Below are 132,409 nucleotides of genomic sequence, written 5' to 3' on the forward strand. Positions count from 1 at the left end.
TGGCCACCACCTGCCACGCCCAGAGAGCTGGACTGGCGAGCGGGCACGCACTACTCCCCCGCCTGCCCCGCATACCCCGCCTGCCCCGGGCCGCTGTGGCTTCCTGCGGTGCAGCCAGTCTGGGCCTGGCTGTCTGTAACGAGTAACTCGATAGCGCCCTCTTCTGCCAGTGCGGTGAACCGTGGCATGCTGCTGTGGGAAGGCGGGGAGGAAGTGGTGGCCTTGGTTTTTCATTTCCCTTTTTCTCCTGAAACCACACCTTACCCCCCTTTCTCCGTTCCCCTCACAGCATCTGTACCCACACAGAGGGTGATGACCTGAGCTACCAACTGGGCAGAGGGAGGCCCTGAGGGTCCCAGCCAGGGTCCCAGAGGGACGCGGGCAGACAGGGCAGGGGCACGCGAGGCGCTCAGCTCCTTGGCTGATGGGAGAGGATATGTGGGCAGCACCTGGGATGCCCGTGGGGCCATGCCAGCCGGGGACTGGGGACATGGTCCCACTGCCACCACATGCTCACCACCAGAAGCCTCAGACGCCAACCCTACCCGCACTCCTGACCCCTCACTTGTCACCACTCTGCAGGTGGCAGCTGTTGTGCAAGCCCCTCCACTCCCACACACACCCACGATCGTGGGGACCCAGCCAATCCATGGTGCCTGGGGTGAAGGAGGCAGAGTTCCCAAGCCACAGAGCACACAGCCACCACATAGCACCTGCAGGCCAGCTGTCCTGGGGTGCTGCCCGTGGGACCCCCATTAAGGCTACAGGCCAGCTGTCCTGGGGTGCTGCCCATGGGACCCCACGAAGGCTACAGGCCAGCTGTCCTGGGGTGCTGCCCATGGGACCCCTGAGGGCTGCAGGCCAGCTGTCCTGGGGTGCTGCCCATGGGACCCCACGAGTGCTACAGGCCAGCTGTCCTGGGGTGCTGGCCGTGGGACCCCATGAGGGCTACAGGCCAGCTGTCCTGGGGTGCTGCCCGTGGGACCCCATGAGGGCTACAGGCCAGCTGTCCTGGGGTGCTGCCCGTGGGACCCCACGAAGGCTAAAGGCCAGCTGTCCTGGGGTGCTGCCCATGGGACCCCCATGAGGGCTGCAGGCCAGCTGTCCTGGGGTGCTGGCCGTGGGACCCCTGAGGGCCAGCTGTCCTGGGGTGCTGCCCATGGGACCCCTGAGGGCTGCAGGCCAGCTGTCCTGGGGTGCTGGCTGTGGGACCCCACGAGGGCTGCAGGCCAGCTGTCTGCCCCCGAGACATTATAGTAACACACTCAGTATAGGAACACACTCAGCAAGACGACGCGAAACCGGGGTCAGTGGGGAGCGGGGAGCCGGCCAGAAGCCTTCACTGGATCGTGGACAATGGTGACAGGCTGAGCCAGCCCACGGGACGGAGCCACAGGGAGAGAGGCCTGCTTCACCAGGGCCCTGCGGGGAGGCCACATCCCAACGGCAGGGACTATGAGCCTTCGCCTGCTGCAGCCTGTGGGGAAAGCAGGGTGGCTACAAGGGCAGGCGGAGGGAGGTTGCCAGCCAGCCCTACGGACCATGAGGCCAGCACGGCGGCACAGCACGCTGGCCCTCTGCCTGCAGGGCCAGCATCTCACAAGTGCAGGTTCATGTCCCAGCTGACCCACTTCCCATCCAACTCCCTGCTTGTGGCATGGAAAGCAGTAAGCCTTGGGACCTGCACCTGCATGGAGACCCGGATGACGCTCCCGGCTCTAGCCCAGCCCTGCCTCTTTCAGTTACTTCACAAATAATTTTGGTCAGCATTTTTAAGATTTTTAAAATTTCCTAGAAAGAAGCAAGTGTGTGTAGTTTTGGCTCAGGCCCAAAGGAGGCACTTCCTCACCCCAAACCCCAGGAAGCAGAAGCGGGGGTCACACCCCCAGGCCGTCAGCAGGATAGGGAGGGCCCGGCGGCCTGCCAGGGCCCCACAGATCCCGACACCTGGCCAGGGCTGGCACAAGGGCTGTGTTCAGGGAACACTGGCCAGCCATCTGTAGCTGCCACTTCCTGTGACCGAGAAGAGACCGTGAGCTCCGTAGCTGGGAAAGACCAAGGCTTGCAGAGGGAGAGACACGCACAGGGTCCCCAGGGATACTGCCACCAAGGACTCCCAGCATCCCCCACCCAGGCGGAGCAGAGGAAACCAACAGTCTCAGCTCTCCACACACACACACACACACACTGCCCCCTGCAGGACGAGGAGGGCACGGCACTCCTGGCTCTCCCAGCTCTCCCCACAAAGGCACATGGTCAGCACTGCCCTGCAGGACGAGGGCATGGCAGCTGCATGTCTTCCTCCCAGGGCCATGTGGGTTCAGCACTGCCCCCTGGAGGGCACTTCAGAACAGGCAGCCAGCACTCCCTGGTCTCACAGGGCACCTGTGGTTGGCTCTGCCCCCTCGTGGAGGAGTGGTGCACGGCCAGCAGCAGTCCTAGTTCTTGCATCTCCATCCTGGACACCCTGGTGCCTTTCACTTCTGCTCCAGAGGTCACTTGGTGGTGGACTGTCCCTTCACCAAGGATTCACCAGATGCCTCCAAGCCCACCAGACGAGCACTCTCAGCCCAGAGCCTGAGGGCCACCTCCTCATCCTCAGCCTCAGGGGCTGCAGCCTTCTCTCGAAGTCCATCGAAGTACTTTCCAGAAACCCCCTCGAGTTCCTCTGCCACCGCTAGGTATGTGCTAGGTTGGGCCGCCAGCTGGGGGCTCTTGACCAGCAGCCAGAAGATGGGCCCTGCAATAAACCCAGGTGCTCTGTCCACACTCTTGCAGGAAGGGGTCAGAGCCCAGCCCACCCCTGGAGGCCACAGCAGCCCTGTGCCCTTATGGTTCACCTCCAGCTGGAAATTCACTCAGACGAGCCCAAATGCCGCCTCTCCCAGGGGGCCTCCTCGACTTTTCCCCAGGACAGAAGCTCCTTCTCCTCTGTCAGCCTTGAGCCCTCACTCTAGCCATCCACCCTTAAAGTTTTCCTTAGTGAGTCCCCCTGCTGTGGCCTCACCCCAAGATTCCAGTTCCCAGCACCACCACTACATCTTTCTCAGCATTACAGGTTGGTCCTACTGAGAGGGCTCATCCACTCACCACCATGACCATAAGGTGGGTCACAGCACACCCTGCACTGACCAAATGGGGAACCTGAGGCTAAGCAATGAAGGCATCTTCCTGGGTGGCCTGGGGGGACTTGGATGCAGCACAGCATGGCTGCCGGATCTCCCGTCAGCCACGAGTTACAGCACACATAGCACATTCGTCCCTTCACATCCCTCAGACACAGGGGAGGGACGTCTCTGAGGGGGCCCGGTCCTCAGGCTGAGGGACGTGGGAACTCACCAAGTGTGAGGCTGGAGAAGGCGGAGTTGTGCATGCCTGTGTGTCGGCCCAGCTCTGTCCTGGCCACGCCAGGATGCAGGGCATTGGCGGTCACACCTGTGCCTGGGGAGAGCAGAGACTGATGGGAGGAGGGCAGGAAAGAGCCAGGCTCATCCAAACACTGCCCACCCTGAGCTTCCAGACCTCCAAGTCTGCTCCAAGATGCCCAGTTAGGATGCACTCTCAGGGACTGAAGGACAACCGTGAGAGCAGGGATCGATTGGTAATGTCGGCCAGGATGCCCAAGGCACTCCGCATGCCACACTGTGGCCTGGCCTCCCATGCTCCCCTCAGGCTCCCAGGGGAGGGCTGCCCCTCACTCACCTTGCAGCCGGCGGCTCAATTCCTTAGTGAAGAGGACCACAGCCAGCTTGCTCTGACAGTAGGCAGCTTTGGTGTCATACCTCCGCGCCTGCCAGTTCAGGTCATCAAAGTCAATGTGTCCAGCCACATGGGCCAGGGATGAGAGGTTGATGATTCGCGAGGGGGCCGAGGCCTTCAGCTTGTCCAGCAGCAAATTCGTCAGGAGGAAGTGACCTGGGTGAGGGGAGACCGAGGCAGGACTCTCACTAACAGCTTTGTCCAGGACGGCCATCCCACCTGCTTCATGGCTGTCACTTTCTGATTACTTTCCCGACAACTGCAAACATGCATGTGGACGGTGTAGATCTTGATGGAGACACTGTGAAGTTCTCACACACTTAGAGGCAGCTGGCACAGTGACATTCAAGTTCACCTGCACACACACGATGCATAGCTGCTGCAACTACAGCCAGCCCCTCCTTCCGGGAGGAACCGTGGCCTCTGGCTACCGTCTACCCCTCTCCCACCACCCCCAGGCCCTGGAGTCACTGTGCTGCCATGTCTCTGTGTTCCACAGACTCCATGGAGGATGAGGGATCACAGCACCGACACCTTTCTGTGCCTGGCTTACTTTTGCTTAATGACCCTGGCCCCCAGCCCCCAGCCCAGGCCTCACCCAGGTGGTTGACCCCAAACTGCATCTCAAAGCCATCCTCAGTGGTCCAGTGTGGGCAGCGCATCACAGCAGCATTGTTGATGAGAATGTCCACTCGCTCCTCCTCTGGGGGACAAGACAGTGCATCAGGGAGGGCTGAGCTCCCCAGACACACTGGCCCATTTGCAGCGGTGGGGAGAGCAGCCTCTCAGGGAGGAGAGAGGAGCAGTTATGGCACAGGGCTGCACCTAGGGCCCCACATCTCACATCAGCACGCTGGAATTGAGCCCAGCCTGGATTTCTAATTCCAGCTCCCTGCTAATGTGCATCCCGGAAGGCAGCAGACAAGGGCTCAAGCCCCAAGGTCCCTGTCACTCATGTGGGAGACCAGGATGGAGCGCCTGGATGCCGCAGCCATCTGGGGAATGACCCAACAAGTGGAAGACTGATCACCCACTCCATCTGCCTCTTTGTTTACTGCTTCGAGTCAGCCTACTGCTCCAGGTCCTCTTCCCACCTAAGTCCTGGAGAACTCGCCCACAGGATCCCTGGGGAATCAAAGTGAAGTGACTCATGGGAGCCAAGGAGCTGTGCACCCACAGGCACCAGTCTGACCCCCAACCCCTCATTTGCACAGAAGTGGCTGAGGTTGCACCAACAGGCTGAGGGCGCAACAGGGTCAAAGGCCCTGGGGCCCAGCTGGAGTAGGCACCGCTGCAGCACCCCACTGTGGAAAAAGCCACGTCCCTGGGGGAGGGCCACCGAGGTCTTCCCAGACCCCATGAGCATGTGATTTGGAAGGACCTGCAACACACGCTCAGCCAGCACATAACGCCTCCCTTCTGCCTCAACGGACACTAACAGGACCTGACACTGCTCACCAAGGCTATGGCGAGCCAGCAACAGCCCCAAGCCACTGAAAAGCCACGGCTGGCCCAGGGCTGTGTGTGGGGACAGTACGGCCGTGCGTGGGCTGGAGCAGGGATGCCACAGGTAGCCCAAGTGGGTCAGTCACACTGACACCAATGCCAGGACCCAGCCACCAACACCCAGGGCAGCTCCACTGAGAGGCACAAGGTGAGCCTCAAACTGGCACCCTCTGCTGCTGACCTGCAGGGGCTGCCTGCTGCACCTGCTGGCCTTGGGTGCGGGGGACAGGACAGGCTTGCAAGCCAACATGCCTGGGCACAGGGATCTGGCACAAGCTGGGAGGACCCAGGGAGAGCCTCCCTGAGGTCAGCTGGGCAAGCCCAAGGGAGCTTCCCAGGGCTCAGCCAGCCTAGCTGGCCTCAGGGCTCCAGTATGATGGACCTCAATAAACAGATGCCTACTGTGTACTCCAGCCTGCACACAGCAGACGCCTACTGTGTACTCCAGCCTGCACACAGCAGACACCTACTGTACACTCCAGCCTGCACACAGATGCCTACTGTGTTTAACTGACACCCCATCCACACTTGCACTGAATTGGGGTAGGAGCAAACCCAGGCTCCCAGAAGGAAGCACAGCCACACTGCATGGGCTAACAGCGCAGGCCCAGTGTGGGATTTTTAAACTGTTTCCTGTCACTGGAACTGACCAGGGTCCTCCACCCCTGGCCCTCCCTGCGTCTTCTCGCCAGTCATCAGGCCGAAGTGTGGCTTCACACACCTCCGCGCCTGCCCCAGCATCCAGGGGCCTACCTCACAGGCAGGGCAGCCTGCGGCAGCAGCCCACATTGGCCTTGTAAACCTGTTCCATGCACCCAGTTCATGCTGTCCACACACGATCCCCTCTGGACACTTACTCCCCCCGCCTCCCCGCGTGCCCTGCAAGCCCTGCACGCACCCCTACCTTCCACGATCCTCGCAGCAAACTCGCGGACAGACTTGAGGGAAGCCAGGTCCAGGTGGTGGGCGGTGACGCGGTGGTTGAGGGTCTCCCCACGGATGTCCTTGGCCGCTGCCTCACACTTCTCCTTGTCCCGACATGCCAGGATGACCCTGCCTCCTGGAGGCCAGGACAAGAGAATCTCTGAGAAACCCACCTCAAGGGAGGAACCCACAGGAAGACAACATACAGCTCCCCAGCCACGTGGGTGCCAAGGCCCGTGCCAACACTCAGAGGAGGACCACGGGCCCATAACACGCAGCAGTGCAACACACAGCTGTAGGCTCTGTCTTGCAAACCCTGGGGGAAATGCCATTTTGAAAACGATACACAGGCTAGCGTTGTGGCACAGCAGGCACAGCGGCATCTGCAGTGCCCGCATCCCACATGGGTACCAGTTTGAGCCCCTGCAGCCAGAGGCGGAACAGCGTAAAACCTTCTTCCAGATCTCCCATGTCAGTGCAGGGCCGCATTCACTAGAGCCAGCCCAACTGAGGCAACAGCCACCCCGCTCTGGGAGCATTTATCAGGGAGATATGGGTGTGTGAGACAGGCCCCAATGAGCTGCTCCATGAACTTTTTTTTTTTAGGATTGTATTTATTTTTATTGAAAGATCAGGTTTACAGAGGAGAGATGAAAGATCTTCCATTTGTTACTTCACTCCCCAAGCGGCCGCAATGGCTGGAGCTGAGCCGATCCAAAGCCAGGAGCCAGGTGCTTCATCCAGGTCTCCCATGTGGGTGCAGGGTCCCAAGGCTCTGGGCCACAAGCAGGGAACCGGATGGGAAATGGAGCAGCCGGGACACAAATCAATGCCCATAGAGGATCCCAGCATATGCAAAGTGAGGATTTAGTCACTTGGCCATGGCACCGGACTCCCCCTCCTTTTTTTAAAATCTTCAACTGCCAACAGGAGATAGGAACAGAGCAGAGGAGCATATTACGTGCTGGCCATGCAAATTCAGGTGCCCAGCTGCCACCGCATCCCATACTTCACATTTCCCGTGGGATCACATGTCCCTTCCCCTTGGGATACACCTCCTCTAAGCCCTGGGCACTGCCAAGCCCAGAGTGCACGGGCAGCCCACACTCCTGCTGCCCCTTCCATCCGAGGGCTCAAACCTAGAACCCTGACCCCTCCCTTCACACCTGACCCCACAGGGAGCGCCCAGACCAACCACCACAGCAGCCCACCGGAGCCACATCCCACAGGCCCTGACCATGACGCCAGTCCCCGGTCCCTCAGGGCTGACTCAACTACTGGCGGAAAGAGGGGCAGTGCCCCAGGAAGACCAAGGTCAGACCTGGGCCCTGCGTGGACACACACCCCCTCTGTGCAGCCATGGGAAGGAAAGAGCTGCTCCGTTTGAGACAAAATCCACACGACAAGCCCACCGCCGCCCATCTCCAGGGTCCCTCACCAAAGCCTGCTCAGCGCCAGCACCCCCTCCTCCCTCCCCAGCACCCCTTGACTGCACCAGGAAGTGGAGTCCAATGCATCATCACTTCCCTGCTCCTGGCTCATTCCACATGGCGTGACGTCCCACGCAGACAGCACCACACCCACTTCCACACAGCTGCCACTGAAGGGCTGCTCCGTGGCATGGCTGCAACAGCTGCCACCTCCAGGGCTGGCATCCCACAGGGGTGCTGCTCCGTGTCCCGGCTGCTCCGCTCCCCATCGCTCCCTGTTGTGGCCTGGGAAAGCAGCCGGGGACGGCCCAAAGCCTTGGGACCCTGCACCCGCGTGGGCGACCTGGGGGAGGTTCCTGGCTCCTGGCTTTGGATCGGCTCAGCTCTGACCATTGCGGCCACTTGGGGAGTGAATCAATGGACAGAAGATCTTTCTGTCTCTCCTCCTGTCCGTATATCTGACTTTCCAATAAAAATAAAATCTTTAAAGAAAAAATCTCTCCCCACAACCAGTGGGCGGTACCTCTTCTGGCCAGCTCCAGGGCGGTCTGCTTCCCGATGCCAGTGTTGGCGCCAGTCACGATCACCGTCTTCCCGGGGATGGTGGCCTTGCTGGGGCACGCTCCGCCAGCCACATAGTCCCTGGGGGCGAGGACGGGGTCAGGGGACCGCAGGGGGCCTGGGGAGCCACCAGCACAGGTGGCACCAAGGGCCTGGGCACATGCGGGGACCAGCCCCCATCACCCTGTCTTCACCGTAATCTAGTCTTTTTTTTTTTTTTTTAAGAAAAAGCTTGGTTTCAGAGAACCAGCTTCCCAAACACCACAGCCAGGCCTGGACGAGGGGCGCAGGACAGGGCGCCCAATCGTCTCCCCTGGGACCCCGGGCTGGGACCCTGAGTCTCCCGGCCTGAGGGGTGACCCCGGGCAGTGAGCCCTCAGAACCTCGGGGTGACCCCAGCTAACAACCCTCAGAGCCCAGGGGTGACCCCAGGTAAGGACCCCTCAGAGCCCAGGGGTGACCCCAGGTAAGGACCCCTCAGAGCCCAGGGGTGACCCCAGGTAAGGACCCTCAGAGCCCAGGGGGTGACCCCAGGTAAGGACCCTCAGAGCCCAGTGGGGTGACCCCAGGTAAGGACCCTCAGAGCCCAGGGGTGACCCCAGGTAAGGACCCTCAGAGCCCAGGGGTGACCCCAGCTAACGACCCTCAGAGCCCAGTGGGGTGACCCCACTTAAGGACCCCTCAGAGCCCAGTGGGGTGACCCCAGGTAAGGACCCTCAGAGCCCAGTGGGGTGACCCCAGGTAAGGACCCCTCAGAGCCTCGGGGGTGACCCCAGTTAAGGACCCCTCAGAGCCCAGTGGGGTGACCCCAGGTAAGGACCCTCAGAGCCCAGGGGTGACCCCAGGTAAGGACCCTCAGAGCCCAGTGGGGTGACCCCAGGTAAGGACCCCTCAGAGCCCAGGGGTGACCCCAGGTAAGGACCCTCAGAACCTCGGGGATGACCCCAGGTAAGGACCCTCAGAGCCCAGTGGGGTGACCCCAGGTAAGGACCCTCAGAGCCCAGTGGGGTGACCCCAGGTAACGACCCTCAGAGCCTGAAGGAGTGACCTTGGGCTGCCTCTCCGGGCCTGAGGGTGACCTTGGCCGTGACCTGCCTTCGCGCAGCCCGAGGAGGGTGACTAGGCGGTGACCCCAGTATCCCCGCCTGGCAGCCCCTCCCAGCACCGGCGCAGACCCCTCGTCCCCGCTCCCCTCACTTGAGCAGCACGGCGCCGCCCACCGCCGTGCCCAGCACCGACAGCGGCAGCACGTAGCGGCTCATCCCGGGGGTCCGGCGCGCGGGTCCGCGACCCACGTGAGGAAGCCCCGGCCAAGGGCACGCTGCTTCCGGGAGCGCCGGGCGCGGGGACTGCTGGGAGTGGTAGTCCCAGGAGCCGGGAGTGGGGCTACGGGAAGGGCCCGGGCGCGGGGGCTGCTGGGAGTGGTAGTCCCAGGAGCTCGGGGGCGCGTTCTGTGCTCCAGCGACGGCACATTCGCCTGGCTAAGATGCAGACAAGCTCCCATAATAACCGGGTTCGAGTCCCACCCGTGCACTAGCAAGCAGGGCCAAGCTGTATTGTCAAACATATTAACCTCTTTCCTTACTTGACAGAGGGCGTTTACCTAAAGAATCTGCCTAGACTAGGAGAAATCTGAAATTTTCCAAGCTAGAAAATGGTTCCTAGGCGAGCCAAAGGGAACTATGGAGGAAGAGCTGGGAACCTGGACCCCTGGGTGTGAGGGAGGAAGGGCTGGACCCCTGGATGTGAGGGAGAAGGGTCTGGGCTGGACCCCTGGGTGTGAGGGAGGAAGGGCTGCACCCCTGGGTGTGAGGGAGGAGGGGCTGGACCCCTGGGTGTGAGGGAGGAGGGCTGGGCTGCACCCCTGGGTGTGAGGGAGGAGGGGCTGGACCCCTGGGTGTGAGGGAGGAAGGGCTGGACCCCTGGTGTGAGGGAGGGGCTGGCCCCTGGGTGTGAGGGAGGAGGGCTGGACCCCTGGGTGTGAGGGAGGAGGGGCTGGACCCCTGGGTGTGAGGGAGGAGGGGCTGGACCCCTGGGTGTGAGGGAGGAGGGGCTGGACCCCTGGGTGTGAGGGAGGAGGGGCTGGACCCCTGGGTGTGAGGGAGGAGGGGCTGGACCCCTGGGTGTGAGGGAGGAGGGGCTGGACCCCTGGATGTGAGGGAGGGGGACTGGGCTGGACCCCTGGGTGTGAGGGAGGAGGGGCTGCACCCCTGGGTGTGAGGGAGGAGGGGCTGGACCCCTGGGTGTGAGGGAGGAGGGGCTGGACCCCTGGGTGTGAGGGAGGAAGGGCTGGACCCCTGGGTGTGAGGGAGGAGGGGCTGGACCCCTGGTGTGAGGAGGAGGGCTGGACCCTGGTGTGAGGGAGGGGGACTGGCTGGACCCCTGGGTGTGAGGGAGGAGGGCTGCACCCTGGGTGTGAGGAGAGGGCTGGACCCCTGGGTGTGAGGGAGGAGGGCTGGGCTGGACCCCTGGGTGTGAGGGAGGAGGCTGGGCTGGACCCTGGGTGAGGAGGAGGCTGGCTGCACCCCTGGGTGTGAGGGAGGAGGGGCTGCACCCCTGGGTGTGAGGGAGGAGGGGCTGGACCCCTGGGTGTGAGGGAGGAGGGCTGGGCTGGACCCCTGGGTGTGAGGGGGGAGGGCTGGGGGCCTGTGAGGAGGGGACTAAGTGTCTCTACGTCAGGACAGGGAGGACAGGGACGTTTCCTGCATGTCTTATGCTCAATAAATCCCCGAAACAGACACAAGGTGACACAGGTTAGGAACATTTCTGTTGTTTTGTTTCAGAAATTATGTCACAAGTAAGGAGCTTGCTCTGTGAGCACAGATCCAGTTTGTCAGCAATCCTCGGGTGACCTGGGGATCCTCAAGCTGACTAAAACGTCATCCTGGGATGTCCACAGAGTGCCCTGAACCCAGTCTGACAGCTGGAAGCACTTCCCCGGGGACGGGTAGGCTGGGGAAGGTTCTAGAATGGGTAGGAGAGACATCTCAGATGTCACAAAGACACCTCAGATGAGCATTGTCATGGGGCAATGACCAGAGGGACTTGGCAGGTGGTTTTAAGTGACCTTCATATGTAAAGTGTAAGTCAATAAATAAAAGGGATACTCCTTCCTAACTGAGAGGTAGGGCACCTAGGCGACGCCGTGAAGGGCAGCCTCCACAGTTGCCCTGAGAGCCACGAGGAGATGCCAAGGATGTGAGCCATTGGTCCTGCTGTCCTAAGGCGGGAGGACCTGAACGTGCCACCAGGCCTCACTGAGGGCAATGCATGGCCAGACCCTGTACCTGCCCGCCCAGGCACCTCCCTCACAGGAACACGGGCCTGGGGGACCGGCCACACCAAGCGGGGAGCTGGATGGGAAGCAGGGCTGCTGGGATTAGAACCAGTGTCCATATGGGATCCTAATGCATTCAAGGTGAGGACTTGAGCCACTAGGCTACCATGCCAGGCCTCTGTTTTTTCTTTTAAAGGCAATTTAGTTAGGGCCCCACACGATGGTCAGTGACTTCATCTTACATGTGCCAAGATCCTATATGGCCACTGGTTCTTGTCCCAGCTGCTCCACTTCCCATCCGGTTCCCTGCTTGTGACCTGGGAAAGCAGTGGAGGACGGCCCAAAGCCTTGGGACCCTGCTCATGTGTGGGAGACCTGCAAGAGGCTCCTGGCTTTGGATCGGTTCAGCTCCGGCCATTGCTGCCACTTGGGGAGTGAACCAACAGATGGAAGATTTTCTGTGAATCTACCTTTCCAATAAAAATGAATGTTAAAATATTTAGTTACTTTTATTTGAAAGAGTTTCAGAGAGAGGGAGACAGAGAGATCTTGCATCTACTGGTTCACTTCCCAAATGGCCACAATAGCCAGAACTAGGCTGTCCGAAGCCAGGAGCCAGGAGCTTCTTCTGGATCCCCCATGTGGGTGCAGGGTCCCGAGACACTGAGCCGTCCTCCACTGCTTTCCCAGGCCACAAGCAGGAAGCTGGAGGGGAAGTGGAACAGCCAGGACACACACCAGCACGTGCGAAGGTTGGCCACTGAGCCATCACACAGAGCCCCTGTGTGGTGATTCTGTGGACAAGAGGGTGAGAGACAGCCACGGGGCGTTGTCCCTGTGCCCGCAGCCCCTGGAGCCGGGGGCTGCAGCAGGCTTTCTGCGTCAAGGGCCACGCAGTGAACCCCGCAGCAGGGCCAGGCCCTGCCCAGGCAGCACCCGCAGGCCCAATGCCTCCAACGCAGCTGTAACCGTGTTCTGATGAAACTTGATTTACGAAAGCAAGTGACGGGCCATGGCGGGCTGGCCATGGGCTTGGGAGGCTGGCATGGCAGCCAGGACCTCACCCTTACCACGGCTGGCTGCTGGCACAAGGAGTGGACAGGAAAGGCCGTCCCTGGGACCTGCCACCCTTGCAGGCACACCTGGAGCAGTGGCCCTTCAGGGTGGTCACGGGGCTGCCTCCTCTCTGATACCTGCGCCGTGGTGCAGAGTGGATGCCGAGTAAGCAAGTGCTGAGCGAGTGACGAGATGAGAGCAAGAGGGAAGCACACAGGCGTGCAGCGCTGGGGACCCACAGCCCTTCAGGGGGCCTAGGATGGAAGCTGGCAGCAGAGTGCAGTGTGGCCCTCGGCCACGTGGACACACAGGTGCCCAGGAAGTGCAGTTCCGAAGGAGGGGGGAAAAAAAGAGAGAATGCCAGGCACACACAGCCTGCAGCAAGTCTCCTTACCCCAGCACTTAAACCCACTTAAGGGAAGAACCAAGGTGGGGGAGCTCGGCTGTACCCTCCAGGCCCGCCGGGACCCTCCCACTTCTCTGCTGGCGCTTGGCCAGCCTGGTGGGGGGCAGGGGCCACACAAGGACCAGGCTCCTCCGGTTTCAGGACCAGCAGCCCCGCTCACCCCACCCTGCTCCCGCCCCGAGAGCAAATAGCACCCGCCTCCCTCGTCCCTCCTCCCCCTCCAGCCAGGCCAGTTCTGGGGCCCTCCCTAACCCCTGTCCAAACCTGCCCCCTCCCCAGCACACATCCAGGACAGCCCCCACCCACTTCCCAGCCAGCCAGCCTGGGGGGCTTCCTCCCACTGCGCTGAACACACCGAGCCCGGCACCTGCCCCGCAGGGCCTGCACACACCTCACTCACAGGCTAAGGACGTGCTTTTCACCCATCACATCGTGGCCATTACATGGTCCTTGGCGAACTTCCACTCATGTCCAAACCCCTTTATCTGCCTCCTTCTCTCTCACACACAAGCTGGAGGAAGCTCCAGGGCCCAGTCTCCAGCTCCTAGGCGATCTGCCCCCTGCTCAATCCACCACAGCTCCCATCCCCCACCACCCTTGTTCTCAGGCTTCCTGGCTGGGGACACAGGGTGGGATGGGGTGGGGAGGGCTTCAGATGGGTCAGAGGCCAAGGCGTGGAATGTTCCCCCACCTCAGCCCTGCGAGCCCCCAGAACCCGCTGGCTGCTCCCCTGTAGGGGCGGAGCCCAGCCGCCCTAGGGGAACTGTGAGCACCCTCCAGTGCCTTGGGAGCGGCCTCCTCTGGGCAGTGAAGCAGGAAGCAGGCATGGGGCGGAGGCTTAGGTTTCGGTCTCTTGGCAGCTTCAAACCTCCAGGCCGCAGGGTGGGCGGGGCCGGGGCACCTGCCGGACCAGACTGAGACTCCGCCCTCTCACTCAAACGCTGCAACCCGGGCCCACCCTCCTCCCGCAGACCAGGGGTCCAGCCCTCCTCCCTCACACCCAGGGGTCCAGCCCCTCCTCCCTCACAGCCAGGGGTCCAACCCAGCCCCTCCTCCCTCACATCCGGGGGTCCAGCCCCTCCTCCCTCACACCCAGGGGTCCATCCCAGCCCCTTCTCCCTCACACCCAGGGGCCCAGCCCTCCTCCCTCACACCCAGGGGTCCAGCCCCTGCTCCCTCACACCCAGGGGTCCAGCCCCTCCTCCCTCACACCCGGGGGTCCAGCCCTCCCCACACCCGGGTCACCCTCCTCCCTCACACCCGGGGTCCAGCCCCTCCCTCACCCCGGGCCCCCTGCTCCCTCACACCCAGGGGTCCAGCCCAGCCCCTCCTCCCTCACACCCGGGGGTCCAGCCCCTCCTCCCTCAGACCCAGGGGTCCAGCCCCTCCTCCTTCACACCCAGGGGTCCAGCCCCTCCTCCCTCACACCAAGCCTGTTACCGCCCCCCGTGACTCAATCTGCCTCTTTTTCCCACCCGGGAGGCCATGCCCCAGGTTTCCCCTCCAGCAGTGACACAGGGCTGTGCTCCCTGCCCAGCAGGGCCAACTGACAGAAGGCTTGGGACGTGAGTAACCACAGGGGCCAGTAGAGAGGACCCTCCCTTTCGGTGCCCTAGGCCGTCCCAGTCAGCATGTCCCCTCTGCTAGCAGACCTCCCGTCTGACCAGCCCTTCTGGTTGGGCTCCAGCCCGTCACCTCCTCCAGGAAGCCTGCCCTGACCTTCTCAGCAGCTGGCTCAGACACTGGGGAGGGGTGCCTGCTGCCTGGGTCCTCATGGACCACTGGCTCTCTGCCAGGCTGTGTGCCAGCAGTTTCTGGCAACCTCATCTGATCTTCCCCATCTCAGAACCAGGTACCTGCAGCACAGAGACTGAGCTGCTCGCCTAGGGCCACACAGCAAAGTCGCAGCAAGGGATGGCAGTGAAGGGGCTAAGAGGTGTGGCATGGGTGCGCCCACACCCGGGGGGCTCTAGGTGTGCAGCTGTGGACCTCAATGGAGCTAACAGGAGCCACTCGCAGCCTGCTGTGAGGGCAGAAGCACTCCGCAGGCCACCAGCATCAGAGCATGGGTTCAAGCCCTGGCATCTCCACTTCCCATCCAGCTCCCCACTCATGCGCCTGGGAAAGCAGCGGAACAAGGCCCTTGGGTCCCTGCATCCATGTGGGAGACCTGGATGGGTGCCAGCCACCTCGTGGCTTTGGCCTGGCCCAGCCTAGGCTGTTGTGACTGTGGTCATTTGGGGTTGGAAGATCTCTGTTTCCATGTGTAACTGCCTTTCAAATAACTACAGCATTCATTGGCTCTGTAAAGAGACAAACGCCCAGTTAGGACGGCTCAAAGCCAAGCCTCAAGCAGGGTCCGCCTGCCCTGTGACCATCCGCCTGCCCTATGACCATCAGCCGGCGCTGTGACCATCAGCCTACCCTATAACCATCAGCCTGCGCCGTGACCATCCGCCTGCCTTGTGACCATCAGCCTGCACCGTGGCCCGTGATTGTCCACCTGCGCCGTGACTGTCCGCCTGCGCCGTGGCCGTCCGCCTGCGCCGTGGCCTTTGCATCACTGCACACATGGACCCCCTCCCTGCTCCCGCCTCCCTCGGTCACCAGCGTCAGGAACCATCATGCCTACAGATGTGCCACGTGCCAGGGGCTCAGCGCTGCTCTCCTCACAGTGTACCTGAGGTCAAGTGTCAGGAAAGGCAGGAGAACCATGGTCCCGACCAGGGTGGGGGGTCTCCTTGAGCCGGTCTAGAGGGCTGGCTTCCCCACAGTGTGACCCGAGGGCAGGGCACTAGGGGCTGGGCAGAGGGGGCTCCCCCTAGCCACGGCCAGCATCCCCCAAAGGAAGGCTGTACTAAGGTGAGGCCTCTGACCCTGGCTGTGATGTCAGAGTGTGTTGTTTGATTGATGCCTGATTAATACAATCCCCGCCCACACCGTGCACTGCCCCAGCCCCCCCATCTCCCCACCAGACCCGCCCCCAGGGCCTGCTGGTGCCAGGTGAGCGCTCAGGTATGCGGAGGGAGGCGTTGGCCTGGGGAGGGAGCTAGGAGGAGGGGCCAGTGGCTTGGCCGGCCTGGGGAGCTGAGAGCCAGTGGGGACAGAGGCAGACAGCAGTGCAGGTAAGGAGGCCTGGCCCTGGAGAGGAGGGGGCCTGGGGCTGGACCCTCGGGTCTGAGGGAGGAGGGGGCGACGGGCTGGACCCGTGGGTCTGAGGGAGGAGGGGCTGGGGCTCTGAGATCTCCACTGGCCGCCAGGTCCAGTCGTCCCCAGTTCCTTGCCGGCTTCCAGGGCAGCGGCCGGAGCCGCCCTTGTCAGCGCCATGAACACCTCCACTGGGTAAGTGCCCCTGCCCCCTGTCGCCCCACACCTTCACCACCCAGCAGACCCTGCTCGCTGCAGCCAGGCCCAGCACACACACCCGAGGAGGAAGCCAGCGTGGTCGGGGTTAGGGCAGACACCGCATCCTATCAGGGGTCCCCGGAGCCTCTGACCCTCCCCTGCCAGGGTCCCGCCCCGCTGGAACTTGCAGAAATGCTGGCGGGCAGCAAGTGCAGCGCTGGGGAGGTTCCACTGCGGCTGCTGGCATCCCAGGCGGGCAGGAAGAGGCTCTGGGAGAAGGGATGACAGGAGCTTCCTAGGGGCCAAGCACCAGCCCATCCTGCGCATTCCGTGGGGTGCTCCGAGCCTCCGGGGCTGACCTGTTTTGCGGGGGTACAAGCTGGGCAGAAGGAGCAACAGGAGGCCCCTGACCTCCGGGGTTCTCAGGAGCCAGTGACCTTGGAAAGGAGACCAGGATGCACGTGGCAGCTGAGAGGCCATGAACTCTTACCTGTACGGCCCTGGGGGGCCTGGAGCCACAGCCAGGGAGAAAGGTCAGGGCATGGGGGGGTGCAGCCGGGCTCCAGCCCAGGCCTGTGTGACAGCAGGCACCTGCTCCCTGCCACCGCCTGCTGGTGCCACACCTCCCCCGTCCTCCTGAAGCCCAGCTCAGGCCCCACCCTCTCCCCTGCCCACGGCCCCCTGTCCCCACAGGACCCTCATTCCTCTCTATTCCCCCCTCCCCAGCCCAGAGGCTGCCCCCAAGCCAAGTGCCAAGTCCATCTACGGTGAGTCAGGTGTCCCAGAGCCATGGGAAGGGGCCTGTGGGTGCTGGGATGAGCACCAAGGCCTTTAGGGAGGAGGGACTGGACCCCTGGGTGTGAGGGAGAAGGGGCTGGACCCCTGGGTGTGAGGGAGGAGGGGCTGGGCTGGACCCCTGGGTGTGAGGGAGGAGGGGCTGGACCCCTGGGTGTGAGGGAGGAGGGGCTGGGCTGGACCCCTGGGTGTGAGGGAGGAGGGGCTGGGCTGCACCCCTGGGTGTGAGGGAGGAAGGGCTGGGCTGGACCCCTGGTCTGAGGGAGGAGGGGCTGGACCCCTGGGTGTGAGGGAGGAGCGTGGGACCCCCGGGTCAGAGTTCCCTGCTGCGCCCACAGAGCAGAGGAAGCGGTATTCCACAGTGGTCATGGCTGACGTGTCCCAGTATCTGGTGAACGTGAGTCCGGTGTCTTCCTCCGGGACAGGGGTCGGGGGGCTCTGGGGCGGCGCTGGGCCGCGGGAGGCCGGGGAGAGCGGGGTGTGTACAGGCGCTGCCAGCTCTCGGCCTCGTGCGCCCGCGGACACAGAGTCAGGGACCTCGAGGCCGCTCCGACTCCGGCCAGCTCTGGCGCCGGGCAGCTGGCCACGGGGGTGAGAGAGGGTAGGAAAAGCCCGGGACTCAGCCCCTCGCCGCCCGCCCCAGCACCTGGTGACCTTCTGCCTGGGCGAGGAGGACGGCGTGCACACGGTGGAGGACGCCTCCAGGAAGCTGGCGGCCATGGACAGCCAGGGCCGCGTCTGGGCGCAGGAGATGCTGCTGCGGGTGTCCCCGGACCACGTGGCGCTGCTCGACCCCACCTCCAAGGTGCGGGGCGCGGGGTGCGGGGAGCCGCCGCGGGCGCGCCCCGTCCGGCCCCGGCCTCAGCTCGCCGTCCGCCCCGCAGGAGGAGCTGGAGTCGTACCCGCTGGGCGCCCTGCTGCGCTGCGACGCCGTGACGCCGCCGGGCCGGGCCCGCGCGCTGCTGCTGCTGGTGTGCCAGGAGCCCGAGCGCGCGCAGCCCGACGTGCACTTCTTCCAGGGGCTGCGCCTGGGGGTGCGCGGGGCGGGGCCGTGGGGGCGGGGCCGTGGGGGCGGGGCCGCGGGGCGGGGCTACCGCGGGGCGGGGCTGCCGGGGCGGGGCCATTGACGGGGCCTCCGTGTGGGCGAGGCTACCATGGGCGTGGTCCAGAGAGATGGGCGGGGATTCCATGTGATTGACGGGCTTCCTGCGATGGGTGGGGCCTCCCAAGGGGTGTGTGTGTGTATGTGAGAGACCCTCCCGTTGTGGGCGTGTCTCACTCGGTGGGCGGGTCTCTGTGTTGGGGCGTTTCCGCTGGCGTGGGCGGGGCCCCCGCAGGGGAGGGGCGTGGCTTGACGCTGTGATTGGCAGGCGGAGCTGATCCGAGAGGACATCCAGGGGGCCCTGCACAGTTACCGCTCAGGCCGCGGCGAGCGCAGGGCGGCGGCGCTCAGGTGAGGGCGGGATCCGAGGGGAGGGCGGGTCCAGGTGAGGGCGGGGTCCAAGGGGAGGGCGGCGGCGCTCAGGTGAGGGCGGGATCCAAGGGGAGGGCGGGGTCCGAGGGGAGGGCGGGGTCCGAGGGGAGGCGGGGTCCAGGGGAGGCGGGGTCCGGAGGGGAGGGCTGGGTCCGAGGGGAGGGCGGGATCCAGCGGAGGGCGGGGTCCGAGGGGAGGGCGGGGTCCAGGGGAGGCGTGGTCCAGGGGAGGCGGGGTCCGAGGTCAGGTCGGGGTCCAGCGGAGGGCGGGGTCCAGCGGAGGGGCTCCCGGTCCCAGCCGGCCTTGCCCCGTCCAGGGCCACGCAGGAGGAGCTGCAGCGCGAACCCGCGCCCGCCGACACGCCGCCCCTGCAGCGCCGCCCGTCGGTGCGCGCCGTCATCAGCGCGGTGGGGCCCACCGGCCGCGGCCGACCCCGGGAGGACCCCATCCCCGAGGCCGAGGGGGCGCCCGGCGCGGCCTGCCAGGATCCGGGGCCGCGGGGGCCGGAAGTGCCGGGGCTGCAGGCGGAGCGCGAGGTGGTGAGTGGGCGGGGCCAGGAGGGCGGGGCCTGCGTGCAGGTCGGATCCGGGGTGGGCGGGCTCTCGGAGGGCGTGGTCAGGAGTGGGCGGGACTCGCGTGGGGCGGAGTCGCTCTCCGTGCGTCCTGAGTGGCGGGGCTGTGCCAGGGGGCGGGGCCTGTAACTGCTGCACCACGTGTGCACCACTGGGTCCCGCTGTGCCCCCTGCGCCCCTCGCTCTCCCCGGCACCCCCCACTCTCCCCTGCACCCCTGTGCCCCCTGCGCCCCCCGCTCTCCCCTGCGCCCCCCCGCTCTCCCCTGCGCCCCCCGCTCTCCCCTGCGCCCCCCGCTCTCCCCTGCACCCCTGTGCCCCCTGCGCCCCCCGCTCTCCCCGGCGCCCCCCGCTCTCCCCTGCGCCCCCCCCGCTCTCCCCTGCGCCCCCCGCTCTCCCCTGCACCCCTGTGCCCCCTGCGCCCCCCGCTCTCCCCTGCGCCCCCCGCTCTCCCCTGCGCCCCCCGCTCTCCCCTGCACCCCTGTGCCCCCTGCGCCCCCCGCTCTCCCCTGCGCCCCCCGCTCTCCCCTGCACCCCTGCACCCCAGGTGCCCCCCGCTCTCCCCTGCGCCCCCCGCTCTCCCCTGCACCCCTGCACCCCGGTGCCCCCCGCTCTCCCCTGCGCCCCCTGCACCCCCGGTGCCCCCCGCTCTCCCCTGCGCCCCTGGCCTCTGCGGGGTTCAGGCCCGGGGCTCAGGCGCGTCCCCGGCCCCCAGGACCTCCTGAACCACGTGTTTGAGGACGTGGAGAGTTTCGTTTCGAGGCTGCAGAAGTCGGCCGAGGCGGCCCGGGTGCTGGAGCACCGGGAGCGGGGCCGCAGGACCCGGCGCCGCGCGTCCGGGGGTAAGGGGGCGCGCCCGCACGGGGGTCCCCGCCTCGGGTCTGCGGCGGTCGTACGCTGACCCCGCGTCCCCCCGCTGCCCCGCGCAGACGGGCTGCTGACGCTGCGGGCCAAGCCGCCGTCCGAGGCCGAGTACTGCGACGTGCTGCGCAAGATCAAGTACGCCTTCAGCCTGCTGGTGAGCGCGGCGACCTGGGGACCCGGGCCCCGAGTGACCGCTGCCCGCCTCCCTGGCCCCGACCCTGAGTGACCGCTGCCTGTCTCCCCACCGCAGGCCCGGCTGCGCGGCAACATCGCCAACCCGTCCTCCGCCGAGCTGCTGCACTTCCTCTTTGGGCCCCTGCAGATGGTGGGTCTGGGGTCCAGCCGCCCGCCGCCCTGACCGCCCTGACCGCCCCGCCGCCCTGACCGCCCTGACCGCCCGCTCCATCCCGGCAGATCGTCAACACGTCCGGCGGCCCCCAGCTGGCCAGCGGCGTGCGCAGCCCGCACCTCACCGCCGAGGCCGTGGCGCTGCTGCGGGACAACGTGACTCCGCGCGAGCGTGCGCTCTGGGCCTCGCTGGGCGACGCGTGGACCAGGCCGGGGTAGGCGGGGCGACGGGTGTGGCCACCTGGGGCGTGGTCGCTGGGAAGGGCGTGGCCACAGGACGTGGTTATGGCGACGGGTGTGGTCACCGGGGGCGTGTCATGGAGCAGGGGCGTGGTCAGCAGGAGAGTGTGGTAATCTGGCTGGGCGTGGTCAGCGGGGAACGTGCTGATTGGAGGAGCAGGGATCTGGGGCGGACCCAAGACACAATTCGGTACCCGAGAAAAGGCCGGACAGCAGACTGGACCAATGGCGTTGGAAGAAAGGCGGGGCTTAGCGGGAGGGGCGTGGCCACGGAGAGGGTGTGGTCACAGAAGGGGCGTGGTGACTCCGAAGGTGAGCCGGTCGTGCGGAGCGCCGGGACCCGGGCTGGGGATCCCGAGAGCGGGCAGGGGCGAGGCTCCGGGGCTCCGGGGTCCGCAGGGGCGAGGCTCCGGGGAGGCGGCCCGCGCACGCGGCTGAGCCGAGCCCGCCCGCCCCCGGCCGCAGGCTGGAGCTGCCCCCGGAGGAGGGCGCCCCGTACCGCCCCGAGTTCTGCAGCGGCTGGGAGCCCCCGGCCAGCGACCCGCAGGGCCGCCCCTGGGAGGACCCGGTGCACAGGCAGCTGCAGCACGAGCGGCGGCGCTGGCAGGTGAGGTTGCCGGGGTGGGGCACAGCGGGCGGACCCCCGAGGGCGGGCGCACCCTTCTGACCCGCGCCCTTCCGGCTTCCCGCAGCAAAGCGCCCCCCGGGTGGCTGTCAATGGGTGAGTGTCCCCCTCGGCGGGGCGGGCGGGGCGGGCGGGGGCCGAGCACCCAAGGCTGACTGCACCCCCTTTGTGTCCGTCTACCCCTCCCTCCTGCCTGCCGCCTCGCACAGGTGGGTGAGGTGGTGAGGGGCTGGGGTTGGGGGCTGGGAGAGGGGGGAGGAGCAGGGAATGGGGCAGGAGAGGGGAGCCGCAAGGGGCTGGGAGTGGGTGGACCCCAAGGACGGGGCCCCCTGGGGTGCTGCAGGGAGGTGGCCGGGAGTGGGGGTGTGAGTCTGGGAAGGAGCTGGGGGAACAGCTTCGGGGAGACTTGGGAAGGGGTGGTGTCAGCGTTCGGGTGCAGGCAGAGGTGAGTGTCCCTGGGGGGGTCAGGAAACTGAGGCTGAGCAGGAGGCGGAGGGTGGCGGGGACCCTAGGCCACTCAGGGAATAGGGGCAGAACGGAGGTGGGGGGACAGGACAGGGCTGGGGGAGGCAGGGGGCGAGCCTCTCGGCTGGGACAGCTGCAGGGAGCTGCCGGCCCCACACAGGGGGCGCCGCGGCCCTGAAGACCCCCCCTCTCTCCTGCACAGGTAGGCCAGCTGGGGGCAGAGGTCCCTTACTGGGCCCCTGCTGCCAGTCACCAGCTCTGGGCAGCGGGCAGGGGACGGGACAGCTGCTGCTTCTGGTGGTGCTGGGGCACTGGCAGTTAGAGCTCTCTGCTGGCCCGTGTGGGCTGCACCTCGGCCTGAGGGGCGTTCGCAGGAATGAAGGGAACTGGGTGGGAGTCCAGGCACCAGGTCCTTCCTGCCAAGGACCACGTCCAGTCAGCTGTCCGTGCACAGAACCCGGCAGGTGGCTGGGGTGGCTGGCCTCCCACCCGGGGCTCCATTAACAGTATTAACCTGGCCCCTGCTCCGCCCCTGCTTGGCCGTAACCCCAGCTCACCAGGGCTTTGCTCAGGCGGGCAGTGCACCTGGCTGCCCTCTGACCCCCACGCCCCTCCCCCCAGTCACCAAGATGCAGAGTTGGGAGCAGAACCACAGCTGGAACAGGAGCCCGCGGCCGGGAAGTGGGTGCGGTGTGACTATGACTTCCAGGCCCGTAACAGCAGCGAGCTGTCGGTCAAGCAGGGGGACGTACTGCAGGTCGGCCAGGAGCGGGGTGGGGGTGGGGGTCCGGGGGACGTACTACAGGTCGGCCAGGAGCGGGGTGGGGGTCGGGGGGACGTGCTGCAGGTCGGCCAGGAGCGGGGTGGGGGTCGGGGGGACGTGCTGCAGGTCGGCCAGGAGCGGGGTGGGGGTCGGGGGGACGTACTACAGGTCGGCCAGGAGCGGGGTGGGGGTGGGGGTCGGGGGGACGTACTATAGGTCGGCCAGGAGCGGGGTGGGGGTCGGGGGGACGTGCTGCAGGTCGGCCAGGAGCGGGGTGGGGGTCGGGGGGACATATGCCAAGGGGGTTGGGACAGGGATCAGACGGACATGCCATTGGGGGCTAGGGTGTCAGGTGAAGGCCTGAGGCTGGCCAGCCCTCAACTCCAGACCCTGGCTTCGAGCCCTTGTCCCCTGCCCGGTGCAGGTCCTGGATGACCAGCGCAAGTGGTGGAAGGTTCGGGACCCTCAGGGGCAGGAGGGATACGTGCCTTATAACATCCTGACGCCCCACGCGGCTCCTGTGGTGGACTGCGGCCAGCACCCTGCCCAGCCCCTGGTAAGCCGGGGGGATCAGGTCGAGAGTAGATCGGGTGCAGAAGTGACCCCAGAGCCAGCAGCCGGCCTCTCTACTTCAGGAGCCCAGCACGCCCCCCGCCCCACTGGCCCCGGCCCCGTCCCGGCCGCGCTGGGATAGCTGCGACAGCCTCAATGGCCTGGACCCCAGCGAGAAGGGTGAGTGCGGTGGAGAGCTGGCCCGCGGGAGTCCCGCACGCCCACGCACTGAGCCCGCACCGACCCCGCACCACACTCTGCCCGCAGACAAGTTCTGCCAGATGCTGAGCGTGAACGAGGAGCTGCAGGCACGCCTGGCCCGCGGCCGCTCGCTGCCCGCACCCCGCGCCGAGCCCCGCGCCGCCGAGCCGCAGCTGGGCCGGCACTCCGACGCCGCCGAGGTGCGCGCCTGGCTGCAGGCCAAGGGCTTCAGCTCCGGGTGAGCAAGGGGCGGGCGCTGACCGGCGGGGCAGGGGTGGGGGGCCAGCGCTGAGCAGGACTCCTGGGCCCTGACCACCGCGCTGTCCCCCAGGACCGTGGAGGCGCTGGGGACGCTGAGCGCCGCGCAGCTCTTCTCGCTGCAGAAGGACGAGCTGTGCGCAGTGAGCCCCGAGGAAGGGCCGCGAGTGTACAGCCAGGTGGCCGTGCAGCGAGCGCTGTGGCAGGTGAGCCGGGGGAGCGAGGGCAGAAGGCAGGTGAGCCCCGGGAATTGAGAGCGGGGTCCTGAGGCCCCCCAACCCCCTGCCACAGGACAGGGAGAAGGTGTCGGAGCTGGAGGTGGTGATGGAGAAGCAAAAGAAGAAAGTGGAAGGTGGCACGGCCGCGGAGGTTCTCTGACCCCTGCAACACTGCCTCCTGCGGGGGAAGGGCTCTGTGCCAGCCCCCCGGACCACGGGGCCCCTAACCCCGGGCCGGCCACAGCGCCCAGGACGGGCACGCAGCGAACCCGCACGCTGGCACGCGCTGTCCCCCTTTATAAAGAGCCTCTCCACAAGTGTGTGGCTGTCCGTCCCTTCTCTAGCCGGCTGCCCCTCGCCGTGCCTGCAGGGCACTGGTCCCTCCAGGCCTGAGACCTTGTCCAGCACCTGCGGCCTGTCCTTCCAGCCAGCTCTGGCCCGGCTGTTGGCGGGGCTGCGGCAGGCCCTTGGGTCTGCGCTGGGGAAGCCACCCTGAGCCCAACTGCCCCCTGGCACCCACAGCTCCGCCCAGAGGCTTGGCCGGTCCACCAGCGGCTGAGGGCCAGCTTTCTCCCGGGCTTCCCCCCACAGCACAGTGCGGGCCACCAGCCCTGTGGGAGAGGTCAGCTCTGGAGCCGTAAGCCCCTGCCCTACCCCCACCCCGGAATGAGCCCTGTGCAGGAAGAGCACGGCCAGCAGTGTCCTCACCTCAGGCCCCTGCCCCACATCCCTCCGACTGCACCTGCCTGAGCTACCCGCAGGGCCCCCGCTGCCCTTCCCAACCTGACCAAGCTCAGCGCGGTGCTGGGGCTGTCCAGTCACCCCTCCACCCCTTGCCAGCCCACCTCTCGCTCCTAACCAAGGAGCCAGACATGCCAGTGGCCAGAGGGAGGAGCTAGGACTGCCCCCTCACTGCCATGCTTTGCCCAGGCCAGCCTCGCTGGACCTGGACTCCGTCCTGCACCAGCGGGGGCACAGCCAGGTGAACTTGGGGAACCTCGTTCCTCCCTGCAGACCACCCTGTCCCCCTCCGCCAGAGCAGCAGCAGCCCCGAGCCCGTGGGCTCCGTCCTTGAGGCACCAAGCCCATACCAGCCTGCCCGTGGCCAGCTCCCGTCTCAAGTGGCAACTTCATCACATTTATTTGTGGTGCCTGTGCTTTGTCTCAAAAATACCTCCTCCCCCTGCCCCACCCAGGAGTGGGGAGGGGGCAGCAAAAAATAGCAGACGCCCCTCCCTATTGCACACGGACCCGCTTTGTGGTCCACCCGGCGCAGGCCGGTGGGCTCTTGGCACGTTCTGGATCCTGCTCGGGGAGGGGTGCTGGGGGGCATCACACGTGCTGGGGGCTCCGGGGCAGCCCCTCCGCTCCGCTGCTCCCTGCACAGCCTGGTCCCGGCTCCTCCCTGGTCCTCAACGACATCCCCTACCTGGCTCGGCCTCCCCCAGGGGGGCTATGGCTTCTCTCGACCCCGGAGCCCTGTCACGCGTGCTCACGCGGGGGAGGGGTTTGTGTTTGGCAGAAGCAGCTGCGTACACGCGGGCGTGGGGGTCCTGCCGTCACTTGGAGAGCTTGCTGATGACTCGGATCAGCGCTGCATTCTCGTCCTTGAGCCGCTGGTTGTCAGCTCGGAGGTCGGACAGGGCCTGCAGGACGGGCAGCTCAGCCGGGGCCGTGCCCGCCGTGCACGCCCCCAGCACCCCAGCCAGCACCTACCTTCAGCTCCTCCTCCAGCTCCGCGGCCTTGCGCTCCAGAGCCCTGCGCTCCTGGATGGATGGGGGAGTCAGAAGCCCGGGAGGGGCAGCAGGGGAGGTCGTGTGCCCCCCGACCCTGAGGGACGCAGCTGGCCCTACTCACGAATCTCTCCAGCTCCAAGAGGGCTGGCCGCTCGGCGAAGCGCTCCTGCCTCTGGGGAGGACCAAGACAAGCACCAGTTTCAGCACCGAGGGCTGGACCCCCACCACTGGCCCTGCCCCTTGTGGCTCAGCATCTGCCTCCCCCTGTGTGTGGCAGAGCTGGGGTCCACCCCCAGTGCCCTCCTGCCGCCCAGGGCCCCACCCGCTGTCCAGGCCCACCCACTGCCCCGCTGCCGCTACCCTCACCTGCGTGGCCCGCTCCAGCTCCACTTTGAGCTGTGCCAGCCGCAGCGTGGTCTCGGTGAGGGCCTCACGCAGCCGTTCATTCTCCTGGCGCAGATCTGCATACAGCTACGGGTGTACAGGTGCAGGGAGCCAGGTGGGTCAGCCAGCCAAGGAGGGGGGTGGAGCAGGCAGGGCCACGCTGACAGGGCAGGGAGCAGGATTCACACCTTCCGGAAACCTCCGTCGGAATCTCGAGGCTCGGGCTGGGGCTCAGGATCCGGCTTGGGGTCGCTCATGCCAGGCTGCCTGCGCGAAGCGGGTCCGCCGCCGTCGGGAGCGCTGGGGGGGCGGAGCTGGGTCAGGCTGGCCGCCCCACAAGGCCACGGGCCCACCGGCCCCGTCCAACCCCACTCCTACCTGCACTCCGGGCCGGGGTCTGCCTCCTCTCCCTGCGAACACAGGGGGGCTCAGAAGGGAACTGGGGAGCACCTGCACCAGGCCCCTCACCTCCGCAGGCCCCTCACCTCCGCAGGCCCCTCACCTCCGCAGGCTCCCACCCTCCGCAGGCCCCTCACCTCCGCAGGCTCCCACCCTCCGCAGGCCCCCACCCTCCGCAGGCCCCTCACCTCCGCAGGCCCTCACCTCCGCAGGCCCCCCACCTCCGCAGGCCCCCCCCCTCCGCAGGCCCCCACCCTCCGCAGGCCCCCACCCTCCGCAGGCCCCTCACCTCCGCAGGCCCCACACCTCCGCAGGCCCCTCACCTCCGCAGGCCCCTCACCTCCGCAGGCCCCTCACCTCCGCAGGCTCCCACCCTCCGCAGGCCCCCCACCTCCGCAGGCCCCTCACCTCCGCAGGCCCCCCACCTCCGCAGGCCCCCACCCTCCACAGGCCCCTCACCTCCGCAGGCCCCTCACCACCGCAGGCTCCCACCCTCCGCAGGCCCCCACCCTCTGCAGGCCCCTCACCTCCGCAGGCCCCTCACCACGGCAGGCTCCCACCCTCCGCAGGCCCCCACCCTCCGCAGGCCCCTCACCTCCGCAGGCCCCCGCCACTCCTTGCCGACCTTGCGGTGCTCCCGGGCGGCCTGGGGTCCCTGACCCTGCCCGTCGGGCGCCTCTGCTGGGAGAGGGGCAGCAGTCAGACCAGGCCCCCCAGGGAGGCCGTGCCCTGGAGGGTCACTACTGGGGCGGGGGCACGGCCCTCACCTCTTTCGGCAGGGTTCTCCGCGTCCTCCAGTCCGGGGACCCGGGGCCTCCGGGAAGGCTCCTGCGGCGAGGGGGCGGGTCAGAGGACGGCGCGCCCGGGCCCTCCCGCCGCCCCTGGCGCCCGCTCACCAGGCTGGGCACGGCTGGCCTCCCGGCCTCGGCGGCCCGGCCCGCCGTCTTCTCGGCTTCCTTGAGGTCCGTCAGCGTCACACCCTGGCGGGGAAGGGTGGTCAGGGCCGGCCGGCCCCTGGGGGCCCAGCGCTCGCACAGCCCCGCACAGCCCCGCACAGCCCCGCACAGCCCCGCACAGCTCCGCACAGCCCCGCACAGCCCCGCGGCCCTCACCTGTGTGGCTCTGCGCGACTGGCGCATGAGGCGGGAGCGGGCTTTGCGCTGGGACTCGGACTCCTCGTCACGCACGGGCATCTGGTAGGACCTGAGCAGGACCCCCGCTTCAGGCAGGGCTCCCCGCCGGCCTGGCCCCCACCAGGCCGCCGTGCCCAGGCCTGGGCTCACCTGCGCCGGTCCCTGGACTCCGCTGCTGGCGCTGGGGGGTCGGGCTCCAGCCTCGGGGAGGGGCCGCTGCAGTCATCCGAGGGAGGGGGCTGCGAGGCCGGCTCAGACCTGTGAACGTGACCTTAGCTGGCACGTGCAGCAGGGGACAGAAGGGACGGGACGGAGCCTCAGTCCACACAGACAGCACCGGGCAGGGACAGGGCAGCGACACAGGGCCTGCAGGAGGCGAGGCCTGACGGTGCCCAAGGCCGTGGGGCTGAGTCGGGTCCCACTGTGGTACTCACGGGGCAGAGGGTTCTGGCACCTTCCAGGAGAGGCTCGGGGTAACCCTGGCCAGCCGGGGCTCCCTGGCCTGAGAGGACAGTGCAGTTAGGGTCTCTGGAGGGCAGTGCAAGCCCCGCCCCACAGCGTCCCCCCTCACCTGTCGGCAGGTCCCGTCCAGGCCAGGGGACGAGGCGGAGCGCCGCAGCCCGAGCGTCCCCTCGGCCCCATGCCCATCAGGGGGACCCAGGGCTCCCGAGCTCTCGGTCTTCTGCAGGCCGAAGCGCCTGGAGAAGGGGGCGTCCTCGGGGGCCTGCAGAGGCAGGGGGCCTGAGCTATGGAGCGGGGGACAGGGCCCAGCCCCTCACAGGGGACAGGCTGGACAAAGATATAAACGCACGCGCCCAGGAGGACCCTGAGAACGGGAACAGGAGGGAGCGGGGTCCTCGGTTTCACTCCCTGGCCAACCCCATACCATGGTACCCATACTCACTGTGCCGCCCGGAGCACTGGGGGGTGGGGAGGACACTCCATTGAGGGCACTGGGCTCTGCAGCAGGGGGCACTGCGGGAAGGGGTGTGCAGAGCTGCTGCCAGGACTACCACCCTGACCTGCATCCTTAGAAATGGGGGGCCAGCCCCTCCTCCCTCACACCCAGGGGTCCAGCCCCTCCTCCCTCACACCCAGGGGTCCAGCCCCTCCTCCTTCACACCCAGGGGTCCAGCCCAACCCCTCCTCCCTCACTCCCAGGGGTCCAACCCAGCCCCTCCTCCCTCACACCCAGGGGTCCAGCCCCTCCTCCTTCACACCCAGGGGTCCAGCCCAGACCCTCCTCCCTCACACCCAGGGGTCCAGCCCAGCCCCTCCACCCTCACACACAGGGGTCCAGCCCCTCCTCCCTCACACCCAGGGGTCCAGCCCAGCCCCTTCTCCCTCACACCCAGGGGTCCAGCCCAGCCCCTCCTCCCTCACACCCAGGGGGCCAGCCCAGCCCCTCCTCCCTCAGACCAGGGGTCCAGCCCCTCCTCCCTCACACCCAGGGGTCCAGCCCCTTCTCCCTCACACCCAGCTCCCCCAGACCCCTGCCAGCCAGTGGCTCTCACCTGCAGGGCCTTCCCCGTCCTCCTCGTCCCGCGGGGGGAGAGCCCCGGCTGTGGCTGTGGCAGGTTTGCGTTCCTTGGACAGATCCTGCAGAGAGCCCTTCTCACGGCTGCTGAGTCGGCACACGGAGCTCCTAGGAGGAGGAGGGGATGTGGGGTGCTGGGTCGCAGGCTAGGGGAGGCGGCACCCACCTGCCTCGGGCCCCTACCTTCTGTGCTTGCTGCTGCCACCGGAGGGTGCCTGGGGCTCTTGGCCCCTGCCCTGCAAGGCTTCCTTCTGGCTCCGAAGCTGAGTGGGAAAGAAAGGGGGCACAGGCGGGGTCAACCCAGGCCCTGGATGGAGCAGATGCCCCAGGGCTTCCCTTGGTCCAGCAGGGCGGGGCTGGGTCTGTCCTGAAGGGCAGCGGGAAGGGCGGGGGACAGGGGAGCCCTGGCCCAGTGCTTACATCTTCCTGCTTCCGGGCCAGCTCCTCCAGCAGGCTCAGCACCTCCTCATCAGCAAGGTCGCAGGGACGCTGCCCCTGGAGGCAAGAGTGGAGACACACCCAGATGAGGTGACAGTGGAGGTGCACCCAGCCCTGGCCCAGCTGCTGCCCACCTGCCCGCCCTCACCGCGTGGGTCAGCGAGTCCATGCCCCCTCCGTGCTCCGCCAGCAGGCGGCACGCGTCCTCCACACCCCAGTGGGCCGCGGCGTGCAGGGGGGTCCAGCCATCCCCATCCCGCAGCTCCGTGTCATAGCCAGCCTGGAGGAGCAGCCTAGAGGCCAGGAGACAGTCAAGGCCATGGTCACTGCACCGGCACCTGCTCCTTGGACTGCCAAGGCCACTGTGTGGGACTGCAAGCTGGCAGCCCTGGCCTCCCCTCCGCTTCCCCTGACACCCTGCCCAGGTCCCCAGCCAGCCAGCTCCTGCATCTGCTACAGTCCCGTTCTCACACCCGGGGGTGGCCCAGCACCCAGGGCAGAGACCAGAGCTGCAGCTCAGCATCCAGACCAGCCCACAGGTCAGGTCCATCCCTGGACAGGCTGGGACCACACAAGCTCCTGCTTCCCCTCCCAACCTGCATGGACTGTGCCAGGCAAACATGTGCCCCCTCAGGGCGCAGTACAAGGGCACACAGCACCCACGCCTGGAGGGAACCCCTGTGTGGCTGGGCACTGGCTGAAGGTGACCCCTGTGTGGCTGGGCACTGGCCCACAGCAGGCCACCGCAGGACTCATGGACTGTCTGCCGTGCTTGTCCTAGCTGGCAGAGGAAGACCGTAAACCAGAACATGCCTTCCCAGGAACACGAGGGGGAGACCACAGTCCCATGGGAGCTGGGGTGCCCAAGGCTGACCTTCGAGCCAGGGACCCCATCTGCGGCCTTACCGCATGACCTCAATGTAGCCCTTGGCGGCGGCCACGTGCAGCGCAGAGGCCCCGGTGCGGGGGTGGCGGGCCTCAGGCATGGCACCTCCATTCAGCCAGCATCTCGTGTCACGCAGCAGCAGCTCCTCCTCAGCCCGCTTGGCCGCCTCCACGTCCACGCCTGGGGTGAGCAGGGAAGGGGCGCCGTCAGTCCTGCCCCCCCGGGAGCCTGGGTGGTGGCTGAAGGGGCCCCAGCTCAGCCCTGGACCCCGTGTCTTCTAACAGATGTGAAACCCACAGCCAGGCAACCTGGCGCTTCACCAGTCACACGGGTTCCCCCGATCCTGTCTCACACGCATCGCAGGACTCCCAAGTGCAGCAGCCAGGCCGCAGCCGCAGACACAGAGGGCAGGGACACTTCTGCCCAGCTATGCTAAAGAGGACCCCTGCCCACCCGCCACTGACAAGCTCTTTCAGGATCAGCTGGCTTTAAAGGAGTTACAAAGACGGAGAGGCAAGATCTTCCATCCAATGGTTCACCACAGCCAGCACCAGGTCAGACGGGAGCCAGGAGCTCTCTCAGGGTCTCCCACACGGGTGCACCGGCCCAGACACTCGAGCCATCCTCCACTGCCTTCCCAGGCCACTGGCAGAGAGTTGAATGGGAACAGAGCAGCCGGGACACGAACCAGCGCCCTCACGGATGCCAGCTACAGCGCTGCCTTTGCCCGCTAGACCCCACTGCCCGCCCAAGGCAGGAGGCAAGCTGGGCTTTCCTCGGGGTCTCCAGGGACGATGACCAGTGCTGTCTAGAGCCGAGCCATCCCCTGCACCTGCCAATTCAAGCTAAGAGGAGGAACAAACCCATGCCGACCTGGTAACACTAGCTACCGTGAGAAGTAACACCGGACTGTGCTGAAGTCATCTACCTTTCCGATCTCTGCGAGCTGGTCTTACTGCAATCTCAAGCTGCTTTTGCGACCCACGTCAATCTCCCCAACATCCCCGGATGGCACCACCCAATGTGGAGAATGGATGCAACATGGGCCTCCTAACCCTTATGAAAAGCAGTTCAAGTCCCACTGCTCCATTCCAAGCAAACGCCCCCTAGTGCACTAGGAGAGTACTGCAGGATGGCACAATGCTCAGGGTCCTGCACCCGTGGGAGACCCAGAAGGCGCGCCAGGCTCCTGGCCTCAGCTGGCCCCGTGGGAGACCCAGAAGGCGCGCCAGGCTCCTGGCCTCAGCTGGCCCCGTGGGAGACCCAGAAGGCGCGCCAGGCTCCTGGCCTCAGCTGGCCCCGTGGGAGACCCAGAAGGCGCGCCAGGCTCCTGGCTTCAGCTGGCCCGGCCTGGCTGCTCTAGGATCTCTTCCTGTCTTATCTCCTGTCTCTTTCAAACAAATATACACTTTACTTTTTATTTGTTCACACTGTTTTTTTAAATTGTTATTGGAAAAGCAAATCAGATTTACAGAGCAGAGACAGAGCGCTTCCGTCCACTGGTTCACTCCCCAAGTGGCCACAACACCTGGAGCTGAGCCGATCCAAAGCCAGGAGCCATAGCTTCTGGCTCTCCCAAATGGGTGCAGGGTCCCAAGGCTGTGGGCTACCCTCTGCTGCTTTCTCAATGGGAAGTGGAGCAGCCAGGATACAAATTGTACCCATGTACGATTCCAGCACTTACGAGATGATGATTAGCCAAGTGAGTCATTGTGCAAGGTCTTCAAATACTCATATAATTCTTTTTTTTAATTTTCCACCCAATGATTCACTTCCCAAGTGGCCACATCTCTGCCAATCCGAAGCCAGGAGCCAGGAACTTCTTCCAGGTGCAGGGTCCCAAGGCTTTGGCCTGTCCTACACTGCTTTCCCAGGCCACAAACAGGGAGCTGGATGGGAAGCAGGGCCACTGGGATTAGAACTAGCACCCACATGGTATTCCTGCACGTGCAAGCTGAAGGCTTTAGCTGCTAGGCTACCACACTGGGCCCAACATATACTTTAAATTAGAAACAAGAAAACACAGCTGGGCAGCCCAAGGCCCAAGTGTGCCATGGTCACTGAGGCCAGCTAGGCCCCTTCCTCAGCAGAGACAGCTCACCAGGATATCAGACTGGGCCTGGAGTCAGTGTTCTGTGTCACCCGGTGTTAAGGAAACTGTCAGGACTTGAACAAGGATTCACACGTGATGCCAGTGTCACCAGTGGCGGCTTGGCCAACTCACTGTGCCACAGTGCTGCTCGCTTCACCACACGATCCAGCAGCGCCAGGAGCTGGCTCATGCGATCCGAGCCTAGGCACTCTGGACTTTGGCCTTGTCAGCTGGGGGTACAACCCAAGTCCAAAGTACCCTGGCCCTCTGGTGCCCCTTTCCTGGGCAGCCGCTGCCAAGGAGTCTGTGTGACTCCTGGCACAGCCCAGTGGCCAGGCTGGGCAAGGGCCAAGTCCCACGGAAAGCAATGTAACAGGTGTAATGCCAGGTGCCAAGATGCTGGCTAGTGAGAATGGATGCCAGCAGGTGCCGGAACCAGGGATGCCCAGCAACACAGCATACTGAGCACGGGGCAGGTGTGAGACTAGGCAAGGAGGGGGCCGGTAAAGCCTGGGGGGACAGCCCAGGGCAGACAGCTGCGTAGGACATAGGCTGGCCAGGGCAGCCGACAGCAGGGTGCACGGGAGAGGGCTGTCATCGCCAACCATGACTCTCACTCTAAAGTGGCTCCTCTCCAAGTCGCTGTTAAGAGGCCTTCCCGCCCAGATCGCAGTGCTGTGAGGGAGCAGCCGGTGCCGCACGGGCAGCAGTCATGCACAGCCCCCAGGAAAGGTGTGCTGTCCCTCCTGTGTCCATTCTGCCAGCTGCTGCAGGTGAACGGGTGTGGGCAGCCCCCACAAAGCCACAACCCCACATCACTGCTCAGGATGCCCAATCCCGTCAGTGCTGGGCTCCAGACCTGCCCCAGCAGCTAACACACCTGGGCAGTATCAGGCAGCTCAGCCCTGCCAGTGCAGCCGCCTGGAAGTGAACCGGGGGTGGAGACCTGTCTCTAAAGACACCCAGGAGCCGCCATCTTCACCACTGTCACATGAGGCTTGGGGCTACGTCTCCCGCCTGCACATCCTCCTCACCACCTGAGGTCGCCATTCCGCACTAGACAACTGCCTCGCCCATCTGTGGGGAGCAGCGGCCGCGGGGGCACCCTGGGGCTGTCCCAGAACTTCCTTCCTTTGCAATGCTGCATACCATCCCCCTTTCTTCACTCATCCATCTTGTCACGGGACACTTGACCAGCCACTTCCGCCACCGTCCACCCCCGGGCATCTGTGAGGAAGGCACAGCCAGGAGGCTTCCAGGAAGGACGAGCAGGAAGCTCTGGGCCCCTAGGCCCTGCAGAGCCAGGACACTGGGAGAAGGGCGGGGAGAGGGCAGGCCTCCCCCACAAGGGCTGCACCTGCTTCTGTGGGGGCTTCCCAGCAGCCCATCCCTACAAGGATGTCTCCCTCACTGGGCTGATGACCCTCGCCGTGGGGGCATTGCTGTGACCAGGCTCTCCCGGGCTCCTATGGGAAGCATGGGTCAGAGCCGAGTACACAGCAAGGCCTGGCTGGGTGGCTGGGTGTGGAGCGGGAGCCATCACAGTCTTGGTGGCTGTTCTGCCCAGCTCCAGCAGACCCCAAAGCCAGGACCTCCTACCTCCCAGCCTCTCCTGAATCACAGGGGGGGAACATGGCCACTCCTATAGCCACATCTGCAGAAAAACAGAATGCAGCCCCCCTCTCGGGGTCCCCAGACCTCAGTGGTCCCTCTTCTTAGCAAAGGAGGAAGCTCACAGAGGAATATCTGGCAGACCCGAATCAAGGTCAAGAGCAGCACTAACTACTGACGGTCAGCCTGTCTGCAGGGAAACAGGGTCCAGACTAAGGAGACAGGCAACTGAGGATCCAGGCTGAGACTGTCCTCTGAGGATCCAGGCTGAGGAGGCTGTGCCCTGAGGATCCAGGCTGAGGAGACTGTGCCCTGAGGATCCAGGCTGAGGAGACTGTGCCCTGAGGATCCAGGCTGAGGAGGCTGTGCCCTGAGGATCCAGGCTGAGGAGACTGTGCCCTGAGGATCCAGGCTGAGGAGGCTGTGCCCTGAGGATCCAGGCTGAGGAGACTGTGCCCTGAGGATCCAGGCTGAGGAGGCTGTGCCCTGAGGATCCAGGCTGAGGAGACTGTGCCCTGAGGATCTAGGTTGAGGAGACTGTGTCCTGAGGCCACATTTGCGGTGCAATGGGGGCTGGACAAGCAAAGGAGTAGCGGGTAGGAAGGCAGTACACACAGGCGAAGCTCCAGCCAAGGGCATGTGAGTGAGTGGTGAGGAAGCCAGCTGCCTCCTGGCCTGGAGGCTTCCGTGACCTGCGCCCATGGCCGTGTCTTACCAGGGACATGGCACGCTCACAAGCAGCACTGGGGCTGAGGGTGACAGTGTAGAGTCAGGCTGAGGGCTGTGGCTGGTCCGAAGGGCGATGCAGGCCTTCAAACCAGCAAGATAGGCAGGAATGTGGTGTGGCAGCTGGGACACTGCCAGGGACATCCCAATTGGAGTCTGGGTTCAAGGCCTCGCTCAGCCTGCAGGCAGCTTCCTGCTGACCCACACTCAGGGGAGGACAGAGATGGCCGTGCCATCCACAGGGAGACCCAGAAGGAGCTCCAGGCTCCCTAGCCCAGCCATGGCTGATTTGGGCCTTCAGGGAGCAGAGTGTACTAGCAAATGGGAGATCTGCTTCTCAGTTAAAAAGCAGAAGCAACGAAGGAAAATGAAGCTGCATCCCACACCTTAGCCTGCCGCCTCCCAGAGAGCTTCCACTGCTTAGTCAGAAGCAAGTGAGAGTCTTGTCAGGTCAGTGGGGACACGCTGGGACAGGCAGGAGCAGGGCAGCCCCATCCCGGGACCACCTGTGCCCCTTTCCGAGGCCCAGCCAACCCTGCTCTGTCATATGAGGCATCCTGCTCATGGAGGGGGGTAAGGTAGGTAGGGGTGTGTGTGTGGGTGTGTGTAAGAAACACACAGCTGGTCCCTGGAGGTTTCACAGCCTCCATGAGGACACAGTGGGCCCACTGCCTGCAGGTTTTGCCACCAGTCCCTGCCTGGGAACCACCATGTACTGTCCCTCGCCCAACCCCTGCCCCGGGTGGTAATGCACAGGGCCTCCTCCCTGAGAACCTGCCAGGAGTCAGCAATGTCTCCCTAGCAAGAACTACAGACGACCTGGATGCGGGGACCGAGCCCCTGGGAGGCCCCGTGGGGTCCAGGGAGACCAGCTCCAAGGCCCCAGCTTGTTCGCTTGCACCTAAAGACATCCCCAACTCAGTGGCCGCCCAGGGGCCCTACGTGCCCATTCACTGGACCGGGCAACAGGGTGGGCCTGAGACCCATAGGAGAGGCACCCCTGAACACACCACCCGAGGTCCCACCCCACCCAGAGGTTCCACCCCCACCTCGGCGAGCGATCTCGGCCTTGAGTAACCCTTCCATGGCGTCTGCCTCAGCCAGGTCCAGGGGCAGGTCCCCGTCACTGTTGACGGCAGCGATGTTGGCCCCGTGGCTCAGCAGGTACCTGGGGGTAAGGGGAGGTCAGGGCTGCGGGTGGATGCGACCCGCCCAGTCCCCTACCCCCGCAGCAGCCTCACCTGGCGATGTCCAGGCACCCGCAGGAGGCAGCCACGTGCAGCGGTGTCCAGCCCTCGTTGTCCGCCTGATTCACGGTGGCACCCTGCTCTACCAGGAAACGCACCACCTCCAGGTTCTCATCAATGCAGGCCTGCAGGCGGGGGCGGGCTCAGCGAGGCGGGGCGGAAAGGGGTCCCGGTAGCCTCTGGCCTGGGCACCCTAACCTCTGACTGTCCGAGAGGGAGCCCCGCCTGACACCGGAGCTCGGCGGAACCAGGAGAGGAGCTCCGGTGTCCCGGTTCGGGAGCCTGCACAAGCCACAGGCCTCCTCCCTCAGCCCAGCCCGGGCTTCTGCAACTCCCAGCCTCGTGGACACCACGCAGACGGGGCCTGGCAGGATGTCAAGGGGTTTCCCAAGGCCCCTTTTCAGGGGACACAAACCCCACCTGGGGCAGGCCTGGCAGGTAGGGTCTGGGGTGGGGTGAACAGGTTGACGTGTGCGTGTGTGTGCGTGTGTGTGTGTGTGTGAGTGTGAACTCCAGGCATACCCAGGACCCAGGCAGGGGAGGGCTCTGGATGCCAGGGTGCTGGGTACATTAACCCCCCATCTCCCTGGCTGCCGCTGAGGACCCAGGATGCCCAGGCCCATGAAGTCATGGAAACTCGGCTGTGAGGAGGGTGGCAGAGCCCTGGGAACAAGATGAACTCTGGGCTCGTTTATTTCCATGCTGTTGTCATGGTGACAGGGAAGGGGGGCAAGTGAAGCTGGGCCTTTCCCTTTCAAGGACCTGGCCCAGCACAGGCACCGAGTGACAGCCTGAGCCAGGATGGGACCCACCCCCAGCCCCTCCTCCCTCTCACCTGGGGGTCCAGCTCAGACCCTCCTCCCTCACACCCAGGGCTCCAGCCCCTCCTCCCTCACACCCAGGGGTCCAGCCCAGCCCCTCCTCCCTCACACCCAGGGGTCCAGCCCCTCCTCCCTTACACCCAGGGGTCCAGCCCCTCCTCCCTCACACCCAGGGGTCCAGCCCAGCCCTCCTCCCTCACACCCAGGGGTCCAGCCCCTCCTCCCTCACACCCAGGGGTCCAGCCAGCCCCTCCTCCCTCACACCCAGGGGTCCAGCCCCTCCTCCCTCACACCCAGGGGTCCAGCCCCTCCTCCCTCACACCCAGGGGTCCAGTCCAGCCTTCTTCCCTCACACCCAGGGCTCCAGCCCCTCCTCCCTCACACCCAGGGGTCCAATCCAGCCCCTCTTCCCTCACACCCAGGGGTCCAGCCCCTCCTCCCTCACACCCAGGGGTCCAGCCCAACCCTCCTCCCTCACACCCAGGGGTCCAGCCCAGCCCCTCCTCCCTCACACCCAGGGGTCCTGCACCGCCCCCCCATCCCTGGCCTCTACCACAAAAGCAGCTTTGGAGTGAGGGAGGACAAATTCCCAACACAGGGGCTGGGGTCTGAAGACTGCACGCAGCATAGCCCTGAATGGGGAAAGTCCCAGAGGCTGGGCGACACAGATGTGGTGACCAATGCCCATTCCCAGGGCCAATAACGTTCCTAGGTCTTGGCACCTGCAGTCCAAAGCTCACCTTACACTCAGACCCGGCCCAAACCCCACGACCGAGTCAAACATCCCCTAATACCAGGGCTTTCCACAGAGCCACAGCAGGCGAGGATGCAGTGGGAAGGGGCAGCAGACGCCCAGGGAGCCAAAAATGGGAAAAGAGCAAGAGTAGCAACTCCCCAAAAAGAACCCCCTCTGTTTCAGGACTGAGGGACCCTACGGGCAGGAAAACAGAGCCCTGAACCCAGGGCAGGCTGCTTCTGCTGTCGCTCCCCCTCTTCAAAGCGTCCCCCTACCTCGCAAGTTTCCCCATCAGCTCCTACATTCCCTCTCGGATCCCACGAGCACCTGCTGGCTCCCACCGGCTCCGACGGGCACCTGCTGGTCCCCATCAGCTCCTACATCCCCTCTCGGATCCCACGGGCACCTGCTGGTCCCCATCAGCTCCTACATCCCCTCTCAGCTCCCACGGGCACCCGCTGGCCCGCACCAGAGCTCATGTCCCCTCTAGGCTCCCATGGGCACCTGCTGGCTCCTGCCAGCTCCCACATCCCCTCTTGGCTCCCACGGGCATCGGCTGGCCCCCACTGGAGCCCACGTCCCCCCACCGGGTCCCACCGATGCTGTGGGTCCCAGCAGCAACGGCCCAGAACAGCTCAGGCCAGCAGAGCGAAAGACCAAGAGGGACAGGAGGTGGCCCAGAGCCGGGCCGAGCAGGTGCCTTGAGGCCGTCCAGAAAAGGGGCGCTGACGCCGGTCCGCCCACGGGCGGTGAGAGAACAAGGCACGGGGACCTCGAAGGTGACCCCGGGTGCGGGGTCTGTGAGGGCAGGGCCGAGGGGGACACCGACTAGACGCGGGGCAGGCAGAGGGCAGCGCCAGTGACCCCGAGCTGGACCCGCGGGGCGGCGGCGCTCACCTGGTGCAGGGCGCTGATGCCGTCGGCGTTGGTGGAGTCCAGCACGGCGCGGGCGGGCGGCGCGCCGGGCTCGCCCTCGGCTCCGGGGCCGGGGTCGGCGGCGCGGAGCATGAGGCGCGCCTCGTCCAGGTCGCCCCCCGCGCAGGCCGCCAGGAACTCGGCGGCGCGCTCGAAGCGCACGGTGCGGGCGCGCCGCTCGCCGGGGCCCGGCTCGGCGCCCGCCCGCGCCCCCCAGCGCCGCAGCTGCTCCTGCCGCCGCTCGCGCGCCGCCGCCGCCGCCCCGGGGCCCGCCGCCGCCGGGCCGTCCTCGCCCGACATGGCGGCACCGCCGCCCGGGCGCCCGGCGAGCGCAGACAGCGACGCCGCGAGCCCCGGCAGCCGCAGCCCTGCCTCGGCCGGCCCGCCCGCCCCGGGGGCCGCCCCGCGACGCCCCGCCGGCCTCCGGGCGCCGGCCCGTGACGTCACGACGCCGCGCCCGGGCACGCCGGGAAGTGAAGTCCACTCGCGGAGTCGCGCTCCGCGGCCACGTTCCAGGACTTTATACCGCAAGGCAAACCGGGTAAGGCGCCCAGTGGAAAAACCCCGCCGGGGACTCTGGGAAATGGAGTCATTCTACGGCAGCGTGTCGCGAGGCGTTCTGGGAAGTGTAGTCACAAAACGAATGGGCGGCGTTGACTCAGCCCACCGGGACCCTAGAGGATACGGAACTAACTTTCCTTATGACTTCCACAGACTTTACGATTATTTTCTGGAAGAGATTTCTGTTTTCAGCGTGTTCCCCGCTGGTTCTCAGGGCCGGCAATACACTGAAAGGCGGCGACAGAAAGTATTTCTGAATGAATGAATGAATGAATGAACGGATCTCCTGGATCGTGGGAAACACTAGGGCATCATAGGAAATGGAGTCCGGTCGCCATCGTCGGGCCATGCTGGGAGATGTAGTCCCCAGGGCTCGGGCTCCTGCAGGCCCGCTTGGACACCTGGGAGCAGCTGCTGTCTCTTGGCTGCAGCCCGTGAGCGTAAACTGATGGATGGAACATTCTGTCTGCTTCGTCCTGTGGCCGCCACGCGCCCTCGGAGCCTCCCCGAAGGCGTTCTGCCCTTGACTTCTCCTTGGGGACGGTTTTCACAGCTCGGACCCCCGGCGGTGGCATCCCCGTGCTTAACCTTGAAACTACGGGCCCTCCTCCGTCCTTGCCGGTCCACGCGCCTTCCTCCTGCATACCAGCCAGCCTCGTAAAGTCGCTCGCAGGAGGGGTGAACTGAGGCCACGCAGGGCACTCCCCTGGCCGTGTGCACGTGGGCCACAGCCGTGCCAGGCCTGTGCTGTCCCTACACTGTCCTTGGAAAAGTTGCTTGAACTTCAGACACCCTGGGTCCTCCCCCGACTCCAGCCCGGAAAGCTGTCTCCCCCGGCCCCCAGGAGCAGCACGGAGCTCCCTGCTGTGATGTTGGCTGGAACATCCTTACACCTTCCCTGCGCCTCCTCTCCTGTGGGACCGAAGCACAGTCTGTCCCGAACTCCTTTAAACACAGCCCCAGGGAGCGTGCTGGGAGGGCGGGGTGCGTCTCCCCGTGTGGGATCACGGGAACTGAGTGATGACCGGCAGACCGGGTGAGGGGCCCAGCGTCCTCCCCTCCTGCAATTCCAGACCCCTGCACCCTGCCAGCAAAGGCGCCGCCAGCGGCCCAGGCTCCTCGCCCGCTGGACAGGACAGGAGGTCCTCCCTTGAGTGGCTGTCCTATCTGGTCTTCTTGCCTCCTGCCATCTTTCTTCCCCGACAGCAGGTGTTTTGGCTACAACTCGGGTGGTGGACATGACCTCCCCGCCGCCCCGAGCCGCATGCCTTTATGCCTTGAGGTTGTGCAGGAGGAAACAGACCCGTCATTTCCCTCTCCCCGCAAAACCACTGAATCTGTGTTGCCGGCAGCCAAGAGGCACTAAAGGAAAGTAACCGTCCAGTGTCCCTCAGGGAAGGTCCTGGGTCGGGCCATGAGGACAGAAAGAAGCATCGACAAATGGGCAAAGTCCTGGCAGGCACCCCGGGGAGCTCCCTGGCATCTGGGGTGACTGAGGAAGCGGCCAGGCCCTGCGGACGCAGCCCGGGAAGAACTGCCCAGCTGAGCCCTGCCCCAGTTGCCACCCACGCCTGCCACTCGGGGCAGCTGTTATGCAGTGAACACAAGCTGACAGGGGCAGCCTCAGCCTGCTGAGTAGAAGGTCCCAGCTGGGCTAACGTGATGGACAGAGGAGCGGTCATCTTGGTGCTGCCCCTGTGGCCCAGGTCCCAGGCTGCCATCCCCTGCCACCCCACCTGCTGCTTGCTGTTCCCTTCCTTCCACAAGGGGACAGCTGGTTTCAGGCAGGGCTTTGGACAGCCACCAAGAACAATGCCACCACAGGCACTGAGGAGGGCGGCTCCCCTCACTGCCCTCTAGCTCCGGGCTCCCCTCACTGGTCAGTCTCCTCACTGCCCACTCGCTCCGGGCTCCCCTCACTGCCCACTCGCTCCGGGCTCCCCTCACTGCCATTCTTGTCCCTGCAGCCACCGTGGGATCATCTGGAGAGGCATGGGAGCTGGAGAAGGTGGCTGCGCGTGGTCATGGAGGCTGAGTGGCCAGGGTCACATCTCTGGCACACGGGGGTGGGCAGGGATGGGCACTTGCTGCCGCCCACCTCTGTGGCAGGCGGGAAATGGGCTCCTTCAGCCTGTGCCTCTCCTCTTTCATCAGACTGACAGGAGAGACAGAGCTGCATCTGCCGCTCCATCCCAGACGGCCAGCGATCCACGTGACCGGACCTTCGTCCCCAGCACGGGCGCACGCTGGCCAGCTGGCAGCTTTGGCTCGGTCATTCCTCCTCCAGCTTTGCTTTCTCAAGGGCCCCTGACCATGAAGTTCGGACCCAGGTTGGCGACCCTCCCCATTAGCACCCACCTCAGAAAGACCCCCCCCCATTGCGCTCCTAGCAGATTCGCCTGGCACCACCTGGGACCTGCCAGCCAGGTGTGGCCGCACGCACCTCGTGAAGCTATGTCCAGTCCCAGCAGGACACAGTGCTCCCTGCCTTTCAGCGTAGGTCTTCAACAGCAACAAAAGGGATTGCCTGCAAGGCCCATTTGCCACCACCTTTTGGAGCCCCCAGGACCAACAATCTCGCAGGACTGTGGTAATGCCCAGCGCGGCCACCTCCCCAGGCAGCTGTCCCACAGCAAGTAGGGGGCTGGACCTGGTGTTGGAGAGCCACAGGCTGCTGGGTCAGATACACACACCCCCACGCATGTCAGTGACCAAGAGGAATCACCACGTTGAAGGGAGTGTTTATTTCAAGCACAGAACAGCACGCACACTCCGACAGCCATGACGCCAGGTGCCCTGGGCTGGGCCTACTTCCAGCGGCCACCAACACGGCCCTTCCCTGCCCCCTTCCGGCTGCAAGAGAGAGAAGAGAGAGAGGCAGCGCAGGGTCAGGACCACAGGGGCCTGCACGGACCCAGAGCCGGCCTGGAGTTTGAGTGTAGATGGAGTGTGTGATTTAGGGAGGGGGGTTCACATAGCAGGGACCCAGGCGAGGGAGAGGGCCAGGCGAGGGAGAGGGCCAGGCCAGGAGGAGGCCCCGCAGTCCACGCCATGGACACCAAGGCTGGATGGGAGCCGCTGGCTCTGCAGGTGCCGAGCTGCACCCTGGTCAGCCCTCTGCCCACCCGGGACCTCTGGACCTCCCTGAGGCCCTAGACAGCAGACTGCAGAGGCCCCGCGAGGGAGAGGCAGGCAGGGGACAGGAAGCCCCACAGGCAGGGCAGGTGGGAACTGGCGGGGTCTCACTTACAACTTCTGCGCGTGGCTGATGCGGTTGTAAAGCACGTTGATCTGCAGGGGGGAGCAGGGAGAGGCTGGGGTGTCAGGAGATGGCTCCGCCCACAACCGATGACCCCGCCCACACTGGCCCTGACTCGCCACCAGCCCTGCCCATCACCGCTAGTCCCGTCCACCTCTCATGTTCCCCACCCATCGCAGGCTCCGTCTGCCATGGCCCCGCCCATCACCTCTGGTCCCACCTTCCTCCATCAGCCAGGTGCGTCCCCACCTTCGGGCTTTCTCTGGGCCCCGCCCACCCACCCGGCCCCGCCCACAGCCCCACCTAGCACCGCCCACCTCGTATTTCTGCTGCTTGAGCTTCTCCATGAGGTCGAACTTCTCGGATTCCAGTTGGTGGATCCAGTCCGACAGCTCCTGGGCCTTCTGCCTGGAGGGTGGAGCCCAAACAGGGGATTGGGGACAGCACCCGGCGGCCTCAGCCTGGCCCCGCCCACAGCCTGGCCCCGCCCACAGCTGCACAGCCCCAGGAGACCCCGCCCACCGCCTGGCCCCGCCCACAGCTGCACAGCCCCCAGGAGACCCCGCCCACAGCCTGGCCCCGCCCACTGCTGGCCTGTCCCAGAGGGACACAAGGGCAGGTCGGGCCAGCAGCCTTACTGCGGCTCCTGGAAAGCGGAGAGATGGTCGGCGCCCCCTCGGGCCCTCCTCCCGTACCCCTGTAGGAGCAGCTGGCCCAGGCAGAGAGGGGACGCCCTGGGAAGAGAGGGGTCCTGGGAGGAGAGGGGGTCCTGGGAGGAGAGGGGGTCCTGGGAGGATGGGGGTTCCTGGGAGGAGAGGGGTCCTGGGAGGAGAGGGGGTCCTGGGAGGAGAGGGGTCCTGGGAGGATGGGGGTTCCTGGGAGCAGGAGAGGGGGTCCTGGGAGCAGTGAGGGGTCTGCTTGTGGTTTCTCACACTGCGACCTAGAGTACTGCTGTACTGGGGGCGCTGCGGGGAGGCGGCGGCTGCCAGGGCGTCCGGGGCAGGGGCACGGCCGAGGGGAAGCTGACCGCGCCAGTCGCTGCACCAGCCCCCCGCCGGGCCCGCCGCCTACCGCAGCTGCTCCTCGCCCATGGCGTCGATGTGCAGCGGCTTCTTGCGCTCCGACAGGATCCGCAGCTTCGTCTCGCGCCCGGTCTGCCGCTTGCCGCGCTTCTGCTCCGCCTGCGGAGGGGGCGGCGCCGGGCTGAGGCCACGCCCCTGGGGCTGCAGCCACGCCCCGGCCGAGGCCCTGCCCCCTGCCAAGGCCCCGCCCCTGCACTGCAGCCACGCCCCCGCCTGAGGCCCCGCCCTCGAGCTGCAGCCACTTCCCTGGGATGAGGCCCGCCCCCCGAGCTGCAGCCACGCCCCTGGGCTGAGGCCCCGCCCCCGAGCTGCAGCCACTTCCCTGGGATGAGGCCCGCCCCCCGAGCTGCAGCCACGCCCCTGGGCTGAGGTTCCGCCCCGAGCTGTAGCCCCGCCCCTGGACTGAGCCCCGCCCCCAGCCGAGGCCCCGCCCCGCGCGCACCTTCACCAGGTAGCCGCCGAAGTGCGCCCCCATGTTGGACAGCACCTTCTTCTTCTTGGCGTCGTCCTCCGCCCGCTTCTTGGCCTCCTCCTCCTCCTTCCGCATCTTCTCCTCCTGAGGGGCCAGAAAGGGGGACTCCCTGGGGGCTTCCCGGGGGAAGCAAAACCCCGGGGTCCCGGGACGCGTGGAAAACGGGGTCGCCCCGGGACCAGAGGCGCAAAAGACGGCGGGCCACTCCAGCGATCCCAGGGCGTGTGGGAGCGGGGTCTCCCCCAGAGCCCCGGGGCACGCAAGGCGGGGGTCTCTCCGGGAGCGGGGGCGCACAGAAGGCGGGGTCTCTCCGGGAGCGGGGGCGCGCGAAGGCGGGGGGTCTCTCCGGGAGTGGGGGCGCACAGAAGGCGGGGGTCACCCCGGGCCCCGCCGCACGCACCGCCAGCTTGGCCTGGCGCTCACGCTCCTTCTCGGTCCGGAAGCGCTGCTGCTCGGCTCTCTCGGCCCGGCGCCGCTCCTGGAGGATGGGGGCGGTGAGGGAGGGGCCGAGGCCGCCCTGCTCCCCAGGGGGACCCCCCCCCGCTACACCTCGCACCCCAGGGAGGACCCCGCGACGCCCCGCTCCCCAGGGGGACCCCGCGACGCCCCGCTCCCCAGGGGACACCCCGCGACGCCCCGCTCCCCAGGGGGGACCCCGCGACGCCCTGCTCCCCAGGGGGGACCCCTCGACGCCCTGCTCCCCAGGGGGAGACCCCGCGACACCCCGCTCCCCAGGGGGGACCCCCGCGATGAACTCTCCCAGGGGACACCCCGCGCCGCCCCGCTCCCCAGGGGAGACTCCGCGCCGCCCCGCTCCCCAGGGGAGACCCCGCGATGCCCCGCTCCCCAGGGAGGACCCCACGACGCCCCGCTCCCCAGGGGGACTCACAATGCGCTCCTTGAGCGCCACCAGCTCCTCCTCCTCCTTCTTGCGCTGCTCGAAGTGCACGTCGATGAGCGTCTGCAGCTCCAGCAGGTCCTTCTCCATGCGCTTGCGGTGGATGTCCTGCGGGACACGGGGCGTGCCAGGTGCGGGCGAGGCCAGGCCCCTCCCGGGCAGCGCTGCCCCCCGCCGCCCTGACCGCGCAGCCCGCCACTTACGTCGAAGTCCACCCGCTCCCCTTCCGGGATCTTCGGGGGGATCAGTGGGGGCACCACGGGCCTGCTGGGGGGACGGAAGGGACGAGGAGCGCCGGGACCCCCCTCCCCGCCCCCAGGGGGCCGCCGGCTTCCATGGGGGGCTGGCTGCGCTTGACCCGCAGAGGCCAGGCGCTGGGGTACCGCACCCCACTCTGTAGGGTCTCACCTAGGTTTGGGGCGCTCCTCTTCTGGTGGGGAGAGGGGATACAAGGAGACCATTAGTGAGCCTTCTGGGGTGAGGGGAGAGGGCGTTCCCCGCGCCCCCACTGCCCCCCGAGCCCAGGGAGGACTCCGGCGTCCAGTTCTGGGGAAAGGGTGTGGGAGGAGGGGCAGTGGGAGGAAGTGGAAGGTCACACGCGTCACATATACATTCAGAACTGGTGTGGGGAGCCCTCCACCCCACTCCATCCCCGGGCACCCCAGACCCTCATCGCTGACAGACCCTGCACCGTGAGACCCGCTGGAGGGCAGGGAACAGCGCCCCTCTCTCCCGCAGCGACCCCAGGACCCCGTCCCCAAGCCCCTTCCTCCTGTCCCACCGGGGCCTCCCACGCCCCACCCTGTGAATGTATATGGGGAAAGGAGATGGCTGGGGGTGGGCGATTGAGGGGCTCTCCGCGAACACCCAATCCTTCTGTCGGAGTCCCCCGAAGAAGGCTTGGGTGTCGGTCCCTTTAAGACGGAAGGGAACGGGTTAGGGGCGCGGCGACGCCATTTCCCTTCCGGCCGCCAGAGGGCGCGAGGGGGCTTAAAGGACCGGGCGGGTTGGGGCGGGGGTCCCCTGGAGGGCGGGGGTCCCCTGGAGGGCGGGGGTCCCCGGGGAGGGCGGCGACCCCCGAAGTCGGGCCCAGGAAGCGAAGCAGCCACCGTTACCTCGCTCTGCCACCGGCTCCGGCTCCTCGGGGGCTGGGGAAGGCGGGAGCGGAGGCGAGGATTTGGGGAGCAGGGAGGGGAGCGGCCAGGCCCGGGGACGGGGTGGGGGGCGGCAGAGGGGGGAGAGACGGGAGACGCTGTTAGAGGAACTGGAGCCCAGGCCCCGGGCGCCCCGCGTCCCGCCGCTGGCCCCACGCGCGGCTCCAGATCTCACCCTCCTCCTCCTCGGCAGCCTCGTCCTCTGGAGCGAAAGGGAAGGCGTCAGGGGAGGGGGCGTGGGAGAGCGGGGAGGGCGTGGGGAGAATGGGGAGGGGGCGTGGAGAGAGCGGGGAGGGGGCGTGGGGAGAATGGGGAGGGGGCGTGGAGAGAGCGGGGAGGGGGCGGGGGAGAGCGGGGAGGGGCGTGGGGAGAGGGGGAGGGGCGTGGGAGAGCGGGGAGGGGGGGGGGGGGAGAGCGGGGAGGGGCGTGGGGAGAGGGGGAGGGGCGTGGGGAGAGCGGGGAGGGGCGTGGGGAGAATGGGGAGGGGGCGTGGGGAGAGCGGGGAGGGGGCGGGGGGAGAGCGGGGAGGGGCGTGGGGAGGGGGGGGGGCGTGGGGAGAGCGGGGAGGGGGGGTGGGGAGAGCGGGGAGGGGCGTGGGGAGAGCGGGGAGGGGCGTGGGGAGAGCGGGGAGGGGCGTGGGGAGAGCGGGGAGGGGGCGTGGGGAGAGCGGGGGGGGCGGGGGGGAGGGGGGGGGGGGGCGGGGGGAGGGGGGGGGGCGTGGGGGGAGGGGGGAGGGGGCGTGGGGAGAGCGGGGAGGGGGCGTGGGGAGAGCGGGGGGGGGCGGGGGGGAGGGGGGAGGGGGCGTGGGGAGAGTGGGGAGGGGCGTGGGGAGAGCGGGGAGGGGGGGGGGGTGGGGGGGGGGGAGAGTGGGGAGGGGCGTGGGGAGAGCGGGGAGGGGCGGGGGAGAGCGGGGGGGGCGTGGGGGAGAGCGGGGAGAGGGGGGGGCGTGGGGGAGGGGGCGTGGGGAGAGCGGGGAGAGGGGGGCGTGGGGAGAGTGGGAGAGCGGGGAGGGGCGTGGGGAGAATGGGGAGGGGGCGTGGGGAGAGCCGTGGCCCCGGCCCAGCACCCCCTCCGCTGGGGCAGCTGAGGCACCGGAGGCAGGTGGGCTCTGGCTCCCAGCCCGCAGCTCCCCAAAGCTGCCACGTACCTTCTGGCTGCTCCCTGGGGAGAGATGAGAGAAGGGTTAGCAAAGTCCTCGCAGCCCCCAGCCCACCACCCCATGCCACAGCAGTCACTCACTCCTCATATTCCTGCTCTTCTACGTCCGACATTCTGGAAAGACCTGAGACCAAAGGGAGAGAGGAGTGTGAGGTCAGAAAGGAGGGGGACACGGGGAACCCTTGGTCTGAGAGAGGAGGGCCTGGACCCCCGGGTGTGAGGGAGGAGGGGCTGGGCTGGACCCCTGGGTGTGAGGGAGGAGGAGTGGACCCCTGGGTGTGAGGGAGGAGGGTCTGGGCTGGACCCCTGGGTGTGAGGGAGGAGGGGCTGGGCTGGACCCCTGGGTGTGAGGGAGGAGGGGCTGGGCTGGACCCCTGGGTGTGAGGGAGGAGGGGCTGGGCTGGACCCCTGGGTGTGAGGGAGGAGGAGTGGACCCCTGGGTGTGAGGGAGGAGGGATTGGACCCCTGGGTGTGAGGGAGGCTGGGTTGGACCCCTGGGAGTGAGGCAGGAGTGACTGGGTTGGACCATTTGGGCTTGGCACATGCCGGCCCTCCTCCCGTACAGCTGTCCCCTTTTGTCTAGTGACAGGTCCAGGGGAACCTGACCCTGTGGGGATTAGGACGGGTTGCAGCTGGCCAGGGCTGAAGACAATAGCTGCCCCACCCAGCTGCTATTTTGGGTGGATGTCTACATTTGCTGGGGGAAGGGGCTTCTGTGACAATTTGTCACCATCTGTCCCTTTCACCTTCAGCCGAGGTGGCAGACACCTCCCAGAACGGCCTGTGCACTGGACCTCGTCCTGACCCTTCCCTTGTCTCTGAGACCCCCACACCAACTCGAGCTAAGAGCCCTGCAACTCCACGCGTGAGATGAGGACTGTGACGCCCAAGCTGTGACAGCCCAGATGCGCTCTGCCTGTCCTGAGCCCTCTCGGGCTGCAGCCAAAGTCAGGGCTTAGCCTGTGGCGCCCCAGCTGCCACCCCATCCCTGCCGACCCAGGTCACCATCCCTCAGAGACCCCAGTGCCCGACATCCTGAATCCTGAGACCCTCAAAGTTGGAGACCCCCCTAATCATAATCTCGGACCCGTGAACGGCCAAGTGCAGTATCCTTCCCCTTGTGGAGATTCCCCCAGACTCCCCCAAAGCCACCGTGCCTTTAAGGAGGCACCCCATGTCCAAGGCCTACCTTTTCCCTTCGCACCAGACGCCAGAGCCTGCCTGCTTCTCCACCCCCACCTCACAGCCCTCCATCCCCATTGCTGTTGCCCACCCATCCTCCAGGACACCCCCCATGGAAACCACAGAGCCCCGTTACCTGAAGTGTGGGGTGCAGGTGCTGGAAGCGCAGCTGAGCCAGGCCTGGCCAAGGGGGCTGACGCATCCCGGTGTATGGGGGTTTATAGCCTGGCAGCTGAGCCCCGCCCACCTTGGGAGGAGGGGGGAATTCCTGAGCTCAGAGCCCTTCAAAGTCAGGGTCCAGCATCTGCTGGTGTCCCTTCCTGCTCCCCCACTCACCCCTGCTGGTCTGGAGCTCTGGACTGGGGTGGAGACCCCTCAGCTGCCCTCGGGGCTCCATGCTGGCCCCATGAGGTCCCTAAACCCAAACAGGGGCACTGCTTCTGGCTCCATGCTCCTGGGCATCTCCGTGGCCATCTCCCCGCCCCCACCCCTTTGTCTGCCACCAGGATTCCACTGTGTTGACAACAACTCTAAAACTGGGAAGCAGGTGTGTGGTGGGGGGGAGGGAGGGAGAGGATGGGGTGTCAGGCTGGGAGACCTCAGCGCCCCAGCCCCTCCCCACCATCTGACACTGCTCTTTTTCCGTGTCCTCTCCGCCAGTCAGGCCGAGACCTTGACCTCCTTGCCCAGGGTGTCTTTCTGGGCTCCATCTTGGTCTGTCTTCGGGCCCTTCTCTCAGGGCATCCTATGTGGGTCTGGCTTGCTCTGTCATTCTGACTGCTCTCCAGGGGGCTGGGTTGGTAGGTATCTGTGCGTGCCCTCTCTCCAGGTCCTGTGTGGATCTTTCTGGCTCTTTCTAGCTCATTCTGGCTCTTTCTCCTTGAATCTCCTGGCTGTCTTGGCCTTTCGGTGAGCTGTTCTTGGCATGTCTCTCTCTGTACCTGCATGTGTCTCAGCCTGCTGTCACTTGAGGCCTTTCTCCCCAGTGTGTGTGTCCCTGTGCTCTCATTGACGCTCCCCCACAGAACCCAGGACGCCCCACATTTGGAGGCACATCTTCTGAGCCACGAAGCCCCCCATCTTCCCCAGTCCAGGCCCCAGGGGGTGGAGCAGAGAGGGCTGCCAGAGCAGGTGCAAGGTGAGAAGCTTTATTCAGCAGGCCGCGCGGGGCCAGGGCGGGAGTGAGCTCAACCTTCGAACTTCTTCTTGCGACCCTCCATCCCACTCAGCAGGTCCACGTTCTTGCGCCAGTCTCCCACTTCCCGGTTCTCCTGGGGGAACACAGTCAGCAGTTGGGGTCGTGTCTTGTGTCCAGCCCCTCAAGCCTCCTCCCTCAAGGCCACCACATGCTGTTCTGAGACATTTCCTGTCCCCTCAAGCTCTGCCAATGTCTCCTAGTGACTTTCAGTTCATTATGTGCTTCCTGTCTCCCTCATGCACTTCCTGTCTCCCTCATGCACTTCCTGTCTCCCTCATGTGCTTCCTGTCTCCATCACATACTTCCTGTCTCCCTCATGCACTTCCTGTCTCCCTCATGCGCTTCCTGTCTCCCTCATGCATTTCCTGTCTCCCTCATGCGCTTCCTGTCTCCCTCATGCACTTCCTGTCTCCCTCATGCGCTTCCTGTCTCCCTCATGCACTTCCTGTCTCCCTCATGTGCTTCCTGTCTCCCTCTTGCACTTCCTGTCTCCATCACATACTTCCTGTCTTCCTCATGCACTTCCTCTCTCTTGCTCATGCTCTGCTGTCTTTCCTTGCAACTTCCTTTCTCTTGCCCTTCAGGTGGCCCCTCCTAATTCCCTCGCCGCTTCCCTCAGCTCCCAAAGGCGTCGCCCTTGAGCCAGACACCCTCAGCTCCTGACCATCCCTCTCCCAGCGTGGCCACACTCACCTTCTCTGTGTCTTCCTTCTTCACCTGCTTCAGGTGGGCCCGCAGGTCCAGGGACTCCTTGGCCCGGGTGCCCAGCAGTGCCTGCATCATGGCGTCCGCTGAAATCCGCACCCTCCGCAGGGTGGGGCGCTTGAACTTGCCCCGCAGGTCAAAGATCTTCTGGGTCAGATCTGCAATCTGGGGGTGGCCACGGCAGGAAGTGGAGACCCCTCCCCCACTTCCTTTTCACGCTCACTTCTGGCTCACCAGGTACCCCAGGTCCTGCCTTCCAGTGTCTCGGCCTCGTCCTGTCTCCTCCGTGACCCATTTGCTCCCGTGCCAGCTGGGAGCTGCCAGCACTGCGCCCCCGTCCTCGGGTTCCCACCCTGCCAGGGTCCACGCGGCCTGGCACACGGCGCACACCTCCGTGATGTTCTTGGTGACCTTGGCTTCTACGTCGTATCTCTCTTCATCCACTTTGTCCACGCGTGCGTGCAGCTGACGGCACAAGTCCTGGGTGGGGATGGGGAGATTCCGTGTGTTCCTGGGACTGAGGGAGGAGGGAACAGCGGCCCTAAAGGACAGTCACGCTGGGCACTGCAGCTCCCACTGTAAGCAGTGGCAACCCCGGGCTGCTTGGAGAGCCTCGGCTGCAAGAACAGGGCTCCAGGTTTGGAGTGTAGCCGTTGCAGCCAGACATCTGCGTCCCTGAGGCGGGGAGGGGCTGTGACAGTGGACCCCGGTCCTGAACGGCAGGTGGGCACCTAGTACCTGCAGCTCGGTGAAACCAAGCCCCGCCAGCTCCAAGGGCTGGCAGCGGGTGCTCAGGGCGCGCCCCTTCTCCCCGCGCCGCTCCTCGGCCTCGCGCTCCAGCTCCTGTTTGGCGATCTGCAGCATCAGGGTCTGCGGAGGGGCGTCCAGTCTGGCACCGGTGCAACGCTAGGCCCCGCCCCTCGGCCCTCCAGAGCCCCGCCCCTCGCTCGCAGTGAGCGCAGACCCCGCCCCCGGCCCTCCAGAGCCCCGCCCCTCGCTCCAGTGAGGCGGAGACCACGCCCAGGCCCCGCCCCTCGGCCCTCCAGAGCCCCGCCCTTCACTCAGTGAGCGGAGGCCGTGCCCCAACGCTAGGCCCCGCCCCGGCCTCAGAGCCCGCCCTCGCTGCAGTGAGCGCGACCCGCCCCAGCCTCCAGGCCCGCCCTCGCTCGCAGTGAGCGGAGGCCACGCCCCCAGGACCCGCCCCATGTCACATGGCGCCGTCCTCTCCCGCCCATCTCACCTTCAGCTGCAGTTTTCTGGAGGCGGAGATCTTGGACTTTTTCTGCCCGTGACATGAGCAAGGAAGGATGGCGGAGGGAGACGCTTGAGGCGGAAGACACCCGCACCGCCCGCCCGCCCGTCCCGCCTCAAGCAGGTGCAGATTTAGGCCCGCCTTCCAACTTGAGTCTTCGGTCCAGGGGAAGCCGCGCCCATCTTGGCGCCATCCGCCAACCGGGGCTCTGACTCCGCCCTGGTACCGCCTATCCCTGGCAGAGTGACGGGCTGCGCGGCTCCGCCCACAGGCAGTTCTGACCAGTCCGAGCCCGGCTTCCCCAGGGCCCCGCCCACCCGGGCCCCGCCCCTCCCCCACAGGCCGTCCCGCGGCTCCGAACCCGGGTCCTCCCAGCCCCGTCCACCTTGGCGTGCGGCTCCGTGGCGTAGGCGCGGTAGTTGGCGGACGAGCGGCGTCGCACCGGGGCGGGAGCGGGGGGCGCTTCCCCCGCCTGGGGTTGAGGACTCGGTCACCACCGGGCCACAGGCGGCCGCCCCGGGACCCCCACGCCCCGGGACCCCCACGCCCCGGGACCCCCACGTCCCGGGACCCCCCCCACACCCCGCGACCCCCACGTCCCGGAGTCCCCCACGCCCCGGGACCCCCACATCCCGCGGCCCCCACGCCCCGGAGTCCCCCACACCTCGCGGCTCCCACACCCCGGGACCCCCACACCCCGGGACCCCCCCACACCCCGCGACCCCCACGCCCTGCAGCCCCCCACACCCCAGGACCCCCACACCTCGGGACCCCCACGCCCCGGAGTCCCCCACACCTCGCGGCTCCCACACCCCGGGACCCCCACACCCCGGGACCCCCACGCCCCGCACACCCCGGGACCCCCAGCCACGGCCCCAGGCGCTCACCGCATTACTGCTCCTGCGGGGAGAGAAGCGCCATCAATGGCGGCCTTTCGGGGTCCGGGGGGCGCCCCTGGTCCCCTCCCCCTGGGACTTCTCCCACCGCCCCCGCCTCCCACGTCCGGGGGGCTCCGCGGGTCCCCAAGCCTCACTCATCCTCCATGCCGGGAAGGGGCGCCCTGGGGTGTCCGCGGTGACCTTGGGGCCGCAGGGGACACTGGCTGTCCTCCGCCCGGGTCTGACCGAGGACACTGTGGAGGGCGAGCGCAGACACTATATATACCAGCAGATAACGGGGCGCGTGAGGGGCGGCGCCGCCCTCGGCTGGGGTCGCGGCCAGCGCTTCCGGAGCCCGGCGCCTTCCGCCGTGGGTCCAGCTCGGCCCCGACACCCTCGGGAAATCGGAATAATCTGAGGACTTGGTGTATGTCTTCTTCCCCATCCCGGGCCCAGTGCGGGTGACCGTGACCGTGAGGCGCCCGGGCTGGGGTCGTGGTCCTCCCGGCCCCACGCAGGACACGCGGGACACGCGGGGCACGGAACTCGAGTCTTTATAGGCCCCGCCGGCCCTAAGCCGCTGTGAGGAGCGAGGAGGCGGGAAGGGGGACGCAGAGGGCGGACAGCAGCACGAGAGGCCCGGGGTTCTGCAGTTAGAAATCCTGAGAACATTCCAGAACACCACCAGTCACGGGGGAGACTGGGGAGGGAAGCTGAGGGCCAGCGGCCTGGTGTGACCACAGCAGGCCACACTGGGCTGCTTGCAGACGGAAGGACGGGTCCGGTCAGACCCTCGGGTGGAGGCTGACCAGCGCTGGGCGTGGCCAGAGCCTGCGGGGTGGGGCCAGAACTGCCTGAGAACGGCTGGGGGCGGGGCCAGGCCTCCGGGGGCGGGGCCAGGCCGTCACTGCCTGGACTCTACTTCAGGGGGCGGACACTTCTCAGTAGGAGGGGCCAGGTCACCTAGGGGCGGGATCTTTGCTGCAGGAGGCGGGGCCAAACCCTCACAGGGCGGGGTCTTTGCTTCGGGAGGCGGGGCCAGGTCCCCTTGGGGTGGTGGGGTCTTTGCTCCAGGGGGCGGGACCATGGCTCCAGGAGGCGAGGCCAAGCCCTCACAGGGTGGGGTCTTTGCTTCAGGAGGTGGGGCCATGGCTCCAGGGGGCGGGGTCTTTGCTTCAGGAGGCGGGGCCAAGCCCTCACAGGGCGGGGTCTTTGCTTCGGGAGGCGGGGCCAGGTCACCTAGGGGAGGCGGGGCCATGGCTCCAGGGGGCGGGGTTCCAGACTGGGCAGTAGCACGGTCGGGGTCGCCGCAGCCCCGAGCAGGACCCCGGGGCTTGCAGAAGCGCGCGAAGGTGTCCGAGGGGCTGACTTGGTTCTGCGGGACGAATCCCGCCGCCCGGGCCTGTTCCGTGACGCGCGAACACAAATCCTGCAGCTGCGGCTGCCTCAGGTCCACCAGGTACCTGGAGCAGAGATGCCGCGCGTCACGGCGGGGGCTGCCCAGCGTCAGACCCCCAGCCCGCCGCCCCCAAGCCTGTGCCTCCGCCCGGGGCTCACCGGGCCAACTCCACAACCAGGTTCCCGCCAGGGGCCACGCAGGCCCCCAGCTCGGGACTGAGCAGATGGATCATCCTGCAGAGGGCAGAGGGGACAGGCCATCACTCGGGTGCCCCTGGCAGAGGACTGGGAGGCCGCTGGTGCAGGAGGATGCCCACCGCTCCTACCCGCAGGCCACATAGAGCAGCTGGAACCGGCCGCGGTAGCAGCTCTTGAGGTGGAGCGCCTGGGCAGAGCCGAGCGGCAGGAAGTGGACAATGAAGGACTCCCGGGCCGGGGCTGCGGGGAGGACAGACAGGGGTCACTTCGGGGTGGGATGGAGCCACGCGTGGACGTCCGGCGCCGCTCAGCGCTCCCACTCCTCCTCCGCCCTGTGTGCTCCGAGTCAGACACCTGTGGCCGGCGGCTCCGGGCTTCTCGCCTGTGACCCGTGTGTCCGCGGCAGGTCCTCCCGGGCGGCTGCTGGGCACCTCCAGGCGGCCATCTCCCGGAGCAGCTCTGTCACGTTGTGCTGTGTGATCTGGCCGGCCGTCTGAGTGGGACACACGCCCAGGTTACCGATGGGAGCTGCAGGGCCCGCGACTCGGGGTGCCCGGGCACAGGACCTGGAGCACAGAGGGGATGGGGCGAGGCCCTGCCCACTGCCCACCTTGACCGGCTGTCCGTTGCGGGTTCGCAGGAGATCCTTGTCGTCGGCCTCGATGCCAAAGGCCACGAAGGGTCCCGTGGCGATGTCCCCCCAGTACCCGCGCGCTACCATGCGCTCTCCGCTCTGCCAAAGAGGAGGAGCATCAGCTGCTGTGGGGATGGGCTCCCGGTCCGGTCCAGCTCGGGGAGTGGACTCCACTCACGTGACTCAGGACGCGGCTGGACGCCAGGGTCCGGTTGGGCACGTGGTAGGCACTGGAGTCTCTGAGCTCAAAGGCGACCCCCGTGTCCCGCCAGCGTCGGAACTCGTGCGTGTGGATGACCTGCGCCTGTGGTCGGAGGAACGGAGGCCCAGGACGAGTGGAGCGGCGTGCAGGGGGCTCCCCGCCTCCTCCCTCCACCCCGGGGTCCCCTCTCCCCGTACCCCTCGGTCGTGCAGCTTCATGCGCAGGTCCCAGTCGCTGACGCCGTGCCGCGCGTCGTAGCGGGAGCCCAGGTAGTGGCGCAGCCGCGAGTCCCAGAGGCGGCGCATGGGGAAGGCCTGCGGCCCCTTCTCCCCGCCGGCCCAGAAGCGGAACACGGCCTCCAGGACGTCTCGCTCGCGGAACTGCACAGCGGGCATGCGTGGGGGCAGAGGTGGGTGAGGATGAGCGGCGGCACGGACGGCTGCTCCACCGGCCCTTCAATCCCTCCGGCAGGTCAGGGAAGTTGGGGACCTCCAGCCCGCTCCACCCGGCCAGCCCAGCCCGCTCCACCCCGGCCAGCCCGCTCCACCCCGGCCAGCCCGCTGCACCCCGGCCAGCCCCTTCCTGTCGGCCCTCCATCCCAGGCGGTGACCCAGGTCCTCACACCTTGAGCCTGCCCAAGTCGAGCCAGGGCAGCTGCTCCACCAGACGGTCGGGCTCCGGGACCAGTTGGGCCAGCAGGTGTGCCTGGATGCTCACGAAGGCGGCGGCCGCTGGGCGCAGCAGCGCGTTCCCCCACACCTCCAGAAAGGTCTCGCTCTTCTCTGGGGGGTTGGGGTCATACAATGAGCCCAGAAATCAGGCCCTTAATGTCTGTTCGGTATTAGTCGCATGAGCACCACCCCCCCCATGCATCCCGGGAAGGGTAAATTACAACCTAGATCTCTTCGGCCCTTCCCACCCCCACCCGCTCCAGTCCCACCGTTATAGGTGGGGAGTGTGTCTGTGTGAGAAAGAACAGGCTGTTTAGTTGTTTTAGTTAAGGCTGTTACAGCAGGGAATGCTGTGCTCCGTGGCCACCAAGACACTGACCTTGGAGCCCCATCTTCTCAGGGTCCTCCAGGGCCAGGCTGAAGATCAGCATCTGCCGTGCCACGGCTTCCAGATTGTTCTCCAGCACGTAGAACTGGGAGGAGAGACAGGGTGATGGGGAAAGCTCCCAGCAACCAGGAGTGGGCACAGGAGTCTGGGTCCCCCGAGGCTCCCTCCTCCCCTGGGGAGACTTAAACTGTGGGCTGTTGCAACCCCCAACCCCTTTCTTCCCTAGGACTCCTGGGTCCAGGCTCCAGCCAGTTCTTCCCTGGACCCCTTCTCCTCTTCTCCCCTCGAGACTCATGAACCCAGGTTCTCTTCTCCACGATCCTCCTACTTCTATCGCAGAATCCCAGCTCACATTGAATCTCCTGGGTGGCCAGAGAGCAGCTCGGGCCAGAGTCCGGAGCAGGTGTCTGCCGTCCACAGAGCCCAGCATCAGCACGTCTAGGTCAGGGTTCTTGGCCTTGGCATCGGCTTGTGAGTCTGGGTCCGCCAGAGGAGCTGGCCGAGTGAAAGCGAGTTGGGACGGGCGGCCCTCAAGATTGTCCCCTCACCCTGCCAGACGCGCCCCAGAACGGTGAACTACACATCCCAGAAGGCACTGCGCCCGCGGCCCAGGTGTTACAAGGGAGTTATGCCTCTGAGCATTCCGGAACTTGTAGTACAGCACCAGCTCGCTCCAATGGGGGGCTTTGGGCAACGTTTGCGCGCGCGCTCCCTGCCTTCCGCGCAGAAGGCACCCTACGCGTGAGATGGCGTAGGGGGACTCACTTTCCGCCTGCAGGTCCAGCGCCGGCGACAAGCCCCACCAGGACACCGAGCCAAAGCCCATGCCGCAGCCGGCCGCCGTGGTCATCGCCCTGCGAGGCAGTCAGCCTGTCCACCCCGCTCTCACGCCGCCCCTCGCGATGCTCCTCTTTCCTGCACCTCAGGTCCCTCCTTTCTCACCTTCCCCCTGTCCAGGTAGTCCCAGACGCCCCTGCCTGCCTGCCAGCTGCTGCGCGGACACTCGGACTCCACAACCGCCGCCCGGGGGTCCCTGTCCTTTTCCAAAAATGGACCAATGACAGCACGCGAGAAAGGCCCGCTGCGGCTTCTGGCCAACAGATGTGAGGAGGAGCCGCCCATTTACGAACTTCTGGCCAATGGGCACGCTGAGGGACGCCGCTTGCTCCCGCCTCCGAGAGCAGGGGACAGGAGGGCGGGGGGACGCGGTCGCCATGACGACAGCGCTGGCCGCCAGGGTGCTGGAAGGGGACCCGGTGGGTTTGAATCTCCGGGCTGGGGGAGGCCTGGTCAGCTCCGAACTGCGACGATGGCGCCGGGGCTTGGGACACAGACCTGGGCGTCCGTTTCCGGCTCACGCTGGGGCTTCAGCCAAGGGGGAAGCAGGCGCTGACACCATGGTGCAATTAACCTCTGCTTCAGATTGTTTGCGTTGCACCTGGATCAAGGCTCATGGATTAAAAGAGATGAACCCATTCGTTTTGAAAGAACTGCAGAGGAAGACGGCTCTTCCCTCCACTGGCTCACTCCCCAGATGGCCACAACGGATGGAGCTGGGCCCAACAGGAGCCACACGGGTGCAGGGTCCCAAATCTGTGGGCCATCCTCTGCCACTTTCCAGGCCTTTAGCAAGCAATGGGATAAGTGGAGCCGCTGGGATGCAGATGCAAGATGAGGATTTATCACGCAAGCCGATGATTTTCTTTTGGCTTGACCCTTAGCATCTGGGCCCCTCCCCTCACCCTGCCAGGAGAGTCTTCCTCAGATTTCTGCTCACACCCTGCCCGTGGAATGGCCTCAACTGCCCATGCTGCACCTAGAGAGGGTGGCCTTTGGCGCCAGGGCCAGCCAGCTTCCTTCCTGCGGCTTCTTGCTGGCTCAGCAGCTGCGGTGGGTCTGGATGCCTGGCAGGGTGTGTCAGCCATCATTGCTGTTGGGCTGTGGTCCCTGGTCAGCCCTGGAGGCCGATCCTGGCTGTCCCACTAGGGACCTTAGCAGTTTCCTTCGTGGTTACCACCACCTGCTGTGGCCTGGTTGTATCCATGGAGAGGACCCGCCACTCGGCAGAGTAAGGCTTAACCCACAGTCATCGCCTTCTGGGCACCACATGGGACACGGCCAGGGAAGGTGCTGCCACAGCCCCCAGGCAGGTCAGCTTCACCAGTCATCGGTATAAAGTCCCCAGGACCACTGGAGAAGGGCTTCTTCATTCCAATGGGTCAGAGCGACGGGGCATTCCAACACTGACCCCCATCCCCCAAGGCCAGTGCCCAATACTGAGTCCTGGGGCTGGGCATCTGGTTCCCTGGCGAAGTTGCCACTTGGGACACCAGCATAGACCCAAGGAGTGCCTGGTTCAAGTCCTGGCCCCTCCACTTCCAATCTGATCTGGTCCCCTGTGAACACTCCTGCCCCACACCCCCCACTCCATGCACTGGGTGGTGACTCAGACTGAGTGGTCACTTGGTGCCAGAATGTTCTCCCATTGCTGGGCAGTGAGCCCTGCCCGCTGTCCTCCTCACAGTCCCTGCCTCCACCCCTTCACCTGCTCACGTTCTCCATGGTCAGCTCTGGAAGGTGGGCTGGTTTGAGTCTGAGACAACAAGATCATAAAGCACAGGCTCTCGTGTCCTCCGGGTCCTTCAGGCTAAAGTGTGACCTGGCAGGTCATCGTCCACCTTCACGGCTGACTAATGCTCCAGGACACCGTGCCCACCCCCTCTGCCCTGGCCGGATTGCCCGCTTCAATCCTCTGGGCTCTTTGAAGCACCACTGCCATTCTCAACGGCTGAGGTCTTCAAGATTTATTGTATTTACTTGAAAGGCAGAGTTACAAAGAGGAGACAATGAGAGCTTCCATCAGCTGGTTCACTCCCTAAGTGATCACAATGGCCAGAGCTGAGCTGACCCAAAGCCAGGAGCCAGGAACTTCTTCCTGGTCCCCCAGGTGGGTGCAGGATCCCAAGGCTTTGGGCCATCCTCCACTGCTTTTCCAGGCCACAGGCAGGGAGCTGGATGGGAAGCGAAGCAGCCGGGACCCAAATGGGTGCCCATATGGGATCCTGGCACTGCAGGTGGCGGTTGGCCATGCCACAATGCCAGTCCCCCCCTACCCTCCGTGGCCCAGGTCTTGTGGTCTGTTTATCCTTGGCCACCCTCCAAAGCCAAATGGGGCTGTCCCCAAGAGCAGGGGTGCCTTCCCGGCTGTGCGGCTCGGGCAGGCCTCGCTGTCCCTGGGGCACTGGCCTCACCTCTCGGCCTGGGGTCATCATCAGCGACTGTCTTCCTAAAGACATCACCCGGTTCACACACACACGTGTACACACAAGTCACACACAGACATCACAGCCTTCCGCTGCGGGAGTTTTAAAATCCCACGAACATCACAACCGGCACAGGGATCTGACCTCTGCCAGCAGCTCAGGGCACTCTGTCCCTTCACTGGGTGCTCACGGCTACCTTTCCAAAGTCCACAGATCTTCCTGTGTCACCCCAAGCCCCATCTGGCATGCGACGGGCGTGGGGGAGTAACGAGACACGCATGTTAAAAACAAACAAGCAGGTGGCATTTGCTGACAGGAGAGGGAGGGGAGGGAGGAGGACAAGGGGGCAGGGAGAGGAGGAGGAGTCTGAGCTTGTGCACAAGTAAGCCTCCGTAGTAGACACGAGGTTTGGGGGGCCCAGGAGCAGGTGGAGAGACCAGGGGGTGCTGAGGCTCCCCACTCCCAGCCCACCAACCAAGAGCAGGAGATGCTGAGTATTGGGCCTCTGGAGCAGGTGGAGCAGGTGCGGGGAGAGCAGGGCTGATTGTCACAGCAGGAGGCACCCCGGGGGTGTGGTGGGGCGCAGCCAGAGGGGCGTGGGCTGTGGGGCAGGGGTGGTGGGGCCCCTGGTGAGGGTGTCGGGGGAGGCAGAGGGGTGGCCTTGGGGAGGCGGTCAGGGTGCGGAAGGCTGCCGCGCGCGGTCGGGGGGCCGCAGCGAGTGCCACTGAGCGATGGGCCGCCGCGGGTTGGCCAGCATGTCCGCCCAGTGCCGCAGGCCCGCGCCGCCCGCCGCCGCGCCCACCGCCACCCTCCCGATGGCCTCGTTCTTGCCCAGCTTGTCGTAGTCCAGCACGGTCAGCTCCACCTGGACCTTCTGTGGGGGCGAGGAGGAGAAGTGAGGGCACCCGCGCGGCTCACAGCCACATCTCACTGTCAGGGCTGGGCCAGCAGAAGAGCTCGCACTGCCGCTAGACTGGAAGGTTCTGGCCCCAGGCAGGGGAGGCAGGGAGAACATGGGGGCCACCTAGCCCTGCTGGGGGCCTCCCTGAGGGCTGGGGCTACCCGATCTTGCTGGCTTACAGTCCATTCTGATTTTTTGGAGGTAAAGAGGCCAATTTTGAGAAGCCTCTCCCCGGAGTGCGCCCCACAGACGGGCAGTGAGACCTCCTGCTCTCTAGAACCCGGTCTGTAGGAGGCGCTGAGGGTCTCTGTTCCCGCACGCGCCTGGGCTCACCTGCACCTGGTCACAGGGCACCTCGAAGCTGAAGGCCTCGTTGTAGTAGGGACTCAGCGTGTTCTTCTTGATGGTAGTCTTCTTCTTGCGCACCTTTTTGCCGCCTTGCAGCAGGTGCACCTTGACGTAGGGATCTAGAGGAGAAGGAGGGGCCCAAACTGAGCTCACGTTCCAGCCTGGAAGACCCCAGGGCCCAGACGCTGGCCAAGCCCCACCTGCCCACGTTCCTTGCTTCCCACACACCTGACAGTCCACCCACGTCCATCTTCTTCAGGTTCTTGGCCTCCAGGACAACGACGGTGAGCTTCCCAGCCGTGGGGACATAGCGGAGGGAAAAACAGATGTCCCCTAGTTTTTCTGGCTGTAAGAAGGCAAGGGACCTGTCACTTTGGCCCTAGCTCTGCCTCCATCCCTCCACACACCTTGGAATGGCCCGGGAGCAGATACAAGGCCTGTTATCTGGTCAGTGGCAGGGCCACAGGGAGGCCACACACACTTACCTCCTCTCGCGGAGCCATCTGCAGCTCCTGCCAGGTCTGCACCGACCGCCCCAAGTCCACAGAGCTCATGGGGACCCGCACCTCACCGATGGCGTCGTTGCGCGAGAAGCGGTCGAAGTCGTACACGGCCATGACCAGCACCCTGCCCCCCAGCTCTACATAAGGAATCTGGGGGGCAGGGTGGGGGTGCAGAGAGAGGGAGATGGGAGCGAGTGAGAGGGGTGCACCCACAGGATGGGGTGGGGGAGGCAGCGCCATAGGGACAGCCGGGGAGGCATTTCAGTGGAGTCTAACTGGGGAATCGTGGCCTCTTGAGGAACCAGCCAGGGTCAGTGAAAGCCAGATGGAAGGGCCACGGACGCAGGCCAGGACGCAGGCCAGGACGCAGGCGGCCTGAGGCCAGGGGCTCACCTTGAAGGCGAAGGTCTCCTCAAAGCGAGGGCTCAGCGTCTGCCGATGCACCTTGGTCTCGTGCCGCCTCCGCTTGTCCGGCAGCAGGTACACCTGCACGTAGGGGTCGGACGAGCCACCCAGGTCCAAGGCAGCCAGGCCTTCTGCCTGCAGGATGCCCACGAGCAGCTGGCACAGGAGACAGAGGGGAGGGGTGAGGCCCTCATCTGAGCTCCCTCCTTCCCGGAGGGAGCTGGGACCCCAAGATGCTCCCACATACCACACCCACCTGGCCGCTCTGGAAGTCATAATCCAAGGAGTACTGCAGCCGTCCCAACGTGTGTTTCTCCGCTGCCTGCTGCCCCGCACAGGGTGCTGCTGGCTCCAGGTCTTCCACTTCCGGCTGCACCTTGGGGAGCCACGGGGCAAGGGCAGAGTCAGGCTTTGATTGATGATGTCTGTCCAGGGGCAGGGAAGGGACAGGGTGACACACAGTGCCTCCTCAGAGTGGACCAGGAAATGTCTTATGACCACAGTTCTGTGTGAATCAGCATTCCCAAGTGATATGCTAAAACTCCCTGGGTCCCTGGCAGGAGTTGCTTCAGTGTCTGGAATTATCCAAGGAGTCTGATGCACAGCCCCGCTATCCCTCACCGGCTTAAGGGTTGGCCTTCAGGACCCTACAATCCTGACAGGACATACTTCCATCAGCTATGGGAGAAGTTCCAAGATGGGGAGCAGAGAGGGACAGGGAGCCCCCAGAGTCCCCTGGCCGGGCCAGTCTCCTTGGGCTAGAAGACCAGAGCTCTAGGACCTGCAAAGTCTGCGGTCCAGTTCCGTAGGGGTGTGTGTCCCAGGGCTCCTCTTTCTTCCACACTTGTAGGCTACCACACCTTCCTGCTCTCCTGGCCCCAAATCTGCCCCAAACTGCACCGATCTGAGGGTCTGCTCCCATGCCCGTCTGCCCCGTCCCTCTCCTGGAGCTCCCAGGCTCTCAGGCCCCTGGGTGGCTGAGGGTAGGGCTTCGACGTTCTGTGCCACAGCTGGCAGGGGATACGGCCGTCTTCCAGAACTCGCCGGGGCTCCTCCCTGGGTCTGCTTGTTCCTGCTCCTGGCTAACTCTGCCCGTGCATCCGGCACAGACGTCACCTCCCCCAGGTCTCTGCCCTTCCCACCGTCTTTCTGTTCTTACAGTGCTGGTTCCCCCCAGGTGTGACAGAAGGCCACCCTGGGCGGCTGGACGGTGTCTCTGTTAGCGTTTGGCTCCCATCCCACCCTGGACAAGTTCCTGTGGACAGAGGCATCCCCAGGTTCGCAGAATCCAACATGGACAGACACGCATGGGGCAGGTGAGTGATGAGGAAATGGAAAAGAGTGGGTCCCCGTGGAGCAGGGCGCGGGGCCGACCTTGTCTATGTAACTCTGCCCCAGCTCCTTCACTTCCTGGAAGTGGACCTGGGCTTGGGCCGGGCTCTTCTTGCCCACCCGCCTGCGACATCGTTTCCGGTAGAGACAGAAGCAGCAGCTGGAGACGAGGAGGCCGGAGAGCAGCAGGAGGGTGGCCAGGGCCCAGGGAGGCACTGTGCAGGGCGGAGAGCAGGGTCACTGAGGCACTGCAGGTGGGCTGGCACATGTGGCCGGGATCTGTGCCGGGATCTGGAATCCTCACCTCCCTTCCCCTCAGGCAGTTTCCATCTGGTCTTAGTCCTGAGTTTGCCTTCCGACTTGGAAGCAACCTGACGTCCAAACCCGGGCTGACAACCACCAGATTGGCTCGCCTGTTAATCCCCATTTCCTATTTCTGCTCACTCCCTCTCCCTTGCCTCTGGCTCTTGCAATCCCCCCAGCCCAGGATCCCCCTCCTGGCCACACCCTTCAGTCCGGGCCCAGCCCATTCTCTCCAGATTTCAGTCCAGGATACTAAGACTCCGCATTCCAGCCTGATTTTCCAGCCCACCAGTCTCCCTTACATCTCCCTAATCCCGCCCTGGGCCCAGCCCCTACCCCACCTGGCTCACCTGGACCGTGGCTGAGGCGGCTGGAATCTGGAGGCGCATCGGATACTGGGGACTCTTGAGTTGGGGGCTCAGGGAACATGGCTCTGGGGTCCTACGGTCCTTCCTGCAGGGATACCCAAGTGCTCGCGCCCGCCCACTCCCACCGCAAGCATCCTCACAAGAAAAGACTACAACTCCCATGAGGATGCTGCTCAAGCCATCACCGCGCACTAGCTGGCCAACAGCCGCGAGCCATGCTGGGAATTGTAGTCCCAGCTCCTCGCAACAGGCGGGCGCGCCCTTTGTGGAGATTCCAGGATCTCGCTCCATCCACCCCCGCCCTCCTGGGCACCCCCGGTATTTCTCCGACTTCCTTCCTTGCTTCCCTCTCCCGCCCCCAGGCCCAGGGGCCTGGACTGCAAGTGGGCGAGGGCCAACAAGGGAACCTGCGTTGTCCAGGGCAACCGCCGGTAGGGGGTAGGGTGGAAGGAAGGCTGGTTGCCGGGCAACGCCCTGTTACCAGGACGACAGGGCTGGGCTGACGCACACTCCGGGGAGCCGGGTGGGGCAGGCTTGCTCCAGCCGGGTGGGTGGGTGCCTGGGACCCCGGGCCGGGCTCGAGGGGTCGGCCAGCAGAGGGAGGGGGGCTGTCTATGGTCGTCGCGCCTTTGCTTGGGGCTGGGGACGAGTGGGCTGCCCGCTGCTCGGCACCCCGCCGCGCCCATCGCGGCAGGTGGGACCCTCCTGCCTGGCCGGTCCTCATACCTGCTCTCCTGCACCCAAAATGTGCTCGCACACCCGACCCAGTCTGCCTGTCTTGGGTCCCAACGGGCCCGTCCTCACGGGCATCTCCACCCTCCTCCCTGCCTCTGAAACCCGGGCTCCCTGTTGGGTATCCGGTGCCCCCTACCCGCGCCTCCAGGAGGCAGAAACGAGGACGACGTTCGGGGAGGGGTCCCAGCAAGCTCCTACCTGCTCGGCGGCTGGATGGACCCTCTGGAGTCGCTGAGGCGCCGCCCCGCACCGAGCCCGCCCCCCACACGTGGGCGGTGGCGCTGTCCCGGGTGCAGATGGCGGGCCGGGGGTGCTGGGGTGCTGGGGGCCAAGCCGGGCGTGCGTGTGCGTGCGTGTGTGTGTGCGTGTGTGTTCGTGTGTAGGTGTGTGGTACGTACTAGCGCGCAGCCCAGGTGTGTTTGCATGTTTATTATGGCTGCCATGTGTATGCAGGTTTGTATGTGAGTTAGGCTTGCATGTCCGGGGACTGTCCTAGGAGCCTGGAGACCACCTGCTTCTGGGGCCACGTGCCCTCCACCCCTTCTCTCCTAATCCTTCCCTCCCCTGGCGTCTTCCTGGCGCCCACGGGTGTTTACCCTGAGCTATAAAAGTCTCTACCTTCTGGACAGACATGGAAACTGCACATGGTTCCCCCTACCTCTGCAGAACAGACACCCAGGACCCTCACAGCCCTGGGAACCCCTCTACACACACCCAGCACCCCACAGCCCTGGGGACCCTTGCAGAACAGACACCCAGGACCCTCACAGCCCTGGGGACCCCTCTACACACACCCAGCACCCCCACAGCCCTAGGGACCCCCCTACACACACACGGCACCCCCACAGCCCTAGGGACCCCCTACACACACACGGCACCCCCACAGCCCTGGGGACCCCCCTACACACACCCAGCATCCCCACAGCCCTGGGGACCCCTGCAGAACAGACACCCAGCACTCCCACAGCCCTGGGGACCCCTCTACACACACCCAGCACCCCCACAGCCCTGGGGACCCCCCTACACACACCCAGCACCCCACACCTGGGGCCTCCTGCAGCACACACACGGCACCCCCACAGCCCTGGGGACCCCTCTACACACACCCAGCATCCCCACAGCCCTGGGGACCCCTCTACACACACCCAGCACCCCCACAGCCCTAGGGACCCCCCTACACACACCCAGCACCCCCACAGCCCTGGGGACCCCTCTACACACACCCAGCACCCCACACCTGGGGCCTCCTGCAGCACACACACGGCACCCCCACAGCCCTGGGGACCCCCCTACACACACCCAGCACCCCCACAGCCCTGGGGACCCCCTACCCACCACCCAGCAACCCCACACCTGGGGCCCCTGCAGCACACACCAGCACCCCTCAGCCTGGGGGACCCCTACACACACCCAGCACCCCACACCTGGGGCCTCCTGCAGCACACACACGGCACCCCCACAGCCCTGTGTTCCTGGGATCTGAGACTCTGACATAGAGACTGGAGTATTGAGACACCTCAATAAGAGTTGCCCCTCACACCACCTGCGAGCCCTGGAGCTCACACGATGCCCAGGCCCAACTTCCTCTGTCAGCGTCTGGCGCCCAGAGCTCCACTCTACTGGGCAGACACCCTACCTGGGACATGGGTCTCAGACAGGGTGTCAGGAACTCACAGCCACCAGCTTTGCAGGGACAAGTTTAATAAGTTACAGGACAGAGGGAAAGACGCGAGGGAGTGCCCTTCAGCTCGGAGCACAGAAGCCAGTTTGGCTGAAGGGAAGTGGGGCAGGGTCCTGCCTGCCCTGGCTGCACTGGCGCCAGAATGTCCAGCCCTGCCTCCTTGGAATCTGGGTGCGAGGGGACCCTGCAGCGTGGGCTCCCAGCCCCGCCTCCCACAGGACCCCGAGTCTGAGACCTCCAGCTCAGCCTCCGCCTGATGTGGCCTAGGACTCCGCTTCCAGGGCCTGGAGGGCAGCCACGTTCTCGTAGATGTGGTCGACCTTGGGGTCATCTGCAGCCAGCTGCTGGGCCGGGGCTGACTGCTGGAGGAACCGCAGGATGCATTGGTGCAGAAAGACGTACTGGGCCTGCGCAGGGAGGCACACCTTGCAGCCACGCTGGCCTCCCCCAGCCCACCCACGCCCTTCCCCTGGGCACCCTGTCACCTCGGTCTGCACCATCAGCGGCCGGCTTTCTCTCATCTTCCTCACGAAGTTGAAGGGCCCTAAGACCCCTTCATATGCCAGCTGCCGGAGCAGGACATCCAGGGCAATGAGGGTGCCTGTGCGGCCCACGCCAGCGCTGGGTAAGGACAGGGGGGCTCAGACCACAGGACAGAGGGGTCTGGGGTCTCAGCTGATTGAAGAGAGCCGACTGGGGAGCACACAGGGACTGTGGTGTCATTAGGGGAGCCGGACTCCCCCACCCTTAGGAACCCCGTGGTACTGGGCAGGGTCCCGTCCACCTGGGACATAGCATGGCAGGGTAGCTTTAAAATCCACCAGGGATGCTGGGGGAGGGGGAAATGGAAGCCAGTCCACCTGCTGGCTAAAGACCTGCAGCCTTCGCCCCGGGTCTCCTGGGCTTGGATGTCACGCAGGGGATCCCTGGGACACCCCTTGTGGGAAGCAGCCCTGGGGACCAGCCACGGGCCTTCCAGGGGTGCTGAGAGCTGGTTCCAAGGCCGTCCTGGGAGCAGGCCCTGTCCTCAGGCCCTGTCCAGGGCTTTCAGCACCAGCACAGGGCGGCCCGGACCAGGAGGTGAAGCTTTCTGCTGTGGCTGCGCCCTTGCCCACGGCGATCCACCTGGCTCATTCTCTGCCTGTTCATCACCTGTCCTCCTCCTCCTCCTCCTCAGCTCTCAGACCCCATCAGACACCCTTCCGAGTCTCAAGGGCCGAGGTCCCGGGCCAGTCCTCACCTGCAGTGCACGATGGGCGGGCCTCCCTCTGCAGTCTGGTCCAACCACTGCCGGAGAATCTTCCAGAAGGCCAGCAAGGGGTCTGGGGAGTGGGGGACGCCGTGGTCCGGCCAGGCCAGGTAGTGGAATTGGCGTGTGGAGAGTGTTTTCTGCTCATCCAGCTGGAGGGAGGGGGGAGCTTAGGGGACGCGGGCAGCCCTAGCGGCAGGCCTGGTCAGGGTACCCAGCACGGCCATCTGGGAGATGCAAGGCTGGGGAACTCACGTGGAGGAGCTGCAGGTCTCGCACCGCCCAGTTCTCTGTCACCTCCTCGGCCACCAGCGTGACCCGCAGCTGCCCGTGGGTGCAGGGCTGAGCGTCCAGGGGCCAGTAGTGCTCACACTTGACCTGGGGAGGATGGGACTCTGTCTGGGAGGACGGTAGAGCCCTACCTCCCCATGGCCGGAGGGTCACATGTGGGCTGTCTCCTCCTCATAGACCAGTGGGGTCTGGAGGTGGGGCCTTCCAGAGGTGACCAATGACGCTGGCCTTAGGGGCTCTCTTAGAGCGACATGAACCCGGGACCCTCGCAGCAGATCTACCTCTGTCCTGCACTTGTGTCCCAGTCCGGAGCACACAGGCACAGCAACAAAACACAGAGTAAGACAGCACCCCCCCACACACAGACCAGTGCCCTGCCTTGGAAGAGGGTCCACAGCAAGACAGCCTGAGGGGCAGGGGACCAGGATCAGCACCAGGGGACCAGGGCCAGCACCAAGGGACTAGGGTCAGCATCAGGGGACGAGGGCCAGCGGCAGGGAACCAGGGTCAGCGCCAGGGGACCAGGGTCAGCACCAGCAGACCAGGGTCAGTGGCAGGGGACGAGGGTCAGCGGCAGGGGACGAGGGCCAGCGCCAGGGGACCAGGGTCAGCACCAGGGGATCAGGGTCAGTGCCAGGGGACCAGGGTCAGCGCCAGGGGACGAGGGCCAGCGGCAGGGGACCAGGGTCAGCACCAGGGGACCAGGGTCAGCACCAGGGGACCAGGGTCAGCAGCAGGGGACGAGGGCCAGCGCCAGGGGACCAGGGCCAGCGCCAGGGCTGACGGCTCCTCTTACCTGGCCAGACTCCACGCAGTTGGTGAGCATGACCAGAGTCTGGCTCTGCTGTTCCCACACCAGACGCCAGAAGTCGCCCACGGTGTGGGGCAGGGGGCCCTGGGCTGCAATGAACTCCTTGGGACCCCAGAGACCCTGGGGGAGGGAAGCAGGTGTGTCAGGACGGCGGAGAGTCATCCCAGGAGCCCTCTGGCCCTTTGTTACCAGGGGCTCCCCCACCCCCATCTTACAGGCAGGAAGCTGGCGTTGATGTAGTCAGAACCTGGTCCCCCGAGGAAGGGTTTCAGGGGCACCCGGGACGAGTCGTCTAGCAGAGTAGGTCAGGGGGACAGTGAGAGGCAGACCCAGGTGGGGTTGGGAGGAGGGGCCCAGGGCAGGTTTCGGACAGGATGGGGGGCCTGGGCAGGGGCAGGGTAGGATGGCCAGGGACCCAGGCAGGCCTGGGGAGCTGGGGCAGGATGGTGGGGGACTGCAGCGGGGCAGGTGACCAGGGAAGGGTGGGGTAGCTGGGTAGGATGGGGGGCTGCGGGAGGGTGGTGGGGGGCTAGGACAGGGCGTGGGGCCAACTTACAAGGCAGCACGTTCCTGTAGCGGTTCTTGGTGACGTTCTCGGGAGCGGTGGCCGCCAGCTGAGACAGGCCTTGGCCCTCCAGAGCCAGTTGCTGAGGGGAGGCAGGGGCTGCTGGCTCCACTTCCCCTCAAGGACGCCCAGTTCCCCCCCGCCCTTTCCCTGGGGCAGTTGGAGAGGACACCAGGCCAGGGGGCTGGGCCGAGTACCCCTCATGGTCAGTGCGAGCCGTCCAGGAGGCGGCCCTGGGCTCCCATGTGAGTGGGCAGGATGGGGCCCGCGTGCCTCACAGACCTGGTACTCCTCAGCGAAGCCATAGTTGCTGTCCTTCCCCTGCCGCCTGACGTGCTCAGGGAAGTCTTGGGCCGGGATGTCCCCTGGGAAGCTGGGGGTGGGAGACAATTTAACGTCCTCTGCTCTTGTTCTGTACCCAGCAAGCCTACTCCGGGGTGTAGGCCGGGACCCAGAGCAGAAAATGAAGCAAGGTCTCTGACACACGCCCACCTAGCGAGGTCACGGCGGGCAGGGCATGGTGGTCAGTGTTTGCTAAGACTGTTAGATATAGGTCCAAGTGATGCTGGTGGTGGCGTTCACCAAGCAACGTGTTAATGGGGCCTGGCACCGCGGCATAGCAAGTAAAGCTGAGCCTGCAGTGTCAGCATCCCATATGGGTGCTGGTTCAAGCCCCAGCTGTTCTACTTCCAATCCAGCTCCCTGCTAAAGGCCTGGCAAAAAGCAGCAGAGGATGGCTCAAGTCCTTGGTCCCCTACAACCCACGTGGGGGACCTGGAAGAAGCTCCCGGCTCCTGGCTGCAGTCTGGCTCAGCCCTGGCTATTGGACACAAGATCCTTCTGTCTCTCTCTGTAACGCTCTCAAACAGATCAGTCTTAAGAAGTGAAAGCAGAGTGTGGGTGTGTCGCGACGCCAGGTTGCACAGGGAAATGCAGCTTTTCCCACCAGGACCACCGTCGTCTGACCCCAGCCAGCACCACCTCCCTCACTTCTCCCCACTGGCCTGGAAACACGTGATTTAAATCAAAAATCCTGACGTTGTGTTGCTGCACCCTTCTCCCTCCTACGCTGCTGACCGCACTCAGGAATCCCCTCCTGTCACTCAGCCCCAAAACAGCTGCTTCACTTCACCCCCACGCCAGGGCCTCTCCGCTCTCCCCATCACCCCGAAGCCGACCACCGGCCACCAGGGACAGCACATCTGTCCCAGAGCCACAGAAGTGATTCAAAGCAGCCCAGGTGGCATCCTGTCCCCGACACACTGCGGTGGACGCTCTGGTTCCTAGTCCCTCAAGAGCCGTCCCTCTCCAGACGCATCCCCTGCAGCATGTCCTGTCATCTCCCCCGCAGCCTGCACACTGCGACACTGCACAAGGCCTGCGCCTAAGGCCTGGGGTCCTCCACCTGCTGCGGGTGGGGGACACGCCGGCCAGGACAGGCTGTGTGGCGGGTAAGCGCCTGGACACACTCCTCTTTCACTATTGCTTCTGCTCCACGCCTCGAGGGAACACTGCGTGGGCTCATCACATACCCTGGCTCCCAGCTGTCCTTCCTCCCTGGCATCGCCCCTGGGGGTGAAACAGGAGGAGGGAGGGTCTTCTTGGGCAAGGGACACATTTCTGCACTCTGCGTCCACCTGCCGGCTGCAGCCCCCGAGCTCACCCTTCAGCCTCTTGAGTACCCGACAGCACGGGGTGCTGTGTGGGCGGACTCGCTGACCACAGCCCTCCCCCGCAGTGCGAGACCCGCCAGCCGGTCCTGCCAGCACCCCACACCTTCGCTCACCTGAACGTCAGGTCCCTGGGTGCCGCCTTCTTCTGGCTCTCCTTCTTCTTTCTGGAACACAGGTGGGACATGCGGCTCAGCGGGCAGTGTCCACTCCCCATTCCCTGTGCCACTCTGCCCTCCAGGGTCCGCTTCGTGCCTTCTTACCTCTTTCTCAAGAAGAAAACCAGCAGGCCCACCAGGACGAGGAAGAGGAGGATGCCCACGATGGACCCAGCAATGACCCCTGAGGGAAGAGGCATGGGGAACTATTGGGCAACGTCCCCCATCGGTGTGCCCACCCAGCACAGTGACCAGAGAGCCAAGCCAGAGGAGAGGAAGACCGACCTTCCACCCCTCCTTCCCTGGGAGCCTGGTCCCTCAGGAGGTAAAAAGTGTGTGTCTCTCCCATTGGTTCCAGTAGAAAACAGGGCTGAAAACAGAACCACCAGCTGACTGGGGTGATGGACTGTGCCGGGCCCTGTACTTGCAACTACACACAAGAATCTGGTCCGGGATCACCTCGGACAGTTTCTTTGGGGATCTCCCCAGTCGAACTGCTGGACTCAGAACCCTAACCATGAAGAGAAGTGCAGGTTCCATGGTCTGCCATGGAGTACAAGTGTCAGAGCCGAGCTGCTCCTACCAGCAGAGCTGCTCCCACCAGCCGAGCTGCTCCCACCAGCAGAGCCAGTAACGTGGACAGGGAGAGGGTCTGGGGATGAAGCCCCCACAGCAGACCAATGATGGTAGAAGTCTCTACATTGCTCCTTCACCTCTCCTTATTTATTCTCCCCCCTCCACCCGTCCTAATTTAGCCAGGAAATTGGGCACAGATGAGTCCAGTTAGTCTCGGTGCTTTTCGCTACAAGCCCAGTTCCTGTTCCTGCCCAGTCCAAAGCGCCAATCAACTCCTTAGCCCACAGCACCAAGCCTCCTCAGAGGCTCGGATGGAGCAGTGGACAGCCCAGCCAGGTGCACATGGAGGACATGGCAGTCCTCAGAAACCTGCAGAGGACACCTGGCACCACAACAGAGGACAGAACAAATCAATCAACTACCCCAGCCATATGTTGGCAGTGAAAACTGGGCAAACGGAGACTCTAAGGTGGACTACGTCAATCAGTGGATTCTGCAGCGACTTCATCGTGCTTGGAATGGTGAGATTGGCAGCAATTCAGAACTGTTGAATTATCAAAACTGCTTGAGCAAGACCCTCGGAGCATGCCCCACATCAGGGACCTGGGGTGGGGGGTGGGGGGCAGGGAGGCTGGGTGGGACCTGGGGTGGGGGGCGGGGAGGCTGGGTGGGACCTGGGGTGGGGGGCGGGGAGGCTGGGTGGGGCTTCTCCTTTTATCTCTCCCTTTACCCCAGATACAGAAAAAAAAAATGTGGGAATAATAGTCTTACCCACTTTCCTGTAGCCCTTGACCCTTTGTGCCCTAATTAACTATGTAAAGATTGTCAAAAATAAAGAAAAAAAAGAACACGACAAAAGAGTGGGTGTCTCTTCTTTGGCTGACTGCTGATGCTCCTCTATGGGACAAAGACACCGTGGGACTGTCACAGGTGGAGGGTGCAGGCCAGGGGCGCTGCCCTGGACAGCCCCTCCCAACGCAAGGTGACTGCCCAAGATGTTGGCAGAACCTCTTCTCTGAAGGAGGCTGCCAGCCACCGGCATGAGTAGGGTTCTGAGCTGGACATGCCTTGTGGTTGAGGGAGCCACACCCCTGGGTACAGCCTGGCCAGTCCCAGCTCACCCCACTTTGGCCTCCAGCATCTGTCCAGGTTGCAGACCCCAGCTGCTAGAAGCTTTGACCCCTAGGTAGTGACTGATGGGCACAGGGGCCGGGGTGAGGGGAGCTGTCCGAGGCTCACACTCGAGACTTGCTCAGGTGCCCCACTCACACGGCAGAAATCTTGCTGTTACAGGCAAAATGAACGTGAGTCTCCTGGGTCGCTTCTGGAAAGGAGGTGACACCCACACAGACTGGATGCTGGTAGTGGCTGTCCCCACAACAGTCACAAGGGGGAGCCACCCCACCTGCCTCTTGCAGCTGAGAGGAAGAATCCTGCGAGGCCTGGCCCTACCGTCAGTGCCACAGGATAAAGTGCCACCTCACTCCATCCTGTGCATAAACCCTGCAAACATCACGGCCGCTTCCACTTTGGTGAAACGCCCGGAACAGGCCAGTGTCCAGAGACGGAAGGAGCCTCAGCGAAAGAGACAGAAACAGCCTCGCACACGGAGTGGCATCGGCAAACACCGAGCAGAGGACATCTCCCCAGCTCTGGGGCCCGCAGGGAGAGTCTCACCTCCGCTCTCGGTGTGGCAGGTCGTGGAGGCGGCCGAGGCGCTCAGCCCACGCCAGAGAGTAGTAACGGTGGCTTTGTAGGACCGAGCAGGCTGGAGCTCCCCCACAGTCCTGGGCTTGCTGCACGAAGCTTCTTCCTTGATTATGTTCCCGCCCACATGCACCTGGAATTTGTCGTAGCCCCCCTGGGGGCAGGACCAGTTCAGGACGACCGCGTAGCCCCCCGAGGTGCTGACGCAGGAGTCGATGACAACCGCGGCTGGCACTGGGGGCAGGGAACACAAACAATCAGTAAGAGGAGCCATCCAGGTGGCTTCCTGTCCAAGTGGATGTTCTTATCTCATTGCCTCTTCTCAGACACGATCCCCTCACACTCCCTGGACCTGTGTATTCAGGATCATGGCAGCTAATGATCTCATGGCCCCTTGGTCCACACACCGCCGACATCCCCACCGGTAAAGCAAGGCTGGGACATCTCACCAGTGGACGCTCGGAGGCTCTGTGCGGAACTGGTCACATTATTCATCTCCGCCCAGACGCTGAAGACGTACTCGGTGCCAGGCTCAAGGTCCGTCACGTTGTACCACGTGTCCAAGAGCCTGTCTGTCTGACTGGCTCCATCTGCCTGAGGGTCCTGCCTGCTCCGAGGTTGTTCCACGCGGATCCACTGCACACTGTACACATACCCTTCGGAGTGCGGGTCTGAGGGGGCCGTCCACCGCAGAGTGACTGAGCGGCTGGTCTGAGTCACGTTGTGCAGGCCCACGACTTCACTGGGGGCTGAAACGTGAAGATGCAACCCTAAGCAGCAGGGTCTACCTTCAAGACGCCTCCCGAACCAGCCTGTTTTCCTGCCAAAATGTCCCCGTCACTGACGACTCTATGGACTTAAGGTGAGCCCCAGAAGCGACCCTAGCACTTCAACACCTGGTGGGGGGCCGGAAGTTGCCAATTACTTTGTGTCCCCTGGCTTCACCCTTGCTACCTTTCTGTTACCCCTGAATGGGTCCAGGTTGCATGAACTACAACTCCCATGAGGATCTGAACTCTGCCACTGTGCAAGATAAACAGCAGGACCCCACAATCTGATGACGTGGAGTCCACCCCCCTCTCAGCCCACAACAGCTGACCTTGTCTAATTGCTTCATCAGTGGCCTTCCAGGGAAAGGGTCCTGTTGGGTCAGCCTGGTGGAGAGTGGATAAAGACTGGGAGCCTGACAACCAGGCTCTAAGAACATGAGCTGTGCAACTAACCCAGAACTTTACAAAATGTGATGGAGCTTAAAGTTTCACAGCCAGATACGGCCCGAGGCAGCCACACTTGACAAGCAAAGCCCAGAGATGTCCAGACCAGGGCACACGCATGGGGGCTGCAGGAAGGGCCGTGACGAGCACTCAGGGGCTCCTCCTTCAGGACCTCACAGCACAGGTGATGCCATGCACACTGGACGACACTATTGTGGGTCTAACACGATGTGGAGTCATGAACAGGATGACACACTTACACTCTGTGTGTGTGTGCTTATGCTGATGTGGCAGATAGAAAATTGAAATTCTCTTGTGTTGGGTACAAACCCGACCATGCTCTCTGCTGGCTCTCACCCGTCCCTCACTCAGAGCAGCGAGAACAGCCCGGGGCGGCCCTCACCTGTGGCGGCAGTGATGCTCTCCATGGGGCTGCTGAGTCCCTCCTTCTCCACCCACACGTGACACGTGTATGAGGTTCCCGCTGTGAGTCCATCCACAGTGGCACTGGTCACTGTCGTGTTCTGGGTCACATTTCTGCCATCACTGCCCATGCAGTGGATCTGGTAGGTGAGGTTCTCATTGTTGGGGTCCTTGGGCGCTTCAGGGGCCTCCCACGTCAGCATGATGGAGCTGTTGGTCTGAGCAACCACTGCCAGGTTTCTCACTGCATTGGGGGCTGCAAATCACAAGAGAATCAGAAGCAGCTGTAGCTCCTGGTCTTGAAGGGGCTGGTGTAGCTGCCTGACAGGTAAGGCCACCACCGCCTGTGGTGCTGGCATCCCACTGGGGCATTGGTTCCAGTCGCAGTTGCTCCAGTTCTGACCCAGCTCACTACTACTGGCCTTGGAAAGCAGCAAACATTGACACAAGTCCTTGGGTCCCTAAACCCAGGTGGGCAACCCAGAAGCTATGGCCGGGTCACATTTCTGCATCACTGCCCATGCAGTGGACCCGGTAGGTCCTTATCTTCACTTCTCAGCCATAGCCACTGAAGTCATTTGGGTAGTGAACCAGCAAATGTAAGCTTTCTCCCCCTATGTTTGTGAGTATCTAATCTGACTCTGTCATACAAATAATTAAATAAAATCTTTAAAAATGAAATGTGGCAGAGCATAGTAGCCTAGCAGCTAAAGTCCTTACCTTGCATGACCCGGTATCTCATATTGGCACTGGTTCAAATCCCACCAGCTACACTTCCCTTCCAGTTCCCTAATAGTAGTTGATAGGAAAGCAGTCAAGAGCAGCCCAAAGCTTGGGACCCTAACCCGCTTTGGAGACCTGGAGGAAGTTCCTGATTTCTGGCTTTGGATCAGCTCAGCTGTGGACTTTGAGCCATGTGGATCAAAGTAAACCAGTGGATCAAAGATTTCGCTCCCTATGGTTATGTGTTTTCTTGTTTCAGCTCTGCCTTACATATAAATATATGTGTTATAAGGTGAAGGAAGTCATCAGCGAGGGGTTCACAAGTCCCAGGTCCTGGTGACTGTGTGGTGCTCCTCGTGGCTGCACTGAACTGCGGAGTGAAAAACACACACAAGGGCTGGAGGAAGGGCTGTGACCAGCACTCAGGGGCTCCTCCTTCAGGACCTCACAGCATGGGTAATGCCATGCACACTGGACGACACTATTGTGGAGCCATGTCACAGGGAGATGCCCTTCCGCAGTGTGTGTGTGTGTGTGTGTGTGTGTGTGTGTGTGTGCGTGTGTGTGTATGCTGACGGGGCCAATGGAAAATTGAAATTCTCTGACGTTGTGCTCAGACCCAGCCATGCTCTCTGCTGGCTCTCACCCGTCCCTCACTCAGAGCAGCGAGAACAGCCCGGGGCGGCCCTCACCTGTGGCGGCAGTGATGCTCTCCATGGGGCTGCTGAGTCCCTCCTTCTCCACCCACACGTGACATGTGTATGAGGTTCCCGCTGTGAGTCCATCCACAGTGGCACTGGTCACTGTCGTGTTCTGGGTCACATTTCTGCCATCACTGCCCATGCAGTGGATCTGGTAGGTGAAGTTGTGGGTGTCGGGGTCCTCGGGGGCTTCGGGGTCCTCCCACGTCAGTGTGATGGAGCTGTTGGTCTGAGCAACCACTGCCAGGTTTCTCACTGCATTGGGGGCTGCAAATCACAAGAGAATCAGAAGCAGCTGTAGCTCCTGGTCTTGAAGGGGCTGGTGTAGCTGCCTGACAGGTAAGGCCACCACCGCCTGTGGTGCTGGCATCCCACTGGGGCATTGGTTCCAGTCCCAGTTGCTCCAGTTCTGACCTAGCTAACTGCTAACGCATCAGGACACGGTAGCAGATGGCTCATGTACTTAGTTCCTTGCACTCATGTGGCCGACCGGGAAGAAGTTCCTGGGTCCTGGCCCCTGGCTTCAGTGCAGTGAAGTCATTACATCCACTTGGAAAGTAATCCAGAAGATGAAGGTCTCTATCTTGTTCTGCCCCCTGTAACTCTGCCTTCTTGCGCTCAGCTGTGTCCTGACAGAGGAGTTCCCCAAGCTCCTCTATCATGCCATCTCCCAGATGCAGATCTCACACACACTGGCAGGTTCTTGGTCCAGTCTGACTTGGAAAACCTCCTGCCCAGAGGTACAGCAGCCTTGCCCATCTGCCTACACCCATGCCAGCTCTTACCATTGGGTGCTACAGCCCAGTGGCACCTGGCCCACCCCCAGACCCAGCTTTCACCAGACTCATAGGGTGTCAGGATCTAGCCCTGCCTGTTCTACACCCACTCTGGCTCTACAGAGCTATAATAGGGGGTCCTAGCACCTAGCCCAGGCTGGCACACCCCAGAACCAGTCCACAGCCATGCCGAGGGAAGCTTCAGTCATGTCTAGACATGGCTGATACTGGCTTTCATGCTCACCAGTGGGAACTGCAGCCCAGTCCGGCATCCCCTTAGCTCCCCAAGTGGGACACCGCTCAGTCACAGACTCTGCACAGATTTGGTGCAACTTCTAACCCAGCCTGGCACAAAAGCCCTTTCTTCGTCTTAGCCTTTGCCATCAGATGCTGCACTCTGACCTGGCCCAGCCTGCCAGTAGTCTCGACCCTCCCTGGTGGGTGCCATAGTCGAGCACTGCCCAGCCTGCCCCCATCCCTGCCTCTCATGCAAACCAGTATGTATGGTAGCCTAGCCTAGATCAGCATGGCCCACACCCAATCCTGCTATTCTGGTGATGCCAGTATGCTCTAGTTTGGCCTGACTCTGACTGGTCCATGCCTCCACAGCCAACCCACACACTGTGCCAACACGTGCAGCCTTGCCGAGCATGACCAACACTCAGCCCTGACTCATGTGCACACAGGCAGGGGCTACAGCCTACCAGTGCAGTGTCCTGACTTCCCCACAGGACCACCTCCTAGACCAGTTACCACACATGCCATCGGGTGTTAGGCCCTGACCCACATACGGCGACCCCCAGCCACAGCTTTTGTGTGTGCTGGAGCATTCTGTGGCACAGACTGGGTCAAGTCCAATCCTTGTGTGTGTTTATGGGTGCTGACCCGGGTGCATCACTTTCCATGTGGTCCCTGCTAAAGGCAGGAAGAGCAGTAAGGATGAGGCAAGTGCTAGAGCCTTGCACCCACATGGGAGACCAGGATGAAGATCCTGGCTGCCAGCTCTCGGCTTTGGGCCAGCCCAGCCATGGCTGATGCTGATATATGTGGAGTAAACCAGCAGGAGAAATCCTCTCTCTCTCTCTCTCCCCCTCTCTCTCTGTAAATATGCCTTGTAAAAAAATAAGCTAAAAAAGAATTGAAATTCTCTTCTGGGAGACCCAGAGTTAGCACCAAGATTCTGCCTACGGACTGGCTCAGCTCTGGCCTTGGCAGTCACTGGGGAGTGAAACACTGGCTGGGAGATCATTACCCTATGTTTGTCTGTTCACATCTCTGTGGATTTGCATTACATATAAATAAAATCCTAAACAGGCGAAGGGAGTCGTCCCTGGTGGGGCTACAAGTCCTGATACTGTCCAGTGCTCCTTTCCTGGCTGCACTGAACTGCGGAGTGAAAAACACACACAAGGGCTGGAGGAAGGGCTGTGACGAGCACTCAGGGGCTCCTCCTTCAGGACCTCACAGCACAGGTGATGCCATGCACACTGGACGACACTATTGTGGGTCTAACACGATGTGGAGCCATGAACAGGATGATGCAGCTTCATGTGTGTGTGTGTGTGAGTGTGTGTGTGTGTGTGTATGCTGATGGGGCCAATGGAAATTGAAATTCTCTGACGTTGTGCTCAGACCCAGCCATGCTCTCTGCTGGCTCTCACCCGTCCCTCACTCAGAGCAGCGAGAACAGCCCGGGGCGGCCCTCACCTGTGGCGGCAGTGATGCTCTCCATGGGGCTGCTGAGTCCCTCCTTCTCCACCCACACGTGACACGTGTATGAGGTTCCCGCTGTGAGTCCATCCACAGTGGCACTGGTCACTGTCGTGTTCTGGGTCACATTTCTGCCATCACTGCCCATGCAGTGGATCTGGTAGGTGAAGTTGTGGGTGTCGGGGTCCTCGGGGGCTTCGGGGTCCTCCCACGTCAGCGTGATGGAGCTGTTGGTCTGAGCAACCACTGCCAGGTTTCTCACTGCATTGGGGGCTGCAAATCACAAGAGAATCAGAAGCAGCTGTAGCTCCTGGTCTTGAAGGGGCTGGTGTAGCTGCCTGACAGGTAAGGCCACCACCGCCTGTGGTGCTGGCATCCCACTGGGGCATTGGTTCCAGTCCCAGTTGCTCCAGTTCTGACCTAGCTAACTGCTAACGCATCAGGACACGGCTGGAATGGGGGCTGTGTTCTGATCTGGGAACGGTTGTGGTCTCCCTTGGCACAAGTGACGACTGGGAATGGATGCACCGAGCCAGGCCAGACTCCAGCACCCTCTGGTGTCCTGGAGGACCAGGATAGATGTAGGATGGACTAGGCAAGGTCTCAACCCCTACTGGACCATGTGTGAGCCGTAGGTGGGTATGGACAAGCCATGGCTGGGCTGAAACATCCAACAGCAAGGACCAGTTTGGGTTGAAGGCCAGTCAGGAAAAGCCACTGTTGCTTCTAGGGCAGGAGGTGAATTGAGTAGGGCTGGCTCATGGACCCACCGGTATGCACAAAACCTGGCACTGAGAGAGGTTCTGATGGAGGAGCCTGGGCAACTCCTCTGGCAGGACACAGACCCGGCAGGTAAGCACAGGAAACATGGTAGGAAACAGCCCAGAACAGGCCATGGAAAGTTACCCACTGGCATACAATTGGCCTGGGTCGGGGGAAGACCAGGCTGAATCAGTCTATGTCATCCACTGGCAAATCCAAGCACCAGAACAGTGTCAGTCGAGCCGGGTTCGGTCGCAACAAAAAGTAGTGCACGATACGGAATGCCAAGGTGAGGTTGCCTGTACCAGAAGTGACCCCAGCGCCCAACCAGCAAGCTTGAGAACAAGGAAGGGAGGGGTCAGAGCCGGCAGGGGAATAATGGGTGGTTCCTTTGCTGGACAGCTACTCCTGCTAGAGAGCATGGGCTGGGATGGGGGCAGACCAGACTGGACTACCGCTACACATACTGGCAAACCAGGGTAGGGGCAGGCCTGGTGAGGGTTAGTGTGGGTCGTGCCAACTAGGCTGCAGCTCCCACTTGTTTATGCGAGAGCCGAGTATGTACTGGGCAGAACCAAGCTGGACTGCAACACCCATTGGTTCCAGTACAAGTCGGGAGTGAAAACAGAACCAACCCAGCAACTGCAACCACCAGCTGATCGGGGTGACGGACTGTGCCGGGCCCTGTACTTGCTAGCACATACAAGAATCTGGTTTGAGAACACCTCAGACAAAGTTTCTTTGGAGATCTCCCCAATCAAAATGTTGGACTCAGAACCCTAACCAAGACAGAGAGAAGACAGAACAGGTCAACCAACCATCTCAGCTATATGTTGGCAGTGAAATACGGGGCAAACAGAGACTCTGTGATGGACTATGTCAATCAGTGGATTCTTCAAAGACCTCATAGTGCTTGGAGTGGCAAGACTGGCAGTGATTCATAATTTTTTGAAATATTAAAACCACTGGAGCAAGAACCTTGGAGCATACCGTACATCCGGGACCTGGGGAGGGTGGGAAATTGGGTGGACCTTCACCCTTAATACCCTGCGTGAAACATGAAGGAAATAATATGGAAATAATAATCTTACCTGCTTTCCTATAGTCCTTGAAGCTTTTAACCCTAATTAACTATGTAAAGATTGTCAACATATAATAATAATAATAAAAAGAAATTCTCTGACGTTGTGCTCAGACCCAGCCATGCTCTCTGCTGGCTCTCACCCGTCCCTCACTCAGAGCAGCGAGAACAGCCCGGGGCGGCCCTCACCTGTGGCGGCAGTGATGCTCTCCATGGGGCTGCTGAGTCCCTCCTTCTCCACCCACACGTGACACGTGTATGAGGTTCCCGCTGTGAGTCCATCCACAGTGGCACTGGTCACTGTCGTGTTCTGGGTCACATTTCTGCCATCACTGCCCATGCAGTGGATCTGGTAGGTGAAGTTGTGGGTGTCGGGGTCCTCGGGGGCTTCGGGGTCCTCCCACGTCAGCGTGATGGAGCTGTTGGTCTGAGCAACCACTGCCAGGTTTCTCACTGCATTGGGGGCTGCAAATCACAAGAGAATCAGAAGCAGCTGTAGCTCCTGGTCTTGAAGGGGCTGGTGTAGCTGCCTGACAGGTAAGGCCACCACCGCCTGTGGTGCTGGCATCCCACTGGGGCATTGGTTCCAGTCCCAGTTGCTCCAGTTCTGACCTAGCTAACTGCTAACGCATCAGGACACGGCTGGAATGGGGGCTGTGTTCTGATCTGGGAACGGTTGTGGTCTCCCTTGGCACAAGTGACGACTGGGAATGGATGCACCGAGCCAGGCCAGACTCCAGCACCCTCTGGTGTCCTGGAGGACCAGGATAGATGTAGGATGGACTAGGCAAGGTCTCAACCCCTACTGGACCATGTGTGAGCCGTAGGTGGGTATGGACAAGCCATGGCTGGGCTGAAACATCCAACAGCAAGGAACAGTTTGGGTTGAAGGCCAGTCAGGAAAAGCCACTGTTGCTTCTAGGACAGGAGGTGAATTGAGTAGGGCTGGCTCATGGACCCACCGGTATGCGCGAAACCTGGCACTGAGAGAGGTTCTGATGGAGGAGCCTGGGCAACTCCTCTGGCAGGACACAGACCCGGCAGGTAAGCACAGGAAACATGGTAGGAAACAGCCCAGAACAGGCCATGGAAAGTTACCCACTGGCATACAATTGGCCTGGGTCAGGGGAAGACCAGGCTGAATCAGTCTGTGTCATCAGCTGGCAAATCCAAGCACCAGAATAGTGTCAGTCGAGCCGGGTTCGGTCGCAACAAAAAGTAGTGCACGATACGGAATGCCAAGGTGAGGTTGCCTGTGCCAGCAGTGACCCCAGCGCCCAACCAGCAAGCTTAAGAACAAGGAATGGAGGGGGCAGAGTTGGCAGGAGAATAATGGGTGGTTCCTTTGCTGGACAGCTACTCCTGCTGGAGAGCATGAGCTGGGATGGGGGCAGACCAGACTAGGCAGGGCTATAATACCTGTACGCCTCATGTGGACTAGATCAGGGAAAAGCCAGGCTGGGCTGATTATTCCTACTGGTGCAAACAAAATTAGAGTGGGTGAGAGTTGTTTGGGCTTAGCCATAGCATCAGCTGGCAGAAGCTGGCACTGGGGGCTAGTTCTGTCAAGTCAAACCACAGCACTACCTGGAGAGTGCCTAATCTGGGAGTGGGAGAGGCCTGGGGGGGAAATAGTGGGCTCCTTCCTCTTGGGTTACCACTCCCATGGGAGGGCACGAAAACTAGGACAGAGGCTGGGGTGGAATGGGGTGTAGGACAGACTGGACTACCGCTACACATACTGGCAAACCAGGGTAGGGGCAGGCCTGGTGAGGGTTAGTGTGGGTCGTGCCAACTAGGCTGCAGCTCCCACTTGTTTATGCGAGAGCCGAGTATGTACTGGGCAGAACCAAGCTGGACTGCAACACCCATTGGTTCCAGTGCAAGTCGGGAGTGAAAACAGAACCAACCCAGCAACTGCAACCACCAGCTGATCGGGGTGACGGACTGTGCCGGGCCCTGTACTTGCTAGCACATACAAGAATCTGGTTTGAGAACACCTCAGACAAAGTTTCTTTGGAGATCTCCCCAATCAAAATGTTGGACTCAGAACCCTAACCAAGACAGAGAGAAGACAGAACAGGTCAACCAACCATCTCAGCTATATGTTGGCAGTGAAATACGGGGCAAACAGAGACTCTGTGATGGACTATGTCAATCAGTGGATTCTTCAAAGACCTCATAGTGCTTGGAGTGGCAAGACTGGCAGTGATTCATAATTTTTTGAAATATTAAAACCACTGGAGCAAGAACCTTGGAGCATACCGTACATCCGGGACCTGGGGAGGGTGGGAAATTGGGTGGACCTTCACCCTTAATACCCTGCGTGAAACATGAAGGAAATAATATGGAAATAATAATCTTACCTGCTTTCCTATAGTCCTTGAAGCTTTTAACCCTAATTAACTATGTAAAGATTGTCAACATATAATAATAATAATAAAAAGAAATTCTCTGACGTTGTGCTCAGACCCAGCCATGCTCTCTGCTGGCTCTCACCCGTCCCTCACTCAGAGCAGCGAGAACAGCCCGGGGCGGCCCTCACCTGTGGCGGCAGTGATGCTCTCCATGGGGCTGCTGAGTCCCTCCTTCTCCACCCACACGTGACACGTGTATGAGGTTCCCGCTGTGAGTCCATCCACAGTGGCACTGGTCACTGTCGTGTTCTGGGTCACATTTCTGCCATCACTGCCCATGCAGTGGATCTGGTAGGTGAAGTTGTGGGTGTCGGGGTCCTCGGGGGCTTCGGGGTCCTCCCACGTCAGCGTGATGGAGCTGTTGGTCTGAGCAACCACTGCCAGGTTTCTCACTGCATTGGGGGCTGCAAATCACAAGAGAATCAGAAGCAGCTGTAGCTCCTGGTCTTGAAGGGGCTGGTGTAGCTGCCTGACAGGTAAGGCCACCACCGCCTGTGGTGCTGGCATCCCACTGGGGCATTGGTTCCAGTCCCAGTTGTCCAGTTTTGATTCAGCTCACTACTACTGGCCTTGGAAAGCAGCAAATGGTGGGCCAAGTCCTGGGGTTGCTAAACCTATGTGGGTGACCCAGAATTCCTTATGCTTAAAGCCCTGCGGTGGCTGTTACAGCCAAGTGAAGCAAAATTGGAAACTTTCTGTCTGTCTTCTCTGCCTCCCTCACTCTCTACCTCCTCTATTCCCCTCTCTCCATATAACTCCATTTTGGAATTAAATTTTAAAAATCCTTAATAATATTTCTTAATATTCCAGTAGCACTGGAAAGGACACTGCATTGTACAACACATCCATATAGCAGCTGGTCCAGGTCCTGCTTACTCCACTTTCCATGCAGCTCCCTACCTGTGACTCGGGAAGGCAGTGGAGGATGGCCAAGCGCCTGGGCCCTGCACCCATAAGGGAGACCCAGATGAAGCTACTGGCTTTGGAGCAGGCCAACTTCACTCTGGGCATCTCTGCAGTGAGCTGGGGGATCAAAGATCCCTCTCCCTCTGTAAGGTTCTGTTTCTGTAACTCTGCCTTACAAATAAATAAAATCTTAAGATAGGAAGTGATTTGTCCTTGTTGGGGTCCACAAGTAGGTCCTTGTAGGGTGCTCCTTTCGTGGCTGCCTTGTACTGGGGTGTGAAACACATGAGGGCAGCAGGAAGGGCTGTGACGAGCACTCAGGGGCTCCTCCTTCAGGCCCTCACAGCACAGGTGATGCCACGCACACTGGACGACACTATTGTGGGTCTAACACGATGTGGAGCCATGAACAGGATGATGCAGCTTCATGTGTGTGTGTGTGTGTGTGTGTGTGTGTGTGTGTATGCTGACGGGGCCAATGGAAAATTGAAATTCTCTGACGTTGTGCTCAGACCCAGCCATGCTCTCTGCTGGCTCTCACCCGTCCCTCACTCAGAGCAGCGAGAACAGCCCGGGGCGGCCCTCACCTGTGGCGGCAGTGATGCTCTCCATGGGGCTGCTGAGTCCCTCCTTCTCCACCCACACGTGACACGTGTATGAGGTTCCCGCTGTGAGTCCATCCACAGTGGCACTGGTCACTGTCGTGTTCTGGGTCTCATTTCTGCCATCACTGCCCATGCAGTGGACCCAGTAGGTGAGGTTCTCATTGTCGGAGTCCTCAGCCACTTCAGGGGCCTCCCACGTCAGCGTGATGGAGCTGTTGGTCTGAGCAACCACTGCCAGGTTTCTCACTGCATTGGGGGCTAAGCAGTTCACACGGAACAGAAGGTAGAAAATGGTTATTATCCCTCAGTCAAACCCACGAATCGTCGCTTCCTCCGTACCTGCCAGAGCCCTTCCAAGCTTTCAAGGAGAACCACCCTCCAGCAGAAACTCATGGGCAGTGGGACAGATGTCACTCACCGTCAGTTCCAGTGCACGTCCAGCTACACAGGCCCTAGACAGAACCCGGAGAAGAACGAATCACCTGTGGAGTCCAGGAGCTAGGTGAATGGGCATCTGGACAGGGTGCTCTCCTTCTGCACGGCCTCTGCCTCTGCCCCCTAAGTCACCCCGACCTGAAGCCACGAGGGGCCATGCGAGGCTCGGCCAGGATAAAGGTCACCGCAGTGTATGGTTGCTCGAAGGAGGAGGTGTGGTGTGCTATGGGCCGCCTACCAAGGACAGACCAGCTGGGATTGGCTCCACCCGATAAGACTCAGAGATAAACCTAAAGGTCCCACTGAAAAATATGCCCTTGGTGTGCCGGACCCTGTACTGGAAAGCACACACAAGAATCCAGTCTGGGATCATATCAGACAAAGTGTCTTTGGGGATCCCTTCAACTGAACTGCTACTCTCAGAACCCCAACCATGAACAGACTATGTCAGCCAGTGATTCTGAAGAGAGTTCATCATGCTTGGAATGGCGAGATTAGCAGCAATTCAGCACTGTTGAACTATCAAAAATGCTTGAGCAGTGCCCTCAGAGCATGCCCCACATCGTGGGCCTAGGATGGGTGAAAGGCTGGGTGGGGCTTCTCCCTTTATCTCTCCTATTACCCCAGATACAGAAAGTAATAAAAAAATAATATGAATGTGGAAACAATGATCTTACCTACTTTCCTGTAGCCCTTGACCCTTTGTGCCCTAATCAACTTTGTAAAGATTATCAAAATTAAAAAAATATATATATGCACATGCCCTTGGAAGACAGGGTGCAGGGAAGCAAACAATCCAGTGGGGAGAGGGTCTGAGGGATGAGGGGCAGAGAACAGAAGGTCTGAAGAAGCAGGGGAAAAGAGCAGATGGTCTGAGGGTGACGGGGTTTAAATCCCTGGATGTGAGGGAGCAGGAGCTGGAACGGGTGTGAAGGAATAGGGGCTGAGGGCCTGGACCCCTGGGTGTGAGGGAGGAGGGGCTGGGCTGGACCCCTGGGTGTGAGGGAGGAGGGGCTGGGCTGGACCCCTGGGTGTGAGGGAGGAGGGGCTGGACCCCTGGGTGTGAGGGAGGAGGGTCTGGGCTGGACCCCTGGGTGTGAGGGAGGATGGATTGGGCCTGATCATGGTCTTTGTGGGCACTGCAGTTTGCCAGGTTTGCGTTCACAGCAGCCAGCAGCCCGCAGCCGTTGATGGCGTTCCTTCTCGGTATCCAGCTCCTGGTTTCCCAGGCCCAGCACTCGGAGCTCCCAGTAAAAGCTTCCTTTTACCCAGAAGTTGCAGCCCTGGCCAGCTCCTCCCCAGGGACACCTCCTCTGTAGCCTCCCGTGGTAGGGGACACTCACCAACAGCACCAGGCTCCCCCAGGCACTGAGGCCACCACCAGACCCGGCCATATCTCCCGACTCCGCGGAGGGACCCAGGAGCCCCAGACTGGGCCTCTCACCTGCTGGACTTTGGACAGCACAGTTTCCTCCCTGTGGGCCTACTGCTGAGTCTGGAGGCCAGTACGGGAAGGGGAGGAGGAGGAAGTGGTAGCGGCCGGCTTGAGAGACCAGTCCTACCCTGCCCGTCTCACCTCCTGCCTCGCCTTGACCTCTGGCCCATCCAGGACTCCTTAGCCCACCACGCTGCTTCCCACCAAATGTCCCTGCCCATGTGGGTGAAGGCGGGACCTGGGCACAGGTGCTGTCCATCCTGCTGTGAGGCTGCTTGCTGTCGGCCCCTTGTGTCCCACAGGTCTGCCTCAGGCTCTGGCCCCGCTCCCCTGTCCCTGCCTCCCATGAGCCCTTGCAGCCCTCCCAATCGCAACCCTCTAGTATGTCCATGGCCTTTGTATGAACTGCAATAAATTACTTTTTTTTTTTTTATGTTTACTTATTTGAAAGGCAGAGTTAGAGAGATCTTCCAACTGCTGGTTCACTCCCCAAACAATGACAATCAGCAGGGCTGGGTCTGGAGGAACCCAGCTTCATCTGAGTGGCCCATGCAGATGCAAGGTTCCAAGCACTCGGACCATCTTCCACTGCTTTCTCAGGCACATTAACAGGGAGCTGGACTAGAAATGGAGCAGCCGGGATTCACATTGGTTCTCATGTGCTAAGCTGGCATCACAGGTGCCGGTTTAAGCTATTGTAGCACAATGCCAGGAATGTAGGATGGTGGCCCTGTTTGGCTGCACTTCAGCAGGTCCTGTTCATTTACCACCACCTGTCTAGCCGTCTTGTCCACTGTTCTCAGTTTCTCTCCCAATCCAGCGCCATATTAAAGCCCCTGGGAAAGCAGTGGGACATGTTCCATGTGCCTGGGCCTCTGCGTCCCAGTGGGAGACCCAGATGGAGATCCTGAATCCCAAGTTTGCCCTGGCTCAGCCTTGCTGTTCAGCCGCCTGGGGATGGACGATGCCTCTCCTCTCGCTCTGTAATTCTGCCTTTCACATAAATAAAATATGTTACAAAAAAAGAAAAATAAACAAAACACCATAGATCCTGCCATGAACCTGGTGACCCGCCCAAAGCAATTTAAATTCCAGGTAGCAGTGACAATCACACCCCAACCTTTGAACCCTGGCAGCCCGACAGCTCACTCCTCACTCATCCATCTGTCGGTGCTCTTGTGTTTGTGCTTCTGGATTCTCTCAATCCAGTCCCCTAACACAAAGTCTGTGCCTCAACTCTTCCTCCTTCCAGGGGTCACTTCCAGGGGCCTATGGGGTTCAGGGCCGGGGCAGTAGCTTTGCTGGTCTTTGAGTCCCTGTCAAGTGGGGTCCGAATGGGGGTCCCGGGAGGAGGACCGAGCAGGCTCTGGAACGCCCAGTGTTGGTCATCCCCTGGCTCCTCTGGGTGTGGCTGGGGCAGACCCTCAGACGGGCATGCAGGTGCAGGCTGGGGTCCCTTGTTCGTTGGGTCGGAGATGGATAGCAGGAAAGAGGAACAGAAGCCCCCAGGGTTTGCCCGGCCCTCAGGCAGCCCAGAGAGGGGAGCAGGGTTTGCCCGGCCCTCAGGCAGCCCAGAGAGGGGAGCAGAGTTTGCCTGGCCCTCAGGCAGCCCAGAGGGGCGGGGCACAGGTGACTCCTGCTTTCTCCTTCCAGCTGCGTTCCTAGCTGACGGGCCCTAGAGTGCAGGGGTAGACACTGTGGAACTGGGCTCAACACATTAACCCACCCCAGCCTTCCGTGCTCGCGTCACAGCCCGGGAGAGGCCTTCCCTGCTGTCCTGGCAATCCAGAAAGGACATGGGGCACTCTCCTGGCCCACAGGGACAGACATCCTCTCCAGTGTCTGAGACCCTCTCACAAGCAGAGATGCTCCCGGGAGCCTCCTGCGGTCTCAAGGGGCAGCTGCCCAGTGGTCTTCACTGCAATGGTGATGCCTGGGTGCTCCTGCCCAGTGGGCCAGGCCCACCTCCCCTGGCAGGCCTCTAGCTGCTGGGACTCCTGTTGGCCCCCCATGGCTCCTTGCCCCAGGGGTCCTTGCATGCACTGGAAAGTTCTTTCCCTGACTCGCCGACTGTACCAAGGCCCTCCAGCAAACACACATGTGGATGTCTTAGTGGTAGTGCTGGTGCTGCTGCTCCAGTGAGAACTCCTCACTCTGGGGACGTGGGACGGGGCCACACCTGGCACTGAGGAAGTCTCGAGTCTGAGTCGGACTGTGGCGTCATCCACGCATGCCCCTCCCACATCCTCAGGTTCCACCTGGCACAGGGGAACCGGTCCACAGAACTTGTACTCTAAGGACCCAGGTTCTCCCAGCTCCCTTTTCTCACTCACCAAGCTGGGAGCAAGAGCTCTGGGGAGCACAGGGGAGTTAGCTCCCCTGGTGGCCACAAGAGGTATGCTGGGAGTGCAGGACGGTATGGACACAAAGAATGTGGGCCCTGTCCTGAGGTCAGAGACCCAATCCTCCGTGTGTGGAATGCTCAGGACATGTCCCCAGGCTCCTGCTCAGTGCAGCACCAGCACAACAGGTGGCTTTGGACACCTGCCTCACCCCATCCACCACACCACGCTACCCGTTTCCCAGCCTCCCAGAAGGGACATGGGGCAGTCTCCCAGCCTACAGAGAGTGCCCCACTGCTCACTGGGGGGTCGGAAGATCACACTTACTCGAAGGACAAAGACATGGCCATCCCAAGTCAAAAGCAACAAGCACGTGACAGCCCTATTTCTCCAGCCCTCTGTGAGACACCAGGTTGGCCATCCAGGGTCTTGCAGGGTTGCCCTGAGTCACATTCCCAAAAGGGCACTGGCAGGGGGAGTGGCTCCCACCCCGGCCAGGATCCCGGTCAGTGGCCAAGGGGCATCCATTGCCCCCTTCATGACCACCTATTGCTGAACCTCTGGGTCCTGGCTGCCCTCAGTAGCGCTGGCCGTGGTGCTGAGCGGGAGTTGGTGGGGATACAGACTGGCTAGGAAAATCCCGCGGGGAGCCGGGGCTCAGAGAATCCGCTCGGCTCTTCTCATGCCCCTCAGTCGTGGGGACCCCTACAAAGGGATCCTGATGCCAGGGAGAGAACAGGGACTCCACTCCCTCTCAAATTTCATGAGAGGGAACAAGGTGGGTCCCAGAAAGTAGAACCTGTGCCCAGTCCCCTCAAAGTGAACTTGCTGGGGCCAGTGTGGTGGCTGCCTGCAACACCCATATGAACACCAGTGCAAGTCTCAGCTGCTCCACTTCCCATCCAGCCCCCTGCCTGTGGCCTGGGAAAACAGCTGAGGACGGCCCAAAGCCTTGGGACCCTGTACCCACATGGGAGACCCAGCAGAGGCTCCTGGCTCCTGGCTTAGGCTCGGTGCAGCACCGACCGTTGTGGCCACTTGGGGAGTAAATCAACGTATAGAAGATCTTCCTCTCTGTCTCTCCTCCTCTCTATATATCTGACTTCCATCATGGTCAGCATGGTGTGTGTGCGCGTGCGCACTGTCCAGCTGGTCCTGGCACAGCCAGCCCTGGTCCAGTACAGCCCGGCCTTCCTTTCCTCCCTCTTCACAAAAGCGGTTTCTTCCTGGGCCTGTGGCATTCACACGCAGGGGTCAAGAGGCTCTGACACGGAGGACGCCTACTGGCCCGTAAGAACAGGGGAGAAGATTCCAGCCGGAGCACGGACTCCACGAGCTTCACAGCTGGAGTCTGCCTAGATCCTCGGCCCCATTGTAAGCATGGAGCAGGAGGCCTGGCGTGACAGCTCAGCGGCTAAGTCCTCACCCCACAAGCACTGGGATGCCACACGGGCACCGGTTGGTGTTCTGGCTGCTCCACTGCCCTTCCAGGAAGGAGCCTCCGGGGCACTGAGGGAGGAAGGCACAAGATAATTCTTCAGGGACTGCATGCTTGTGCGTGGGCAGAGATGAAGCTGCCTGGTGTAGACTCATATCCCCTCCCCGTGGAAATGCAGGAAACGGTGCTGAGATCATAGGATATTTCAGGAGTTTGGGGTCAGGAGGCACCCACTGACCCCAACAGCCTCCCTCTCTGCTTCTCATAGGAATGGGGGTTACCTACGGCGGGAAGCTAGGCCCCTCTTGTTCTTCTCCACATGTTCACTTCCTCTTCTGCTTCCTGTCTGCCCCCGTACCCGAGGTGCACCAGCATGGCCGTGACCAGGGGTTGGATGTCCAGGACCACGATCCAGAATCATCTGATGGACAGGACACGTCCTGGGCACAGGATGCTGGCCCTGCCTGCAGGACACTAGGACAAAGCTCAGTGACACAAAATGCTAACCTCAGCTACGTCACTGAGCCCTGCTCCAACCCCGGAGCCGCCTGGGTGTGTCACGACCCTGATGTGTGTGTGGGATGGCTGGAAGCTCCAGTTTGGGTCTCCCCAGGCACCCCCTCCTCCTCACTGTCCCCGTTGGTGCACGGCTGCCCTCGGCTGGGGCTCTGTTTCTGTTCTGAACTGTGGGGGCAGCCTGACGCCAAACCCCTCATATATCCTGAGCTGGCATCCAGAAAGATGGTGGGGACATTTTGCTTTATAACTGGCGTCAGAAATGGGGGGTCGTGTGGGTCACCCCTGACACTGCAACCTTCAGAAGAGTGGCACAAAGAGGAAAGTTCCTGGAAAAGGGCTGAAAGGCCAGGTGCAGAGGCGGACCTCTGGCACAGTGGATGACACCAGCTGGCATGGCCATGGCCGGAGGGCCCGGGAAGCAGCCAGCAAGGGCCCAAGCTGGCCTGCAAGGCCTGGGAAGCCGTCAGTGTTGGCCTCTCTGGCCGTGTTCCTGCTATCCTAGGCAAGGCCTGCACTGAGTTCATGGCCACTGGTGGTGTTGTCAGCTCAGTTAGCCCCAGCTGTTGTGCAAGCATTTGGGGAGGCAACCAGAGAATGGGAGATCTCTCTCATAAACAAATATTTTTAAAGAGATGTTTATTTCAGTGAAAAAAAAAAAAGGCGTGAAAGTCATGCATATAATGAATCCTCAAAAAGCGTGTGAAAGGACCCAGCACAAGAGCCTTAGTGGCTAACTCTCCAGCTTGCACACCCAGGATCCCACATGGGTGCCAGTTTGTGTCCCATGCACTCCCTGCTTGCGGCCTGGGAAAGCAGTCGAGGACGGCCCAAAGCCTTGGGACCTGCACCCGCGTGGGAGACCCGGAAGAGCTCCTGGCTCTTGGCTTTGGCTCGGCGAAGCTCCGGCTGTTGCATCCACTTGGGGAGTGAACCAGCAGATGGAAGTTCTTTCTGTATCTCCTTCTTTCTGTAAGTCTGCCTTTCCAATAAAAATTAACAATTTTTTTTAAAAAAATTGTCTTTAAAAGTTTGTGAAATGTTTTTCAAATTTTTGCCGCCAAATAAAATGTTTTTTAAAAACTTGTTATTTTAAAGATTTATTTTGATTAGAAAGCCAGATATACAAAGAGGAGAGACACAGAAGATCTTCCGTCCGATGAGTCACTCCCTAACTGACTGCAATGACCAGCTCTGTGCTGATCCGAAGCCAGGAGCCAGGAGCTCTTCCAGGTCTCCCACGTGGGTGCAGGGTCTCAAGGCTTTGGGCTGTCCTCGACTGCTTTCCCAGGCCACAGGCAGGGAGCTGGATGGGATGTGGCACCAAGATCCCAGTACAGGCAAGATGAGGACTTTAGCCAGGCCCAAAATTAGGTTTTCCTGAAGGACTTTCACCAGAAAGACAAAGAAAGTGAACGAGAGGGGAAGGAGAAAGAAGCCTTCTACCTGCTGTTTCACTTTGTTTTTTTAAAGATTTATTTTATTTTTACTGCTAAGTCAGATATATATATAGAGAGAAAGAGCGGCAGAGAGAAAGATCTGTGCACTCATTCACTCCCCAAGTGAGTACAACAGCCAGAGCTGAGCTGATCTGAGCCTGGAGCCAGGAGCCTCTTCCGGGTCTCCCACACATGAGCAGGGTCCCAAGGCTTTGGGCCGACCTCGACCGCTTTCCCAAGCTATAAGCTGGGAGCTGGATGGGAAGTGGAGCAGCCAGGATTAGAACCAGTGCTGGTATGGAATCCCGGCGCATGCAAGGCGGGGACTTCAGCCACTGGGCTACTGCACCGGGCCCAGCTGTTTCACTTTCAAATGCCGCGCTGGTTGCCAGGGCTGGGCCAGGCTGAAGAAGCAGTGCTTGGATCTCCTTGGCATCTCCAGCCTGCAGCATGGCCGCCCTGAACTGCCTGACCTTGTCACTCTGGGACTCGCTGGTGGACAGCGGGGTCCAAGCCCTCGAATCACTCCCTGCGGCCTTTCGGAATGCTCCTCAGCAGGAAGCCAGGACCCCAAGCACGGTAAGGGGTGCTGCCGTCCAGACTGGTGTCCGACCCGCTGTGCCACCCCTGAACTTACCTCTTGATTCACTTTCCCACCAACTGGGACAGACACACAGTCGACCTTCCTGGTCTGTGGCTTCCACAGCCAGACCCTACCACCCGCTGACCCAGAACATCCAGGAACACCTGTGTGTGGAAGAAGCGGTCTACGGTTCATCAGCCGTCTGCAGACACCATGCCGCCTCCCGAGGAGACCTGGGCCGAGCACAGTGCTACCTCAGGGGGTTCAGCACCTCGAAGGGACAGGCAGCTCAACAGATATCCCGATGGATGTATGCGTGTGTCCAACTGGAGACCGATCCACTCCCCCTGTGCCTTGGCCAGGGACCGTGTTGTCCCATTTCTTCTGTTCTTGTGAGCCCCAGGATGCAGAACTCCCCAAAGTGTCATCTGGTCATCTGGTGACAGAGCCTTGGGTCTAATTACATGCACCCCAAGTTGGAATTCCATCCCCGCCACTTCTGACATGTCTGCCTAGAACTCCAGTGCTCCCAGGCCAAGCTGCCCACTGCACGCCTGGCCTGTCACTTGGCCTGCGCCATCCTGAGGCCTGCCTGGATGTTCACAGGAAGCCACTCCCAACAACAGGGACACCTCTGGGCACCCACAGGTCTGTGGCTCCTCAGCCCCACAGGGTAACTGTGGAGGCCCCCTACAGCCCACCCACTGCCCCAGCCCAAGGTGTGCCCATCTCTCACTGTAGCCTGAGCCACATGGTACAGACCAACGGACAGGCCAGGAACTGGGAACGAAAACAGGCATGCTGAGGTCTCCCAGGGCCCTGATCATGAAGGGGCAGGCACATCTCAGCCAGCTGCTGGCTTCCCCAGAGGCAGCATGAGTCTCCCCATGTCCTGTTATCTGCTCTTCACACGAGCCCTGGGCAGTGTGGGAACTACTGCAATGTCCACTTTGGACCTGGAAATGGAGGGCCTATCAACCAGGTAGTGGCAGAGGTGGGGTGGGAGCCAGGAGGGCTGGGTCCTGGGGGCCTTCTCTCAGCTTCTCTGCAAGTACAGGAACATGTGCTCTAACCTTTCTGAGGAGCAGATACTGGGTGTCCCAGTTCAGACCGGCACGGGGAGGCCAGAGGCAGCTCCCCTGGAGTGACAGCCTAGGTGAGGACCGGGCTGGTCCCTCCTGGGGTCTCAGGTGGACATGAGAAGCCATGTCCCTGTCTTCTAAGCTTTGAAGCCCCTGCTGCTGTCATCTCTCCATTATCTTTGCTGCCTCCGGAAGGATGGTGGGCCTACCCCAACATACTCACACCATCCTGTCTGCTGGTTGGCAGAAATTGTGTTCCGAGCTGGCCTTGCTGTGTAATGCCCAGACTATGGACAGCTTTGAGGGTTGTTCTTCCACTGGCTACAGATGTTGTAGCTGGAGGCAGCCCAGGGAAAGTTTCTCAGCCAAGGTCCAAGGGCACCACCCACACGTACTCACGCAGCAGGGAAGGGACAGCCAGCCTGTCTCATACCTGTGGACACACTGAGGAAGTCCCTGGAGCATACCAACCCTCACAGCCCCAGGCAGGGGCAGAGGTCACAGCCCCACAGAGAGGGTAAAGCATACCAATCTTCACAGTCCCACGGAGGGGGAGGAGACCCCAGGTGACAGCCCCACGGAGGGGCGGAGGCTCCAGGTGACAGCCCCACACAGAGGGCGGAGGCTCCAGGTGACAGCCCCACACAGAGGGCGGAGGCTCCAGGTGACAGCCCCACACAGAGGGCGGAGGCTCCAGGTGACAGCCCCACGGAGGGGCGGAGGCTCCAGGTGACAGCCCCACACAGAGGGTGGAGGCTCCAGGTGACAGCCCCAGAGGGCGGAGGCTCCAGGTGACAGCCCCACGGAGGGCTGGAGACCCCAGGTGACAGCCCCACGGAGGGGTGGAGGCCCCAGGTGACAGCCCCACGGAGGGGTGGAGGCTCCAGGTGACAGCCCCACGGAGGGGTGGAGGCTCCAGGTGACAGCCCCACGGAGGGGGCGGAGGCTCCAGGTGACAGTCCCACAGAGGGGGCAGAGGCTCCAGGTGACAGCCTAGAGGGTAGTGGATGAGAGAAGGTGCCTCTGCTGGCCAGGCCTGTCCTGGAGCATGCCCATGGGGTCACTCAGTTCAGGGCACATCACAGCAGTGCTGGTGTTTCTGAATCCAAGTGGACCAGGCCTGAGACTGCCTCATCCCAGCCAGCTGCCCTGTCTGGCACAGGAGCCAGGTGTCTCACTCCTTCCCCAGTCTGGAAGGAGGGACATGCCTCCCGACCCTGTATCCAGGGGAGGGGGGGGACTCTTTTTTAAGAGGTGGGATTATGGGAAGACTCACCAGAGGTCACAGGGATGCTGAGAGCTCCTGGGCACTGGCAGCAATACCATGAATGTCCAGCTCTCAGGAAACCTCCTGTCTCCCTAGAACCACCAGGCTGGACAGCAGGCTGGCAGCGCCTTCCTTTCTTCCTTCTCTCGTTCCCCAAACCCAAGGACTTCAGTCCCCAGGCCTCCTCCGGTCCCGAGCCTGCTCAGTGGTCCCAGTGAGGAGAACATGCCCACGTCGCCAGGACCTCCAGCCCTTCACATCACAAGCCACCCCAACATGCACTTCACCCCCCTGTCTGCTCCCTCCTGGCCTTGAGTCTGGGGCAGGGAGTGAAGGAGAGGGCGGAGGACTTCAGGGCTGGGTGTGCAGCCTTCAGGCCTGGGAGTCCGACCCTCGAGAGCTTGCTCAGCTGCCCCATCTGGTGGCCCCTCAGCCTCCTCACCCACACAGTGCCAGTCCCCCAGGGGCAGGACTCGGGGCCTGTCTCGGCCTGCCCTCTCTTGTCCCTCCCTTCACAGCAACAAGTCAGCTGCACTGCTCATGAAGGATGCTGTAACATGCTATACCTGCGTGGACATCGGGGTATGTCTATGTGGATAAGGATCTTACATGTTCTTCCTGGGTTTCAGACAGGGTCCCGAAGAGCCAGGCAGTGGCCACACGATGACCGAGGGTCACTGGGAGCCTCTGCAGAAAGCAGACACTGCCCAGAGCTTCGTGCTGAGCTTGTGGCCTCCTGGAGCCCGGGCCAGGCAGGGAGCATCTGTGTCATTCCAAGGCACCTGGCGTCTGGCCATTTGTGACCACTGCCAACCATGACGCAGTGACACTCGGTCTGGGTCCTGGTCCCCTCTGTCCCAGGGGCCCCCAGGAGGACTCGCTGGGCCTTCTGTGGATGTCCACTCTGGATCATGGCCCTCCCGCCTCCCCTGGCATTCCTCCTGGAAAAACAGACGCAACAGTTCAACACCCACTTTACTTAGAGCACTGGAAAAAATAGGTTTAGGGTGGTGGGGATGGAGGCTAGCAGATGGGGGCGGGGAGTCTGCTGGGAACGCATGAACAGCCAGGCAGCCACGGAGGTTGAATGCAAGCCCAGTGAACAGCCTGGATTCCTGTATTAGATCTGAGGGACAGGAGCTGGATGCCCAGTACCCTGTGCCAGCCTGAGATATCCTGCTAAGCTTAGCTGCAGGGGGCATTCCGTAGGCAGGGCTAACCTAGGATGGGGCAGGGGCAGTGGACGCTGGCCTGGCCTGCCTGGCATGCGCTCCCTTAGTTGGTCTTGAGCCCTGGGTTCTTGAGGGCTGACAGGGCGATGAGGGTCTGGGCTGCGTAGTAGGTGGCCATGGTCAGCAGACGGGCGTTAGACAAAGGCTGGACAAAGTTGTCCCAGGCCAGCACACCATCTGAGAGCGCAAAGAGCACTGCCCCCCAGCCAGCGCTGCCACCCCGCGCCAGGCCACGCCACACCATGGCGCTCAGGATGAGCCCGTAGGCCACCACGGGCAGGACCATGTCCTCCTCCAGGTGCAGCAGCAGGACGCCGCTGAACACGACAAAGACGGGCACCACAGCCAGAAGCAGGCCTGGCCGCAGTGGGGACACGCCGAAGGCCGCCAAGTAGAACAGGTGGGCCACTGCGAAGGCGGCCATGCCTAGTGAGAGAGTGTGCGGGTCGCGGGGGCAGGGATGGGAGGATGGTCCTCTACTGGGCCCCGTCACCCATCCCAACACCAGCTCCCACCCTGACCACACCCAGCTGCAACTAGGCTAGCCGCCTCCCCAGCAGCCTCCTGGTCGGTCCTCTCCCTGCCCATGCCTGTCCAGCAAGCCTTAGCACTCTTGAGGAGGGCCCCCACCTGTCCTCAGCCCAGGGCATTCCCACAGCCTCTGCTGAACCCCTCGCCCCTAGCATGCGCACATGCGCACGCACACACACAGCATTTTCTTCAAGGCGCAAGACCTTCCTTGAACAGTCCCCTACCCTGGTCTGCCTCCACGTCAATGCCTGGCCCCTCCTCACCCCCTCCCTAGGGACACCATAGCCTCCCCCCAGGTTTGTGTTTAACACCAACCCAACCCCATGTGGGCACCCCAAGGTCCCCACTCACCATAGAGGAAGGTCTCATGCCAAATGAGGAAAGTGTCCCCCAGGGCTGAGCACAGGAGGGCTACCTGGAGGAGGTGTGCATAGCTCCCCACTGGGGACACGGCCCACAGGAACACCGCCAGGCACAGCACGGGCAGGCACTTGATCAGGGCGCCGAGCCAGGACGGCTGGTCCTCAGGAATCCATAGCAGGAAGTAGATGGAGCAAGTAAGGAGGAAGGGGCTTAGCCACCGACGGACCTGTAGGTGTTCAGGGGGACAGGGAGGGAGCCCTGAGCCACCAGCGCTCAGCTGGGTCCCCCAGCCCTAGAGATCAGGATGGCCCACTCTGTGAGGACCAAGGTCCCCTGACTCTTAGGACCCCCTTGGGGCACAGCCCAACCCCACCGCACTCCTGCACAGGTCCTCACCTGCATGGAGAAGAGCGGCCCTGGGAGCCCATCTTTGTCAGTGTCCATGCTGGCCTGTGATGCCCCCAGGAGCAGGCAGCTCCCGAGGGTGTCAGGGGAGAGCCTGTGGTTACACGTTAACCAGAGGAGCGTCCTGTGGACTCTGGGCCTGATAACAGGGCCCAGGGAGATGGCCCCCTTGGCGGGGGGATGGATTTGCCTGCCACCTGCTGATAAGATACCCACAAGGACCCGGAGTCCCTCCACCCCACTGCCTCTGGACACAGCAGTGCCTCTCCCATTGTCTATGTGCAGCCAATCAGCAGAGAGCAACGGCAGGATTCCAAGGAGTCGGCAACAGTGGGCACCCAGGAACTGCCACTGCTCAGGCCAGCCCGGCAGGGCCAGGGTGGGCAGCTCCCTCTCGCACCTACTGCCTAAGGGGCCTCCCCCTCTGCCTCTGCATTCTCTACCAGCAGCGGTACAGGGTGGGCCACAGGGAAGAGTGGGAACTCCTGGCCACTCCTATCAGCGGGCTGGCGGGGACACGGCAGGGGTTTGCAGTGAGTGACGCCAGCGCCCAGGAGCTGAGGTAGCTAAAACCAGTTTCCCAGAGCAACGCAAGAGCAGGCGTCGCATCCACCGTCCAGACTCCCGTCTGCGAGGTCCTGGACACCCTGTTGGCCTTGGTCATGCAGGCGCCCTGTTGCACGGCCACCCCCCACTACCCCAGCCCCTCCACTGTTAGCCATCCTCTCCCACTCCTCCCACTCCCTACTTATTCCCAACCAAGGCTGCTTCCCCTTCCCCAGGCTCCTTCCCCTGCTCAGCCCCTACAGGCTCAGTACCTCAGCCAGGCCATTTGTGGAGGACAGTGTGGTAACGTGGCACACGTGGATCAGGCATGGATGGGATGGAGGTGGGGATGTGAAAGGGGCCCGTGGGTGGCATCCAGGCCCAGGTGCACACGGCAGTGAACCTCCCTGGAGGCACAGGCCCTCCCCACCACACACCCCAGAAGGCAAGGTCTGACCAGCAGAGTCGTAAACTGTCTTCCTTTATTTGTATTTGCAATATGAAATAGAAGCTCAGCACAGACACACACACACTCGCGCCAGCCTAGGGGAGGGAGTGGGACAAGGCCACTTGGCAGCGGGGCTGCAGACCCCCTTTGGGTGCAGGGTGGCCCAGCCAACAGATTCAGAACCTCTGGGGATGCTGCTGGGGAGGCCCCTGCTCCCCAAGCCCAGGTCCCTGGGTGAAGGCACTGCCCCCGCCTCGGGCCCCAATGCCCCACCCTCACCAGCTGCCCCCAAGGTGACCTGAGCTCAAAGGCCGGGTGTGGGTGTGGGCATCTGCACCAGAGCGTGGGACGGACCCCCAGTGCCAACCCCCACCAGGCTGGCCGGGGGTGGAGGTTGTGCTTGGGGCTGCTGGCCTGGCGGCATCCTGCCTCCTCTTGCCCTCCTCCCTCAATACATATATATAATATATAATAGACGTCTCTCTCTCCTTTCTCTCTATGTGACTCTCTATATCTTTATTCCAGGAGGCAAAGCTCTGTAATTTCTCTCTCAGTGCAAATGGGGGTGGGTAAGTGGGGGTCCATCTCCCTGGCACCAGCCTCCCGGGAGACCAGAGAGAACGTGGGGCGGGGGGATGGAGGCAGGTGGCCAATCCTGAGACCTGGCCTGCCCCACCCAGGAATCCATGTGGAGGACGGAGGATTTGGCCACCAAGAAGACCAGGCAGCTACCTGGGGACAGAGAAGGTCGTGTGAGAGTCAGCAGGCCACCCAGCCCCTGCCCGGCCCCGGCTGTGGTTGCTGTCACACTCACGGGTATCCCAGGGATGTGGGCCCTGTTGTGGCAGAGCCGTTGGGCATCTGAGGCTCGAGGGGCTGGGCACTGTCAGAAGAGAAGGTTTGCAGGTCACTTGCTGCCTCCCCTTACCGCAGCCCCAGCAGGAGGCCTCAGATCTCACCTCTGGCTTTGGGGAGGCCCCACAGGCTCTGGGCTCTTCTCCCCGTCTGTGGTCTGGGAGGGCTGGCTGGCCCCGGAGGCTGGGACAGAGGTAGAGGGGTCTCTGGTTGCACTGTGGGGGACAGGCCACTGTTAGCACCACCTTACTCCTCACCAACCCACCTCAGAACCTCTTGTGAGACCTGTGAGTGGCAGGCGGCTGCTCTGTGTGCCCAGAGACCCCGGGGATGCAGGCAGCACAACAGGAGAACCTCACAGCCCTGGGGCAACATGGGCAACTCCCATTCCTGCCCAGCCTCTGCTGCCCAGACATGTCTAGAGAGTGGCCCAAGGCTGGGTGACATGGAGCCACACTGGGACAGATGACAGTGAATGGGCACTGGGTTCTCCCAGGTCCATCACTCCCTACACCACCCCACACCCACACTGGTCACCTGTCCAAGGAGCTAGGAGCGGAGCACGTTTTGTGGAGGGCATCCTGGAGGTCCCCAACACTGACCAAGGCCTGGCAGGGGGCTGGAGGGGGGAGAGAGGCTGTCAGCTGGAACCTGGAAGGCTGTGCTGCCCCCTGAAGCCTGCCCATGGGGGCAGAGAGGCTCTCACCTGAGGGCTCCACAACTTGGCTGCCATCTGCGGCTTCCTGAGGTGCTGAGGGGGTCATGAGGGCCTGAGACCTGAGGCAGAGAGAACCCAAGGGTATACTGGGGTCAGTGCACAAGCCTGAGGGGACCCTGCACCCACCTTTCACCGGCTGCACGGTGCCCACCTGAGCTGCAGGGCATTGCAGGCAGGAGGGATGGCCAGGCTCTGAACAGGGAGGCCCTGGGGTGCATCAAGGGACCCCTGTGGCGTTGGGGACCCAGAACACGGCTCCTCCCCCCCGGACACTCGGGGACAGGCTGGGGCATCCGTAGGCACTGGCTCGAAGGTGGCCGTCCAGCTGGGGCCTGATAGTGGGAGAGACAGAAGGTAAGCTCAGCAGCAGGCAGACGTCCCCACACGCGTCTGCCCACAGGCTACCCAAATTCACCAGGAGGTGGAGAGTCAGGGCTGGGGTGGGAGGGGGGTCCAGCCCCTCCTCTGGCAGCCTGGCTGTCATTCTCTTCTTCCTCCTCCTCTTCCTCCTCCTCCTCGCTGTCTGTGCTGCCTCCACTCCTGTCCAAGAAACATCTGGTTAGCCAGCGGTGCGACTGCTGGACCCCTCCTTCTTGGCAGCCCTGGAGCACCAGGGCAGCCCCCGCTGGAGGAGCAAGAGGACAAAGGGACAGGGAGGGGGGCAGGGAGTGCTGCTAGATGCCCAAGAGGGAGGTGACAGCAGCGCTGTGGCAGCCCCCTGGCATCTTCCACAAGGCAGGCAATGAGCACGGCCGGGCATCGGCTCCCCAGCCTCCCTGACCACCAACTGCACAGAAGCTTTAAGCCAGCCTCCTCCGCCAGCTACAGCTCCAGAAGGGCACAGCCCGAGTTCTGAAGAACAGCGCCTGGCACACACAGCTGGCCCCAAATACTAGCTGAGTGCTGACCACACACAATTCAGGACTGTCAGGAAGGCCCAAGTGTAGGGAAGTCCAGCCAGCCACTTGGTGAAACTGTAGCAAGGTGGCTGCCAGCTGGACTCTAACGCACGTGTAAAGCCCGAGAACCCTCTGACCACCCAGGGACGCCAAATGCCTCAGGCCGCCCCGTGCCTAGCAGGACGAGACACTGTACTCCTGACACCGCACGGCCAGGGCTGTGGAGTACTGAGCTAAGCCACCAGTTCAAGTCCTAGCGGCTCCACTTCCATCCAGCTCCTTGCTAACACACCTGACAAAGTAACGGCAGACGGCCCAAGTGCCTAGGCCCTGCACCCAGGTGGGAATGTGGCAGACGGCCCAGGATCCTGACTTCAGTCTGGCCCGGCCCCAGCCAATATGGCCATCTGGGGAGTGGACCAGCTGAGGGAAGACCTCTCCCTCTATGTGACTCCGCCTTTCAAATAAATAAATAAATCCTTTTAAAAAAAAAGAGGAGACTGTATGTTCCTGTCATTCTGACCCAACACTGCCCTGGAGGTCCTAAGCAAAACATCCAGATAAGAAAGGAATCATCCTGAGCCCAGCTCGGTAGCCATACAGGCACCAGTTCTAATCCCGGCTGCCCCGCTTCCCACCAGCTCCCTGCCTGTGGCCTGGGAGAGCAGTCAAGGACGGCCCAAAGCCTTGGGACCCTGCACCTGTGTGGGAGACCTGGAGGAAGCTCCTGGCTCCTGGTTCCTGACTTCAGATAAGCTCAGCTCTGGCTGTTGCGCTCACTTGGAGAGTGAATCATCGGACGGAAGATCTTCCTCTCTGTCTCTCCTCCTCTCTATATATCTAACTTTCCAATAAAAATAAATCTTTAAAATAAATAACAATAAAAAAGAACAGTCTTGCCTGTCACAGGCGACCCCCGTTCAGCCCTCAGACACAGGTGCAGCCAGCTGGGGCAGGAGGCCGCTGCACAAACCTGCGTCCCCGCACACCCACAGCTGCTCCAAGTCCGAGGGACGAACTGCGGAGAGCGCACACAGCATGCCTGGGCTTCTATCAGTGGAGGCAGGAGAGGTGGGAGCGAGGGGAGGTGTCCACTGCTGAGGCTGAGTGACAAGACCCAGTGCTTTCCCGGGGCTTCAACAGAGAGAGCCTTTAAGTGGCAGCTTAACACACTGTATCACGATGCCAACCCCACAAAGAAGCATATTCGGAAATAAATTATCAAAAAAACCTGCAAACTTTTTATGTACTCTATAAACAAAAGAATACTGAAAGAAGTTACAGAAAGGCAGACACCTTACTGTCAACACACCACTGAGCATCTATCATGTCAGAGTGCTTCCTGCAAAGGCACACCTGGCAAGCAACACGTGACGGCCCAAGTGGCAGCCACAACGAGCTCAAGTCCTGGCATGAGCCTGGCAGCACTGGCTGTCACGGGCATCTGCAGAGCAGACCAACGAACAGGAAATCTGTTGGCCTCTCAAACACATTAACAGTCATTTTTTTTTTTTCAAAACAGTACAGAATAACTAAAATAGAAACATATTCCACATTCATGAGCTGCAAAATGTTATTTTTTAAAAAACTCTCAGAGGGCCTGGCATGGTCGCCTAGTGGGCGAAGTCCCTGCCTTGCACATGCCAGGATCCCATATGGGCACCAGTTCAGTCCCAGCTGCTGCAATTCCCATCCAGCTCCCTGCCTGTGGCCTGGGAAAGCAGCAGAGGACGCTCGGTGCTTGGCAACCTGCACCACTGGGAGACCTGGACAGAGCTCCAGGCTCCTGGTACTGGCCAATGCAGCTAGAGAAGAAGTGAACCACTGGATGGAAGATTTCTGTCTCTCCTTTCAAAATAAATCTTAAACCAAACAGTATAAAGAGAAACAAGGTGGAAGACTCACATTTTCCCGTTCTAATCATCCCCAGTGTGAAATGGAGACACAGACCGTGGCTGGGCAGGGACAAGCCCTCACCCATCTGCCAAAGGACGCTGCCCAGGGCACCATGCAGTCAGGACAGCCTGTTCACATGGCCACCTCACGTCACACAGGACATGACACTCGAAGTGCCAACAGCACACAGCTCTGGGGTAAAGCAGGCTGTTGGACCTGGCTGCGACCCCACATGTGCACCAACACGTGGGCAGATGTTCACAACCTGAACTTGCCCCAAGGGCCAGCAAGTCGACCAAGGCAAGGTTCATGGTGGCACGCCCAGCTCTGGCAGCCAGAATGAGCAAGACCCAAACATGCCAGTCAGAGGGAGGGTCTTCCTGAAGACAGTGCTGAGAACAAATGATCAGTGCTGAGGGTGGAGGTGGCTGCTGGCCCGGGAGTGGCCGGTTCCAGCGCATGGTGGGTTCTGACACACTGGTCTGCACAGGTTACACACCAGTGAGAAGGCTGAAACACCCTAATCTCCTCTCCAGGAGTCCTGGGGGGCAGGCCGTGAGCCGGTGCAGATGGCAGCAAGCAGTACGACGCGAGTCCCCTTTCTCCACCATGACTCCAGGCCCAACCAGTGCACACTGCAGAGGTGAGTTCTACTGGAATTTCGGGAGAGAGGTGCGCTCCTCCAAGGGGCCCAGAGCCAAGGGACAGAGGGGGGTTCTGAATGCACTTGCTCCAGGCAACAGCTCAGAACACCTAGCTCTCGAGGCACACAGAAGCCACAAGCAGCTCCTCTGCTACTTCCCAGCAGGTGCACACACACACCTGCATCAGGCCACACCTGACTGGGGACTTGCATGGCTGCAGCGGTACTCACCGAACACCAGGGGGCTGGCCCAGGCGGGGCCCCCGTGCCACATGGCTACCCTGCCAGGCCCCGTACTCTCCATCGGACTCCCCTGCGCCCTGGCCCTCTTCCTCCTCCTCCTCTTCCTCATCATCAAACTGCTGGATGCGGTCCTTGTAGCAAATCTCCAGCAGGTTGGTGTTGGGCTGTGGAGACGGGGGCAGATGCTGGGCACACTGCTTTCAGCTCCCCCACGCCCTGCCCGCCCACAGCCAGGGCCACGTGGCACTCACGTTCTCATCGTCAGCATTGAGGGAGAAGGTGATGTTGGCAGTCTTGTCGAAAGGTGCACTAGGGGACAGCAGAGGGTCAGTGCGGTAAGCGAGCAGCCAGGCGAGGCCTGCCGCACTCAGCACACAGCTCACCCCGCTCTACCTGGGATGCCCCCAGTTACTGAAATGCATGTGTAACCCAAAATCAACGCCCACAGCGCCGGACACATGAGGAGCTGCCCGACACACACTGGGAGCAGAGCCTGCCCTCTGGGCTTGGCTGCCCACAGCCCAGGGGCGGGGACAATAATGGCCAGCCACTTGAGAAGCCCCAGCTCTGGGCCTGCCCAGCTGAGCCTGGGTCCCACACGGGGACCAGACTGTGGCTTCCTTCAGCGTGTCACTAACTTCAGATCTCATTTCACCATATGCAGAACGAAGAACTGTTTGCAGGATTTTTCATCACAGCCTGTGAGACACGCCATGGGGCTGCAGGCCGTGCCAGGTCAGTGCCCTTGAGCCTTCACACAGTCAGACACGTATCCGTCCCACTGCACAGATGTGTCCGTCCATCCAAGGACAACTCAAGTAGAAGTCAAAGCAGGCTACATTGTAGATCCCTCACACTTGCCACCAGCAGAACACGGGAAGGCAGCGAGGGTGGCTGGACAGCACTGACACTCAACACCCTGCCCACGTCTGTAAGATGGGAGCTGACCTAGCTGACCCCAGAGCCCACCTGGCCACTGCCACTGCTCTGCCCAACCTCCCCAGATTCCAATGGTCACTCCGCATCAGCTTATGCAATTAGGTCACAAACGTTCATGGATTCATGCTTTTCTTTCACATTGTTTGTGGCAGGAAACTTGACAACTAAGAAGAAATTCCCTCCCCCAACACTGACAGAGAGATATTCAACCTTAAAAAGTCACTGCCCAACAAACGCAAAGCAGAATCAGGCCTGGGGACTGCTGCAGAAGCCAGGCCATGCACACCAGGCCTTGACCCCACGGCTGAACTGCAGGTGGACAGCAGGTGGACAGCTGCACACAGGGTGCAGGTGGACAGCAGGTGGACCGCTGTGGGCCTCCCTCTCCAGAAAGAAGGGGACAACAGTGGCAGATTTCCACCAGGAGGCGAACACTAAGGTCCCAGCCAGGGCAACCCATATGTAGGCTGGGCAAGGAAGGAGGGACAGATGTCTGTACACACGCACGCGCGCACACACACACACACACACACACACACACACACACACACACACACGGTGTGGCTGCAGGCTGGGCAGGACACCTACTTTACACTCTCTTCTTGCTCCCCAAACTCCTCGTCATTGAAGCCAAAGTGATCAATGAAGGCTGAGGTCATACGCTGCATCTGGAAGTCCATGAAGGCCTGCAGGGGATGGAGGGGATGCTGGGCAGCAGGTCAGGGCACCCCCAGGCCCTGCAGGGGATGGAGGGGATGCTGGGCAGGTCAGGGCACCCCCACACCCTGTGGGGGACGGAGGGGGTGCTGGAGGGGAGCTGGGCAGGCCAAGGCCCACCCCCAGACCCACCTGCTGCAGCACAGCCTCCTCGGGGAAGTTGAACTCCTTGAGCCGGTCATCCTCGTCATCACTAGAGGAGTGCAGGTGGTGGGTGTTCACCTGGGGAGGGGCACAAGGCGCTCAGGGCCTGCCAGGGCCTGCCAGGGCCTGCCAGGGCCCAGCCCAAGGCAGTGAGGCAATCAGGCCACTGGCTCACCAGATCCACGGTGTTCCTCTTGTTGGTCTCTGCCAGGGGTCCTGACACAAAAGTCTCCCACCGCTCCTGCTGCTCAGCTGGCAGCTCTGCACACAGGGAGGTGCTAAGAACAAGGCACTTCTCCAGCCCCCAACCCCAGCAGACCCCAGGCAGGACCCCTCACCTTTCAGGAGCTGCCCCAGCTGCTCGGCGTTGGGCCCCTTCTCCGTGTTCTGAACCAGGGCATTGGCCACTCGCGTCAGGTGGCCCATGTAGCCTTTCCGAGGGCCGCCTCCAGACCTGGGCAGAGAGGCCACGCTGGACACCAGAGCCTGGACCCACTACCATTCACTACTCCCCTTTACCCACTCCTTCAACCCCAGACGGGCCCTCAGACACGTACTGCACACGGTCATTCTCCTCCCAGGAGGTCAGGATCCGCTCTGTCAAGCGGCAGCGTTGCAGCAGCTGTGGGGGGGTGGAGGGAAAAAGGTGGGTCAGTGGGGCAGTGGGGATGAGAAGCTGGGCTGCACCCCTCCACCTGCCACCACAGCTGGGTTTTCTACAAGGAGCCCTCAGTCCCTGCTGTCTCCAGTGTGTGAGGCCAGGGCACTTTCTGCCTGCCTGCACTCATGCTGCCAGCAGCTGATGTCACCCAAGAAGCACCAGCGAAAGGGGTAGGGTGGCCTCTGGGGGGCAGGGCCCTGGCTCACATGCGTCACGACGGGGTTTGAGGGGGGCGTCTCGGGGCTGCTTTCGGCAGGGGGCCCTGAGCTCAGCATGGCGCTCACACACATCTCCACTTGAGTGTGCAGGAAGTTGTTGAAGACATAGTGGAAGAAGAGGTCCTGGGGAGGACAGGCCAGCATCAGAAAGGCCCCCGCCCCGAGCCCGTCCTCCCGCCCAGCCCAGCCCTTGTCACACACCAGCAAAGTGCTGGGTACGTCCAGTGCCAGGAGCTCCTGCGTTAGCGCCATGTCATTGGCACTCAGGGCACTGGCCAGCAGCTTGACCACATGCAGCCGTGTGTTGCCCAGCGGGGGTGCCAGGCTGCCCCATGTCATCCTCAGAGGCTCCAGCTGTAGGTGGAGACAAGGCAGGCTCAGTTCCCTAGGAGCCGCACCCAGCCCCTCACACCTCCCCTGGGACCCTAATTCGCTTCGCACTGACCTTGGGTGGCTCCAGAAGGATCTGGTGGAAGTGGCCAAGCCGTGGACGCAGGGCGTGCAGGACACCCATGCTGGACATGACACTCTCTAGGGCCCCCTGGGCCAGGAGCTCCAGCTGCCCATCCACACTGCTGAAGAAGTTGTTCATGGTCACCGACTCAGGCCTGCAGCAGGACAGGGCGGAGGGAAGTGCACACCCTGCAGGGCTGAGCGCCCGTGTGTGTGCACAAGAATACTCCGGAAGGGTGCAAGGACTTGTGGCGTCATCGTTGGCAGGAATATTACAGGGAAGAGCCAGCAAGCTCCTCAGGAACAGGGGGAGTGGGTGAGTAAGCGGGTGGGCTTGACCTCAATGTCCACGTGTGTGCCTATCCTGCCCACCACGAAAGGGACCACAATCTCGCCACGTGAGGCGGCGTGTGGTAGGGCTCTGCACAGTGGACACGGCAGCCTCCCTCCCGGGCCCTCACCTTGGCCTGCGGGGCTCCAGCAGGGTCAGCAGCACCTGGATCCCGCTGACGATGACGGATGGGTTCTGCTCACCCTCTAGCATGTTACTCAGCAGCTGCTCCATCGTCTCCTGCCTAGGCCCAGGCAGGGTGGGGTCAGGACAGGAGGTTGGACCCAGCGCTCCCCCTCCCAGGCTGGGCGTCTTCTTGTAAACCTACTTCTCCAGGGTGGCCAGCAGTGGGTCTGGCTCGGGCCCATCCTGGCCTTGGATCATCTGCTCCCGGCTCAGGCGGATGATGTCGCATAAGGACTGGGACGCGTTGGAATGTTGCTGGACAGGGTGAGACACCGAGGGTCCCGGTGAGCTGTTGGCCCTACACAGACTGGTGCGGGGAGTCCCCTCAGGAGCCCTTGGGCGTTGTGAACAATTTAAGGGTGCTCAGGCTTCCCAGCAGGCACTGGGGTATACACAAGCCAGACAGGTCTCCTTGTGCAGCCAGAGAGCACAGAAACCCCTTGGTAGGGCAGGTCCAGGGCAGGTGAGGCCCACAGAAATACAGGGGCCTGGGGCTGCAGGGAGACGAGGGGGGAACTCGGGGACTGCGAGCAGCGATTCTCCCTGGAGTGACAGCAGCATCCAGTACTGTATGTGCACTGTAAGGCAGAGTCCTCCGCTAGCTCCTTCCATCTCAGTTGTTCCAGAACAGAAGGAAAGAGGCAAGACAAGCAGAGTCCAGAATCTTGCCCGGCAGGCAGTCAGAGTCCAGTCCGTGGCTCACAGCCCTGCAGCTCAGCCACTAAGACGTCCTGGGGACAGGCCAGCCTAGGGGAGCCTGCAAGCCAGAGGGTCTCCCAAATTGCAGCCAGCTCAAGCACACACCACTTGCAGCGACTTCGGGGGGCTGAAGCCCTGACAGGCACTGGGGTTGAGGGAGGCAAGACCCAAGGCTGGGGGAACATGAGCTTTGGGTAGGATGTCGGGACTGCTGGGTGGAAGCTCAAGGAGAGCAGAGAGACCAAGGATGAGAATGTGGTGGGCACCTGGAGGGCCTGCTAGATCCTCAATAGACCCATTCCTCAGAGAAGACACACCATGCTCCCAGCTCAGGAAAGAACACTTCTATGTGGTCGACCCTTGTCTTGAAAGCCTTGAGAGCCCTGGTTCTCCCTGCTCCCTCTCACTAATTCACCTCCTAGAAGGGCAGAGCTGGGGGCTGGCAGTGTGGGTAAAGCGGCCGTCTACGGTGTCAGCATCCCACATGGGCGCTGGTTCATGTCCTGGCAGCTCCACTTCCCATCCAGCTCCCTGCCTGTGGCCTGGGAGAGCAGTCGAGGATGGCCCAAAGCCTTGGGACCCTGTACCTGCATGGGAGACCCAGAAGGGACTCCTGGCTTCGGACTGGCTCAGCTCCAGCTGCTATGGCCGCTTGGGGAGTGATCCAGTGCAAGGAAGACCTCTATCTATCTATCTTGTAGCTAATCTTTTTAAAGATGACTTGTGCATGTAGAAAAACACTTTGAAAGTCTCAGCAAGAGTTAAATCACAAACATGAGGAGTTACTGTCTTTCAGAACACAGACTATGTGTTGCTAAAATAATTCAGATGTGATTTGTTCATGATCTTTTGTTGTGAGGGGAAAATTGTGAAAGTTCTGCTCCCAGATTTTAAGGTTAATAATAAATATTCAATGCATAACAACAACAAAAGATGACTTGACTTTACTTGCAGGCAGAGGTGAGGTATGGACAGCCGACCTGACAGGGAGAGGACAGAGGGCCCACACTCACATTGTCATCCTTCGATGGGTGGATCTGCTCGATCAGCCGCTGGACAATCTTCTCCTCATTGAGCCACTGAGGGCGAGAGGGCACTGGCTCAGCCCGGCTCCTCCCGCTCCTCACCCCTGCCCCGCCCACGGCGCCAGCCCCTCACATTGACAACGTCCTGCCGCAGCTGGGGTCGCTCCACGCAGGTGAGCAGGCGCAGCAGCAGGTCCATGATGGCCGAGGTGCCAATGTGCTGCAGCAGCAGGTCCACAAAGTCATCCTTCTTGCGCAGGAAAGACACGAGCTGGGGACACAGGTGCCACGTCAGCACACGGGGTCCGACTGACAGCGCCCACCCGGGTAGGGGGAGGGCAGCACCTGGTCAGTCTTGCGGTTTATGAGGATGCCCATGACCTTGCTGAAGAAGCTGGCCAGCAGCGGGTTGAGACTGCTGCCACTCTGCAGGAAGCCGTAGAGCCGGTTCAGCAGGGACTCGTCAGCGCCCAGAGCATCATTGATCTGGGGCACATCTGAGGTCAGGATCTCACAGGCCACACTGGGGTACCTGCAGGGGGGCACCACACGACACAGGCTCAGAGATGTGGCACAGGTGCCACCCTCACCCCTGCACGAAACCACGTCCAGCGGTAGCCTGTCCTGGTGGTCTTAATCCCTAGTCCCCACCCCTCTGCCCCTGACAGCTTCACGCCCAGGCCCCATCCTGGTCGCCATCCAAGCCTCTCCAAGCCCTGGTGACGCTCCTATCCCCTTCTCCCCCTCATGAGGCGCCCGATCACACCTGGCTACCCAAAGCCCACGGGACCACAGTCTGCTCCAGGTGAGACCACAGCACCAGGACACTCTACAGACATCTCCTCCCCTGGAATACTGGGTCCCTGGTGCTGCTACAGGTCAGCAGCTAAGAAAACTGTCCCTGCTACGCTGAGTAGCAGCCCAGTCCTGGATGGACAGAGGCCCTGGATCCGCAGGCAGGAGACCCTGGGTGCTGCAGCTCACTCTGGCCCACAGGGTTTCCATGACTCAGGAGCAACTGACAGACAGTCCCTGTTCAGTCCACTTGGAGGACAGAAGATGCAGGGCACACAGGAGCAGCACAGACACTGCACAGTGCAGGCAACAGGAACGCAGCAGAGATGGGCAGAGTCCCAACACCACGACAAGGCCCTGCCTGCCTAGGCCTGCCTTCTCCATGGCTAGCTCCTGGGGCACAACTTCCGCCCCACCAAGCGGCAGCAGGCAGGAGGCACGCATTAGGCCAGGCACCACGGACACGGAAGGGGGCAGGCACAGCCACTGCCCTTGGGTGGCTCACAGTTCAGAGTGTCAAGTGACACAGACACCCTGTGGGCTGTCCCACAGCCAGCACTCAAGGCTCAGACACAGAGCTGGGTCAGTTCTGATGGGACCCTGAGGTTTACTCTGTGCCGAGAAGCAACAGTGCTCTACTCCCACGAACGGGCTAACTCCCCAGAGAATTCTGCTGACAAAAAGGGTGGCTGGGAGCTGGCACTGCGACACGGAGGGTGAAGGCACTGCACGTGACACTGGCCCTGACTCCAGCTATTCTACTCCCAACCCAGCTCCCTGCTGAAGGCCTGGGAAGAGTAGTGGAAGATGGCTGCTGTGGCCATGTGGGGCACAAACCAGCAGACAGAGAGATCTCTGTAACTCTTTCAACAAACCCCAACAGGAGACCAGGGCACTCACTTGTAGCGCAGTCGCTCCTCGCCGCTGGCCGGGGGCTCCTGGGTCACCCAGGCCACCATGGCCTGCAGGTGGGCTGGCTGCAGCAGGAAGTCCAGCAGCTTGCGGTTGACCACCTTGCACTCCTGCAGCACGTCCTCCTCGTCCAGCAGCTCCGGCAGGCTCAGGTCCTCCCGCTCCAGCAGCGTGTCCAGGTGCGAGCTCGTGTGCAGGTCAAACTTCCAAAACATGGCGCCCTGCACACAGGGGCACACTGAGCAGACGACACACCCCGGGAGCCCCCTCCCTGACTCTAGCCGCACCTCACAGCCCAGGATGCCCACCAGCTCATCACATCACTCAGCACTAGGCCCTGGCCATCCCCCTCCACCTCCCACCCCTAGTGGCTTCTTCAACAGTCCAAAGGGTCACTTCATATCCAAGACCTGCTGTCGGCCCACCCTCAGCTCAGGCCTGGTGAAGTGCTTGGTGTGAACCACACGAGGCTCCGGGAGAGACCAACCCCAAGCACAACATAACCTCATGAGGACCGCTGTCTACTGTCCCAGGGGTTCCGGGGGACGGGGTCTGATCCACTCTGGTCTGTGTGTGCTGACCAGATGGAAACGTGCCCTGACATCCAGCACTCGCCTGCTTCTGGCCCGGCAACACCCCAAGGCCCCGTGTGAGGTACAGGGTGGTGGCAGGGGGAGAGAGGAAGGACACACACGCTCCAGGCTGTGGTCGTTGCCTGGATACAACACCACACAAACACACCCAGCTCATCCTCTCCCCACCCGTGCCTAGGATAAGGAAGAGGAAAAGTTGGGGGTGGGACTCCCAGAACAGGATCAGAGCCTTCAGGGAGTAAGAACACTGAGCTCCCAGCACAGGCTCAGACCTCCTCCACCCAGAGCAGAGCTGGCAACACCACCCTGAGACCCTGCGAGGCCCCACAGACAGCAGACCCCACTCTGCACATGCCCTGGGAACAGGCACCAAGCACAGCACTGTCACCAGCCCATCAGATGGGGCAAGGCCACACTCACCTTCCCTTACGCTGACACTGGCCAAACTCACTAGCGGTAAGGTGCCTATCAGAGCTGCGACCACCTGCCCCAAGTCACGGTGAGGAACTCTGAAGACAGAGAAGTGCTGGCCTGGGGCGGGGACACTCCTCCTCCAACACAGCCACATCTCTGTCCGACACTCCCTCCAGGACCAGCTGTCCCCCTACAAAGGCCTGCAGCCCTAGTCCCCAGGAAGAGCCAACTACAGATGGAGGAACAGGCCCAGGAGGAGGCTGTCCACTCTCGGGGCAGTGCCAGCCTTGTCCTGGCTGGACAGGCTGAGGTCCCCCGGAGCCACTGTCCCTCTAGGCAGTGTCAATAGCCAAAGGATGGGCCAACATGTGCCCGCCTCACCACAGGACAGGCACAGCCAAGGCATCAGGAGTGACCTTCCTCCCCTCTGCTTCCCAGCTCCGAGCTGTGAGAAGACATCCTGGGTGCCCCATCACAGTCACATGTCCTGAGGCCCACAGGCCTGTAGTGGGGGCAGGGGACACTCCCTGGACAGGTGCACCCCAGTGCTTCACGGTGATAAGCCCATCTTCGCACTTCAGGGCTATTATCTGGACCAGGACTCAGGACCGATCCCCGGGCAAGCACCCCTGGCCCCATTTGGCAGGCGGGGCCGCGGAACAGTGCAGCCCACAGCCAGTGCTGCAAAAGGACTCCTCACAGCAACTGCCTCGCCCCTTCACAGGGTGGTCTCACAGAACCAACGACTGACTCCAACCTAGTCCGCTCCAGCACCTGCTGTGCCTGGGCAGCGCCTGGCCACAGCCAGCTCTGGTTTAGCCTGAGAAGTGCCCAGTACAGGGTCTGGCATGGTGGGCTAACAGCCAAAGTCTTTACCTTGAACGCGCCAGGATCCCATATGGGTACTGGTTCTAATCCCGGTTGCCCGCTTCCCATCCAGCTCCCTGCCTATGGCCTGGGAAAGCAGTCGAGGACAGCCCAAAGCCTTGGGACCCTGCACCTGCATGGGAAACCTAGAAGAGGCTCCAGGATCCTGGCTTCGGATCGGCGCAGCTCCAGCCATTGTGATCACTTGGGGAGTGAATCATTGGACAGAAGATCTTGTTCTCTGTCTCTCCTCCTCTTTGTATATCTTACCTTGTAATAAAAAAATAAATAAATCTTAAAAAAAAAAAGTGCCCAACAGGCCTTCAGTGGACTGTGCTAAGTGCTACTCTGGGGTGCTGTGCTAAGTGCTACTCTGGGGTGCTGTGCTAAGTGCTACTCTGGGGTGCTGTGCTGCAGCACCTTGCGCTTCTCCCCAGACATCGTCCGGGCGGCAGCAACAGGCGCCTTGCTCTCTGTAACTGTCTTGCTTTTCTTTTAAGATTTACTTGTTTATTTATTATTGGAAAGGCAGATATACAAAGAGAAGGAGACATAGAAAGATCTTCTGCCCACTGGTTCACTCTCCAAGTGGTCGCAATGGCCAGAGCTAAGCCGAGCCGAAGCTAGGGAGCTGGATGGGAAGTGGGGAAACTGGGACATGAGCCAGCACTCATATGGGATGCTAGCACATGCAAGGCAAGGATTTAGCCACTAGGCTACCACACCAGGCCCTGTAACTGCCTTTCCAATCATCATCATCGTCATGGTCATCATCTTCCCTTAGAGCAGCTAGTGTTGGGGCCCAAAGGGTTAAGCTGCTACTTGCAATGCTGACACTGCGTGTGGACACTGCTCTGAGCCCCAGCTGCTTCTCTCCTGATCCAGTTCCCTTCTCATGCGCCCGGCTGGTATAAACACCCTGAGAGCCGATCAGAAGGAAGGCAACTCCATCACAACTTAGTTAAAAATAAGCATCTTAAAGACTTAAAAAAAGAGGAAAGACTGTACACTACAAACGCTTCCCCCAATCCGAGCCAGCCTCAGCGCCCATCCCTCTAGCAGCCCCAGCTGAGATGATGACCAGACCCCTAGACCCACACAGCCTCCCACAGCTCTCAAATCACCCCAAGTCTACACTGGCTCCTTTGGTCTTCCCACCCATTCCACACTTCATTTCTGGAACCTGCTATGACCGATGCACCTTGGCAACAGCACTGCGTCTCAGGATCTCCTGACAAGTGCTCTCTGTCAGAGGACCACCCCCAGCCAGTCAGGCCAAGAGACTCCCCAGATGTGCAGTCCCCCTGTGGCTGCACTGTGCTCAGTACTCCCACGCTCCCACACGACCCCAAAGCTTCCCCCAGCACGCTGCCTGCCCATGGCCAGCACCCAGCACAGAACCACCATGTTCTCATGAGCCCTGGGTCACATCTGTCAGGGCAGCTGTAAAGGGAAGTCATCCCACAGCAGGCGTGGGGCTGGCAGGCGCTGGATCGGACGGGACGAGGATGAAGCCCCTGCTTCACGGGGAAACACACAGCTTACTGTCCCTACACAGTGAAGCCCAACATGTGCCAGACACTGGGCCTCAAGTCACCCCTCCCCACCCGAGTTCAGCTATGCGGCTGGCCACCTGACAGCCCCCGTCACGGGTGAGGGAACTGAGGCCCAGTGAGGCTGACTCACCGGCCCACAGATGGTGGCAGCAAGGATGGATTTCCTGATCTGGGTGTACCTGGGACCAGAATAATCTCAAAGGGTAACCGCCAAAATAATCAAGACTGCCAGTTTCCGGCCAAAGCCCGTGCTGAAATGAACAGCTGAGAGAAGCTCTGGGTGGTGAACACATGACCACTGTCCACGCACAGGAGCAGCGCCCGTGGCAGGCCAGCGCTGGAGGGACAGGGACGACGGACACAGGCTTCCTCCACCATGGTCACGTCTCCACGACACCATGTCCACAAGGGGAGCTCAGAGCTCACCTGGGCAGCAGCTTCAGCTATAACCTCAGGACTGTTGTGCAACTGACTGGTGCGCAAAACCATGCAAGCATCACTTTGCAGGCTTTGTGCAGAGTAAGGATGCAAACGCAGACACACTGTCCCAGGCTCCAGCTCCCACCCTCCGACTACAGGGAACTCACTGGGAACCCCAGGTGTAGGCAGAAAGGGTGGGTTTTACTCCCACTGCTACTGGGTGACAGCCTGCAGACTGTAAAACGGGCACGCATCTGGCAGGGGCTACTGGGAGCTGGGCAACCACAGGTGGTCCTTGCACAGCTGGACCTGAGAGGTGTGAGCTTCCCCTAGTCTGTCCCCAGCACCACTGGTGGACAACAGCCACACCCCAAAGGGTGACACCTTTGTCGACAACAGCGGGATACGTTCCTCAGTCCAGTGGCCTCCGGGGCTCAGCTGCTCTGCCTCAGATCACTCACACTCCCCGCCACCCCCACCCTTTCCAACCTTCAGCAACTTCAAGAAAACGGAAGTGACTACCACTGGTGTTCAGAACCGTTTGAAACCCTGACTCTGGCTGCAGAGGAAGAGGAAACTGAACACGACAAACGGAAGCCACTGCCAACGATAGCCACCTCTGGGCACGCCGTCTGCTGGCTCGGCCATCGCCCCGGTTCCTGGTTTGTCCTGGGGGTGGCGGGCCCCAGGCCTCTGTCGCAGTTCCCCTGTGCCCCTGTCAGGAGCCTACAGTTCCTTCCCCAGCTTCGGACCAACCCACAGCTCCCACTGCAGCTCCCGCCGCCCTGCAAACACAGCCCACTGCCAGAGAGCTGCAGGGCTGCCTTTCATCTGCCCACTTCTCCCCTGCCCAGGGCCCAGCACTGGGGAACGGAGGTCAAGGCACAGAGGCCTTTGGGAAGGCCACCAGGGACAACCACCAAAGCCACCTCAAGGTGAGGGTGCCGACACCAGGACAGTCCTCAGGCTGGACCAGCACCCTGCTCCTTACAAGGCCTGGCAGTTCAGACAATGGGGAACTATGACCCACCTCGTCCCCGTAAGCCCCCCATCCCAGTCAGCGTCTGGCTTACTCTGCGCAGGGGGTGGGGGACTCAACGCCCAGGACAGGGTACAGGTAACAGCAACCCCACCACTTCAGAGCTGGCCTGAGCAGGTGCCACAGCCACCCAGCGAGGCAACTCTGGGGACACGTGTAAGCAGCGTTACTGCCACCTGAGGAGGGAGGCCCAGAGACCACCCCAGGGGCCACCCCTCCCCAGAACGTAGGCCGGGCACCAGCTCTGGCTTGCGGAACAGAGTTCAGGGAGCCGCGGCTGTGAACGCTGACGTCATGAAGGACACAGACTGAACAAGCTTAAGGGGGGTGGGGAGCACTGCCCACAACACCCAGTCCCAACAGAAACCAGCTCAAGTCCCAGCAGCTCCGCTTCCAGTCCAGCTCCCCACTAGTGGCCCAGAAAAAGCAGCAGACAGCCCAAGAGTGTTGGCCATGACACGCACGTGCAAGACTTGGATGAAGCGCCCGGCTTCCGCCTGGCCCAGCCCTGGCTCAGCCCTGGCCACTGCGCATGCACAACCTGTCTCTCCCTTTCTCATTATAACTCTTTCAAAACAGGTAAGTAAATTGTAAAAGAAATAAAAAAGGAAATAGTAAGACCAATGGCTTTGCAAAGTCCCTGGGAGAAACAGAGCTGGGTGAACAGGGTGGCACAGGGCAATCAGAGGTCAGCAAGGCTTGCGTTCAGTCTTATCTCAGCAATGAGAAATCTGCGCGGCTGGCCGCTCCTCCTGTCACCTGAGAAACAGCTCAGACACGGTGACTGTAACACTGACACGGGTGGCGGTGGGCCCTGCCCCTTGGCACTCCCACACCCCATGCCAGAATTGGGCTCAAGCCCCAGCAGCTCTGCTTCCCAGCCTGCTGCCTGCTGCCGTACCTGGGAGCAGCATGGGGGGGTCAAATGTTCGGGACCCCCCCAAGCACGTGGGAGATCCAGACAGAGCTCCTGGCTCCTGCCCAGCCCCGGCTACCGCAGGCAGCGATGCGAACATGAAAGACCCCCGTCACTCTAACCTTCAAGTAATTCAAAACTAAAAGTAAAAACCACAGTGTGGCATGGAACGGACAGCCTGTCCCCCCACGCTGGTGCTGGGCGATTCTGGCGCATGCGTCCCCCAGTCACCTCATCTCCCCGACGGCGAGCAGGCCCGCTCCCCCCACCTGCCCTGGCCTCCTGCGTCCCTGACACACACTTCCGCCAGGAGGCCTCCCTGACTGCCAGGGCGTCCTCTGCACGCTGCCCGCAGCACCTGCGCCTCAGCTCTGCAACCCCATCCACTCCCAGGCCAGAGCCGTGGGGGAGCTGTCAGCACTACCCCGAACCGAAGGGGTCTCTGCTAAGCTCGCCTGGCTGAAGTCCGAACACAGGGGGTGAGGGGCGCGGGCCGGAAAGACGAGCAGAAGCCAGAGCCGCCAGGAAGGCCGGTGCCCACGGGAGGCCTCCCCGCGTGGGGCTCGGCCACAGGGCGCTGGCGGCGCCCAGTCAAGCAGACCAAACCAACCTGTCAAAGCATTCCCAGGATCCCGGGGTGACACCCGTCCTCCGTGAGAGCCCCCCAGGCATGCCAGGATCCTGAGGCCGCGCACGGGGCCCAGCGCGCCCGGCCAGGACAGCACGCCTGCCGGCAGAGCGACACGGGCACGCAGAGCCAGCCCGGCGCCAAGCACCTGCAGGCACGAGCAGCCCCCACTGCGACCCCAGGATGCCAACCCCAGAGCCAGTCGCGGGCTGGCTGCCCAGGACGCACACTGAGCCAAGGGCTCCTTCATGCCCAAGAGCCGGGCACCTGAGCCAACCGAGCCGGCAGCACCACCGCGTGCACGCCAGAGCCACCCCTCAGACAGCACAGCTTCCTTTCCAGAACCTTCCAGCCCGTCAGGCAGGTGCACCACGCACCTTCACATTTCTGCACGTGCTGCTCCTCCCCACGAGGCCCTTCCTGCCACTCTCCATCTGTCACCGCCTGCCAGCCACGCTGGGCCAGCTACACCTGCCTGCCACCCCGCCGGGCACAAGGGACACAGGCAACAGAGGACAAAGAGCAGCGGGGGCAGGCACGTGAGGTCACAGAGCCCGGCGGGGCCAGGGGCAGCCTTGGGGGGCTGAGGAGGCTGACCCAAAGACCTGGGGGCACTGAGGGAGGGACCTGGGGGACCTGGGGGGAGACCTGGGGGACCTGGGGGGAGACCTGGGGGACCTGAGGGGAGACCTGGGGGACCTGGGGGAGACCTGGGGGACCTGAGGGGAGACCTGGGGGACCTGGGGGACCTGGGGGACCTGAGGGGAGACCTGGGGGACCTGGGGGGAGACCTGGGGGGACCTGGGGGGAGACCTGGGGGACCTGGGGGGAGACCTGGGGGACCTGGGGGGAGACCTGGGGGACCTGGGGGGAGACCTGGGGGGACCTGGGGGAAGACCTGGGGGACCTGGGGGGAGACCTGGGGGGACCTGGGGGGACCTGAGGGGAGACCTGGGGGGAGACCTGAGGGGAGACCTGGGGGACCTGGGGGAAGACCTGGGGGACCTGGGGGGAGACACGGAGACACCTGGGGGACCTGGGGGGAGACCTGGGGGACCCAAGGGGAGTCGCTGAGAGACCTGGGGAACCTGAGGGGAGACCTGGGGGACCTGGGGGAAGACCTGGGGGACCTGGGGGGAGACCTGGGGGGAGACACGGAGACACCTGGGGGACCTGAGGGGAGACCCGGGGGCCCTGGGGGGATGCGAGGGGAGACGCCGAGAGGCTTGGTGGGGCGCTAAGCGCAGACATTAGGGGGCGCTGAGGACAGACTTGCGGGAACGAGGGATGACAGCACTGACAGGCTGGTGGAGACTTACGGGGACCGCGAGAGGCCGGCACGGGAGGCAGCCAGGGAGAGCTCGGGGCGGCGGGGGCTGAGGGGCCCGGGGAGGCCGAGCCGGGGCGCTCACCTGCGCGGGGGGGCGGCGGCTCCTCACACTCGGGGCTCATCGGGGCGCCCCCCCCGCCCCGCCGCCGGCGGCTCCGGCCCCTGCTGCGGGGCGCGGGCTGTGGGGGCGGGGGCGGCGGCGGGGTCGCGCGCACGCGCCCTCGGGCCGGGCGGCCTCCGCCGTCGAGATGCGCCGAGTCCGCGGTCAGCGTCCACGGGCGTCCGGCCGGGTGGCGAGGAGAGGCCGCGAGGGGAGGCCCACGGGCGAGGCGGGGGAGCGCTGGGCCGAGGCGGCGGGGGTTGGCTGGGACGCGAGGCCCGCGCAGGCGCCTCGGCACAGACAGACGGAGGAAGTCACCCCGGTTTCGCCCGCCCGGCCCCGTCTGCCGCTGGAGACGACAGCGTCTTCCTCCGCCGTCCTAAAGGGCCGCGCTGTTAAACAGCGACCGACGGAAGCCGAGCACCCCTTCTCTAAGGAACCCTGTCCCCCAGAGCCGTAGGTCTCCCAGCTCGGCCGCCGGCTCGGGGCCTCGGCCGCCCTCCGCTCTCCGCCACTATCCCACAATCCCCGGAGCGCAGGGGACGCCGGAGGCCCCGCCCTCCCGCGGGCGTCTCGCTGCGCGCAGGTGCGCCAGGGTCGGGGCGCTCGGGCTCTGCAATGCGCCTGCGCGCTGGGCCCCGGCGCCCTGCCCTCCCCGGCCCCCCGAGCAAGCCCCGCCCCTCCAGGCATCCCGCCGCAGGTGCGCCTGCGCCGCTTCGCGCCTGTGGTCTTCCGGGCGCGCACTGCGCAGGCGCCGCTGCCCACCCCGTCGCCGGCGCTGTGGGACTCATTTCCACGGGCTGACGGACATTTTGTCCTGTCGTCTGTCCCGCCACACCACGCCCGTCCCATCCCTCGCTCTGGCTCCCGCAGTAACGGATCTGCGATGGCTCCAGGGTTCGAACACAGAGTGCTTGCCCCCGCGTCCTGACCTCTGGGGACACCTGCTTCCCAGCCCTGTCGGGGCGTCCTCCCAGGCCCGTCCCCTGGAGGGGCGCTGCGGACCCTCTCTGTCCACTTTGGAGCAATTTCGGAAGAGCCACCTGCGCCAGCACAGGAATTATTGAAAGAGGGACAGGTCTTCCACACGCTGGTTCATTCCCCGAATGGCCTCGGTAGGCCTGAGGCCAGGCGCTTCCTGGGTTGACCCCAGGGGTGCAGGAGCTCAAGTGCCTGCCTGGCCCCATCATCTCCACTGCCTTCCCAGGCACGTTGGCGGGGATGGGAAGTGCAGCAGCCGAGGCTCGAACCGGTGCCACCACGGGCAGTGCTGTGTGCGCATACCCATGGGAAGGCTTACTCAATCTTCATTTGAGGATCGCGTTACTAGGTTGTGTGTGTGAATGTTGTGTTTTCGGTGGAGGAAAATGCCGGTGTGAGTCTGAGCCCAAGACGCAGAGGTGCTGAGGTCCCAGGGCAGCGTGCGGCTCCCCTCTCCGTTCCCTTGGGGCCCTGGGCGGTTCCAGGAGGCCCACAGTGTGCCTTCACTCTGTTGACAGGAAATGACCTCTCGGGGCGAGCATCCCTCACCCACACACACACCCACTTTGTTCCTTGGGTGTCAGGCTCTGTCTCCCCAGCAGAGTGCATGCATCCCACCCTTACCCAGGGGCCAGAGCATGGCCATATCCAACCACTGAATGAAAGGCCTCCCCGTGAGAAGGTACGGATGGCGCTGTTGTTCATGTTGGATTAGGAACGTACTTTGGGTCACGCCCCAGACGGCTTAGTGGGAATACTTGCAGGGGAAGGGGCCTCTACCGACCAGTTATTGCATCTCCTGGCCTCAACCCCCATGCGGCGACCAGGAGGGGCCTAGTTGGAGCCAACCTGACGCCTGTGTGCCCTACAGGAGGCCTGTGCTTGGCAGCCGTGGCAAGAAACTAAGCAGACATCGCCAAAAGTCAGGGTGATGGAGATGCAACTTCTGTGCCTGCTCACTCGAGCAGTAACGAAAGGTGGATCTGATCTCCAGTGCTCAGGTCCTGCAGCCCAAACCCTTCTTAAGTTTGCCCTGGATGTAGGAAGAGGGGGAAATAACCCATATCAGCTCAAAAATCCTCGTGAGCAGAATGAGCTGGCATGATTGGGGCCAGGGAGCCAGGATCTGAGGAAATGGTGTGTAGCTTTTGGCGCGAGCCCCTAACTGTGGAGTCAAGGGCTCCCTCTCGCTCAGGCTGCAGAACTGGTCACTCGGACACAGAACGGCCTCCACACCACACCTGGCTGCAGTGCCGACCCAGAACCACTGCCCGCCTCTTTAACGCACCGGTCCTGGCTGCCTCCATCCCCAGAGCCAAAGGGGTTCTGCTTAGAGGAAGCGGGTCACATGGTCACTACAAGGCATGCTGGGAAGCAATGGAGGAACCGGAGTCTCGTGGTTGCTGCAAGGCACCCTGAGAAACAACCTCCAGAGGAGGCACCCTTCCGGTCTGGCTGGCAGAGAGGCTGGCAGCACAAAGGGGTGCCGTTCGGAGAGGAGGGGCAGGAGAGCAGAGCTGCACAGTCAAGAGCAGCACTTTATTCGTCCCACAGCTCCCAGGTCCCCCATGTGCTCTCCATGCACGCCCAGAGGAGGAAGTAGAAGGGAAAGGGTGTGAGGGCGAGCAAGGCAGGGATCTCCCAGGGACCCACACGGAGAACCCCGGCACGCCTGGCACCCAGGCACCAGCCAGGCCCAGCAGCGGCTCCGGAGAGGGCCACGAGGTCAGGGCGAAGGGGCCGAGTCACCCGCAGCCTCATCGGTCCATGCTGTCATCCGTGGGGCTGGAGAAGCAGGTCTGCAGCAGCTTTTCACAGAACTCCAGCTCCTCCTGGAGGTGGGGGAAAAGAGAGCCCTGAGCCCCCAGCCCCCCAGAAACCACGGGCTTCCCCAACTGCCCTCACCAGCCTGGATCAGCTGGAGTCCCAGCTGTGGGGCAGCCCTGTCTCTCCCTGCCCAAAACCCCTTCCGTGGACACAAACCCAGCAACAGGCAGGACAGGCGAGCTACATAATAACAGGCATGTCCATGACAAGAACAGAATGTAGACTAAAATGACAGCCGGCTGCTTGGGGGACGGGAGAGTTCTTGTGATTTCCAGCACAAGATCCTGACACTTGGCACTGAAGAGCTTTTCTCTTGCAAAGAGCCCACTGCAGGGACCTGTGTGCAGCCGAGTGGACGGCTCCAGCTGGGTCTGCTGCTGACCCTATGGGGCAGAGGCTCAGGGGACCGCGTGCCTGCCACCGACCCGTGTTGGGCTGTGTTCCTGTCCCCACCCTGCCGTGGCAGGCATTTGGGGACTTCTGTTAACAGGCTTATTTCTTTGAAAGCGTTAAAGATGGAACTATCTCACTACCCAGATGGCCGTCCCAGCTGAGGGCAGGGGTAAGGAGCTTCTTCCAGGTCTCCCAGGAAGTGGAGCAACCGGGAAGTCAGTTGCTAAAACCAGCACACAACAGATAAACAGGCAAAGGATATAAACAGTTCCTAAGAAAAAAGAAATGGCCAATTGCTACAAAGTGGCTGGGAATGCTGCTTTCCAGCAAGAAAAATGTCACCCTGAAGTCCCCTTGTCCTGGCCAGGACCCAGGTTGCTGGCAACACTGTGGTCCCAGTGTCGAAGGGTGGCAGCAACATGGCACCAGCTGACCCCTCACCCTCATGTCCCCAGCAGGCGGCAGCAACCACTGGCCCTGGAGGGGACCCCACGCTGGGGCCCAGCCACTCACCTGGTATTCCTCATGCTGCTGCAGCAGCTGGCAGCGGTGGCGGAGCAGCTCCTCCAGGCCCAGCTCGGGCTCCCGGCACTCACGCACCCCCTGGGGGAAGTCTGTCACCAGGCTGTGGGCGACATGGGAGCAGACCTAAGACCTAGGACCTGCTGCTGCTCCCACGGGGACCTGGCCATTCAACTACCCCGCAGGGGACAAGCATTCCACACTTCCTGCTGCCCGCCAGGGGTCAGGAAGAGGGTCGTGCAAAGCAGGGACACTTTTGTGGACACTAATGTGCTCATCTTGTGTGTGAGGAGGCGGCAGAACAGGAAGCTTTCCTTCCCTGGGGAGACTGCCACAGCACCCACACCTGAGCACATCCACGATGCCTCCCCCATGGCCCCAGAACCCTCCTCGACAGGCAGACCACAACCCCAGGGTCCCCACCTGCACAGGGCTCCGAGCACATGCTCATGGAAGGGGCTATGCTCTGTGCGTACAAGGGCCACCAGCTGCTGGACCATCCCCATGGAGCACAGGGTCCCTGGGGAGAGAACCAGGGTGGTCAGAGGGACAGCCCCAGCCGCACCCCCCTCCGGCGACCCCCATCCTCCCTCGGGGCCACCCACCTTTGTGCTCGGGGTGGCCCACCAGCAGGTTCTGCAGCAGGAATGCTGACTTGACCTTGAGCTTCTGCACCTGTTGCTGCATGGCCCGCATCAGCACAGAGAAGCCGTCGAGACGCAGAAACTGAAGCAGCCCGGCCTCCTGCTCCCGCACCAGGCCTGCAGAAGGGCAGGACAGGGTCACGGTGCCCACCGTCCTCCGTCATCCCCACTACCCAGTGACCTCACTGGGGATGGCTACCATGCAGTCAACAGCCGCTGAGCACTTGGCACGGGCCAATTGCAAACAGGAACTGACTCACTGCAACCTGAAGGAGCCACAGCTGTGCAAACACGGTCAGTGCCACTGCACCTCACACTGGCCTCAAGGACATGGCCTGCAACCTAGGGGGACCCCGTGTGTAGGGGGTGCCAAGTCTGGAAGAAGACACGGCGGCTGTGTGCACTCTATTAACTGCATGCTGAAGCTACAAGAGTTCTGCTAGGGCGAGTGCCTGGCCCAGGAGTCAGCATCCCCACATCCCACAATGGAGTGCTGGTCCAGTCTCGGCTCCACTTCCCACCCAGCTTCACTGTAGCACACACCCCGGAAGCCAGGAGACACTCCCATCATGGGGGAGACCTAGGGGCTCACGGCTCCTGGTCCTGGCCCGGCCCTGCCTGTGGCCTGGGAAAGCAGTAGAAGACGGCCCAAAGCCTTGGGATCCTGCATAGGAGACCCGAAAGAAGCTCCTGCAGGTGGCAGAGGTGCTGTAAGGCATAGGGATCCCACAGACAGGTGCCCGACAAGCAAGGAAATGCTGGGTTCAGACTCCTCTTGGCGTGTTCCTATGGGGCCTCCTTAGCCAGTACCCTCTCTGTGGCAGGGACATGGCTGTCCCCACGTCACATGGTATGAGAAGACTGAGTAAATTCATCCCCCGCTGGGAGCCACCCCACTTCCCCCAAGCACAGCCCACTGACCCAGCACCCTTCTCCCAGGAAGCAGTGGGACGACAGTCCAGCCTACATGCCAGGCCAGACCCCCTGTCAGACGGACAGGACGGCAGCCCCCCACAGGCCTGTCAGCATGGAACTGCATTGCGAGCACACAAGGGGCAAGGCTGGAGGGTGTTGCGAGGACCCACAGCGCCTGAGCTAGCCTCACGCAGACAACACGCCGGGGCCAGCACAGCTGTGTCCACAGTGCTCAGGACTGACCCATCACCCTCGGCGACCAGCTGCTCCGAGCAGTGGGGCAACAGATGGAAGACCACTGCCCCAGCATCCAGCACAGAGTCCCGAGGAGCCCCAGGCCGCACCTCACCCACCTGCCCGCAGACCCGGGGGACACTCACAGGAGATGGCGAAGAGGGCCTTGACACGCACCGTGTCACAGGCGTCCCGGTCGAGCAGCCGCAGCAGCTTGCGCAGGGCGCCGAGGCCCAGCACCTGCTCCTGGATGGCGGCCACATTCTGGCTGCACGTGCCGATGAGCTGTGCCGCACGCCACCGCAGCCCGGCCGCTCCCGCCTCCAGGTACCGGCCCACCAGGAGGTGCATGCCCGACAGCTGGCAGAAGTCTGGCAGGGAGCAAGGAAGGGCCGGGCGTGAGCAACTGCCTGGCTCACGGCCTGAACCCTGGGACCTGAGGCAGGGCTGCATTTGCAGTTGGGGTCCTTAGAGGGCAATGAAGCTTCAGTGAGTCATACCCAGACCCTAACTCAGTGGGATTGATGCACTGTGTTTTTAAAGATCTATTTATGTAAAAGGAAGAGTCAGAAAGACAGGGACAGAGAGAGATCTTTCATCTACTGGTTCACACTCCAAGTGACCAAGTGGCTGCGACAGCTGGAGCTGGGCTATGGCAGGGATTGGAAGTGAATCAACAGTTGGAAGATCTCGCTCTCCTTTGCTCCGTGGCTCTGCCTTTCAAGTACGTGAAAATAAAAAAAAAACATTTTTCTTGTAAGAATGAACAGAAGAGACTTGACAGACTCGCGGGGCCAACCACATGGGGACCTAGGAAAATGCTGCACCTGCAACGAAGCAGGGACACCAGCTGGGAGTCCACTCTGCCACCCTCACCAGCCGCTGCGGGAGCCTGTCAGTGGCCATCACTGTGAGGCCAGCGGGCTCCCAGGGCGTGTCGCCTCAGTACTGTCAGCGTGCCAGGCTGCCACGCACTGGATGCCAGCTCTGACCTCCCGTCTTTGTGATCATCACAACACCCCCTGGGGGAGAAAGGCACCCTAGCCCAGGTTTAGTGAGTCCTGGGACCTGCTGCTTGCCCCATGAGGATGGCGGCATGGGGGTGGCGGTGGTCCCTCCCAAAATCCTCTGGGGCCCCCTGCCTTCCTGACACAGGCCCCACAGGATGGCGCACAGGGGCCCATGTCCTCAGCATCAGCCCAGGGGAAGTGACCCAAGTGCTGGCAAGCAACTCCAAGGCCAATGGGACAATGGAGTATTTCTCAGCTATAAAATGCCATGAGAGGGCCCGGCGCAGTGGCCTAGTGGCTAAAGTCCTCGCCTTGAATGCGCCAGGATCCCATATGGGTGCCGGTTCTAATCCCGGCAGCTCTGCTTCCCATCCAGCTCCCTGCCTATGGCCTGGGAAAGCAGTCAAGGATGGCCCAAAGCTTTGGGAACCTGTACCCACATGGGAGACCCAGAAGAGGTTCCTGGTTCCCGGCTTCAGATCAGCACAGCTCCAGCCATTGCGCTCACTTGGGGAGTAAATGATCTGACGGAAGATCTTCCTCTCTGTCTCTCCTCTCTGTATATCTGACTTTGTAATAAAAATAAATAAAATATTTTAAAAAAAAAATGCCATGAGAGTTCACCCATGCAGAGCACACTCAGGAAAGAAGCCTGGCTCCCCTCAGCAGGCACAGCTCCCCTGCTCCCCGACCTGCGGGCAGGGACCTGCTCAAGTTGCCATACAGGTAGCAAGCCCCATCACCAGCCTGGGCCCTGAGCCCTGCACACCTGCCACCCTGGCTTGCCACCCTGGCAGCCCCCTCTGCTCACCGCGCTCTGCGGCTGTTTTGGCACGGCAAGCACACCCCTGCTCAGGGCCTCAGCGCTGGCCCTTCCCGCTGCCCTGTGAGCTCAGACCTGACGCTAGGCCTCCCTTAACTGCTCCACCCTCTACTCCAGGGAATGGCTGTGGACGCCTGCACATGACAAATGACGGGTGCCCAGGTATGCCAGGGAAGTGACCAGCCTAGGCTGCCACTGGGGCTGGCAGCATGGGATCTCCATGGCCACAGGGCGGGGAGGGTCTGGCCTGGCGTTGTCTACCTGCGGCGTTGTCCATGTTTTCACACAGGTCTGAAAGCAGCTCCAGGGCCCCCTCACGCTCCTGCTGGTCCGTGGCCAGCTCAGCCTCGCCGGCCGAGGAGGGCAAGGGCTGGGACAGCACACGCAGGCAACTCTTCATCTGCTCCACCTCCTCCCGCTGGCCCCGGAAGGCGGCGGACATGGCCTCCTGCAGCCACTGACGCCTCTGGGGTGTGTGTGGGGGGACACAAAGCGACACCTGTCAGTAATTTGTTAAGGAGGAATACAGGACAGCAACATCTGGGGACCCAGAGCTTTTTTTGTTCTCACTCTTCCTCAGGCCTTGGGTGGGCAGCCACCCTGCTCCTGCTCCAAGGGCAGGCGTGAGCTGGTCGGGAGCAGATCTGCCGTGTGGTCCATGTGCAGCCCGTTGATAGTGTGGGCGCCAGCAGGGGGACAGCCAGGAGGGCAGGGCCTGACACAGGATGTCTCCCCTATGGGACAAGCGTCCTGTCTCTGTGCTAGGGAGCGGTGGGCAGAATGCACAGGAGGACATCGAGCCGTGGCCCCAGCTTCCACACACAACCTGCCAGCACCTCCTTCCCTCTGGTGCGGCACCTACGGAAGTGCCCCACTGCCGACTGTCCCTGGGGAATGAAACTGCTCCCGGGGAGGGCTGCAGGCCCGCAGCTAGCCCATCATGCAGAAATCTCCATAGCAGAGACCAGCGAGGAGGTGTGGAGTAACAGGCTAAGCTACCACTTGCAACACTGCCATCCCACACAGGTGCCCAGTTCTATGGCCAGTTGCAATCCTTCTAATCCAGCTCCCTGTTAATGCAACTGGGAAAGCAGCAGAAAATGGACCAAGTTCCTGGGTCCCTGCACCCACGCAGAAGACCCAAATGAAGTTCCAGGCTCCTGGCTTCACCCTGGGCCTGCCTGGGCTGTTGCAGCCATTTGAGGAGTGAACCAATGGATGGAAGCTCTCTCTCTTTGCATAAAATCTGCCTTTCAAATTAAAAAATGAATCATAGCACAAGACAGAGCTGTACCCAAGCCCTCTGGGATGTTCTCTCACCACAAGGCTGTTCTGCCTCCCAAGCACTACCAGCATCCTACAAACCCTCCTCTCAGGCACTTGTGGGACCTGACCTTCAGGCCACAACGACCCCAGCCTGGCCTGCCCCCACCCCCTTGGGCCCAGTCCCGGGCCTGTCATTCCCACCTCCTCACTCAGAGGCCCCTCAGCCCACCCCCGGGGCCCCTCGTCCTCACCTCCTTGCTCAGGGGCCCCTCCTCCTCACCTCCTCACTCAGGGGCCCCTCATCCTCACCTCCTCACTCAGGGGTCCCTCATCCTCACCTCCTCACTCAGGGGCCCCTCATCCTCACCTCCTCGCTCAGGGGCCCCTCGGCCCGCTCCTGGGGCTCCCTGTCCTCACCTCCTCGCTCAGGGGCCCCTCCTCCTCACCTCCTCACTCAGGGGCCCCTCGTCCTCACCTCCTCACTCAGGCGCCCCTCATCCTCACCTCCTCACTCAGAGGTCCCTCAGCCCACCCCCAGGGCCCCTCGTCCTCACCTCCTCACTCAGGGGCCCCTCATCCTCACCTCCTCACTCAGGGGTCCCTCATCTTCACCTCCTCACTCAGGTGCTCCTCATCCTCACCTCCTCACTCAGGGATCCCTCATCCTCACCTCCTCACTCAGGTGCCCCTCGTTCTCACCTCCTCACTCAGAGGCCCCTCGTCCTCACCTCCTCACTCAGAGGCCCCTCATCCTCACCTCCTCACTCAGGCGCCCCTCATCCTCACCTCCTCACTCGGGGGTCCCTCATCCTCACCTCCTCACTCAGGGGTCCCTCATCCTCACCTCCTCACTCAGGTGCTCTTCATCCTCACCTCCTCACTCAGGGGTCCCTCGGCCCGCCCCCAGGGCCCCTCGTTCTCACCTCCTCACTCAGGCGCCCCTCCTCACCTCCTCACTCAGGGGCCCCTCGTTCTCACCTCCTCACTCAGAGGCCCCTCGTCCTCACCTCCTCACTCAGAGGCCCCTCGTCCTCACCTCCTCACTCAGGCGCCCCTCATCCTCACCTCCTCACTCAGGGGTCCCTCGGCCCGCCCCCGGGGCCCCTCATCCTCGGACCTCCTCACTCAGGGGCCCCTCGTCCTCACCTCCTCACTCATGGGCTCCGGAGGCGGCTCCGGCTCCTCGGAGCCCGCCGTGACGGCCATCTGCAGCAGGCCTTGCAGGTTCCGCGGGGGCCGGGAGTTGCCCGCGCCGCCCGCCGAGGAGCCGCCGCCGCCGCCCGAGGAGCCGCCCTGCGAGGCCGGGGGCAGCGCCAGGGGGAGGCGGCCGCCTCCAGAGCCTTCGTCCGCCATGCGTGCGTTGTGGGATGGAGAAGGCGCTCACGGTGCAGGCGTCCCGGGAGTCCCGGCGGGGCGGTTTCGCTGGATCTGCAGACGAGCCGACGCTTCAGGTGCGCGCGGAGCCCCGGCATGGTCCCGGACACGCACTGACCCCCAAAGCCGCCAGCATCTCGTCGTCCTCCCAGCAACAGGCCCCACCCACTCTGCCTAGCAACAGCCCCATCTCCCCTCGGCTGCGCGAGTGCCCATCTCCTAGCAACCCCTCTGCCATCCTTGCAGGCAGCAAGGCCTGCCCCTCGGTCTCCTCGGTCACCCTAGCAACGGGTCCCCTCCTCTCCAAAGGCGCCGACGGAGCGGGACCGGGCTCACCTCCAGCACCTCCAGCCGCGGCCGATCCCTAAACCCACACTCGCCCGCACCTGACGCCGCTGGGCGCCGCCATCTTGACAGGAACTACGCACATCGTGCCCGGAAGTGCCGTTGCATCCCCGACGCGGGGACGAAGCGGCGGCTGAGGCCGGTCATCGCGGGGTTCCAGGATCCTTCCCGCCGGGCGGTCTCGCTCCTCCCGGATGGGCTCCTCCTCCGCCTGGACTCCTCCTCCTCACCCGTCCTGGGACCGTCCCCCACGTCAGGCCCCGCTTCCGGGGTGAAGGGCACCCCACCCGCACCCTGGTCCCCACCCCAATTCTAGGCCTTCCGGCCCCTGCCAGGGAATCCCACCTTCTCTTGCAGCCCCGCTCCTGGCTTTAGGCCCCGGGCCACTCCACGCACCGTTCCTGCAGGTGTGGTGTCGCCCCCCAAGCCTACATTTTCCCTCCATCTGGGCATCCACCTTGTCTTCTGAAGCCCTAGGGGTCTCACCCCTGATATTCTGGGGAGCCGCCTGGAGCCCTCCTCTCTCCACACTGGTCCCTGCAATGGGGATGCCAGGTGACTTGAGAGAAGCCGAGGATTCTGTGCTGACCATGGGGCCCAGGCGTGGGAGTCTCCTAGGGCCAGCCTGGTGGGCCCAGGTGCTACAGTGGACAGGGCTTAGGTAAACCCCGGCCTTGGTTCTGGAGAGGGGGCAATCCCCCTCCAGACCAAGGTTGTTGGTTCATGTCCCAGTTTACCACGCAGCTCCCAGCTAACATGCCTGTGAAAGCAACGGAGGAAAGCCACAGGGCTTGGGTCCGTATACCTGTGTGGGAGACCCAGAGGAAGCTCCTGACTCCTGGCTTCAGCCTGGCCTAACCCTGACCGTTGCAGCCACTTGGGGAGTGAACCGTTAAATGGAAGATCTCCGTTTCCTTCTCTCTATAAATCTAACTTTACAATAAAAATATTTTTAAAGATACACTTATTTTTATTGGAAAGATTTGCACAAAGAAAGAGAGGCAGAGAAAGATCTTCCATCCACTGGTTCACTCCAACTAATCTGAAGCCAGGAGCTGGGAGCTTCTTCCAGGTCTCCCATGTGGATACAGGGTCCCAAGGCTTTGGACTGTCCTCAACTGCTTTCCCAGGCACAACAGGGAGCTAGAAGGGAAGAGGAGCAAGAAGCAGCACCCATATGGGATCCCCATGTGCAAGGTGAGGATTTAGCCACCAGGCTATTGGGTCAGGCCCAAAAATAAAGGTTTTTTAAAAAAAGATTTATTGATTTTTATTGCAAAATCAGATACCTAGAAAGGAGGAGAGGCAGAGAGAAAGGTTTTTCCGTCTGTTGATTCACTCCCCAAGTGACTGCAGTGGTCTGGTCAGAGCTGTGCCAATCCGAAGCCAAAGGCCACGAACTTCTTCCAGGTCTCCCACACAGGTGCAGGGTCCCAAGACTTTAGGCCATCCTCGACTGCTGTCCCAGGCCACAAGCAGGGAGCTGGATGGGAAGTGGGGCTACTGGGATTTAAACCGGTGCCTGTATGTGATCCCAGCGCATTCAAGGCGAGGACTTTAGCTGCTAGGACACTGCGCCGAACCGAAAAATAAGTTTTTGTGTTTTTTTTTTTTTCAAGAATAGGTTTTTAAAAATTGACTTCACTAGGCTTTAGACAAGGTGTAGGCAGGATGGGGCTCCTTCTGCAAGCTCCACCTTCCTCGGCCTCCCCCATCTCAAGCCCACCCTCGTGTGGTGGCTGGTGGACACATGGCTGCCACCTCTGCTTCTGTCTTGTCAAGTCGCCCTGCAGGACAGCCCTCGTGATTACATGGGTCTCACTGGCGCACTTCAGTGACCTGCATCTCAGGGTCTGCACTGTAGCACAGTGCATCAAGCTGCTGCCAGCCTGCCAGCAATCCATACAAGCGCCGGTTCAGTTTCTGCCTTCTCCACTTCCGATGCAGCTCCCAGCTGATGGACCTGGGAATGGAGCAGGTGGCGGCCTGCGTGCATGGGCTTCTGCTCCTATGCAAGGAATCAGAGCTTTTGGCTCTTGCCTGGTGCAGCCTTAGGTGTTGGAGCCACTGGGGAGTGGACCAACGTCATGGCACATCTTCACCTGTCCCTCTCACTGTGCCACAGTGCCTTTCAAATAAATAACTAGGGCCTGGCACAGTAGCCTAGCAGCTAAAGTCCTCGCCTTGTACATGCCAGCCCCACTTTTCTTCCAGCTCTCTGCTCGTGGCCTGGGAGAACAGTTGAGGACAGCCCAAAGATTTGGGACCCTGCACCCACGTGGGAGACCCGGAAGAAGCTCCTGGCTCCTAGCTTCAGATTGGCAGAGCTCCAGCCATTGCAGCAACTTGGGGAGTGAATCAACAGATGGAAAACCTTTCTCTCTGCCTCTCCTCCTCTCTATATCTTTGACTTTCCAATAAAAATAAATATTTAAAAATAAACAAAAAAATAAATCTTTTTTTTTAAAAGAAACAATACCTGAAGTTGGAGCCAGGAGCCTCTTCCAAGTCTCCTGGGTGGGTGCAGGGGCCCAGAGCATTGAGCCATCCCTGTCCGCTTGCCCGTGCCATAAAAGGGAGCTGGATGGGAAGGATGGGAAGTGGACCTGCTGCGGCTTCAACTGACACTTGAAGGTGGAAGATTAGGCTGTTGATCCACAGCACCAATGCAACAAATTTTTGCTTTAAATGTAGAATATCTCTTTCTCTGCTTCTCTGTGACTGTCTTTCAAGTAGATAAATAAGTATTTAAAAAAAAAAAATCCTGGGACCAGCAACATGGTATAATAGGCCAAGCCCCCTCTCTGTCTCTCCTCTCTGTAACTCTGCCTTTCAAATAAATATGAAAGAAATTGGAACTGGTTTATATTTACTTAAAGTAGCGCGGCAAGCTAATCCTGCACCTGTGGCAGTGGCATCACGTATGGGCACCAGTTCCTGTCCTGGCTGCTCCACTTCTCCAGCTCCCTGCTTGTGGCCTGAGAAAACAGCAGAGGATGGGCCTGACACGGTGGCCAAGCAGCCAAAGTCCTCGCCTTGAATGCACTGGGATCCCATATGGGCGCCGGTTCTAATCCTGGCAGCCTCCACTTCCCATCCAGCTCCCTGCCTATGGCCTGGGAAAGCAGTTGAAGATGGCCCAAGGCCTTGGGACTCTACACCCGTGTGGGAGACCTGGAAGAGACTCCTGGTTCCGGCTTCGGATCAGCACACTGGCCGTTGTGCGCACTTGGGGAGTGAATCATCTGACGGAAGATCTTTGTCTCTCCTCCTCTCTGTGTATCTGACTTTGCAATAAAACTAAATGAATCTTTTAAAAATAAATAAAATCCTTACTCAGTTCTGCAGCCCTTTTGTATGAGGTCACCTTTCTGAGGTTATGGGATTAGGATGTAGGATGGTACAGGCCTGTCTCCCAATGTGGATGTGTGTTTTACATGTATTTACATACGTGAGCATAATCACATGCAAACACAATCTAGGCGTGTCCGTGACGTGTGATTGTGTACGACACACAGCTACAACATGCTGATGACCCAGCTGGAAGCCCCCACATGCCCGTGAGTGCGGGCGGCTGCGTCTGCAGTGCAGCTCCTTGCTGACGTGCCTGGGAAAGCAGAAGGCGTGTGCCCACCCCGAGCCCGCCAGCCCGTAGGACACCCAGCTAGAGTTCCTGGCTCCTGCCCTCGGCGTGGCCCAGCCACGAACGTTGCGGCCATCCAGGGAGTGAATCAGGGATTTTCAGTCTTGCTCCTCTCTCTGTGAGTTCGCCTTTCAAGTAAAAATAAACAAATATTTTAAAGCAAACAGAAGCGCCCGGCACAATGGCTCGGTGGCTAAATCTTTGCAAGGGCCGAGAACCCAGCTCCCTGCTTGTGGTCTGGGAAAGCCTTGGTTGGGACCCTGCAACCCATGTGGGGGACCCAGAAGAAGCTCCTGGTTCCTGGCTTCAGGTTGACTCAGCTCTGGCCATTTGGGGTGGAATGAACCAGCGGACAGAAGATCTTTCTGTCTCTCCTTCTCTGTGTAAATCTGACTTTCCC

General features: G+C 62.5%; 11 protein-coding genes across 19 annotated transcripts; 1 reads left to right on the plus strand and 10 right to left on the minus strand.

The window, feature by feature from the left end:
• Positions 1–1,721: 1,721 nt before the first annotated feature.
• Positions 1,722–9,471, minus strand: RDH13 (retinol dehydrogenase 13). 2 transcript variants are annotated; one of them, XM_040978098.1, is made up of 7 exons: positions 9,378–9,471; positions 8,143–8,261; positions 6,170–6,325; positions 4,358–4,462; positions 3,703–3,915; positions 3,340–3,441; positions 1,723–2,740 (listed from the first exon to the last, which is right to left on the minus strand). In XM_040978098.1, the coding sequence occupies exons 1-7, from the start codon at positions 9,440–9,442 to the stop codon at positions 2,496–2,498; spliced, it is 1,005 nt and encodes a 334-aa protein (XP_040834032.1). In that variant the 5' UTR covers positions 9,443–9,471; the 3' UTR covers positions 1,723–2,495. The 2 variants fall into 2 exon arrangements, with proteins under 2 accessions (XP_040834033.1, XP_040834032.1); XM_040978099.1 differs by lacking the exon at positions 4,358–4,462 and having other exon boundaries at positions 1,722–2,740.
• Positions 9,472–16,241: 6,770 nt separating this feature from the next.
• Positions 16,242–23,871, plus strand: EPS8L1 (EPS8 like 1). 2 transcript variants are annotated; one of them, XM_040978087.1, is made up of 19 exons: positions 16,242–16,261; positions 16,991–17,031; positions 17,398–17,456; positions 17,703–17,864; positions 17,944–18,093; positions 18,430–18,512; positions 18,850–19,072; positions 19,819–19,945; positions 20,033–20,121; positions 20,218–20,292; positions 20,382–20,530; positions 21,021–21,162; positions 21,248–21,276; positions 22,267–22,402; positions 22,833–22,964; positions 23,044–23,140; positions 23,228–23,399; positions 23,493–23,625; positions 23,711–23,871. In XM_040978087.1, exons 1-19 carry the CDS (start codon positions 16,245–16,247, stop codon positions 23,795–23,797), a joined length of 2,103 nt encoding a protein of 700 aa, XP_040834021.1. In that variant the 5' UTR covers positions 16,242–16,244; the 3' UTR covers positions 23,798–23,871. The 2 variants fall into 2 exon arrangements, with proteins under 2 accessions (XP_040834021.1, XP_040834020.1); XM_040978086.1 differs by having other exon boundaries at positions 16,245–16,261; positions 23,047–23,140.
• An 888-nt stretch (positions 23,872–24,759) lies between these two features.
• Positions 24,760–38,599, minus strand: PPP1R12C (protein phosphatase 1 regulatory subunit 12C). Of its 2 annotated transcripts, none has more exons than XM_040978076.1 (22): positions 38,282–38,599; positions 35,822–35,952; positions 35,630–35,748; positions 30,172–30,331; positions 29,414–29,558; positions 29,248–29,322; positions 29,011–29,090; positions 28,805–28,935; positions 28,195–28,265; positions 27,862–28,014; positions 27,725–27,792; positions 27,441–27,548; positions 27,270–27,360; positions 27,054–27,137; positions 26,925–26,985; positions 26,753–26,835; positions 26,137–26,168; positions 25,947–26,058; positions 25,741–25,845; positions 25,496–25,546; positions 25,354–25,404; positions 24,760–25,283 (listed from the first exon to the last, which is right to left on the minus strand). In XM_040978076.1, the coding sequence occupies exons 1-22, from the start codon at positions 38,597–38,599 to the stop codon at positions 25,197–25,199; spliced, it is 2,316 nt and encodes a 771-aa protein (XP_040834010.1). In that variant the 3' UTR covers positions 24,760–25,196. The 2 variants fall into 2 exon arrangements, with proteins under 2 accessions (XP_040834010.1, XP_040834009.1); XM_040978075.1 differs by having other exon boundaries at positions 26,753–26,838.
• A 2,991-nt stretch (positions 38,600–41,590) lies between these two features.
• Positions 41,591–46,996, minus strand: TNNT1 (troponin T1, slow skeletal type). 5 transcript variants are annotated; one of them, XM_040978109.1, is made up of 13 exons: positions 46,965–46,996; positions 46,873–46,886; positions 45,901–45,927; positions 45,687–45,719; positions 44,980–44,998; positions 44,775–44,838; positions 44,563–44,679; positions 44,074–44,151; positions 43,644–43,757; positions 43,191–43,300; positions 42,437–42,527; positions 42,111–42,151; positions 41,591–41,713 (listed from the first exon to the last, which is right to left on the minus strand). In XM_040978109.1, exons 1-13 carry the CDS (start codon positions 46,994–46,996, stop codon positions 41,668–41,670), a joined length of 786 nt encoding a protein of 261 aa, XP_040834043.1. In that variant the 3' UTR covers positions 41,591–41,667. The 5 variants fall into 5 exon arrangements, with proteins under 5 accessions (XP_040834043.1, XP_040834040.1, XP_040834044.1 ...); XM_040978106.1 differs by having other exon boundaries at positions 44,980–45,001; XM_040978110.1 differs by lacking the exon at positions 45,687–45,719.
• Positions 46,997–49,200: 2,204 nt separating this feature from the next.
• Positions 49,201–52,543, minus strand: TNNI3 (troponin I3, cardiac type). The gene is made up of 8 exons (XM_040978236.1): positions 52,254–52,543; positions 52,108–52,120; positions 51,606–51,692; positions 51,209–51,250; positions 50,707–50,838; positions 50,359–50,448; positions 49,957–50,133; positions 49,201–49,336 (listed from the first exon to the last, which is right to left on the minus strand). The coding sequence occupies exons 1-8, from the start codon at positions 52,541–52,543 to the stop codon at positions 49,253–49,255; spliced, it is 915 nt and encodes a 304-aa protein (XP_040834170.1). The 3' UTR covers positions 49,201–49,252.
• A 459-nt stretch (positions 52,544–53,002) lies between these two features.
• On the minus strand, positions 53,003–56,439 carry DNAAF3 (dynein axonemal assembly factor 3). Its single transcript, XM_040978238.1, has 11 exons — positions 56,355–56,439; positions 55,942–56,084; positions 55,581–55,674; positions 55,155–55,312; positions 54,728–54,910; positions 54,507–54,632; positions 54,305–54,427; positions 54,049–54,187; positions 53,823–53,934; positions 53,656–53,730; positions 53,003–53,561 (listed from the first exon to the last, which is right to left on the minus strand). The coding sequence occupies exons 1-11, from the start codon at positions 56,437–56,439 to the stop codon at positions 53,003–53,005; spliced, it is 1,797 nt and encodes a 598-aa protein (XP_040834172.1).
• A 3,086-nt stretch (positions 56,440–59,525) lies between these two features.
• Positions 59,526–63,114, minus strand: SYT5 (synaptotagmin 5). The gene is made up of 8 exons (XM_040978094.1): positions 62,995–63,114; positions 62,384–62,556; positions 61,266–61,385; positions 60,998–61,165; positions 60,587–60,754; positions 60,330–60,447; positions 60,087–60,220; positions 59,526–59,726 (listed from the first exon to the last, which is right to left on the minus strand). Exons 1-8 carry the CDS (start codon positions 63,071–63,073, stop codon positions 59,526–59,528), a joined length of 1,161 nt encoding a protein of 386 aa, XP_040834028.1. The 5' UTR covers positions 63,074–63,114.
• A 2,577-nt stretch (positions 63,115–65,691) lies between these two features.
• On the minus strand, positions 65,692–85,602 carry PTPRH (protein tyrosine phosphatase receptor type H). Its single transcript, XM_040978239.1, has 19 exons — positions 85,552–85,602; positions 84,192–84,225; positions 83,756–84,031; positions 82,391–82,666; positions 80,035–80,310; positions 78,000–78,275; positions 75,508–75,783; positions 74,073–74,348; positions 72,426–72,689; positions 70,278–70,356; positions 70,131–70,181; positions 68,627–68,717; positions 68,336–68,426; positions 67,995–68,071; positions 67,765–67,899; positions 66,933–67,055; positions 66,669–66,829; positions 65,914–66,049; positions 65,692–65,835 (listed from the first exon to the last, which is right to left on the minus strand). The coding sequence occupies exons 1-19, from the start codon at positions 85,600–85,602 to the stop codon at positions 65,692–65,694; spliced, it is 3,093 nt and encodes a 1,030-aa protein (XP_040834173.1).
• Positions 85,603–95,160: 9,558 nt separating this feature from the next.
• On the minus strand, positions 95,161–96,880 carry TMEM86B (transmembrane protein 86B). The gene is made up of 3 exons (XM_040978240.1): positions 96,833–96,880; positions 96,425–96,728; positions 95,161–95,968 (listed from the first exon to the last, which is right to left on the minus strand). The coding sequence occupies exons 1-3, from the start codon at positions 96,878–96,880 to the stop codon at positions 95,586–95,588; spliced, it is 735 nt and encodes a 244-aa protein (XP_040834174.1). The 3' UTR covers positions 95,161–95,585.
• Positions 96,881–97,852: 972 nt separating this feature from the next.
• PPP6R1 (protein phosphatase 6 regulatory subunit 1) lies at positions 97,853–118,572 on the minus strand. 2 transcript variants are annotated; one of them, XM_040978067.1, is made up of 24 exons: positions 118,015–118,572; positions 110,158–110,390; positions 108,808–108,994; positions 108,596–108,733; positions 108,451–108,516; positions 106,881–106,993; positions 106,683–106,796; positions 106,214–106,376; positions 105,970–106,122; positions 105,757–105,891; positions 105,447–105,511; positions 105,228–105,343; positions 105,065–105,150; positions 104,878–104,967; positions 104,617–104,714; positions 103,341–103,398; positions 103,078–103,253; positions 99,824–99,948; positions 99,560–99,740; positions 99,397–99,467; positions 99,228–99,309; positions 98,795–98,905; positions 98,650–98,718; positions 97,853–98,567 (listed from the first exon to the last, which is right to left on the minus strand). In XM_040978067.1, exons 2-24 carry the CDS (start codon positions 110,382–110,384, stop codon positions 98,564–98,566), a joined length of 2,628 nt encoding a protein of 875 aa, XP_040834001.1. In that variant the 5' UTR covers positions 110,385–110,390; positions 118,015–118,572; the 3' UTR covers positions 97,853–98,563. The 2 variants fall into 2 exon arrangements, with proteins under 2 accessions (XP_040834001.1, XP_040834002.1); XM_040978068.1 differs by lacking the exon at positions 118,015–118,572 and adding an exon at positions 117,922–117,983.
• A 1,959-nt stretch (positions 118,573–120,531) lies between these two features.
• Positions 120,532–128,445, minus strand: HSPBP1 (HSPA (Hsp70) binding protein 1). The gene is made up of 8 exons (XM_040978097.1): positions 128,358–128,445; positions 127,794–128,075; positions 125,643–125,847; positions 123,695–123,919; positions 122,361–122,516; positions 122,179–122,275; positions 121,747–121,858; positions 120,532–120,845 (listed from the first exon to the last, which is right to left on the minus strand). The coding sequence occupies exons 2-8, from the start codon at positions 127,998–128,000 to the stop codon at positions 120,771–120,773; spliced, it is 1,077 nt and encodes a 358-aa protein (XP_040834031.1). The 5' UTR covers positions 128,001–128,075; positions 128,358–128,445; the 3' UTR covers positions 120,532–120,770.
• Between the last annotated feature and the right edge of the window lie 3,964 nt (positions 128,446–132,409).

This window comes from Ochotona curzoniae, unplaced genomic scaffold (genome assembly GCF_017591425.1).
Source record: "Ochotona curzoniae isolate NIBS_2020 unplaced genomic scaffold, NIBS_Ocur_1.0 contig_2861, whole genome shotgun sequence".
NCBI lineage: Eukaryota > Metazoa > Chordata > Mammalia > Lagomorpha > Ochotonidae > Ochotona > Ochotona curzoniae.

Bases quoted from the DNA above. Each gene is read 5' to 3' on its own strand.
- RDH13 (XM_040978098.1), bottom strand. From the start codon at position 9,442: ATGAGCCGCTACGTGCTGCCGCTGTCGGTGCTGGGCACGGCGGTGGGC. The intron at 8,262-9,377 runs GTGAGGGGAGCG...CCTCGCCCCCAG, and splicing joins GGCGGCGCCGTGCTGCTCAA to GGACTATGTGGCTGGCGGAG. The intron at 2,741-3,339 runs GTGAGTTCCCAC...GGTTTATTGCAG, and splicing joins CTTCTCCAGCCTCACACTTG to GGCCCATCTTCTGGCTGCTG.
- EPS8L1 (XM_040978087.1), top strand. The intron at 18,513-18,849 runs GTGAGGGCGGGA...TGCCCCGTCCAG, and splicing joins CGCAGGGCGGCGGCGCTCAG to GGCCACGCAGGAGGAGCTGC. The intron at 23,626-23,710 runs GTGAGCCGGGGG...CCCCTGCCACAG, and splicing joins TGCAGCGAGCGCTGTGGCAG to GACAGGGAGAAGGTGTCGGA.
- PPP1R12C (XM_040978075.1), bottom strand. From the start codon at position 38,599: ATGTCGGGCGAGGACGGCCCGGCGGCGGCGGGCCCCGGGGCGGCGGCG. The intron at 27,793-27,861 runs GTGAGGGGGGAC...CTGTCCTCTCAG, and splicing joins TGGACGGGACCTGCCGACAG to GCCAGGGAGCCCCGGCTGGC. The intron at 26,169-26,752 runs GTGAGGGGCCTG...CTGTGTTCGCAG, and splicing joins AGTGGCGGGGGCCTGCGGAG to GGAGAGGAGGCAGACCCCGG.
- TNNT1 (XM_040978105.1), bottom strand. From the start codon at position 45,221: ATGGAGTGGGGTGGAGGGCTCCCCACACCAGTTCTGAATGTATATGTG. The intron at 43,301-43,643 runs GTGCGCGCGGGG...CCCCCTCCGCAG, and splicing joins TCGGCGGCTACCTGGTGAAG to GCGGAGCAGAAGCGCGGCAA. The intron at 42,528-43,190 runs GTAGGCGGCGGG...TCCACCCTCCAG, and splicing joins ATGGGCGAGGAGCAGCTGCG to GCAGAAGGCCCAGGAGCTGT.
- TNNI3 (XM_040978236.1), bottom strand. From the start codon at position 52,543: ATGGGGAAGAAGACATACACCAAGTCCTCAGATTATTCCGATTTCCCG. The intron at 50,839-51,208 runs GTGAGATGGGCG...GCCCCTCCGCAG, and splicing joins CCAGAAAACTGCAGCTGAAG to ACCCTGATGCTGCAGATCGC. The intron at 49,337-49,956 runs GTGAGTGTGGCC...GTGTTCCCCCAG, and splicing joins AGAAGGAAGACACAGAGAAG to GAGAACCGGGAAGTGGGAGA.
- DNAAF3 (XM_040978238.1), bottom strand. From the start codon at position 56,439: ATGACCACGGCGGCCGGCTGCGGCATGGGCTTTGGCTCGGTGTCCTGG. The intron at 55,313-55,580 runs GTCAGTGTCTTG...CCAACCCCCCAG, and splicing joins TGAGAAGATGGGGCTCCAAG to AGAAGAGCGAGACCTTTCTG. The intron at 54,428-54,506 runs GTGAGTGGAGTC...CCTCTTTGGCAG, and splicing joins CCAGCCGCGTCCTGAGTCAC to AGCGGAGAGCGCATGGTAGC.
- SYT5 (XM_040978094.1), bottom strand. From the start codon at position 63,073: ATGTTCCCTGAGCCCCCAACTCAAGAGTCCCCAGTATCCGATGCGCCT. The intron at 61,166-61,265 runs GTGGGTGTGGTA...CTCCTGTGCCAG, and splicing joins ATGACTTCCAGAGCGGCCAG to CTGCTCGTGGGCATCCTGCA. The intron at 60,755-60,997 runs GTGAGCCCCTGG...CCTGCCCCCCAG, and splicing joins AGGAGACCTTCGCCTTCAAG to ATTCCTTATGTAGAGCTGGG.
- PTPRH (XM_040978239.1), bottom strand. From the start codon at position 85,602: ATGGCCGGGTCTGGTGGTGGCCTCAGTGCCTGGGGGAGCCTGGTGCTG. The intron at 84,032-84,191 runs GTGAGTGACATC...TGAACTGCTTAG, and splicing joins GACGTGCACTGGAACTGACG to CCCCCAATGCAGTGAGAAAC. The intron at 70,182-70,277 runs GTAAGAAGGCAC...CCTGTGTTCCAG, and splicing joins GTTTTCTTCTTGAGAAAGAG to AAAGAAGAAGGAGAGCCAGA.
- TMEM86B (XM_040978240.1), bottom strand. From the start codon at position 96,880: ATGGACACTGACAAAGATGGGCTCCCAGGGCCGCTCTTCTCCATGCAG. The intron at 96,729-96,832 runs GTGAGGACCTGT...CCTGATCTCTAG, and splicing joins GGCCGCTCTTCTCCATGCAG to GGCTGGGGGACCCAGCTGAG. The intron at 95,969-96,424 runs GTGAGTGGGGAC...CTCTCTCACTAG, and splicing joins GCATGAGACCTTCCTCTATG to GCATGGCCGCCTTCGCAGTG.
- PPP6R1 (XM_040978067.1), bottom strand. From the start codon at position 110,384: ATGTTTTGGAAGTTTGACCTGCACACGAGCTCGCACCTGGACACGCTG. The intron at 108,995-110,157 runs GTGAGTGCCCTG...GCCCCCCTGCAG, and splicing joins GAGGAGCGACTGCGCTACAA to GTACCCCAGTGTGGCCTGTG. The intron at 108,734-108,807 runs GTGCTGCCCTCC...CTGTGTCCCCAG, and splicing joins TAAACCGCAAGACTGACCAG to CTCGTGTCTTTCCTGCGCAA.
- HSPBP1 (XM_040978097.1), bottom strand. From the start codon at position 128,000: ATGGCGGACGAAGGCTCTGGAGGCGGCCGCCTCCCCCTGGCGCTGCCC. The intron at 125,848-127,793 runs GTGAGGACGAGG...CACACACCCCAG, and splicing joins CGGAGCCCATGAGTGAGGAG to AGGCGTCAGTGGCTGCAGGA. The intron at 122,276-122,360 runs GTGGGTGGCCCC...TTCTCTCCCCAG, and splicing joins GGGCCACCCCGAGCACAAAG to GGACCCTGTGCTCCATGGGG.